We start from the raw sequence: 139,490 nt of genomic DNA, 5'->3' as shown, positions 1-139,490 counted from the left end.
GGGCGCCGCGACAGGCCGGCCGGTGAGGCGCCGCCGGGGGAGGCCGCGACGGAGCGCCCGGACCCGCCATGGGCTGAGACACGTCCTCGCCGAGCAGGTGCAGTGACCAGAGGTCCCGGAGGGGGGAGCCCGCCCCACAGGCCCGGGACTCAACCCCGGAGCGACGCCCCTACCGAGCCGGTGCCCTGTTGACCTTCCCCCTCTCCTCCCCCAAAGCCCTGCAGACCCCGCCTCCAGCCCGGCCCGGGCAGCCTCTGCAACAAACTGCACCGCCTGAGGTCTCCTGCCACCGGCCCAGCAAGCCTGTGTCCACCGCTGTCCCTGCATTTTGAGCCCCTGCCTGCAGCCCGGGAGCTGCCGGGCATCTCTTCCTTTGACTTCTAGTCCAAGGGGGGCGGGGGGTGGAGGGGGAGCGTGGGGGAGCGGGTCCTTCCCTCCATTGGTCCATCCTCTCTCCCTCCAGCCTGGACTCAAAGACCCTTCTTCTCCCTGCAGAACATGCCGGGGTGACTCCCTCCCAGACCTTCCCGGTGGCCTTCCTCGCCCTGCCCGGTGACACTATGCAACCCCCGCGTGACCTGCGCGGCCTCTGGCTCCTGCCGCTGCCCTGGTTCCTGCTCCTCGGCGAGGTGGCCAGAGCCGGCCGGCCGGGGTTCAGCTGCCCCGCCGTCTGCCTGTGCGCCAGCAACATCCTCAGCTGCTCCAAGCAGCAGCTGCCCAACGTGCCCCACGCCCTGCCCAGCTACACGGCCCAGCTGGACCTCAGCCACAACAACCTGAGCCGCCTGCGGGCCGAGTGGACCCCCACGCGCCTTCCCCACCTGCACTCCCTGCTGCTGAGCCACAACCACCTGCACTTCATCTCCTCCGAGGCCTTCTCCCCGGTCCCCAACCTGCGCTACCTGGACCTCTCCTCCAACCAGCTGCGGACGCTAGAGGAGTCGCTGTTCAGCGAGCTGCAGGCCTTGGAGGTGCTGCTGCTGTACAACAACCGCATCGGCGCGGTGGACCGCTCGGCCTTCGAGGACGTGTTCCAGCTGCAGAAGCTCTACCTGAGCCAGAACCTCATCTCCCGCTTCCCGCTGGAGCTGGTCCGGCTCCCCAGGCTGGCGCTGCTGGACCTCTCCGCCAACAGGCTGAAGACCCTGCCGGTGTCCGACCTGCAGAAGCTGCCCGCCTGGGTCAAGAACGGGCTGTACCTGCACAACAACCCCTTGCTCTGCACCTGCGAGCTGTACCAGCTCTTCGCCCACTGGCAGCGCCGGCAGCTGAGCCCCGTGGTGGACTTCCAGGAGGACCTGCACTGCATGAGCGCCAAGAAGCCGCACAGCGTCTTCAGCCTCAACTGCAGCGAGTACAAGGAACGGGCCTGGGAGGCCCACCTCGGGGACACCTTGACCATCCATTGTGACACCAAGCAGCAGGGGATGACCAAGATGTGGGTGACACCCAGCCACGAGCGGGTGCTCGACGAGGCGGCCAACGGCACCGTGAGGGTGTTTGAGAACGGCAGCCTTCACTTCCAGAGCGTGCAGGTCGAGGACGGGGGCGTGTACACCTGCTTCGCCGTCGGGGAGGCTTTCAACGAGACCCTGTCGGTGGAGTTGAAGGTGTACAACTTCACCTTGCACGGACACCACGACACCCTCAACACAGCCTACACCACCCTGGTGGGCTGTATCCTCAGTGTGGTCCTGGTCCTCATCTACCTGTACCTCACCCCGTGCCGCTGCTGGTGCCGGGGGGTCGAGAAGCCTGCCAGCCACCAAGGAGACAGCCTCAGCTCCTCTATGCTCAGCACCACGCCCAACCACGACCCCATGGCCGGCGGGGACAAGGAGGAGGATTTTGACCGGCGGGTGGCCTTCCTGGAACCTGCTGGGCCTGGGCAGGATCAAAATGGCAAGCTCAAGCCAGGCAACACCCTGCCGGTGCCCGAGGCCACAGGCAAGGGGCAGCGGAGGATGTCAGACCCGGAGTCGGTCAGCTCGGTCTTCTCTGACACGCCCATTGTGGTGTGAGCAGGATGGGGTGGTGGGGAGGTTCTGCCCCAGGAGAGGTAACGCGCCCCTGAAGGATTGGAGGGGATGGAAGAGGGGGCTGGCTGCCCAAGGGCGTGGGTTCCCCCTGACCTCGAGAGAATTGGTCATGGGTACAACGGAAGCCAAGGCCCCCACCAGGGTGTGGCCGCCATGATTTTCAGATATGGATCTATCAGTCCTCAGGCCAATGCTGCCCCCCTCCCCAGAGCCCCGGCATTCGTCAAGGCGGTGAAGGAGGAGGGCCGTGTCCGAGCTGGGTGGGAGCCAGGAAGGGGTGGGGGGAAGAGCCGATTCCCTAACTTGTTCGAGGTCATCCCTGGCTCCTTAAGAGAAACTCATTTGGGGGGAATCTTTTTCTCTCTCTCTGCCCACCCACACCTGTGAGGTTGGGTGTGTTAGGGGAGCTTCCGCAGGAGCCACTCCGAGGCCAGGGGGAGATTGGAAACCTTTGGGAGAATGAGTCAGGAAAAGGCTGAGACCTCAATCAGGAGCTCTTCCCAAGCTCTGAGACTTCCCCAATGCCTTCGTTTCTCCCAAGGAGCCTGGCTTGCTGCCCGTCAGAGGCGATGGGAGGTGTGGTGTCTGTGCCCTGTCCTGGGACCAGTGGCGCAGAGGGGTCCTCCCGAAAGCAGGGGTGCAGCACAAAACCAGGAGCACGAGTCTGGGGGCGCGAACTCCAGGTTGGCTCATTGGGTTCCTGTACCTGCCTGTCAGGCCAGGGTGGGGGCTGCTGAAGGCAGAGCTTTCATGGCTGGATGGATGCCTGCGGGGGACGGGGAGGTGCCGCCACCTCTTAGGTGGCATGCCGCTGGTCCCACCTGACTTTCCGGGATGCCGTCTCCTCATGGGCTCCGGTGGGACTCGGGTTCCCCAGTATGCTGCTCTGCGGAGGGTAGAGTCCTGGGACGCCTGGCCCCAGCTGGGTGAGCTGGGCAGGGGTTGCGGGGGGAACAGGTGTGTATCTCCTGTGTCGCCAGGGCTGCCTTGCTCCTCTCAGATCGCGCCCCTGCTGCAAAGCCACGCGTGGGATTCCGTAGCTGATGGGTTGGAATTTGGAGGTCTTTGCCCCAGAATGGCAGTTTGGAGTGTGGCTTCGAGTTCTGTGTCTCCACGAGGTTCCAGGCCGTCTCATAACGGAGATGGTAACGGAGACAGTTGGTGGCGCTGACGTTTCAGAAGGGGGGCTCTTCCACCCCCTGCGCTTTCAGAGGTCTGTGCAGTGGGGTGGGCAGGCCAGGAACCTAAGACAGGCCGGCATTCCATTCCATCCACGGCTACAGAGCGCTCTGGGACGGAGGTGGCCACTCCCCCTCTGATGGTGTAAGCCCTGGGAGAGGGCTGCTCTGGGCTTGGTCAAGGGCATGAGCAGGGCGGAGGTGAGAATGTTCTGACGTTGGTCTGTCGCAGTCTGTCCCCTCTCTCCCCAGCTTCCCTGCCCAGTGTTCGTTCTCCAGATCTCCGACCTCCTTAGGTCCCAAGAGGTGTCGTTTGCCTGTGGGTGAGGCTGCTTGCGAGGAGGGGCTGCCCCGCTGCCTGTGAAGATTGGGGACGGGGACGGGGAGGTCAAGGCTGCTGGTCATCCTTTCTTAGTGCCCAGTTTTGTCGAGAGGTGCAGCATCTCCCTCAAGTACTTGCATGCTCGTAGGTCCGCATGCTCCTAGGTCCGCATGCACGCAGCACCCTGCCTCCCATCCGGACCGCGGTCCTTCAGTCCCCACTGAGCGCCTCCGAATGGTCCGCTACGTGCACCACGCCACGCACACCACTCTCCTGCCCCGTAGGAGACAGTGATCCCGCCAGGCTCCCCAGATAAACTCTTGTCCTTTAAATTCTGAGCTCTGAAGCGTCACCCACATCTCCATGGCACCCAGGAACCTCTCCGCAAGGCCTGGAGTTAGGAGAGCTGCGGCAGAGGACCTTGGGAGAAGGGGTGATGAGGGGATGGCCAGGTCTTCAGACCCTCAGAAACCTCCCATGGATGGAAGGCAGTAGATGACACGGAAGTGCACAGCTAGGTCAAGGGAGGACCCAGGGGACACTGCAGGGGACCAGGTTGCTCTTCTGCTCTTAACTGCCCCCAGGAAGACGGGCCGGGAGGGCCAGGTTGTCCGATTAGGTTCTGGAACCTGTGGGGAGTTTGTTGCTGGGGCTGGAGGAACCAGGGCTCCCTGCTTGCTTCCCGGGGAGCCTGGGGATCTCACCTCCACGCTGCAGCCACCCCTCCAGGAGCCGCCTAGGGCGCTGACAGCCTTAAATGAGCTGCGTGTCGAATGAAGCAGGCCTTCTGGGGCCTTCTAGCGAGTTCCTAAGGACAAGGAGGGCATCAGAAGTCCTGCCCAAATTGGGGAACAGGAAAAGGCCCGCAGCTGTACGTCTCCCTGCTCTGCCCCCCGGTTGGAGAGGCTGGGAGGTGTGCCTGGCCATCCCCTCAAAGGCTGCAGGATTAGCCTCTCCCATGGTTTCTGCTGATGGAGCCACGGGTCGGGTCGCTGTCTCTGGGGGACCGAGGACTCAGCATATGGAAGCTCCCTAAACCCTGGGGAGGAAGCTGCCAGGTCTGGTTCTAAGAACAGGCTGAGAGGTCACCCCTCCACCGCCACCCCCATAAACCAGGCAGGGCTCCCCGGAAGCAGGGGTCCCTGGAGACAGTACGACAGGGCTCTACAGTCTGTCTGTGTGTAGCCTTTTTTTTTTTTTTTTTGGTTGTATTTATGGGGCTCCTAGGAAGGGGCCCAGAGAAGGTGCACCCCAGCTGGGGAGGGCAGGGCCGACGGGTTCATTTTTCTGTGTGTTCTTACCTCTACTTCCTCGTAGCCCTGCTGGCGAAGCAAGCTGGCTTCCCGTGTCCGGGCCCCTGTCTCCCCCTCCCCGCACCGTGTGTACCCAGGCTGGCAAACCATGGAGCCTCTGGGCTCTGACAACTAGACAACCATCATTAAACCTGGCTTGAGTCTCTCTGTTCGGTGTGGTCCGTGACTGGTTCATTTCTCCTTTCAGCCTGTGGGTGGGGCTCGCTGTGCCTCAGAGGGTGCGGCCTGTGTAGGGAGAGGATAGGTGAGGGCTGGGTAAGGGCGCCGGGAGCACCCACATCCAGGCATCGACACAGACCAGGGGTCAGCAGGGCCCTGTAAGGAGCCAGAGGGCGCGGGGCTTTGCAGGCCACACAGTCTCCGTGACAGCTACTCGGCCGAGCCGTGCAGCAGGAAGTCGTGTGAATGAACGAATGCGTGTGAAGAACGTTCCAGACTTCCTTCATGGACATTGAAATGTGGAGTTCACATAACTTTCATATGTCTGTTGAGTTTCTTCAACCATTTATTTACTTACTTTTTTATTCACTTATTTATGTTAATCCTTATCCACGGATGTTTTTTCTATTGATTTTTAGAGAAAGTGGGGGGGAAGGGAGAGGGAGGAACAGAGAGAGTGAAAGAGACACATGGATTGGTTGCCTCCCTCACTCGTCCCCACCGGGGCCAGGGATTGAGCCTACAGCTGAGGTACGTGCCCTTGGCCAGAATCGAACCTGAGACCCTTCCGTCCGTGGGCCAACACTCTAATCACTGAGCCTAACCGGCTAGGCTTCAACGATATAAAAGCATAAAAACTCGTATTAGCTCACAGACCCTTCCAGACCAGGCAGCGGGTGTGGGCCGGCAGACCATCACTTACATAGATTCTCAGAAGAAATGTCACAGGTGCCTTAGCCGGAGAGCTCAGAGATTCCACTGTCCCCAAGAAGGCGGCCGGATCCCTGGGGCGGAGGCTGGCCGCCCTGCAGAGCTCCGTTAAAGTCTAGCACACGCCTTCGACAGGCACGATCGGAAAACGCTTGGACTGGGGTGAAAGAATTGGTGGGCAGCTCACTGTCAGGCTGTTTTATTCCTGGTGTATCTCCACGTTGTGAATGGCGACCTCTTAGTTTGGGTAAAGGTCTGCTCGGCTACTGGGCGGGTTAATCCTGGACGGTTCGCATGTACTCACTCGGCCCTGCACAGGGCAGAGGGCGCCCTCCCCACGTCCTCGGTACAGACTGAGCCCAGCAGAGAGGGGGCCTGGGATCTACTGAACTCTGCCCTGCGCGTCCTGTGGCCACTCTCTCGGCACTTCTGGGAGGGGCCTGTCGTGCCGGATTCCAGAGGGGAGAGGAAATGGTGGAAGGAAAAAAGGAAGGAAAGAGAATCCGAGTTGGAAAAACGACCCGCTTTCTTCCGTGGGTAAAATCTTGACCAGAGGGCACCCCTCCTCTGTCTGGAGTTCCCGTTGTCTTTCTCTCTCAGGGAGGAGCAAGCCCAGTGAGGGATGGAGACACCACAGCCACGCCCACCGGCAGCCCGTGGAGTGACAGCTGTTGTCAGAGCCTCCCTCCCCCTCCCCCAGTCTACTTGTGTCAGCATTTTTCATCTCAGCTTTGCTATGGCCGAGTTTGGTCAAGAGGATGAAGCGGGTAGAGAACAGGTCTGGGGAGGGGGGGAACCCTCTCTTTTTTGGCTTGTGCCCAGCCCTGTCTCTGAGCCTCAGAAGTTTTTTTGTTTATGTGTTTTTTTAAAAAATATATTTTTATTGATTTTATAGAGGAATGGAGAGGGAGAGAGATAGAAACATCAATGATGAGAATCATGGATCAGCTGCCTCCTGCACGCCCGACACTGGGAATTGAGCCCGAAACCCGGGCATGTGTCCTGACCAGGAATCAAAACCGTGACCCCCTGGTTTGTAGGTCGACGCTCAACCACCGAGCCACGCCGGCCGGGCCTGAGAAGTTTTGATGTTCCTTCCTCCATCATCCCACGAAAGTCCATGGCTGCATCTCCTCCGCCTCCCCAGCCACGAGCTTCTGGCGGAGACGTGCGAGTTTGTCTGCCACGCCTGCAGCCCTCCCCCCAACTCCGATCAGGTGGCACCTCAAGGGAGTGGACGAGGCTAAGGTGACAGCCTCGCCTCTCTTGTCCTGATTTCTCAGCTCCTCCCTTGTCTGCAGTTGTGGTTCTTGGATGGCTTGTCTTATCTCCCAGGAAACGGATGGCGAGGCTTCACTTCCCCACCCACACCACAGAGAAGGCTCGGCCCTGTGCAGGAGGCCGGGGCGGGGGGGGGGGGGGGTGCTGCTTTTCATCAGGCTTATACACGATCGGGTGGACGATATCCAGAGATCAAGACACTTAGACCTGACCTGCCCGAGGCCTTCCAGCCGAGTGCCTGTCCCAGACGAGAGTGTGGGCCAGGCCATGGAGCCCTGCAGGGGCGTCCGGACGCCCCCAGCGCTGCCTCCCGGAAGGTCAGAGTCAGTGATCCCAGAGTTAGGGAGGAGTGTTTGCACACAGGTTGGGGGCATCGTATCTGAAGGGAACTTGGTGCTGCTTCTCCCCACCTCCCTGCCCCTCACCTGCCAGCGGCGTTGGCTTTAGGTGTGGGTCTGAGCAGAAGGCCAGTGGTTGACTAGCTGAGCCTTGCACAGAACAGAGAGACGCCCTCCCCACATTCTGGGTACAGACTGAGCCCACCAGAGGCGGGACTGGATTCTCAACTCCTGATTCTCCTGGGGAAGAACCGGGCAGGCCGCGGACTGGAGGTGACTGTGTGCTTTAAGCGGAGCCGGTTCACTTCGAACCACCCCCAGGATGGCCCCGGGGCCCTGTCCTCCCGTGCCTGGGCTGGAGGAGTTGGGGAGGCCATGCCCACAGAACTGACTGTGTCCCATCCCCCAGTCCCAGTCCCGGGTAGAAAACAACTCAGATAAAAGGCGAGCCCCGGGGCTCTGTGTGGCTGTCCTCCTGCCTCTCCGCTGTCCGCTGCACGCAGGCTGCTGGCTGTGCTCAGGCGAATGGAATGGAAAGTATCCTTCCCCGAATTTAACATTTAAACACAACTGCGTTCCTGGGGCGAGTGTGTGTTAATCCCAATGGAAGTGCTTCGAGGAGGAGGGGACTGTGACTCCAAGCGTTTGAAACAAGAAGCCTGTGGACAGCCAGGGCCATGTCTGCAGCTCCGTGTCTCCAGCACCTGGTCTGGGGGGTCGGGTGGCGGTGGTGGGGGAGATGGAGGATGGGGGCAGGGCGGTGTCTACTGCTGCTCCTCCCTCCCACCCTGGCTTGTCTGCTCGGGTCCCCTCGGAAGAGCGGAAGTGGCAGGAGAGAGACCACCCAGCTCCGGGACCCCGGCTGGACCGGGGAAAACCGACTCCCGGTTCCCATCAGAGCCCTGACTGGAACCCAGCAGGCGGGTGGCAGGGCCGGTGCTGAGTCACAGCCGCGGCGCTCCCGGCAGGAGCCGACCTCGCATCCAGGAGACTCTCTGTTCTCCCACGGTGGCCGGCGTGACAGCCCTTCGGAGACCGGGGCCCTCGGTGTCATTACCCTGTTTACTGCCTCCCTCAACGCAGCAGAGCCCGAGCCAGGCCGTGCGAGGGGGAAGGACCAGCCGGAGAAGCCCCACCTGTTCACACGCGTTTAATGCTCTGAACCTTCCAGTGTCTCTTGCCCTCACTCCGTCCCTGGGAGGCAGATCGCCAAGTAAGTGGTTGGCACCGGCCACACCCGTGTGAGGAGGAAGCCAGGACGGCAGGCGCGCTCGTCGCTGGCCAGCCCACCGCCCACCTCAGACCCACGCACTCTGCCAACCAGACGCGGGCAGTGGGAGCCTGCAGGGGCCCCGGGAGGGGCTGAGGCCGGGGGTCAGGGCCAGGTACACAGAGGGCAGGGCGGGGGGACTAGCCGGTCAGGGTCAGCAGCCGCCAACACCACTGGCTGCCAGCGTCAGTGGGGCCGCATGCGTCCCCTGCATCTTGACCTTCATCGGGTGAAAAGCCTTACTAGTTACTCAGAGGACCCTGGGGCCGCTGCCCGAGGGCTCCCTCCTACTTGGGGACACACCGTGGTGACACCCCGCAGGCCAGGAAGAGGGGAAGGTGAGGACTGGCTGCCGCAGGCTCGGCCTTGGAGGTCTGGAGCGGAGCGGCCCCGCACCGCCCCGCACCGTTCAGCTAATGGTTACTATTAGCTCGGAACAGACCCTGGCCCGGCCGCCAGCTGGCTCTCCCACGGGGAGGTTGGAAAACAAGAGGCAGGCGCGCTCTGCAGCCCTGCACGGGGGTGGGAGGGTGGGGACGAGGAGGAAGGAGGGACAGGCCAGGGTCCGGGCGTGGGGTGGGTAGTGAGGGGGTGGGGAGAGAGGAGGCCGGGCTGGCAAGAGATACCAGCCCATCTTCAGTGCAGCTGCAGACCCAAGAAGGCGAGGCTGGTAGGCTTCCCCAGGCACAGAGCTCCTGCCATTCAAAAGCACCCCCTCCCTCCCCCTCCCATGGTGGGGCTCCAGGGAAGGGGAGCTCCCGGAAAAGATGGGGGCTGGGGGCACCTGAACCCCGAATGGTAATCCTATTACCACCTGGATCTGGATACAAAACCGCCTCTATTTCTAATGTCCTCAAAGTTGAGCTTGAATATAATCATATTTGGAATTAGGACTTAGTGAGCCTGATATGCAAATTTGTGCAAATGACATGCTTTTTTTTTTTTAAGTTGAGCACCCTGACTTTTTTTTTTTTAAAGGGTAAACAGGCTGACTACTAGCAGTTTTCCTTAGTCAGGGGCCAAGGACAAAAGGACAGCCCTGTGCTTCTCCCCCGAGGCCCCTGCCTCTTCACCGAGGTGCCCGCTAATACCCCAGATGGAAGACACGGGAGGTGGGGGCAGAGCGCGTGGGGAGGAGGCACATGCAGCCGGCAGCCGCTGAGATCCTGCTGGAGGATGGGCACCCTGGCACCGAGGGGCAAATGGTTGTCCCGCTGCTGCCCAGGATGTGAGGGCAGGTGGTGAAGGAGGGAGAAATGCAGGGCGGGGGGAGGAAGGCCCCCCACAATCTGGCCAGCAGGGAACAAAGGCTCCTCCTGGCGACCTACTCCCTACACTGCAGTCCCACCCACCAAGCAGACCACCTGTGCCTCCTCTGCCCTCTGCCCCTGCCCTCCTGGCCGCCCCGTCAGAGAGGCGACAGCTGTGGCCCCTTCTTCTGGAAGAACATAAACAGCTCCCCCCTTCCTCCCGGGGCTGGGAATAGACATCAGCTGGCACAGCCCACGCAAACTGCCGGCTGTCAGCCGCCTGCCCACTCGCCCACCCGCCCCTGAACCACCTGGGAGTAGGCAACACCTCAGGCGGGCGCCGGCTTTCCTTCCTGGCCGGGCTCAGGCAAAGCTGGGAGCTGTACCGCCCCCCCCCCCCCCCCCCCCCGCTGCAGACAGGGCAAGACTCCCAGCACGGGCTGTGTCGGATGGAGAGGCGATGGGATGCCCGATCAGTGACCCCACGTGCTCAAGGTCCACACAGCTCCTGGGAGAGGCCATGTCACCAGGAGGCGCCCAGGGAGTCCCCTCGGGGATGCCTCTGCCAGTGTAGTCCGGTCCCTGTGCTGTGGAGTCATCCCAACTCCGTGCTTCTGAGCCACAGAGAGGTCTTGAATCTTTGAAAGACCTGGGACACCCCAATGCTGCCACCTAGGAACACCTCCCCTGGTCCCGGGACCTGGAGCTCCAGCTCCCATCCCCCAGGCCTCCCAGAGCCCCACGAGCTGTTACCACCTGCTCAACGCCAGCTCTCCTGGGTCAGTCGCCTGCACTCCTTGCCAGGATCTATGGGGATCCCCTCTCCCTAACTGAGCCGGATCGGATCACAGTGAGCCGGCCTGGCACCCCGCGTCGCTGAGGGCAGTCTGGGGAACTGCTTTCAATGTGGAACAAGGAGGGGTCTCTGCAGGGAAGAGGGCCTGGCCCTCATGTGCCAGCTGGCACCGCACTCAGCCCTGCTGCTGGGCCAAAGGGCTGGCAAGAGACGACAGTGAGGAAAACGTAGGTGACGAGGAAGAGGGGCCTTTCCAAGATCACAGAGCCCGACCCCGCTCCCTGGGCTCCTATTTTGTTCTAGAAGCTTCGGGACAGCTGCTGCACAGAGCTATGTGCTAAGGCAAGAAGCTGAGCCCAAGGAGGGCAAAACACGGGGTGCCCAGGACTACTTGGCCACCAAGACTGGACGTCAGGGGAGGAGCACAGCCCTGCCCTCGGCCCTCGAGCCCGAGGGGGCAAGCAGCCAGCAGGAGCCCCAGGTTTGGGTAAACCAGTGCTCTCCACTCACCCACAGCTCTGTAAAGTTTATTTTTGTTTTTGGTAATCTTCACCCGAGGATCGGTTTCCATTGATTTTTAGAGAGAGTGGAAGGGAGGGGGAGAGACACAGAGAGAAACGTCGATGTGAGAGAGACACATTGACTGGTTGCTTCCTGCATGTGCCCTGCCCAGGGCTGGGGATCGGGCCTGCAACTGAGGTATGTGCCCTTGACTGGAATCGAACCCAGGACCCTTCAGTCCGCAGGTGGATGCTCTATCCACTGAGCCACACCGGCCAGGGCTCTCCCATGGCTTTAAAGTGACTTTAGTGCCTTTGCTGTGTTGGAGTTCAGGAGACCCTCACCTGGCCCCCTTCCCTCCACAGTGCCTGACCCCTCGTGCCCTGGTCTGGGGCCAAATCAGCACAGATTCCCGACAGGCCACGAGGGCAGATCTGTCCCTCCAGAGCGGTCAGGGGACAACGGATGTAAGAATCACATCCTGAGTCTTCTAAGTGGTCCAGAGCTGGAGGGCGGGCAGTGAGGTCAGCCTCACAGACACGGGAGGTGAGAGGTCATTTAGAAACGCTCCTCACACAGAGAAAGACGCCGAGCTCCTGAGACATGCGACGTGCGTCAGGTCACACAAGAGCCTACGAGGACCAAACTATGGACAAGACCCAGGGCTCTGTCCACAAGTGCTTTCTCAAGAGGGACTCCAAGAGCCACAGCTGCCTTTCAGAACTGCAGGAACCCAGCCCTCCGTCAGGCAGGCAGCCAAGACATGGCGGCACCGCCAACACCACCAGGATCCAACCCTCCTGTCTCCTGTCCAGAGTGGAGGCTCAGGATCCAGCTCCCCGTCACCTTTTACTTGCACCCAGTACGTTTCCCCATTTCAGTCCACCGAGTCACCCGTCAGCCCAGCTAAGAGTGTAAAAACCCTACCACTTCGGGAGTGGAGCCCGTGAAGGTCACCAAACAGACCACTGAAGTCCAAGGCCAGGGTGCCAGCTAGAGTCAAAGTTTGGAGGGAGTCATATTTCCGTTTTCTTCCTCGGCAAGTAGGAGCTGGAGATCTGGTGCATGATCACCAGGGCTGGATAGAGGGGCAGCGCCAGGCACAGGTACCAGGCCGCGCCTTTGATCTGGGCCTGGAACCACACCGAGGACATGCCCAGGAACACCGTCACGGTCGCCATCAGGTAGACCACCAGGCCACACGTCAGATGGTAGAGCTTGAGGCGAGCCACCCTGGAGACCCTGGCTGCCCGGGGGAAGAGCAGGCAGAGCCCACACAGTGCCTGGCCCCCCGTGGCCAGCAGCGTCAGAGCCCCCACCCAGCTGTGCCAGGAGGCCAGGTGGGGCAGCTCGCTGCGGGTCCTGCTGGCGATGATGAAGCCCAGCCCCAGGGCTGCGCAGAGGAGGGCCAGGCTCTGCCCCGCCCAGTGCAGTCGGATCCGGGCCTTTCGGGAGCAGAAGGAGAACAGGGAGTGCTCAGGCGAGAAGAGGAGGATGGCCTCGGCCATGCAGACGCAGAACTGCGAACAAGAGAGGGCCAGTGAGCCTGACGGCCAGCCTGGGCGTCTGAGAAAAGGGAGGCGCTCTCCTACTTATATCCAAACAAGGACACGGGGTGGGGGCTAAAGAACCCCACCAGGACCTCCTGCCCCACAGGCCCACTTGGCTGGGCACAAAGGGGAGTCTACACTTGAGCGGAAGTCGCTTGTCATTCAGGCTGACATGCAAAGTCCACGCTTCCCCCGCCCCCCACCTGCCCTCAGACGAAGACTCCCCTTTCTTGGCCAATGGAAACAACAAATGTTAAAAACGTGCTCCCAAACTTTGGGGGAGGAGTGGCTGGCTATCACCCCGCCCACTTCCTCCTCCCAGGCCCTAACGCAGAAATGCCTTCCATGCCCTCCCACCCCACTGACTACTTGGCACAGCCCAGCCCTCCCTGTCCCGGCTCTCAAAGGCTGAAGGGAAAGCTGGAGGCGGCCTGCTCCCCACCCCGGGAGCCTTAGCAAGGCTGGGCCTTCTGGAGCCTGGATGTTCCCCTAGGGACAGAGCCACACCAATCAGCCGCATACGGAAGCCCAAACTCACCGCCAAGGCCATGAATACAGGGTGCCAGGAGAAAAGACCTGAGAACCAAAGAGAACAGACTGACGCCGGGCACCATTGTTTCTGCCTGAGGCTGGCCGGAGCCCAAAGCATCTGCCTACGGGGGCAGGTCAGCGTACTGTCCCAACCCTGACCAGGAATCAGGGCAAAGGGGAGCAGCCAAGGTTAGGGTGAGCAACCACGAGGCCAAGCCCACACCAGTGCAGCCTGCGTCCCCTCGCGCACCTGGCAGCTGTCAGCCCAGTGCCCCCGAGACTGCACCGCAGCCTCCCTCCCTGCACCCCCCCCGCGAAGGCTCTGCTCATGGGGAACTAGGGAGTTCGCTCCCGTCGTCTGCCTCCCCTCCCCCGCACCCAGAGCCCTGCCTACCCCGCGCCGGCCCATCCCTCCACAAGGGTCCCCACTCCGTCTCCGGGGCGGGGGCTCCCACGCGCAGCCCCTCCAGCCCCTCGGCCCCGCCCCCTCCTGCCCCTCGGCCCCGCCCCGCCGCGCCCCGCCCACTCACTGGTTCCCGGCCGGGACAGCACAGTCAGAAAGATGGTGAAGCCCAAAGCCAGCAGGTGCGCCAAGATCCCGCTGCCTCTCCGCAGCCAGCGGGTCAGTCTCGGCTCCCTCGCTGGAGCGGGAACCAGACCCAACTCCAGGCTCTGCATGGCCGGACCGGACCGGCGCGCACTCCCGGCCGCCCGAGCGCGTCTTCCGGGTTCGCGATTGCCCGGCGCCGCGGCCGCGGGAGGCTCCGCCCCGGACGCCCGGCGGTGCGGCGGGTGCGCCCACAGCGCCCTCTGGGGGACGGGGGGAAGCGAGCCGCCCGGGAGAGCCCAAGGGCGCCGGGCACTGGACAGCTCCTGGGCCGCTGTTTCCACGCCAACCGCACAGGACCTTTGTCTACAAGGGCTCATGTCTCGGGCAGCGGCGGAAACCACATGTGGGACAACTGATTTCACCCCAAACCCCAAGTCACAAGTTGGCGACACTGAACCAAGACACTGGAACCCTGGCTGCCCACTGTCTCCATCCATCCTCCTTCTGTCATGTTAAGGGAATAAGATCCCTCCCTGCCTGAAGGCCGAGGAGAGGAAAAGGAAAGGACGAGGGGAAAACCGTGCCCTGCACCCAAGTGAACTCAGGCTTGAGGAACAACAGTCTGACTGTCCCCAGTGAGACAAATGGAGGAACTAGGGCACTCCCAGCCCCAGCCGCCTCCACACCATCTGCTCAGCCCTGGGGAGCCAGGCGATCCTAAGGGACCAGGGCCTCCCACACCGCGGGAGTCCTGTGATCACGCCACTCCCCTTCCTGCCTCCCACAAAGGTGTGGTTCAGCTCAAGGAGGCCTACCTGGGAGAGGCTATACCCTTTCCTTAAGGGCAAACCCAACGGCCAGGGAGAGGCCAAAACAGGCAGAGACATTCTGAGACGTTACCAACTCGATTCAAGCTCCCGCAGCGAAGATGAGCTGCTAGTTAGAGGCAGGAACAGCTGAAGAAATGAAGCGGTAATTCGGAGGCGCGATGGAGGCCCAGGCTTGCAGAAAGACCATGAAAGGCCCACAGGCTGACCCCCACAGACCCTCGGGGCAAAGACCCAAGAGCAAAACCAGAGGTGTGGCTCCCCTTCCCGTCAAGCTCCCTTCCCAATAGGACTGGGGTCAGCTCTGGGGTCAAGATTCTGGGGAGCCCTGCTCGCTCAGAGCCATGCCTCCTCACCCTGCCTGGAAAGAAGACTCCCCAGTGACACCCCCCCCCGGCCATTTCCACACTGTCTCAGGGGACAGAGAGAGGGAAGCTGGAGGCTGGTTCTCCATCAGCTCAGCTCCTGGGGTATGGCTGGGGACAGTAAGGACACTCATTTTGTTAAAGATTTTCCCCTTCCTTTTCTAGGTTTCTGTTTTTATATTTTTCTTAGCAGCAACAGAACAGGGAGACAGTCTTGAGGTATTTTAAAGAGGTTTTTTTTTTTCTTAAAAAAAATAATATAAAGTTATAAAAAGCGGCAGCAGCCTGGGGCCCGGATCTGGAGGGGAGGAGGTGCTGGCGGCTCCATCGCAGTGGGCAGGCACTTTCTCGTTAATGGGCTTTTGACTGCAGGGAGACAAGAGGCGAGAGACAGGGTCAGGCTGGGGGCCTGCGGTCCTCCTGCTCGGCCGACTGTGTGGAGCACAGAGCTAAGGCCGGACTTCCCCCGCTGGCCTGGTGGGGAAAGCTGGGCCAGGAGGAGGCTGAGCGCCAGCCCGCAGGGCCGGCCCGGAGAACAGCCACGCACACCTGGGCCCTGGCCAGATGTCACACTCACCACTCTCACACGGGTACAAGGTGTTGGCATGCATCTGGCCCATGCCTAACCCAGGAAAGCACCCCCTTCCCATGCCAGTAACTCCCTACTGGCTGAGAACCTGTGACAGATCCATGCTACGCCCGGGCTCCATCAACAGAGGAAAAAAAAAAAAGAGCTGGCTGCTGGCTTTCCCAGAAACCCTGGAAAACCTGCCTGGCACCCGAAAACCTGGAAGTGGGTATGTGTGCAAGGTGGGCATGCACGCCTATGTGGACCGTGAGCTCTGTCCCCGCCCCTCCATGCTGGTGCCCAGAGGCAAAAGCAATGGGTGAGATGGGCCCAGCCACCCTGCTGGGCAGTGGTCAGGCCACAGCTCCAGGCTCACGCTCAACCCACGCCCAGAGCTCATGGAGACACGCTTCCTTTTGTTCAGGGGCAGAGGTAGCTGCAGTGCTCAAGGCCACAGCCACTCAGAGTGGCCCTCTGATGACAGCACGAGTGGGTGTGGGAGGGGGAGGCAAAGGCAGCCCCTCCTTCGCCTGAGGGAGCGGGCGGAGACAGTGAAAGGCTCACGAAGCGAAAGCCTGTCACCTCGCAGTGAGCTGCCCCACCTCTCCCTGGCGATGGCCCCCTCTCCTCCGCTCCCGGCGCACCCACTCACTCAGCACCTGTCCGCGCCAGTTCCCACCGCGCTCCACCCTCACCCGCGCTGCCCCTTCGCTGCCCGTGCTCTGCGGGGAGCTGGGCGGGTACCTTCAGTGCAGAACACTTCTCCTCAAAGGCCAGGGCGGGCCCCGGCTTCTTGCGGCGCACGGAGCAGGCCGCGTCGGCGGGGGGGCCCGCCGGGCAGTGCTTGGCCTTCACTGGCCGGCAGTACGTGGCCAGGTTTTTCCGCTTCTTGGCCGCCGCCTCCTCGGAGAGGCAGCTGCTCGGCAGGGCCTTGGCTGGGTGGCCGGCCGCGCCCTGGCTGTCCAGCTGAGAAGCCTTGACCGGTGTGGGCGGCTGATGAGGGGAGCCCCGACAGTCCAGGGGCCCTGCCCGCTTCACTCTCGGCCCCACCGTCCCGTTGAGCCCCACGGCCAGCGCGGTTTTAGTCTTGGCCGAGAGGCCCCGGCAGCCGGAGGGTTTGCCTTTGCCCGGGGGCTCCAGGATGCAGGTCCGTTTGAAAGTCGTGGGGCCGGGGGACAACTTTCGCTTTCGGGAAGGCGCCTCCACTTCGGCCCCGTCCTTGCCTTTGGACGACTTGCTGGCCTTGGAAGGCGGGAGCTTGCTGAAGGACGGCGAGGGCGTGTTGGCAGGCAGTGGCGAGGTGATGGCCTGGCTCCCGCCCATGCACTCCGCCTGGCTGCAGGCGGCTGCCACACTGGGGGAGCCGGCAGGGTAGCTGGGGGCCAGACTGTCCTTGGTGGGGGGCGTGGAAGCTGGGCAAGCAGGTCTGGGGGGTGGGCCCGGAAGGTGGGGGCAGCTGCCCATAGAGGCTGGGCTCGGGGGAGCAGGGAGCGGGGAGCTGGCAAGGTGGGATGGAGGCTCGGCTGCCGGTGGGATCTTCCTGTAGCAGAGAGAGAGCCACGGTCAGGTCAGGTCAAGCAAACGAGGGCCTCTCCACCAACACACTCCAGCCTCTGCCCCACCTAGAAATGGCCCAGAGCCCTGGCAGTGCTGCCATCTGCTGGGAGACGCTGGAACTGAGGGTTAGAGAGAAGGCACAGGGACAGACAGGCAGGAATGAGCCAGGATAGAGACCCATTAAGGACACCCTTTTAAATGTTGGAGCAGCCCCTAATCCTAGTTTCCTAAAAGGTGCTGGAAGTATGGGTAAGAGTGAGTCATTCCCGGACCCCATTCATGCCCTGCGCTAGCCCATCTCCGGGCTGCCCAGTCCCCCCACCCTTTCCTGTAGCCGGGGTCTTCCTGGCCAGCAGCCAAGCCACACCCATGGGTCCATGTGAAGAGTAAGGGCTGCGGAGGCCCACGTACGCCTGGGGCCTGGGGAGGAAGTTCCGAGCCCAGGAACTCACTTCCACATGTGTGAGCTGAGGTGCCTTTCCAGCATGGAGCTCAGCGCCGAGCAGAAGCGGTCCAGCCTGCGGCTGAACACGTAGCACCCTGGACTCACCAGCCGGCTCCCAAAGGTGCAGAACTGGAGACGGAGGGAAGGCATGGGATCAGTGGGCCTGAGATGCAGGGAGGGCACCTACCTGCACACAGGGTCTGACCCCCTGCACACTGTGGGCAGGAGGCTGGGCCACCCCCACCCGGGTCCCCGCCCCAGGTCCTTACCGCCTGTGGCCTGGGGGGCCGGGTGGCATAATGGCAGTCAGGGGGGAGGTGGAGGTCATCAGATGTCCCCTCCTCCTCACTCTCCTCGCTGGAGGCCTGGGCCCCACCCCGGGGCAGGGGGAAGGGGAACAGGCCTGGGTCCCCATCACCACCACAGGGGCCTTCATCATCCAACTCACTCTCAGAGGAGGCCCGGGACCTGGAAGGGCCAAAGGGGATGTGAGGGCGATGGGACAGCCGTGGGTCAGGGTGGGGGTATCCCTGAACCCGCCCAGCTCAAAAAGCCAGGGCAGACACCCTGCTGAGCCATCAGACAAAGAGGAAGGGAGGAGAGGAAGGGAGGGAACAACAGAGCTCACAGGGTGAGAGGCAGAGATCAGGGGCTGCGGCTCCCGGGGAATTCTCTCCCCAGCCCCTCACTTCCCAGGCCCTGCCTCCTTGGGGGAAATTGCTCCAGATTCGCCTCCTCCAGAAAATCTTCTGAGTTTAACTGTACCCAGCTCTGGTCAGCCCCGTCAATTCTCTCAACCCCCTTCTCGCATCACACATTCCTGGGAGCCTGTCTGGGAGCTGAGCCTGTGTCGCGTGTCTGCCCGTGTTACAGGCAGAGAGGCGTGTGTCTCCTTCCGCAAGGCAGGCTCTCCCCAGGGTCCAGCGCAGCCTCTGCACACGAAGGGGCCAGCGAATGAATACACAGTAGGACCGCCTCGCCCAGGACCCTGACCCTTTCAGCTCCCTGACCCTTTCGGCTCCCCAGTGCCGAGTGTTGGCCTGTCGCAAGCAGCTGGGAAACCGCTCTCATCCTGGGTGTTGGAACTGGCACACCAGAGGCTGGGGCACCGTGGTCGGCTTGGTGAGAAACAGGGAGTCACCCACTCCCGCACCCACCAGGGCCCCAGGTCTCCCCCCACACTCGGGGCGGAATGAGTAGCACCTTCCAGCGTGCTCCCTGGGCCTGTCTCCAGGGGTCCCTGATGGCTTGGGGCTGAGTGTCCCCAGGTGAGATGCGGCTGGATCCTGGACGTACCTGGGCAGTGCACAGTAGGGATAGGTCTGCTTGGCACGAGCAGAGAAGGTGCTGCTGGGAGCAACCGCTGCTGCCACAACCGGGGCTGAGGAGGGGGGCTCCTGGGAGGGGCGCTCGAGAGCCGGCTCCTTGCGCCCCGGGCTCTTCTCCTTCGGGGACTCCCCTTTGCGGGAGTTGGCCTTCAGCTCTGCCACCAGCACGTCAAAGTCCTTAGCCCGGCCCTGGACCTCCCGGCGCTGGTGCACCGAGTGGATCTAGAACACAGCAGGATGGAGGGGTGGGGAGGGGGTGTGAGCTGAGCAGGGGTGAGGGGCAGCGGTGTGCTCTGGCCTGGGCAAGCAGAGAGAGAGGGGATGTGAGTGTGTTTGCGGGGGTGTCTGTGTGTCTTTGTTTCACTCCCCACAGGACCAGAACCCTCCTCAGAATCGGGGGATCTGGAAGCCACCCCTGGCCTGCTGCCCCCACTCCAGGCCCACTGCGGGCAGCCTCCCCTCCCCCTGCCCATCCCTGGAGCTGGGTCTTGGAGAACAGCTCCATTCCTCTCCTTGCCCAGGGCCCAGGTCTGTGCCGCCCTCCCTCCCTGTGTGGGGGTGGGGGGGTTGGGGGGGTGGGGGTTAGGAGGAGGGTTACCTTGCAGGTCAGCAGGCGGGTGCAGATCTTTTTGGTCTCTGGGTTTATTACCCCACACTGCCTGTTGAGGTCGCACTCCTTCCCTGTGGGGAGAGCGGTTCCAGTGAGTCTCAAGGGCATTTCCAGGGGGGCCTCAGGCGAAGAGCCCCCTGCCCCTCAGTGCAAGGCGGCAGCGTCTGGAGAAACATCTCCACACCAGCAGCTCTCTGCTGCCCAAGACCCCTCCCGGCCCGGTCCGCAGCCCAGGCACTCCTTATGGAGACTCCAAGCCCCAAACAGGGCAACACGTATCAAAACACACAAGCAGCCACAGACATCTGGGTGCCAGGGGTCCGGCTGTGGGAGGCGCCCGGTGCCGGGTCTGGGGGAGACAAGGCAGTCAGCAGCCCAAGGTGAGGCAGAGTCATGTCCCCGGCGTGGGCACAGGCCCCTTTAGCCTCGGTTGGGAGACTGGCTGGAGGGAAGCTTCCCTGAGAGCAAGCAGGTCAAACGCGCCCACGTCAAGAGGTGACCAGCGGCTCCGGCACCCTGGGCACCTGCGATGGCAGGCCCTCTCCTTTCTGCCCCTTCGCCATCAGGTCCAGCGACAGAGCATGAGTCCCCACTCTACCTTCCTGACCCCCAAAACCACGACTACTCACGGGCCATTTTCCGGTGGGTCTTAGGGGGCGGCCTGGCCCCACCAGGCTCCTTTTCAGGGGGGCTGCCGTCAGCCCGGTGACCGGGGCCCTCGCCGGGGGGTGTCTTGATGCTCTCTCTGCCAGGAAGTTCCTTAGGAGGGGGCGCCACGGGGGGCTTCCCAGGGGCGTCCTTGGTGAGGCTGCCGGGCTGGCTGAGGAAGGCGGAGGGCGGGGCCACCCTGACTCCGGGGCCGTCGGGCTTCGGGAGACCAGACATCTTCTCCAGATTCACCACAGGCACGAACAGGCTGCACATGGAGAGAGGGTGTGGACGGGGGCAGGGAGGCTGGGCCTGGGGCCTGGGCTCTAGCCCAGAGCCAAACACTTCCCAGCCCTGGAACTTGGATGGGCTCCAGCAGGGATGCAGAACATGGGAGGGGGGACCCCTATTCCCCGGAGCACCCGGGAGGGGCTGCCGACGGAGCTGGCTGCCCCCTGCTGCGAACGGTGCCCATGGCCCCCCATCGCCCCCACTGCCCCATCTGGCAGCCCCTCCCCGGACTGGGCCAGGGTCCCGGGGCGTCTCCAGCCTCTCCTTACCAGAGGTTGTCCTTCTGGCTCTTCTCGGGTGGTGGGTGGCCACGGCTCCGGGACCCCTGGCCCTTCTCCCTGGAGGAGGTTTTGGTGGAACCTGGGGCCCTACAAGCGGGGCCCTGCCCATTCACTACATGGCATTTCTGAGAGCTGGCAGGGGCTGGAGGTGGGGGTGGGGCCCGGGCGTAAAGCTTGCTGAGGGGCCCATGTCTTCTTTCTGTCACCAGGAGGTGGAGAGAGCAACGGAGGTGAGTAACTGGCTGCCTCCTTCCCGACCTGCTCACCCTGCTCCCAGACTCACACAGAGAATCTGGAGTTTAGATTTCTAACAGGCCTCCTTCCCCTCGGAACCTGAGTCTTCAAGACTCAAAATTCTAGGGCCCAGCTTCCCGGATCTCTTAGCTCTTCTCCCTAAACTCCACTAGAAAGAACTGCTGGGAGTTTTGCTCAAACGCTAACCCCAACAACCTGCCTCGATCTATGCAGCCACCCCCAGGACCTCCCTCTCCCCAAGGCCGCCCTCCCTCACACTCAGGCCTCCCAGCTGACCCTGTCCTGGGGGTTCCCTTCCATCCTCCCCGCCCGCGGCTCCGCCCCAGGCCCCCTCACCGCAGTGCTTCTGGAAAGCTTGAGGCTTCACCACTTGGCTGCAGTGGTTACACACAACCAGATAGAAGTCGTCGTAGGCCGGGCAGTGCCCGAAGATGGACATGTCTGCAATGACAGAAACCCTCATCACTGGGGCTGGGGACCCCAGGGCTTCCCTGTGAGATCGGGGAGCACTTCTCCCTGTTGACATGACGGGCTTCCTGCTGGAGGCTCCCAGCTTCCAGAGTTCAATCGAAGCAGTCCCTAAGAATGTGGGCATCGACCCCCTATGATTAGGATCTCCTATGACAGGTGCCAGCAGCCAGGCGCATGGGCCGACTCAGACCTATGAGAGAGAGGATCCCAGACCTGCTGCCCCGCCCACCAAACAGCCACCTCCTGGGAGGTGGGGAAGAGGGGAAGGTGGTCCTGACTCCCACCTTCTTTAATGAGGGTCATGGCATCCAACTTCTTCGTGCTTTTGTTAGTCTCTTCCAGCTCAGGACCTGGAGGAGAAACACAGCTCAGAAGGACCACCTCCTTCCCAGAAGCCCCATCTATCTCCTACCCGCCCAGGGCCTGCAGCCTGCAGCGGGGCAGTAGGAAGCCCACACTCCCTGACGAGATCCTGATGCTCAGCACCACTTGGGGAGCCTGCAGCGGCTCATGCTTCCTCCACCTGCTACCCTGGAAGGAACTGGTGCCGTTAGGAGGGATCCAGCCACCTTTCCTATAGACTCCAAGGCGAGGTTCAGGGTCCCACGGCCAACTGCTTGCATGACTGTGAGTCAGTATCTTCCCCACTTAAATGGCAAATAGTCTTGAACGTATTTTCCTATAGATCCCCAAGTCCCTTCTTGAGATTTCGCAGATGGGTCCTTTCTGCTACTCCATGGCATCCCTAACAGAAGCTCTCCCAGGTCCCCATCCCCACCAACTCAATCTTGTTCCACCTGGGTTACCATGGCATTGTCAAAGCTACACCCAGCTTCTCAGGTCCTGCACGGGTAGGATGGCCAGAGCAGAGAAGCTGATGTCTTGGAGCCTCTGGCATCTTCCAAGTCCCCTTGGTCGGTGATGCGAGCACCTTCCCTCTTCAGGGGGTTTTGGGCAAGGGTTGCCCTTGTACCTCTCACTTTCTGGGTGGATCTTAGTTGTGCAAAGCAGCTCCTGCCCCATCCCCCTACCTGACTCCTCTCCCCTCCCTCCTCTACGCCCCCTCCCTGTCCCTTGGAAAAAAAAAAATCAATTCTGAGTCACCAAACCGGCTGATTCCATTTCCGGTTCTCAATGCACCCAGACCCTGACAATGGCCCTATCCTTGCCCACCCAGCACGGGGCAGTCCCGGTGGCCAGGGCTCCCGCGTAGGTCTGCTTCCGATGCCTATGACAGAATTGCCCCTTTCGAGGTGGAGGAGACGGCTGACAGTCTTATATAATCTCCGGATATGAGGGGTGGTGGGTTAGGCATGCGGGAGACAGGGGCAGCCCCCACTCTCCAGTGGGTGAAAATGGGGGGCTGGACAGAACTGAGCAGGGAGTCCGGTCTCAGGAGAACAAGTGTCATCAGGGGCCGCACGGAGCGGCCCTCCTCCACCGCCTCTTGTTACTTGCAAACTTCTTCAGGGGCGTGATGCCTGCTGTCACCTCAAAGGCCACGAGGCCAGGTGCTCCCTGGGGCCCAGGACACAAAGATCAGGAGAAGGGGGCTGCCAGTGCGATCACCAAAGGCACCCAGGGGCCTGGAGAAGGTGGGGTTCAGGGAAGAGAGCCAAGAGGTAGGGCAAGAGGCCCAGGAAGGACGGTGGGTTGGAGGCATGGGTGGATGGGTGGATGGACAGAAGGGAGGAAGGAAGGGAGGATGGATGGATGGATGGACGGACGGACGGACCGGTGAACGAATGCGGAGAAGGCAGGGGTCCAGGAGCATCCCAGGCGGCAGGCAGAAGCCGAAAAGGAGCAGGAGGCGTGGGGCAGAAGGCGAAGGAACAAGGGGGACGGGGAGGAGGGCACGGAAGTGGGGTGCGTGGGAAACACGTGGAGAGGACTGTTGCGGATGGGGAAAGCCCGAGGCAGGTGCAGGAAGGGCGGGAACTGGGGGGCTGCAAGCAAGAAGAAAGAGAAAAGCAAGCACATGTGGGGACAGGTACTGGGCACCGGCAGAGGCAGAGGCGGGCGGGGTGGGCTGCGGGCGGAGACCCGGCGCTAGGACCCGGAGGCGCGAAGCAGGCGGAGCGGGCGGGCACTAGGACCCGGTGGGTCCTTTGTTTGGGGGGCCGGGGAGCCGGACGGCGGCTCCCGTCGGCAGCTCCCCTCAGCTGGCGGGGACCTGGAGGGGGGAGGGGAGACAGGGATGGGGTCCCCGGACTCTAGGGGAGCTTCACTCACCGTCGGCCGCGGGCAGGTCGGCCCGTTCCACCCACGAGCTCCAGCTCTGTCCCGCGAAGTCATCGAGACTCGGCACCCGCCGCTCCAGAGCGGCCATTGCTGCCGCCGCGCGTTCACGCACCGCCATCACCGCCGCGGACGCGCGCCCGCCCGGCGCCGCCGCCGCGCGGCCCCCTCCCCCGCCCCGCCGCGGGCACGCCTCCCCCTCCCACCTTTCGGCTCCCTCTCTGCACAGGCGCAGCGCGGGCCGCCTGCCCCTCGCCCTCACTCCCCCAGAGCCTTCTGGGAAATGTAGTCTTGCAGGAGGTGCTGCTGCCCACCGAGTTTGCATCGGGAGCTCCTCCGAAATGCACAGTGATGGGGGGAAACGAGACGAAAGCCCCAGGACCTCCCCCCCTAACCCTGGCGCACACGTTCCTCCTGCTGCCGGCCCACTCAAGTTCAGCGCACACGCGCCCCGGCCCGCCCCCCGAGCCGCGCGCCTCCGCCCGCGGGCTGGCGCCCCTGCTCGGGCTGGCGGCTGCGAAGCGACTTCGCTCCCCTGTAGATGGAACTGGGTAGGTGCAGGGAGGTGGGCGCTGTGAAGCAGAAGGGCAGGGGGAGGGCGTCTGCACGATGCGCTGAAGGACACAGGGGTTGGCGTGGGGGAGGGTCCTCGGCTCCCGCGTTGTGCCTCCCCGGTGGGAACCCCGCTGCCCTGGTGCGGAGCAGAGGGTTGGATGGCCTTGCCCGGGTTTGAGAGGACCTAGCCGAGCTGACCGAGATCACCTGTCAGGATGACAGAAGGCTGTCTCGGAGCCAGAGCCAGCCCCGGAACTGGGTCTGCAGCATCTCTGCTGATCGGCTCTCTCCTCCTGAGCACAGCGATCGATACCCTGGACTGCCTCTCCCAAACCCCGGCTGGACCCTGACTCCATCCATCACTTTGGCTTCTTTTCCTAATGAATATTTTGTCTGCTGGAAGGGCTGCTACCAGAGCCTTGGCATAGGGAGATTTCTCATCAGATCTGTCATTTTCCTTGCTGAAGCCTGGGAAAGACCTTAATGATCCACCTCTTCCTTTTTTCAGCGGATAACATTTCTTCCCACCCTCACACAATCAAGACACAAAAGCCCGCCCTTCCCCATCACATCAGAAGAAAGATACTCTTTCTCTTATTCCTCCTCAACCCCTCACATTTCACCCCATATTCATGCCTTTCGCTAAGGGGGAATGGAATCAGAGGCAAATAAATCCAGGTCTGTGACTCCAAGACCACTCAGATTCCTTCTCACTTTCCCCTAAAGAATGATCTCTGAGGGCAGGGAATCCTGAGAACCAGAGAGGACCCCACCCCGAGGGTGTCCAGGATCCTGGTGACATTGAACGTAATCTTGTACCCAGGTGTATTGTTCTAGGGGATGTAAATGTAGCGAGCGGCTGTCAGAGGGGAGAGGTGCAAGTTGGTGTAGCAAGAACCTTTCTAGTGAAGAGGGCAAGCATATGGCCCCCTTGATTCCAGCAGGAAGCTTGTCTGAGTCACAGATGGTAGGAGAACAAATGAAAGCAGCATTGTGGAGGCCTCTCTCTCTCTCTCTCTCTCACACACACACACACACACACCCCTTTTGAGCTTTCTCTAAATTTGCTAATGAGTCTTGGTTTCTTTGGACTAACTGATGCCACCCAAAGGAATGTCACCCGGAGCCGCTCTTCAGTTTGCAGATTCTGCAGCTTGGGGTGCAGAGGAGAGAGGGGCAGAATGATGTTTTGGTGGAAACGCAGGTATTTGTCCAAAAACTTAAAGTGGAGGGTTGAGGGGGGGGGGAGGGAAATAAAAATCCCCAGAAGGGCTCCAGTCTTGGCTCCTTCATGACAAATGCTTGAAGCACTGTTTATTCCAATGTGTGATAACAAGCACCAGAAAACAACATGCAGCATTCTCCTCCCGCCCACGCCCTGTGATCCCGAGACAGGAGACCTGTGGCCACGGTGGCGGCGGGAACTCATGTTCAGGAAAGGTCCTGGGTGGGCAGTCTGGCGGGGTCAGAGTTCACTAGGGCAAAGGGCCTGCCTGTTAGCCTCCTGCAGCAGCTGGAGAAACCAGACACCTTCTTCTACCTCTGGCCCCACTGGGCAAAGCGGTGCTGCCAGCCCTGGTTGGAGGGGACATGAATCCCATGAGGACAGCCCTGTCCTTGGGCACTCGGCCTAGCCCTGCCTTTCCTCTTAGGGGGAGAGAGAGAGGCCATAACCTAAATCAAGGACTTCTGGCTGATAAGAAGCCGGGCTTTTGAGAGGAAAAGCCTGCTCTGCTCCAGGGGAAGTGCTGAGCCAGGGGTCCTTGGCAGGAGTGCGTACCCACCCTTTCCCCACTGAAGGGCCGTTTGCTAACTTTGGCCCCCAAAAGAGAACACTTTATCCATCACATTGTAAATAAATTATAAATACGTACACAGAATCCAAACAACGTTCCAGTAGAAGCTGCTCACAGACCCCCACAGGGGCCAGCTCGGAGAAAACGAGGGTCACCCCTTTGTTCTCTGTGTCTCTGGAGGCAAAACTGTCCCTCCTTGTCCTTGAGTAACCATGGGGACAGCTCAGGACAGAGAGAGGTTCAGACTTAGAAACACTCTCATCCTCGTAACCTCTCTTCTTTCCTCAAATCCCTTTCCCCAAACAAAACAGAATGGCCTAAGTCTTATTCCCAAGGGCTCTGCAGTATTTGAGGGTATAAATCTACCCCCACAAGTGGGGGGGGACTCTGCCCCAGAGAAGAAATGATTGGCCCAAAGGCAAAGGCCCTGACTCCTGGGCACCCCAGTAATGCGCATACTCCTGTGAATGGCGTTCAGGGAGGTGAGGAGGTTGGAGGGGTTGACTCAGTCCTGAGCAGAGACTGGCATAGGCACGTTCGCCTTGGGGATGATAATGGGCTAATTGGCACTGGGATTGGAAAATGGCTGGATTCATCCTTCTTCATCCTTCTCCGGGCAACCTTATGGCCAGGGCAGACTGGGTAGGAGCCGGGTGGGGGACAGATGGCCCTGACCTTGTCGGCACTGTGTCTTAGGCTGGGGGTTCAGAGAGGGACTGAAGGCGGTATCAGGAAGAGGAGACAGACACACCAAAGACAAATATGGAACTGGGTCCCGAAATGAAGAAGCACCAACAGCATCGGCCTGCCCTGGACGGGGTGGGGAGATAGGGCCTGAGAGGGATGAGGCAGGAGGGCAAAGGGAGAGGGCACGTCCATTTGTAAGGTGAGAAGGGGAAGTATGAAAGAGGGGCCAAGAAGGAGAGGGGCGGGGCAGAGAATGCAGAAGAAATGGGCCCATCCATCCATGTCCTGGGGTCCGGGGCAACTTAGCCTCATGAACGGTCCTTTGGGCCTTTCCAAAGCCCTTGTCTGGCCCCAAGGAATGAAAGGAAGGCCTGGCCAGACTTGACAAAGGATCTTGAATGCCTCAGACCCAAGGGGGAGGGAGACGGGCAGAGAGGTTGAGGGGAGGGCTGAGATGGATGGAGGGGCTCTTAGACCCCTCAGGTTGTGTCCCAAGTGTGAGACCAAGCCCAAGAGGGAGGTCAGGGAGGAAGGTAAGGAGTTGAGGGCCAATGTGAGTATAGAGAGTCGGTGGTAAGAGCCCCAGCTTGGAGGGGCGGGAGGACTGAGGGAACAGAAGAAACTGACTCCCCAGCAAGTTTCCTGGCTTTAGTTTCTTGAATTTCAACGCAGTTGCAATGTATCTGCTCCCCACTGAGTCTAAGGCCCCGGGACCCGCTGAAGGCTGTTTGCCAGGCTGGGGGGCCTCCCCGGCTCACACATGGTGGGCTCAGTGGGCAGCAGAGGCCAGAGGAGAGTGGGGAGCACGCTGAACTAGAGCGCTGTGGTGAGCAGCGCCGGCACGAGGCCTAGATGGCAGCCATCGAAAAGGGGTCTCTAAAGCACTGGTGGGCCCTCTACGCAAGGGACCAGGAAGAAGGCTGCGGCCAATGTTCCCTCCCCCCACTTTCATTGAAGCTGGACAGGTTGATAGAGGTGGCTGCTAGGAACCAGTCTCAGGACTCTGGTCTCCTGCCTCCAACCCTCACCTGTAGCAGAGGCTGTGAGGGTCCCTACGACCTAGGTGAGGTGCCTGGGTCCAAGCAGTAGACAAGAAGCTCCTGCCATGGGGGGCTCCGGCGGCGGAGGGACAGGAAGCCACCGGGAGGGCTGCCCAGGTTCCCGACAGCTGCTGCCTGCCCATCCATGGATGACTTCTCAGAGCCCAGAGTGGCAGGGGAGGGGAGTTGGAGGAGCAAGAAGAGGGAGGTCCTGGGAGCCGAGGTGGTTGAAGAGGTGCATCCTGTTCGGGAGTAGCCAGGTGGGGGCTGCTTACTGCTTCTCCACGGCTCCCTGCTCTGCTGTGCTCTCGGGGCTGGGGCCTTGGCCCTGGTCCTGGCCCTGCCCGTGCCACGGGGTCTCCTTGAACACGAACCAACAGTTCCCGGCCCACAGGAAGAAGTTGATAAAGCCGAAGAGCTGCAAAGACATCGGAGGGATTTATGAGAAGAGTGAGGGAGCATTGTGGGAACCGGGAGGGGAGGACCTGTGGAGGGGCAGATGGGGAGAGGTACAGAGGGCCACAAAAACTAACAGAAAACTAGATACTGAGATAGAGTTCAAGGCCATCACCCACTAAGGGGTTCTCTGGTGACAGTGTCTAACTCTGTGTACAGATGCCCCCAGCTGTGGCTGGGTCGCTAGGAGACTCTGGCCCCTGGAGTGGAGCGGCACACACGTGGGACCCAGTTCCCAGGGCCTTCTGCGGGTGGGTGTGGCCAGAGCTGTCCAAGGTGCTCCTTTCCTAGGGCCGAGGCCTGGCAGGGACCCAGCCAGGGCTATATTCCAATACTTATTCACAATATTTAAAAGCCTACCAGCAGGAAGCATTTAGGGGGAAGTGTACTGACGCCTGCAATTAACTTTGAAATGCATTAAAAATAAGACGGGTTGATAGATGGAGAGAGGCGGACAGATAGGTGATAAAGCGAGTCTCGTAAAATGTTCATGGTACAGGCTAGGATGAGTACGTGGGTGTTCATTGTGAAACTCTGTCAGCTCTGCTGCATGCGGGAGAATTTTTACAATAAAATGTCAGGGCGGGGTGAAATCTCTCAGCGGGGTTCCAGCAAGGTCTAGAAGGCTCCCTGGTGTGCCAGACACTAACTGGGCCTCCGGGGGGTACAGGCCCTTTTCGGGGTAGGGCTGAGGTGGCTGGAAGACAGGGGACAATGGAAAAGCTCGAGGCCTCAGCTATTTACCAGCTGATATGAAAATATGTCAACGTTATAAAAACTGGGATGGCCCAAAATATGCGTGCCAGCTGGACCCACCACTGCCCAGAGCCCTTCTCCAGCCTGGAGGTCTGAGTCCTCACTCTGGGTCTGGTCTCTCTCTCTCTCTCTCTCTCTCTCTCCTGCAGAAATGGGGCATGCAAGCCTGGAGGTGGGGGGAGGGAGGGGAAATGGGAAGGTGGCAGCAGGAGGAAGGGACAGGAAGCTCAGTGCTCTCCGGTTCTCCCCATCCCCGATGTCTGTCTTCCCAGGGTCAGCGAGAAGCCAGCAGCCAGCATCAGGCGCAGGGCGCGCTGACTCCAGGGGTAGGGGACACCAGCTGTGGGGACACCCTCTGTTCTCAGAACTTGCTGCTAGGACAGCCCTGGGCAGTGGGATAGCCCTGCCTCCCCCAGACCCCCTGGTGGCCGCAGGTCTCACCACGGAGAGATTGACCAGCCCCATGGAGGGTGTGGCCCCGGCACTGCACACGGCATCCTCTCCGTGGCACACGGACATGGCTACGGTCAGGCTCGAGGGCCGCGTGGCCCCCTTGACGTCGGTCAGGCCCTTGCCCCAGGCAGCTGCAGCCACCAGCCAGAAGAAGGTGAAGGAGACGGTCACACAGAAGTCCTGGAGGAGCAGAGGCACAGGAAATGCAGTCAGACCCTGGGACCCCCCACTTTTGTCCTCTTGCTCTAACGCACTGGGATCCCGGGGTCCCGGGACAGCTCCCCTTCCATCTGCCCAGAGCCTCAGGGAGCCCGGATGGTCTCGGAAACTCTTTCACTGTCACCAACCGAAGGCATCCCACCATGGGGACACCCTGCCTGTGCCCTCAAACCGAGCTCAGGTAACAGTGTGTCGAGGCATATCTGCTGGTCAGTGTCACCCGAAACCCACGTGTCTTCAACTCCCCACTCTCACTTCCCTGCGTTTCCTTAAAATTTTTTAAACATTTTTCCCTTCTTAAACTTATTTTCCAGTCACAGTGGGCATACAACATTGTATTAGCTTCAGGAGTACAATGAATGACTGGACAGCCTAGCTTTTCCATCCATCAACCTCTGCTCAGCGGCAGCTGGCGGCAGAGGGGCACCCCTCCCCCCGCATGCCTGGGCTGGGGAGACGGTGAAGGGCAGAATATGAATACTAGCTAACACTAAGCCAGGCTAACTATATACCAAGACGTTGTTTTGAAAGTTCTCATCTTTTAAAAAAATATATAAATTTTTATTGATTGAAGGGAACGGGAGAGAGAGAGAGAGAAAGATCAATGATGAGAGACAATCATTGATCGGCTGCCTTCCACACACCCCCTACCGGGGTCGGCGCCCCCCACCCGGGAATCATGCGCCCTGACCAGGAATGGAACTGTGACCTCCGGGTTCATAGGTCGGCGCCAGTGCCGCTGGCCAGAGCCCCCTTCCTGACGCTATGGTGCCTCCGGGAGGAGACCAAGCGATGATGGGAGGTTGGCGCAGGCAGAGCCCTGGGACTCAGGCCTCCACGGGTCTGTGGGGGGCACCTGGAGGGGCCAACAGCAAACAGCTGGCAGGTGCCAGGGTCCCAGGGCACGAGCTCGGGCCTCAGTCCCCGCCCCAGCCCTCCTGGCCGGGCCTCTCACCGCCAGCGGGAAGCGCTTGTCCTCCGTGTAGAGGCGGTGGAAGCGCAGGTAGAACACGAGGGCGGCCATGGTGTAGAAGAAGGAGAAGATGCCCAGCGTCACGAAGAACTCGGCGGGGGCAGAGAAGTCCCCCAGGAGGTTCATGGTCTTGGAGGTGGACTCCTCGTCACAGAGCGGCATCTCATACTGGACCCGGTTCAACCTGCAGCGCGGGGGGCGGGGGGGGGGGCTCCTGAGCGGGGCCATCCTGCCCCGGGGTCGTCTGTGCTCTCCCAGAGCCAGGAAGGGGGTGTGGAGGGAGGGATGCCACACCCCACACTCAGCCCCCCACCCCCACCCCCCCGCCCAGATACGGTGACTCCGCTTCCAAGTGTCTCCAGGGCCCTTCAGGTCACGACCCCAGTATATATAGTCCATCTATTTCTGGGAGCCAAGCAGCCAGATCAGCTCTCTCTGCCCCAGAGAAGGCACAGGCCGTGGTGGCCACGTTGACACACGACTCACCCACTCCCAGGCCTTCCTTGGGCCGCAGTGAGACAGACAAAGCGGAGAACACACATCCCAGTACATGCAAGAGGCCGTTCATCTAACGCGGCTGCTGCTCCTGGAAATGTCTGAAAAGGTGGCCCTGTCCCACTGTCCTCTGGACACCTGGGCTCCCCCTGCCTGGAGGAAGGCTGTCCCTCCTCCCTCCTGGGGGCCGGGGCTCCTTGTAAGCACCCACACCTGCTCTTTGGGGTCTAAGTACTAACACGCTCCCTTCCCTTCAGGGCGGGGAGGAGGCTCTGAGGGGCAGCGAGCCCCGCCCAGGCTCCTGTCACCTCCTCCAGGCTGCGTGGGTCCTTTCTGTGGCTGTCATTACCTGCCCTCGGTTATCCGTGGGCTGGGACAGGGTTATAACCCTGGCTGTCTGACTCCCCTCGTGTTTTTCTCTGGTCATTTGTCTGAAGTTCCTAAAGGGCAGGAAGGACCCGGTCTGGAGTGACACCCCACGATCTGGGAGAGGAAGAGGCCTCGCCCGTCAGGACCGGGGCTGTGCGGGGCCACCCCGGCGCCGCTCACCTGAAGGGATAGCCGAACAAGACGATGATGGAGCTCACGTCCTTGGCTTCGTTGTTGCAGCGAACCATGGCTCCTGTCTCCCCGCTGTAGGAGCCGCAGCACCCGAAGGCGAAAATAGCAAAGAGCTGGGGGAGAGGGAGCCCTTTGAGTCGGAGGCCTCCGCTGGCCGAGGTCTTGTCCTCCAAAACCACCCTCTGACCAAGCAGCGCAGGTATGGGGTGTGTGTGTGTGGGGGTCCCTTTAATCCAGTCCCTCCTGGGGAGACCCGGGTCTTCTGCTGGTCTTCCAGCCTCCGGGGCTGTGTTCACCACACAGGGTGCTGGACCCAACAGCCAAATGCATAAGGCGCCTTCGAGTGGCGTCTGGGAGGGAAGCGAGAGGAAATGCATGGTTCCCCATCTCCCCATTGGATGTGACATTGGGGGACCGACCACCGTCTTAAGGTGATGACGAGCACAGAGCTTTAGGCTTTCGGAAACTTCTGGCTCAAAGCTGGCCTTGAATTTCCTCCCCAAGGGAGAGGCGCCTGGAAATAGAGTCCCCTGCTCTAACCACGACGGGGCCCACTCGGAGTTCTTCCCATTCACCGAGTCCTTACCTTGTGGCTAACGTCCTGCCTCAGTGGAGGCAGAGCCGAAGCGGACAATCCCGCCTTGGCCTTCAGAGGGGCCAGGAGGGCAGGGCAGAGCTGCTGCCCCAGGTACGGCCAGCAGCAGAGCTGGTTGGGTGGTGCTGAGGGTCCTGGCTCCAGCCCAGAGAAAAGCAGCTTCCACTCGCCCTCCCAGCCTCCTGCCTCCCTGGCGGTGGTGTCTCCCGTTGTAACTGGTTGATGCTGCCACTGCTCAGGGTTAAGAACCGGACGTGTTTCAGGCAATGTGAATTGTTATCTTCTCACTTTACTGAACCTCTGAGTCTTAAGGGAAATGAAATGACCTCATCCCATGATTTCTTTTCTTTTCTTTTTTTAAATTTCTTGATTTGAGAGAGAGAGAGAGAGAGAGAGAGAGAAAGAAACACCTATTTGTTGTGCCACTTACTTATCCATTCATCGGTTGCTTCTTGTATGGGCCCTGACCTGGAATTGAACTCACCACCTTGGCGTACAGGGATGACACTCTAACCAACTGAGCTACCTGGCCAGGGCCGTGGTTTTAGAGACTCTCCTTCTGGAGAAACAAACTTCGATTAGAAGAGGTGAGAAATTGGAACCTCATCCTCCCACGTCATCAGCTCAGCCCCATTTCCTTGGCATCTTTGTGACGTCATCATTCTAATTACACGGCGAGCTCATTCTGTTAATTGTCCGTTTTCTGTAAGTTTCTCTGTAACTCATGTCTTGGGCATTAAGCACCTAGAAGACAGCTGATCTGCGTTGGAAATAGAGTTGCGTGCGCGTGGTTTGGCTAATGCCCCGACGGCATGCGGCGAAGAGGCCTGGACCAGGGGTCTAGGACTCTGGCCCCGTCACAAATGAGCTGGGTGACCACGCTTTGCTCTGAGTCTCACTGTCCTCACCTGTAAAGTGAGGGTTTGGAGGAGGTCATCTGGAGGCCTTTCCAACTCTGCAGTCCTCTCACTCGCTGAGGGAGGGCTGTCAGCCTGCCTGCTGTTGGCTGGCCTTGCCAGCAGCTGCGCCCGGCCCCAGGGCGGCGTCTCGTGCCAGGGCCCCGCCCTGCACCGTCTGGCCTGGCACAGCCTCTCCATGATGGAGCCATTGATCCCCCTTTTAAATGTCATGATGGGCACCTCTCTCTTTCTAGGAGGTTTAGTTCAGACAAATAAGACTTGTCTCCACTTAAAAAAAAAAAACAGCAGGGGAGGTGGCAGTACAACGTCTCTCTCCGATGCCTGAACGCCTCCCCCGCCGAATGAAACTTCCGAGGCTGCTACAGAGCCCGGTGCTCATCTTCCTGCCAGAGTTGCCCACGCCTCTGCGTCATCCCCTTCACATCCTCCCAGTTGCCGCGATGTCCCAGCGGAACTCGTCTGGGAGGCATTCTCTAACCTTTGTCAGCTCTGTGGCTCTCTGATTCCTCTGAGCCATTTCTTTATTCCTCTTGGCTTCTGATGTCCAACTGGACACATTAGGGCATCATGTTCTAGAAAGCGCAGCACGAATGGATATATTTTTATCCATTGGCTGTTCCATCAGCGAAGGGCCCCATATGGGTTCCCTGAGAATGGAGGTACAGTCTTCCTAACTTGGGGCAAGGGAATGGGCAGTTATGAAACCGTCTCTTCACCAGCATTCTCTTGGCAGGCCCTCCTGGCATCTTCAGAAAGGTGACGTTTATTGAGCATCTACTATGTACCAGGAATTGCTCTAGGCACCAATGCTTAGCAGTGAACAGACAGTAGCTGCTAGCCACGTATGCCTGTTTAAATGAAAATTAATTAAAATTAAATAAAATCTGAAACAGTTGCTCAGTCACACGAGCCGCATTCCAAGTGCTCAGGAGCCACATGTGACCAGCAGGTGCCATACTGGACGGCACATTAGCCAACTCTTCCACTGTCACCGAAAGGCCTGCTATGTCGAGGTGACAACCTTGAGGTTCTAACAGTTCTGAACCCTGACTTATGATTCTTTGTTGGACAAAATACACCCATAATAACTTTCATCTTAACTGTATTCTCTTCTATGCCGATTCTCTGACAGTCGGGAATCTAAACACCTTCTCTAACCCTTTATTAACCAGAATATATGATTAAGTCTGAACGTCGCAGTCAGCTGGTGCCAGGTGACAGACGCTTTGCTACAGAAGTGGAGGAGGGGAGAGCTCGCGGGAGAATCGCACAGGTGCACAGAGCAGCTGAGCAAAAAGGATCTCGGGGATTATCGAGCGCCACGGTCTCATTTCATAGAGGTGGAAACTGAAGTCCCGGAAGATTAAGTGACTTGCCCAAGGTCACATTTAGCCGCTGCGAAAGCCAGGCTTAGAACTTGCATATCCCGATTCCCTGTCCAGTGCTCTTGCTACTGCGCTCATTCATTTATCGACAAGTAGTCGCGGAGCATCTGCTTTGTACCAGGTGCCGGGCACATAAAGACAAATAAGACTCTGCCTGCCCGCAAGACTTTACACCAGAAAGGGGAGTGTCATGCTCAAACACACAGACAAAACCCCTGCATCGCGGGGTGACTGAGGCTGAAGAAAGAGGTCTCTGCCACATGCAGGGAGGGTGGCATGGAGCAGAGAGAGACGCCCTCCTCCTCTCCGCACCTCCGTAGCTTTCTTCCCCAACTGTGCCAGGTGACCGAGCCACAGGGGTGGCAGGAAAGGACCGAAACCACCCCTGTCCCCAAGCACCAGGCTCTGAGTTGAGCCGGCTGGTCATAAAGACCAGGAACCGAGGAGAGATGGAGTTCCCGAGGGGTGGGGGGTGGGTCTCTGGAGTTCTGGTGCCAACCATACATACTGGTACACTGCCCGCCCCCTCCCCCTCCTCCTGCCGCTGCCTGTCCTTGGAGCGAGGGCGGAGGAAGCTTGCCAGTTTACAGATGAAGCTCCCGGGCCAGTCCTGCGAACACGGACATGCCCGGGTCAGTGTTAGTGCGCTAACAGGGAAGACAAGCTCTCCCCCAAGTCCTACTTGCACCATCATCTCCTTGGAGTCACGGAGTCTGATGAGTTGCTTTCACATCCCCCACATTTACTGAAATCAGAGACCCCAGAGCCGAGTAAGGGGCTTTGGCACCTCAAAGGTGAATTACAGACCCGGGGCACACCCAGTTGACAATAATGTGACTTCTTACGGCAGCAGTGACTCAGTAATGCAGGAAATCCTTTTGTACCTTACCCTCAAAGTGAGGATTCGGCAGCGACATTTGAACAATCTCACCAAAGGACAAGTCTAGCTGACAGTCTGCTTAAGGGGGGAAGGTAGGGGACAAGGGAGGTCGGGAATAGGAGGGAAGGGAGCACCCCTTAGACCGCCAGGCTCACGGGATCTTCCTGAATGCTCGATGCGTTACAGATACCACCTCCTGCAGCCCTCCCGTCAGCCCACAGGAGACCTCGCCCGCCTTGACAGACAGGAAACCGAGGCCCGTAAGGTTTCATCACTTACCCTAGAAAGCAGAAGAGGCTGGATTTAAACCAAAGCCCATACAACCTCAAAGTCTGCTTTATTTTTGCCCTTTTCTTTAACAAAACAAAACAAAAAAAACAAGTTCTCCAACAATTGGTCTATGCCCATATTATTTCACTAGTTTAGTATAGACTTACTGAGGCCAGAATTGGAATTCAGGTGAGATTAGTTAATTTTTGAATTTTCAAGACACACTAAGCCAAGTTCCTCACTAATAATAATAAAAAAAATAGTATTACTTTCTTCTCAGCAGGACTACAGTAAAACCTTTGCTTTGGGTAATAATGACAACAAATGTTTTCAATTATCAAGGTTTGTGGCGGTTTTTTCTTTCCTTTTCTAGTCAGGAGCATTTGATCCCTCCAAGCAGGAAATGAGTGAAAAATCCCAAATGACATTTTCACTGTCATTTCTGGTGCTGGCTCTTTACGTTAGCTCATCTGCAGAGGCTCAAGGCAATGAAACGCGTGCTCTGACGGCAGTAAGAGCGACTCAAGTCTCCTTAAGACGTTGCTGGTCCAATGAAGGCCGAGTTCAAAGTCCAGCCTTGGGCCCCTGTTGTTAGCATTACGGCAGAAAGGTGTATCCCCCTCTCTAAGAAATTGGGGGGCATTGAAGGGTCATCAAGGTGGGTCTGCTCTTAGGGATCAGTGTGGAACCTGGGAGGTGACGGGGCCATGCATCCCCCTAGGCATTGGGTTGTGCAGCCTTTATAGGAATGTTGCAGGCAAGGGGTGGGGAAAGGGTGGAGACAAGGAGAGAGGGTTGAAGAAGGGCGCTTTGCAGAACGCCCCTTGGAAGATGATTCCATGGTCTAAAGACTTCATTGTCCCACCGCCCCCCCCACCCCGCCCCGTCCCTTGACAGTCTTTGTCAAATCTCCTTGGACCCATTTGTCTAGTTTAATGATAAAGTTGTCCTCTTACATTTCAGGCTGTGCTCTTCCGGGTCGCTCAGAATGGCCCGCTAGCTCTGGATGGCAGTCACTTAGAGCCCTACTATCATGCTTATATGGCCCCCTCCCGTACGCACGTAGGGGGGTCAGAACAGGAAAGGAGGAGGTGAAAGAGCCCAGTCAGCAGTCTGTCCAACTGCTCCTGAGGCAGCAAGGAGAGTGGAAAGTCCCCAGCGGGGCCGAGAGTTTGCACTTGGAAGCTCCCCAGGCTGGCCCGGAGCCCCAGTCAGGGTCTCGGATATCCACAGATAACCCCAAATGCACCAGTGCCCCTGAATTCCAGATTTCATGATTCTTGTCCAAACGACGCGTTAGGAATCGGTGACACGGTGCTAGCTCCTGTCTCCAGTGAGTTAAAAGCCCTTTAGAACTCCATCCTCCTCCGTATTAACGGTAACTTACTCCCTCGCTGACTTCTGTGCTGAAAGCACATCAATACGTTATTCACACACCATTTGGTGTGTGGATAGTCCAACTAAAATCCCTCTGTGACAGTACACTAAATGCTCCCAACAAGTCTTCTTGATTCGAGCGAGTGACTGCACCTGTCCACATTCCTTACTTTACCCAGCAGGCCCTGGGCACCGGGAAGGACAGAGAGCACAAGAGTGTCTCAAAGGACCAGTGAAACAAGGAGATTGTATTTGCCCTGGGCCATTACCGGGGAAACTGAGGCCCTGGGCAGGTGAATTCTTCAAGGTCACAGGTAAGTCTACTGAAGGGCAATATTCCAGCACGCCAACCCATCGAGAGCAGAAGGGGGCTCTAGGGTTGTTCTGATCAACATTGGACTAATGTTGGAAACCGAAGTCCAAAGAAGTGACTTGCCCAAGGTCACATGGCTGAAAAGGCAGGTCCGGATCTGGAAACCAGGGCCCCAGCTTCCCAGCATAATGGTCTATATTACTCTACAAGCCACATTTTAGCCACACCGAGGCTTTTATTCTACCTTTTTTTTTTTTAAATTTAATACTGGAGTCATAAACTTCATTCATTCATTCATTCACTCCCTCTCTCAGTTACAGGAACCCAGATTACTCTAGTGATCTCAACGGGGCACCCGCCAGCCGGGACCCTGTGCCCTGAGTGCACCTGCAGGCCCAGCCAGGTCCTGGTGGGTTTGGGTGCAGATGGTTTCCATCCTCTGCCTCCCTCCCTCCTCTGCCCTCCGTGGCGTTCCTCATCTCATCCCCCTTGCCCTCCTCCCCCGCCCGCCATGGAGGAGTGGTATGTGCAGGATCAGAGTTCTGGAAAGGTTACACTCGGGTCCTCTTGCCCCGGTGAAATGTGAGCGCCCCGGGCACAGGCTCCTTGCACATAGAAGGACCGAATCCCAGCCTCCGCCTGCCTCGCTTCTCACCCTCCTGCCGCCGAGTGCGGGAGAAGCCACCCCAGCCCGCCCCTCCCCCGCCCACCTGTCGCTGCCCCCACCCTCCGCGGGCTGCTGGCCGCCGGACCTCCCTGCAGCCCCCACTCCGGCCACATTGCTTCGGGTCAGCGTCACAGCCCAGGCGCCCGAAATAGCCCGCGGCTTGGGCAGCCACTCACCCACTGGAGAACTTTGATGAAGCCCAGCGGCTCCTCCAGCCGCCGCCAGTGCAGCCCCGCGAACAGCTGGTCCACCTGCGAAGACAGGGAGGTCCAGGGCTCAGGGCAGGGGGCACCCCGGGAAAGAGCTGGTCCCCCTTCTCCTACCCACGCCCAGGAGAGGGGGCGGAATAAGGGTCCCCACACACCGGTGGAGGGGGGCGGTGAGCGCCCCGGGGGCACGCGGAGTACCTGCTGGCGCGGCGACTTGTCCGCCGGGCGACTCGCCGCGGTCTCCGTCGAGGACATGCTGGCGCCGCGGGGCCCGGGCGCTGCGCGGGGGCTCGGCTCCCTCGCCCGGAGGCTGCGGGGTCCGGGGTCGGGCGGGGGGCTGCGGACCAGCGGGGGACGCGAGCGGTGGCGGGGCGCGAGCAGCCCGCTGTGGCCCGGGATCCAGGCTGGCGGGCTGGGTCGCTGGCGCTCGCGGAGGTCGCGGCCGCTGCGCTGCCCCTCCGGCCGCAGAAAGCCCCCGAGGCCGATTCAAACTTCTGTCAAACTCGCCAGCGAACTTGGCCGCCCAGTCACGTGGGCGCTAGGGAACCCTCCTCCCGCCCCCTGCGCCCCTTTTGCAGCCCGCAGGGCGCCTTAAAGGGACCTGTGGCTTCTACAGGCAGTTTGGCCGAAAGGGGCTCGAGGTCTTTACCAGAAGCTCAGCGCCAGACGCGAGGGAGACACCGCGGCCCCTCCGACCCACCACCCAAGTCGGAAACTAGTTGGGCGCCCTGGGGCGCACGGGTTCCTAGCTCATCTTTCTCTGTTTCCCTGGATTTGGAGCCATTTTTTTTTTCTTTTTCTACATCACCATACCCAGAACCTAAAGGATTTTCATAAGGCATTATCAAAGCTGCAATCTAAACCTAAGGTTCTGAGCCTTAAGCTTAACAAATCGCTCGCTTCCAAAATCTTGGAGAGCCAGTGCAGACGAAAAGGGCAAAAGGATACAATTGCTCATTTTTCATTGTCTAGTTAGACGTTGCTTTAATTTTTTAAAACAACAAAATGCACTTGTATGCCATGATTTAAAAGTTATTAATCTTTTAGAAGTATAAACTCAATCTCCTTTAAAATAGCCAGCACGATTTACGTGAGAGTGAAAATCAAGTCTGAGGACTAGGGGGCCCAGAGAATGTCATTGGTGCTGAAAAGTTGGCATTGTTGCATTATGACCGACCTTAAGTCGGTCCCGAACTTTCAGAAAGTGTTCGGCGGAAGCCCAGGAATTTTACACACTCGGGTTACCAGATTGTAAATGTAAGCAGTGAAAGGTTAAGTGGTCTGTCCACTTGGGGGGGCTGCTGAGTGAGCCCGTGGGTGGTGCCAGCCCCCATGACCCACCTCCTCACAGTCATTCTTGAGGTTCCCTCTGGTACCACAGAATGACTGCTTTTTGAACATTTAGCTACTCATCAATTCAGCCCCCGGTGAGGAAGTAAGTGCCTTCTCAAGGCTGGGGTAGGAGGGAGTGGCTGGAATTAGGTCGCCTGGACTTGAAGAAAACTTCGTCGGATTGCCACATCTAGGCTACATAAGGAACAACTGAGTCCTCCATTCAGTTTTATTTTTATTTTTAATTTTTATTGGAGAGAGAGAGAGAGAGAGAGAGAGAGAGAGAGAGAGAGAGAGAGGGAGAGAGAAGCATCAGTGATGAGAATCATTGATTGGCTGCCTCCTGCGGGCTCCCCACAGGGGATTGAGCTTGCAACCCTGGCATGTGCCCTTGAGCAGGAATCAAACCATGATCTCCTGGTTCACAGGTCGACACTCAACCACCAGCCAGGCCCAATCCAGTTTTTAATAAATTGTTCCACAGTTTTAGGTTCCTTTTCCGTGGAATAGGGATAATCATTTCTGTCCTACTTACTTGTATAAGGTCATCATGAGGATTAAGTGGTGATGTGCGTAAATGCCCACACTACACAAATATGAAATGGTACTTACTCCCAGTGTCTAAGACAATATGCATATAGAATATAACACAAGGAGAAAAGAATCAGAAGAGACAGCAAAAATCCACACACCCACCAATGAGCCTTGTTAACGTTGCCTTGTCTCAAATCCATTCTTCCTAAATGAAACACAAATTGCATATAAAAGCCCTTTGTATCATTCTTTCCTTCTCTCCTTCCTCCCCAGAAGTAACCACTGTCCTCTCTTGAATTTTTTATTAGCCACATGCATATTTTAATACTTTTACTATATGTAAAAGAATTAAAAGTATTTTACTATAGTTACTATATGTAACTATATCTAGAAACAACACATAGAAATTCACCATTTTCCTAATTGTTTTGAACTTTGCCTAAATTTTATGCTTTAGGTAACCCTCTTTAATGTGCAAGAATCAAGGCTAGTTAAACCTCCCAATATCCTTACTAAAAATCTTTGCTTATTTAAAAGCATTCTTACAAAAGGTAAAATAAAAATCACATACAAGGCAAGTCAGCCAAATCTGAAGTCTTTTTATGTAAATAACAAATTGTAGGTGCTAGAGATAAATGTGGATAGTTGGATTTGGGGGACACAACATTTAGGAAGAGTAAAGGGACCTAGGTTAGATTGATTTAATTTGTAAAATTCTCCATATATTTCCTGCCATCTGATACAAGGAGACCAACAATGACTTTTGCTAACAAATCTGAGTGTTTCCAATATTTATTGGGCTATTAACTTTACCAAACTATTTTACTTACTTCCAGTAGAACTGCAAGGCTTCTAATCTATACATAGAAAGGTATCACATTTTATTGTAACATAGTTTAGAATTCTGTGATTCATCTCTAAAATTACTATGGCAGCTTTTAATTAGGGGATAATTTTACTTTTTTTTTTTTTTTTTTGCCAAAAAAGTACCAAAACATGTGAGAGCTCTCATTCTGTGGGTGAATACAGAACTTTTATTACTGTCCAAAAAAATCTGCATTTTTTTAAAAGAGGAAACAGTCCTTCTTACCTCTCAGTATTTCACCTAAAGAGATTGTAACCAAGAAAATTCTATTTTACAAAGACAAAAAACAAAACCACAAAGGAAATAAAAGGAAAAGAGAAATACTGGCTTTAAAGTATATTTCAAGAAAGTCTCAATTAGAAATACTGAATTTTCTAATGACACATCTATTAATCTCTATGTGGCTAGTATGTTTATAGCAATCAAAAAATACTTATTCACTCAACAAATATTCCTAAAACATCTATATACCAGCTGTTAGGATGAATAAGACATAGCCCTGGTCCTCAAAGAGCTCACATGTTAATCAATTTTACTTTAAAATATTTATTTCTTTTTATTGTAGTAAAACACACATAACATAAAATTTACCATGTTAATCATTTTTAGGTGTACAGTTCAGTAGGATTAAGTACATTAACACTGTTGTGCAACCACCACCACACTCCATCTCCAGAACTTTGTCATCATCCCCATACTGAGACTGTGTACCCATTAATTCTCCCACCCCTTCTTCCCTTGCCCCAGGTAACCACCATTCTCCTTTCTGTCTCTATAAATCTGACTAGTTTAGGTAATTCATATAAGTACAACCATATAATAGTTGTCTGGCTTATGTGACTTAGCATAATGTCTTTAAGCTTCATCCAAGTTGTAGCATGTATCAGAACTTCATTCCTTTTTAAGGCTGAGGAAGCATAGTGAACTGAACTACATAACATGTTCCCTTGTATGTACATACCATATTTTTCTTTATCCTCAATTACTTTACTTTTTTAAACAGCTCGTCTTTCATTTAATTTCTTTCAAAGAGATACCACAAGGTTTTCAAGATTTAAAAAATATATTTTATTGATTTCAGAGAGGAAGGGAGATGGGGAGAGAGATAGAAACATTAATGATGAGAGAGAATCATTGATCTGCTGCCTCCTGCAGGCCCTCTACTGAGGATTGAGCAGAAACCCAGGCAGGTGCCCTGACTGGGAATCCAACCGTGACCTCCTAGCTCATCGGTCGACACTCAACCACTGAGCCACGCCAGCAGGGCCTTACTGGTTTCTCTATTTGGGTAGTGTCTCCAGTCCACCCTGGCTACTCTGCCACAATTTATTTTGCTCCAGGACTTACGTGCTTAGCTCTCCAGGATGTTTGTATTCCTTTCTCAGTTTCTGAATCTAGCTGACTCTAATATTTTACTACATTCCTTTCCTTTCTGTCTTCTATGGCTCCTATATTATTATTTTTTTTTCAGAGGGACACCTGGTCCAACTCTATTTTTTTTAAAAAATGAGATCTATTCTCCTTTCTAAAAATGTTATCCTATTTACTAAAAGGGTAATATGCAAATTGACCCTAACGGCCAGGAATGACCAGTTGCTATGATGCACAATGACCACCAGGGGGTAGATGCTCAATGTAGGAGCTGCCCCCTGATGGTTAGTGCGCTCCCACAGGGGGAGCTCCCCTCAGCCACAAGCCGGTCTCACGGCTGCTAGCACAGTGCTGGTGGGCGGGAGCCTCTCCCACCTCCTCGGCAGCGCTAAGGCCATCCGACTGACGGCTTAGGCCCGCTTCCCCCGGACAGTGGGCCTAAGCTGGCAGGTGGATATCCCCCAAGGGGTCCTGGACTGCAAGAGGGCGCAGACCAGGTTGAGGAACCTCCAAGTGCATGAATTTTTGTGCACCGGGCCTCTAGTTTATTTATATTTTTAATCTTCACGGGAGGATATTTTTCCCATTGATTTCTAGAAAGAATGGAAGGGAGGGAGAAGAGAGAGAGGAGAGAGGAGAGACATCAATTGGTTGCCTCCCTACCAGGGATGGGGAATCTGCAACAGAGGTATGTACCCTTTACTAGGAATCTAACCTGTGACCCTTTGGTCTGTGGGCGATGCTCTAATCACTGAGTCAAAATGGCCAGGGCTGGTCCAACTCTTAATGAAGCAATTATTTATTGAACTGAACATGGACAAGAAACTAAACTAGGTGCTGGATTTTTTATGCCATAAAGTTCCACTTTTTTGGTAGAAAACAAGATATCTCTTCTTACCCACTATCAACTACCTGTAGCTACCTTTTATTTATAATATATGGATACAAACATTTACCCAGAAAGGGTTCCACATTCATTTAATTTTGTGAGATATTTATGATACATTTACTACCATATCCGATATTATATAGAGCACCTTGCATCTCTGGTTGTTCAGGAAATACTATGCTTGAGTACCTATATAGATAGTTACTATAGATTAATTTCCAAAGAACTTCTAAAGAGCAAGCATAGTAAACTGAACTAACATTTTTCAATAAGCCACATTAGTTAACCAGAAGATACCCTCAGAATTCTAACGGATCTCTGACAAGTGCTATTGGAATTTCTCCTGTTTTCTTTTTTATTTTTTTTATTAAGGCATCGAACCTCCGACTGGCTAAGGACCACAAAATGAAATTCTCATTGAACTCATGAAGGCAGGACATAAATGGTGGGAAAAAACAGATGTCAATACCCAAAAGGCATATTTCTAAATTTCCCCAACCACTGAAATGCCCCGGTCATTTACAAACCTAATCTAGGGCTAAGTATGAACTTTACTTGAGAAAGAGGCCTGAGAGGTTCAGGACTTGACCAATGGTTTCATATTCAGGGGAACTGGACCCTGGCATCTCCCTTTCAGACATATACTGCCCATTAAATGACTTAACGGGTTACCTTGCAAAAATTAGTTCGCTGACAGTCTTTCTACGAAGCTGTGAAGTTGCTCTCTTCCCCTAGGGAAGGGAAACGAGGGGCATACAAGAGGCGGCCCCGTCAGCTAATTCTTCACGAATAACAGAAAAAGCAGTGAACCATCTGGATTCCGGATCCGGAGCTGAGTCATCAGGTCTAAAACCTGCGCTAGGGGGAGAGTGAGGGGTATGGGGCGTAGGCGGATATAAGGAAATGCTGGTAAAATTACCTTGACCACGCGGACACCTGGGGACTTTCGCGCAGACTAAAACCCACCACATTTCTCAACAGCCACGGCAGGGAGGCCGAAGCGAGAGGACTCGCTCCCCGCCCCCCCCCACCCCCCCACCCCCCCACCCCCACTCCCCGGCCCCATCGCTGCCCAAGTCCAGCCCCAGAGCCCTTCACTCAGCACCTCGCGGAGGACCGCGCCAGGGCGGCAGGAGCGGGGATCTAAGGGCGGCTGAAGAGCTCGGAGAAAACGGGGCCAACGTGCTCAGGCGGGGATTATGGGAGCCGGCGAGGGAACTATCAACTCGGGGTTCAGACGCCCCGACTCCCACACCCTCTCTAAAAGCAGACCTCGCTCCGCACGCCAGCGGTTCCGCGCCCCTAGCAACCACCTTCGATTTAAAACGGAAGGACGACCTTTGTCCCGCCCTCCCCGGGCCAACCACAGTCTGGCGGGGCAGCTCGATGGACCAATCATCCCAGCGGGAACTACCAACAACCAATAGGAGGCAGGCGCAGGGGGGCGGGTCGAAGGGGTCGCGGGCGCACGCGCAGTTGGGAGCAGGGCCTCGGTTCCGCAGCGGTGTGCGGCTGCTGGGTGCCGGTGATCGCGTGTTGGCCCTCAAAGTCCCCGCGTAGCCGCTGCCGCCTTCTCCTGCCCTCGCCATGTTCCTCACCCGGTCTGAGTACGACAGGTCTGTGCCGCGGGGGGAAATGGGGCTGGGATGGTGGGTGGGCCGGCCGGGGGCCCAGCCTCGGCCTGGGTTCTGCCGTGTCATGGGGCGCCCCGGGAACCCGCGTTTGGCCCAGCGTGGGGCTCTGCTGCCCTCCCCGCCGCCCGCTGTGGTTCCCCAAACTGGACTTCTGCCCATCGGCCGCCTTGCCCTCCCGCTGAGTCACCGCTGGGTCCTGGCCGGGTGCGGAAGCGAGAAGCTCCGCTTTGTGCTGGGGAAGAGGCTGAGGGGCGGTACTCCGACCTTTAACCCGGAGGAGGCAGGGGTCACCCCCGGCCCAGGTCATCTTTCCGTGCTGCCGTCTTCAAAGCTGTGAACGTGCTGCCTGGAAGGAAAAGCAGCCAGAGAGTGTGTGCTGGGTTTGAGCATTTCAGCTGCCTTTTTCCTGTAGGAGAGCCTCGTTTTCTACTTCTTAGTCGTGGGAATAGAGCAGCCTTTCCTCCGATTCCTGGGACGTAGAGTTTCTCCAAAAGCGCGAAGGCAGCCTTGGCTGTGCCCGGATAGTGTCTGGAGTCTGATTTTTTTAGAGACGTGTTGAGAGTGGTTTTCGAAAGTTTCCTTATCGTGCTGATTGCCCTAGCCCTAGGCCTTACTTTTTAAAGAGTTTAAAGCAAGTTAATTTATGTTGAAGGCCAAATCTGGTTTCTAAATCAAAATCGAGATTGTTGTATTTATTAAAAAAAAAAAAACCAAAAAACTTTCAGGGCTTGGAAATGTTAAGTCATATTAAATTGCACATATGCTTCAGACACTTTTACTTTCAGTTTCTGTTTTGATCAGTTAAGTTCAAACATAACTTTTTTTCCCCATTTTCTTTCTTTAAGGCTAGGCAGATGTTTTCTTTGTACTGGTGGCTGGAGAAGCTGCCTTTATCAGTTATTCATAGACCCTGTCAAAAATTTTATCACCCAAAACTACAGCATTACCCTTTTACTGACTCAGATGTATGAGAAGTTTTAAAGCTGACATCTTTTCCTACAGTCTGTAAAATGCCTCTGTTAGTCAGTATTTAGCTTCCAGAGCATTGAAGGTTCAACATCTTTATTGCTGCTTTGTGTTATTCATTTTTGTGTCTTCCCAAGAAGAGCTAAAGTACAGTCAGTTTTTATTTAAAACTTAGCTAATGTACTTGGATCTTCGCTGTGTACAAGGCACTGTTCTAGTTGCTGGTCATGCTGCGGTGAACAGAGTCAAGATCGTTGCCCCATATGGAAGATTGTCTTTTAAAGACCTATTGACAAAAGTAACTACAGGATGAATCAAATGTATTCATGTCGTTAGAGAAATTCAAGTCAACAGTGGGAATTCAGTATTGGGGGATCATGGAAAACTTCACAAAAGAGCTGGTATTTAAAACCTTGAGAAAGCAAGGTTTTAATAAATATGGACAGTGAAAGTCAAAGAATTTTGAGGCAGAGAACATAGGATGTACAAAGGAGGGGCAGTGGGCAAGCACAGTGCATATTTGGGAAATTCCAGTCTGTCTGGTCCATGATACATGTTTGGTAATAGTGGGAGATTCGAGGAAAATAGGATGGTGCTAGATAGTGCATGGTTTTTCATATGAAGTTAAGGGATTTGGGTTGTATTCTGTAGGTAACTGAGTGCCATAATTTTTGTTTTAAGGGGTTACATAGTCATAATTGTTTAATAGAGATTAATTGACTGGATTAGGGGAAAGAGTGAGTCAGTACCAGTTAGAAGGCTATTGTAATAGGTGAAAGGTAATGAGGGCCTTGAGAATGGGAGGAAGAGAGTGTTGAGTTACTGTGTAGGAGGAATTGATGTGAGTTGATATTTCTTGGCATATGGTTGATACTAGAGGCCTGGTGCACGAATTCATGCATGGGTGGGGTCTCTTGGGGTGGCCTGCGGAGATCAGACCCCAGCTTGCACCCCCAGCCTCACAGCCCTGCTGCCTTGCCTGGCACCCCACCTTGGCCTGGTGTGGTCCGCTCAGCTGCTCCACCATCTTGCTGTAGTCCAACACGGGTCCCCATGCCTGCCATGTTCTGCACTGCCCCCTCGTGGTCAGTGCACATCATAGCGAGCAGTTGAACTCTGGGTCAGATGACCGCTGGAGGGGACAATTTGCATATTAGGCTTTCATTATATAGGATAGGATGGGAGAGGATGGGGAGGAATGAGTCAGTTCATTCAGAACTTCCTATCTTGGGGAACTGGGAGATTGGAAGTGTTTAAGAAATGAATAAAATGCAGCAGGATTGGAAGGAGATGGAGTTGATTTTGCAAGAATGGTTGGATTTAAAGAGATATTTCAGATTGGAAAATGTTGAATGTTTGGTGCTAAGGGATATCCAAATGGAAATGCTTAGGAGGCATTTAGATTAGTACGGGAAGGGATCAAACTGGTAGTAGCGATTTGGAAGTAAGTACTTGGCATAAATGAAATAACCCATGAAGACAGTAAAGTTTGAGAAGAGGTGTGAGAGCAGAGCCCCATATTAGGGAGGACATAGTAATACCTCCCTAGAGTGAAGTTCCTGAGTTGGGATGAAAATACCGCATTGGACTAGTACTTTATACTTTCCAGAGTCCTTTACGCTCTCTGCACTTCAGTACTGGTTGTCTTATGACAGAGGCAGGATAGGGTTTGTTTTTTGTTTTTCCATTTGAGGGAATTAAAACTAGTCAGTAGCAGAACTAGAACTTACCCGCAGTTGTTTATTTATTTACTTAAAACATTTTAAAAAATATTTCTTTATTGATTTCAGAGAGGAAGGGAGAGGCTGAGAGAGAGATAGAAACATCAATGATGAGAGAGAATCAGTGATTGGCTGCCTCCTTCACGTTCCCTACTGGGGATCGAGCCCGCAACCCACGCATGTGCCCTTGGCCGGAATCGAACCTGGGACCCTTCATTCCACAGGCTGACGCTCTGTCCACTGAGCCAAACCAGCTAGGGCCTGTTAAGTTTTTTAAAAATCACTCAGACTTTTCTTCCAGTGATTAAAAAAAACTGTTCCGCCGAAACCGGTTTGGCTCAGTGGATAGAGTGTCGGCTTGCGGACTGAAAGGTCCCAGGTTTGATTCCGGTCAAGGGCATGTACCTGGGTTGTGGGCACATCCCCAGTAGGAGGTGTGCAGGAGGCAGCTGATCGATGTTTCTCTCTCATCGATGTTTCTAACTCTCTATCTCTCTCCCTTCCTCTCTGTAAAAAATCAATAAAATATATTAAAAAACAAAACAAAAAAAAACCTGTTCCTCAGAATCCTAAACTTCCTTTTTTTAAAAAAATATTTTTTACTTATTTATTTATTTTTTTTCAGCTGTAGTCCCTTATTCCATCTGGGCCGCCACAAAGACAGACAGAAAGCGCAGGGCTATTTTTCTTTTGCATCCCAGTGCAACTAAACTTCCTTTTAAGGAACATCAGGGATATTACCTCTGGGGCCAACAGCTGGTTGGGGGATGGTGGGATTCTCCTTTCACCCCTGATTTAGTCAAAATAATTCCCAGAGGCAGTCTGTGGAATAGTTTAAAGCCTGGTTTCTGTGTTCAGATTGCCTCAATTCTAATTCCAGCTCTGCCTCTTAAATGCTGAGTAATTTGGGGCAAATTGCTTAACCTCTTTGTGTCTCAACTTCCTCATCTGTAAAATGGTATCTACCTTAGAATACTACTTCATAGGATTGTTTTGAGGATTAAGTGAGTTAAATCATTTAAAGGTTTGTAACAGTACCAGGCATATAGTAGTTATGTGGTAAATGTCAACTCAAATTATCTGTTTTATATTTTGGGGATTTATATAAAACTAGAGGCCCGGTGCATAAAATTCACACATGGGTAGGATCCCTAGGCCTGGCTGGTGAAGGTGATCAGGGCGGATCAGGGCCTTCCAGCTGCTGGCTGGGGCCTTGCTTCGCTCCGTGCTGCCCCCTGGTGGTCAGTGCACATCATAGTGAACGATCGAACTCCTGGTCTCCCGGTCAAACTCCCGAGGGGACACTTTACATATTAGCCATATATATATATATATATATATATATATATATATATATATATATTTATATTTCTTTTAAAAAAAGAGTTTTTGGTAAATTTGAAAACATCATACTGTACTGTACTATACTATACTATACTATACATATCATGTCACATGTTTCAAAGTCCAGACTCCATAAACCAAGGATCATAACTACTTTCATTCATTCAACTTTTTAAAGTGCCCATTGTGTGCTGAAAGCTTTTCCAGCTAAGACCATTATTGATGCCCCTTCTCCATAGGAATTTCCAACAGATTGGAGCAAGGAAAGGTGGGGAGGTGTTTTAGAGAAAAGCAGTTTGGCATGTAGTTGGTATAAATACATAATGAGTGACTGAACTAGGTTTGGCTTTAGGGACTAGACAGATCTCACTCAGTCTGCTGTTAAGGTAGCAATACTAATTCATACAAATAAAGACAGAAAACCTGTGACTGACTTTTACTAAGAAGTAAGATATTAACATCAAATGCATGCAATGGGAAGAGAATAAGGGTAAATGCTCGTTTTCTTGGGAATTGCCGCATAGTTTGGGGGCGTGAGTTTTTTAAAGGAGTTCCAGATTGATTCAGGATTGAGGCAGAAGATCACGTGCTCTCCTTGGATCAGTTTGAAGACTTTCTGGGAGTGGACAGAAGTGTTCTCTATATAGTAGGGGTGGGGAACCTTCCTTCTGCCAGGGCCATGTGGATATTTATAACATCATTCACGGGCCTTTCAAAATGATCAACTTAAAAATTAGCCTGCTATATTTGGTCAAACATTTAATTAGCTCACCCCTAATGCCTTGGCAGGGCCAGACCAAATGACCCTGCAGGCCTTATACAGTCCACAGGCCAGACATTCCCCACCCCTGCTATATGGGCTTCATTCCTTGAAAAGCTGTTAATGTACCAAAAATAAAAAAACGAAAAACAACTACAGATCATGTGGGAAAGGAGAATAATGATGGCGTGCACATCTTGTAGCCTTTGAACTAGATGTCAAGGAACTTGGGTTTGGTGTCTTTTTGCTTATTTTTTCTGATAAATTTTTAATACTTTTTTTTCCTTAACTATAGGGGTGTGAATACTTTTTCTCCTGAAGGAAGATTATTTCAAGTGGAATATGCCATTGAGGCTATCAAGGTATAGTATCAAATGGCATAGTTTTTGAAATTTCATGGCAACCTAACGCTTTGCTGGCAGACCATTTAGAGTAAATATGTTTTCTCTATTCCTTTAGAAAATGTTCTTTATCTCCCTTTAACCACCATTATTAACCATTTTAATAACAATTTCAATCCCATTCCTAAAATCTATTTTAAAACTTTTTGAATAGATCACTGCTTCATAATCATGTAAGTAACCTTTTCTCGGAGGCTTGGAGGGATATGTTAGTGTTGAGAATCTTGGCTATGAAGAGGGGGGTATAGAAGTCCAGAGTTAGCACCTGGGAGATATTTTTAACAAATTATTTAACTGATCACCTGTATTATTGGTAGGATTGTAAATTTATATTAGATTGAACAAGAGATGTGTTTTGTAACCTAGTAACAGAATCGAATAGTTCAAACCCAGTATTCGAAAAGTTAGTTAGAAAACAAGCTGAAGTTCTCATGTAGGAACTGTATTTGTTGGGCTGTGGATGATCTAAGTTCTGATTTAGGTTGTCCACGATAAGGTCCAGGCATCAGTATTTGTAAGAACTCCCCCAGTGATTCTAATGTCCAGCAAGGGTTGAGAATCACCGGTTTAGTCCAGCCCTTCACTTTGTGCTTCAGTCACCTCTATATCCCTACAAACAGCTTCTGTTTGTATAGTCTAGCAACAAAACATTTTCTCACTATATAAATCATTCTGTTTGAAAATAGTTTGTGGTATTTTAGAAATTCATCCTTGTATTGAATCAAAAGTCTAACTTCCTGACGTTTCTTTTAATTGGTTCTAATTTTGCTCTTGAACCACACGGGATGTTTAAACCTCTTCCATAAGTCATTTCCTCATATGATTGAAGAGAGCTAGTGTGTTTCCTTTCAAGCTACCTCTTCTAGAAAGAGTGTGTTGGCAGAAACTGTTGTCTGAGAATCTGGAAAAGGGGGGTTCTGATTAGTTAGAGACGTACAAGTGAAGGAGGAAGCATTGCGATAGGTAGTGGGACAGAAAATGATGGGCCAGCTTCAGTGCCTGTTTTCTGAGTAAGCCTCATTTTTGGAGGTTCTCCTTTAAGCTCCTTTCCACTACTAATTTCTAGATTAGTCAGTGATAATGAGATGGTATCTGATCTCCCTGGCCCTAGGTTGGGATAGGATAGATATAGTGATGTGGCCCTTAATGGATGTAATTTAACCTTTGTGAAATTCAGGCTCTTTGGTATTTAAATTAGCCTGGCTGTTGCCTTGACAACTATGAGTAGCTGATGAGAAAGTAGTTTGATAACTGTAAGGATTTAGTAGTATGAAAGGAGCTGGAGAAATGACTAAAAATGGCTGACAAGTAGAAATGATCACTTGGAGGTACTCTGCGGATGGCATGGGTGAGACATAGCTGACGGGAATGAGGGAATGCTTTTACAGTAGGTTCTTGGGGGAAGGAGTGGAAATCTATGTCAGTGTCAAAATTATTGTGTTACACTGAGTACCTGGACATTGGTTACTTGTATTCTAATGAGTTACATTAAACACTACAAAGAGTCAGTTTAGATCAGTGGTTCTCAACCTGTGGGTTGTGACCCCTTTGGGGGTCGAACGACCCTTTCACAGGGGTCACCTAAGACCATCAGAAAACACATATAATTACATATTGTTTTTGTGATTAATCACTATGCTTTAATTATGTTCAATTTGTAACAATGAAAATACATCCTGCATATCAGATATTTACATTACGATTCATAACAGTAGCAAAATTACAGTTATGAAGTAGCCACGAAAATAATTTTATGATTGGGGGTCACCACAACATGAGGAACTGTATTAAAGGGTCGTGGCATTAGGAAGGTTGAGAACCATTGGTTTAGATGTTCCCTCTTTTCTCCCTCTCCCCAGTCCCCACAAAGGGAGGGGGGAGGGAGTGAAGTTTAGGCAGAATTGTAATATAGAAATATCTGGAAGCAATTGTAAGTGTACAAAAGAAAACCATCTTGATTTTGATATATTTTATAAAATAGCCTGTTCATGGGGCATGGTAAGCATGTTATGCAGAATGATTCATGGAATTCTTTGGAATCCTTTGCAATAACAGGCTCCCAGAGTCTGGTGCTCACTTGGGCAGTCCCTGCTTTGTAGACCTAACGAAAGAAAATGGTAGTTCAGGGGAGAGGACACATAGTCTTGGAAGGCTCTATGTATGGTGGGTGGATTTGGATAGGCAGGGAGACAGCGTGAGCAGAGGTGCAAGGGTAGGGGATAACACAGCATGAGAAAATGGCTTGGGCTATACTTGAGGGATTTTGTTGGAAAATAATGAGTAATAAAGTTGGAAGAGAAAAGGGGTTAGGTTTTGAGGGCTCTGGAAGCTTATTTGAATTTGATGTTACAGACAATATAGGGAGATATTAGTTCTTCAGAGAAGCAGTGTGATAAAAATAGCATTTTACTGGATCTGTCAGGCCATAACAGGAAAGATAGGTAGGGGGAGAGAAATTAGAGATGGGAGACTGAGTAGGAGGCAGTTGAAGTAAGATAGGCAAGTAAGAATAATTAACATTTGTTGCTCGTTTATTATGTGCTAGGTTTCATTTTAAGCATTTTAATGTATTAATTTACCTTCCTTGATGTATTGTTATTATCTCCATTTTGCGGACAAGGAAACTGAGACAGAAGGGTAGGTAACTAGGAGGGTGGCATGGAGATGGAGAGATGAAATTAAGCTATATTGTGGACTGCTAGTGACCTCGAAAAACTAATATTTTTAACTTGGTGGTGGTATTTCTCTTTTTTTTTTAAAGTAAATTATTTTTCTGGAGGTCACATAGATTTGAGGAATATCCCCTTTTGGAACAAATCAAGATAGCAAAGGTGAGAAGAAACCAGGTCCAGAGAAAACATTAGAGTTTTATTACTTCCTTGCCCACTATGTATAGAACTTTAGGATCTGCCCATCTCCAAAATATTGGCATTCAAGTTGATCATTTTTCAGATATTTTCAAGACCTTATTGAACTTCCCTTTGAGGATTCTGTAAATCCATGCTCTTGCCATCAACAGGAGCAATACACTACTGACTTAGGGGGCTCCTTTTATGTGTACCAGCTATGGCTGATTGAAGGTCTATCTTGTGAAGATTTACAGAAAAATTCCTGGTGAGTATGTGAGACTGTTCTTCGCCCAGGACATGTTAACCATAATACGTTTCTCTTTAGCTTGGTTCTACAGCCATTGGGATCCAGACATCAGAGGGGGTGTGCCTAGCTGTGGAGAAGAGAATTACCTCCCCACTCATGGAGCCAAGCAGCATTGAGAAAATTGTAGAGATTGATGCTCACATAGGTAAGGAGCCGGGGAAAGCTGCTCTGTAGGACCTGGCCTGGGCTAATTAGTCTTCTTTGATGTTCCAGGGGAGGTTCCTTAGATGAAGGTCTTATTCCCTTGTTAGCAGTTGATTTCCAGGCAGTCGGCCAGTGTGCATAACACAGGAGTAGGAAGCAATCGTAGCGCCCACTTGCTCCCAGAAGTTCCTTTCTCCCTCACATTTAGACTGCAAATGTGATGGTTGTTGAAATACTGAAGGTTGAATCGTAGGCCAGCTCCCTGTGATGGCTGGGTCTTCATTGATGCACAACATCAGCTCAGGTAGGAGGCCACCAGGAGCCGAGGATTCTGGTGAAGCACAGGATGGTGTAGGAAGCTAGGGTGTTCACTAAGAAGAGAGGAATGCTAAGGGCCTTCAGTGCCTAAGGTTCAGAGAGTAGAAGAGCCCTGGCCGGGTGGCTCGGTTGGTTGGAGCATCATCCCATACACCAAAAGAATAATAGACTTTGACCAGATCAGTCCTCTGCCTCTGTTTTCTGATTTATATCTTCACTCCGTATCTCCCCCTGCTTCCCTCCTTTTTTTCTGTTTCTGTTATAATTCCCCTTCCTTAGCTTCGGCATCATTATAGTGAGTAATTCTACTTATTTATAGCATGGCATTTTAGTTGGCTGTCTAAATTTTCTTAACCTATCTAGTTATCTAATGAAACAATGGTAAAATAATTGGGTAAAATAATTCATTGCTGGTAGGCATCAGAACCAAATGGCGTGACAACTCTGGGACTTGACATTCTCTTTCATAGATACAGAAGCTGAGATTCAGTCTTTTGAGATTAGAACATTGTGACAGCTTTATCCCAGGGCACCTGTCTTTGTAGGTAGGCCAGTGTCACTTCAGTCAACAGATCGAGAGCCAACTATGTGCATCCACTGTGCTAGTCACCAGGGACAGAGAGGAATGAGACATGGTCCTTGTGTTCTAGAAGCACACAGTCTGCTCCTGGGCCTGGTCATGCAAATAAATACGTAAATGCGGTTAAGGGCTCTAGGTATTAGGAAAGGCTGTTTATGTGCTCAGTGGGGGGGGACAAAGGAGGAAATAATGAGTTTTGCTAAGGCCAGTGGTGGTGGGACTTTGAAAAAAGGATTCCATAAAAGTGATGCGTGAGCTGAGTTGATTCTACAAGATAAGGAAGTTTTACCAAGTGAACAAATGCCTGCTATAGCAGAGCATTCTAGTTAGAGGGAGTAGAAATGAGCAGAGCCTTGTGTAAAATAAAAATGCCCTGGCACAGCAGTTTGATATGACTGGGAGGTGGATGGGCTGTGGCTAGCAATGAGTCTGGGATCCGCAGCGGAAGTCCTTACCATGCGAATGAGCTTAAACGTGATCCTTTTGCTTTAATGGGAAAGGCTTTAAGCCCTGAGGTAATACTCCGGTAGGGTTTTAGAAAGACCATTCTGGTAACAATATTGAAGGTAGAGTGAAGGGGGCTGAGACTGGAGGCAGGGAGAGCAGGTAAGAAATTATTTTTAATCTAAAAAGAGATGAGGGCTTTAACCAAGGCCGTGGCCAGAGAACGGAGAGGTAAGGACTGATGCCAGACGGGTTAATCACATAGAGCAGTGGTTCTCAACCTTCTGGCCCTTTAAATACAGTTCCTCACGTTGTGACCCAACCATAAAATTATTTTCGTTGCTACTTCATAACTGTAATGTTGCTACTGTTATGAATCGTCCTGTAAATATCTGATATGCAGGACGGTCTTAGGCGACCCCTGTGAAAGGGTCGTTCGACGCCAAAGGGGTTGAGAACCGCTGACACAGAGATTGGTAGAATTTGAAATCTGATTGGTTGTGGACGCCAAGGAAGCAGATGGAGTCTGATTTGAGTCGGTCGTACATCCAAGTAGATATATTAAGGGAGTCATTTGGCTTTATGGGTCTGAAACATGGGAGTGAGACCTGGGCTGGAGATTTGGATTTGAGTCATGGCATGTAAAGTAACAGCCATAAGCTCATTATCTTGGAGCATTAGGCAAACTTCCCTCCAGTATGCTAGTTGGCTTGGGTTTGGCCAGGGAAATGAAAAGGATTTGATTTTATTCTAGGGTCTTTCATCGAAGCCCACAGTAAGATGGCTATTTGTTTCCTTATTTCTCTTGTTGGAGTGTTGGTGTTTGCTTAGTTTGAAAGTGCATCATGGTCTACAAAGAGTGCTAACGGGAAGCTTACAGATGTAATATGTGGAAATTCATGTTTGATTAGCTGTTCTTCTGTCTTCTACCTTACCAGCTGGACTTCTGTGCCATTGTGGATGGTTTTTTATTTGTTTGTAATATAATTATACTTGGAGTTCAGAGCAGATAATGTCCCATCTGCTCTCGTGGGTATATTGCTGTGGGGTTGCTGAATGGCGCCATGGTTCCACTCCAGAATTTCTATATTTCCTGAGTGGATGAAAGAGTTCTACAAGGATTGGCCGCTGGGTCACTGTTGCTTTTACATTACAGGTTGTGCCATGAGTGGGCTAATTGCTGATGCTAAGACTTTAATTGATAAAGCCAGAGTGGAGACACAGGTAAAATTAGCATCATCTCTTATTTTTACTGTGGTGCTTGAGTTCCTGTCTAGTGATGCTATAGCTGTGTGGGCTGTATTGCAGGTATCTGTGTTAATACCAGATATAGCTTCTGGGCGTGATTTGGGTAGAATCCCTAGTCACAACTTTCAGAGGCTTGGAGTCTAGCCACCCAACCATCGCAGCTGTAGGGGAACCCTGGTAAATGGTGCTGACAGTCTCTTGCTTCCTTTTGGTTTGCCTTCTATAAAGCAGGCATCACACTGCATTCTGTTCCCTAATTGACTTTCTGTGGGAGCACCATAGCAGGAGGTGAGCACAGCTAAAGGGCATTCTCCCCCCAGCTGCCTTTGCTGCTGGGCTTGCACATAGCAGCTCTCCTGGGGTGAGGAATGAGAGGTACCAGGTGACAAATGCTGGTGAGGAACACTGATTTTTTTTTTTTTTTAACTGAGCACCTGCTGCCTGGAGAGCAGACTAGGAAGAAAACAATATGTGATGGGGAAAATTTTTTGCACTTACTTGCAAGTTTGCTGTCAGTAATGTGAGAATAATCTAAACGCCGACAGAACGATAAGATAGGCAAAGTGGCCTCAGCTATTGCATTCACTTTGTGAAAAGACTAAACTGGTGCTGTGAGGGGCTAACTGTTTTTCTAGGGAACAGTGCTCCAGTCCAGCATTACTTGGAATCCTTCTGGTAAAAGTTTGTCTCCAGAGCTATTTCTCTTCCTCTCATCTTGTCCCAAGCGTTCGAGTTCAGTGTTAAGGAAAACACCCTGGAGCTTGAAGCTTCAGTTGCCAAGCGCAGTTCAAGGGGGGGCAGGAGGGGCATGTGTAGTGGGCTGGGGGGCCGCTGTACTGCCCTGCTTGTTTGGAAGGTAGACCATGCTTTGCTCCTCTTCCAGAACCATTGGTTCACCTACAATGAGACAATGACGGTGGAGAGTGTGACCCAGGCTGTGTCCAATCTGGCTCTGCAGTTTGGAGAGGAGGATGCAGATCCGGGTGCCATGGTGAGTGTGAAGCTGTGGCAGGTTTTCTTGCTGTTCTTTGGGACCAATTATCTTAATACCTTTTTTTTTTTCCGGTTCTAGTCTCGTCCCTTTGGTGTAGCACTGTTATTTGGAGGAGTTGATGAGAAAGGACCTCAGCTGTAAGAACCATTTTGCCATATTTTTCCTGCTTCTTTTTTGGGGGAATTATTTTAATTTGGGATGGAGACTAGTAGTTTAAATCAACTGAGAAAATGATTGTAGAGATATAAAAGTGAAGGGCTTTTAACTCTGTAAAATTCAGTGGTCCTGTGCTGCTTATACAAAGACAGATTTGGGGATCCTTTGGAGAACTCCCCACTGGATCCAGTGCTAATGCTTTGTTACTGTAGCCAGAGGGTGGGCTTTGGAGCTTTGCTTGGGAATTTTGATCCAATCCCTGTCCTCAGATATTAAGATAGGCACACCCGAGTGCCAAATTTACATACATGATATTATACTTCCTTCTGAGTCCCCCTTTTTAAGAGGCTCTTAGTATTCTTAAACACTTTTTAAAAGATTTGGTTTCTCCAGGCATAGAATATCTTTTTGATCTGTGCCTCCATATTTCGGTGGAATTTTCTAACTGCAGGCCAAGCATTTATATTTTTTAGGACATGTTTGTTACATAAAATGCCACCACTCTGCCCTGACTGGTTTGGCTCAGTGGATAGAGCGTCAGCCTGTGGACTGAAGGGTTCCAGGTTCGATTCCGGTCAAGGGCATGCACCTTGGTTGCGGGCACATCCCCAGTGGGGGGTGTGCAGGAGGCAGCTAATCGATGTCTCTCTCTCATTAGTGTTTCTAACTCTCTATCCCTCTCCCTTCCTCTCTGTAAAAAAAAAAATCAGTAAAATATATATATTTTTAAAAATGCCACCACTCTTAAGCATTTTAATCCTCTTCTTTTGGGACATTTTGCAGGTTTCATATGGACCCATCTGGGACCTTTGTACAGTGTGATGCTCGAGCAATTGGCTCTGCTTCAGAGGGCGCCCAGAGCTCCTTGCAAGAAGTTTACCACAAGGTAACTAAGCAGTCTCACTTGTGGTGTGTGCCACGTCTACACTGATAACGATTCTCACTTTTATTATTTTTAAACCAAGATGTAACTTACATACAATAAAGTGTAGAGACTGAGATTTCTGACAGTTGTACATACCCTTGTCTGCACCGCATAGGTACAGAAACTTCTGTCACCACCAGGGTGCTTGTCTCCTCTCCAGTCCGTCTCCCTCCCTCCCTTGCAGTCACGCTCACTACTGCAGTTTTGTTGGTTCTTGTACTATTTATGAATGGAATCATGCAATTTGTATTTTTGTGTCTGCCTTTTTTTTGTTCAACATGCTGTTTTTGATCCATTCATGTTTTTGCACACATCAGTAGTTGCTCCTTATTGCTGAGTGGACGGCATAGATGGGTACAATTTGTTTATCCTTGCTCTTCACAGCTCCACCTAACAGGTTATACTTCCTAGTCTGCCTCTTGAAGCAAGTGGGCATTGGGTACTTTTTATCTTTGTGGGAGGGAAAGACTTGGTAACTTGTTGTGGTTGAAGGCTGCCATACTCATCATTCAGTGGTTCATTCAGGGATTCCTGCTCGTATCAGCCCCTGATAGTATTGGTTTTACGTTTGCAGGAAATAGGGTACAAAAGGTAATACGAAAGACCAGATTTTCTGATCCATTGGGCTAGATTATTTAGGAATTATTATTCATAGGATATCACCAATATTATCTTGCTTCTAAATTAAAAGAAGAAAACTAGAGAAGGATAGTCCTTTCTCCTTCTTCAAAGATGAAAGTTGGTGACTTTATTCTGGTTCAAAATAAGACTTTTTCTCTGAGTAAATGTATTCTACTTATTTACCACTTACTTGAATTCCGGAGAAACTTGTAATGCGCTGTACTTATTGATGTTTGATTTGTTAATAGTTGCTAAATCATTTCTTCAGGGAGGCATAGGGGACTCTGAAGGAAGGAGGGATTATGTACAATTAATGGCTATTCTTCCTACCCTCTTTGTTTCAAGTCTATGACTCTTAAAGAAGCCATCAAGTCCTCACTCATCATCCTCAAACAAGTAATGGAGGAGAAGCTGAATGCAACTAACATAGAGGTATTTTCGGTTTTACTGGTTTTTTTTGTTCAGTATCTTAGCTCCTGTTGCTGAAGATTGAATAGATCAAGAAAAATCACAGTTTTGTATGCTCAGGTCTTAAGGAGTTACTGATATCTTTTGAATAAACAATTTTAGTAAAGCAGTAATAGTAGAAGCCAGAAGTCGATGAGTTACAGAGTGAAAGGGAGCTAATGAAATGGACCAAACAAGATCTGCTGATTCCTCAAGACATATTGACAGCAGAGGGTAGCATTAAAGAAAAGGACTTCTGTCTCTTTAAGGATAGGGAAAGACTTGAAAATACTTTGGACTGAGAAGAAACTAGTAGGTAGAAAAATATTAAATAAAAACAGAGGTTAGATAGTGATGGAAAAGTTCTAGAAGAGGGAAGGCATGGTACACATGAAGGAGTTGGTTCCGAAAAATAGAATTCATTCAGCATTGTATGTATTAAAGACCCATTCTATGCCATGTACAATGATAGATATCAGGGATACAGACACAGAAAATCCAATTCCCATGCAAGTTGTATACTGTGTAGTGGAGAGGACATACAGATAATAACAGCTTGAGGTGACAGCAGTAGAATGGATTGTCACAAGAGCATATAACTTAACACTGGGGCATTGGGCAAGTTCCTAAAAGAGGTGATGCCTGGAGAAAGGACAAGAAGGGTATTCCAGGAAGAGGGAACAGCCATGTGCAAAGTCCTTAAGATCCTATATAATAAAAGCCTAATATTCTAAGTATCTGGTCGTCTGGTTGTCCAGTCGTCCATTCAACCAATTAAAGTACAATATGCTAATGATATGCTAAGACCCCTCAACCGCTCGCTGTGATGTGCACTGACCAGCAGGGGGCAGACAGTGGACTGGTTGACCAGTCACTATGATGTGCATTGACCACCAGGGGGCAGACGCTTCAACCGGTAGGTTAGCTTGCTGTTGGGGTCTGGCCGATCGGGACTGAGTGAGAAGGGCTGGACGTGCCCTGGAGCCCTCCCCGACTGGCCAACCTCCTGTGTCCCTCCCTGGGCTTGATTGTGCACCGGTGTGGTCCCTCGGCCTGGCCTGCACCCTCTCATAATCCAGAAATGCCCTCAGGAGATGTCCGAGAGCTGGTTTTGGCCGATTCTGCTCAACACAGGAGCCGCCCCCTCGTGGTCAGTGCTGATTATTACTAACTAGAGGCCTGTTGCACGAAAAGATTCGTGCAGTAGGCCTTCCCTTCCCCTGGCTGCCGGCACCCGGGACCCAGGCCTTCGCTCTGGCCAGAGGCGCCTTCAAGCTTCTCGCTGCTCTGGTGGCTGGAGCCACCTCCAAGCCTCTCACGGCTCCAGCGGCGGGAGCCACCTTCAGTCTTAGCTCGCCACTTTGCACCTACGTATGCAAATTAACCGCCATCTTTGTTGGTGGTTAATTTGCATATCTTGCTGATTAGCCAATGGAAGGCGTAGCGAAGGTATGGTCAATTTCAGTCTTTGTCTATTATTAGATAAGTCACAACTGAATTCCTGTCATCAATATATATAAAAGTCTAAGCCACCTTCCGACCAGTAGCCATGATACGCACTGACCACCAGGGGGCAGGCGCTCAATGCAGGAGCTGCTGAGCTGTGGTGACTTGGCACCTGTGTTCTTGGGTGATGCACCCAGAACCAGAGAGCAGAGAGCCCAATTCTGGGGTGCTTCACCAGAGAACCACCCTCTTGCAATCTGGGACCCCTTGGGGCATATTGGAGAGCTGGTTTCTCCCCGATTCCTGTAGGCCAGGCCAAGGGACCCCACCAGGGCACGAATCTGTGCACCGGGCCTCTAGTTGTTAATAAAATCTTTTTATGCCGTCCTCTTTAAAAAACAAAACATTTTTGTTAAGTTGCCATATGGACAATTTTAAAGAGAATACCTAACAATGATAGTTAACAATTAGTTATTTGGTGCTTATTATAATGTTCTAGGCACTGTTCTAAGCACTTTGCATACATTAACACTTTTTTCCCCATGGATTTAAAAAAAAATGTTTTTATTGATTTTAGAGAGAAAGGGAGGGAAGTTGGGGGGGAGTGAGAAACATCAATGTGAAAGAAACATTGATTAGTTGCCTCCCATATGTGCCCTGACCAGGAATTGAAATGACCACCTTACGGTAATTGGGATGACCCTCAACCAACTGACCTACACTGGCAGACTATTAACATTTAATTGTCATAATTATTCCATGAAGTAGGTGCTATTATTATCCCCATTTTACCGATGAAAATTGAGGCACAAAGTGGCCAAGTCACCCGAGGTACATACACAAACTCAACTTGCATGTGTATAAATATGCTTTTCTAAAGGAATCTTTAACAGAAAAATATACTGACTCCATGTATGTGGCTGCTGCTTTTGTGATCCTTGTTGAAGTAATTTCAAGAAGTGACAATGATGCCAGGCATTTGGTTAACTTAGATGTGTGGGTTAACCTCAAAATAGAAAATTTGGTCAATGAGAATTTTTATTTTGGAGTCAGAGAACTATTTTCGGAAGCTGCTGCCGGAAAGGATATCCCTGGGACAGCAGATCCCTGCGGTCCTAGTGACCAGCTGCATCCCCAGCACAGCGTCTCTTGGCTATCAGCAGGCTGGCCGAGTCCCGGTTATTAACCCTTCACTGTTTTCTTTCCAGTTAGCCACTGTGCAGCCTGGCCAGAATTTCCACATGTTCACAAAGGAAGAACTTGAAGAGGTCATCAAGGATATTTAAGGAATGTGATCCTCAGAGCTTCTCTGGGACAATTTCAGTTCTCCTGGTTGCCCTTAACTTTTATTTCCAACTTCTAGTCCTTGGAAAATCTGCAGCGTATGTGCTTTTTTTTATGATGTCTGTACATAAAGGCAGTTCCAAAATAAAGAAAAACTTAAAATATTTGTTAATAGAGTATTCTCTTCTAATGCAGTCTTTTGTTCACAATGCTTATGTTAGGGGTCAAAAATGATAGTGGTATTCATATCCCTGTCCTCTCAGAACATCTATTCACAACGGAGTCACTGTATCATGAGTCCTTGGGTGCTGGCAATGAACTCAAAACTAATCCAGATCCTCCCAGTGGTTTAAGGTATTAATACCACTGTACACCCATTTCGGTCCTGTAGTTAATCTTAAGTAAATAGGCATTTTTTGCTGCTTTCCTTATATGAAGGAGATGCTACTAATTGACCATCAAAAGAACATGTTTTGAGGTCCTCCCCAAACACTGATGGGCTGGGGTAAGCCAGCAACAGTGTTGTACCAGTTCTGGTATCTTTTTATTTTTTTTATTTGATTTTTACAGAGAGGAAGGGAGAGTTAGAAACATCGATGAGAGAGAAACATCAATCAGCTGCCTCCAGCACACCCCCTACTGGGGATGTGCCTGCAACCAAGGTACATGCCCTTGACTGGAATCGAACCTGGCTCTATCCACTGAGCCAAACTGGTTAGGGCAGTTCTGGTATCTTAACAGACAATTGTGAATTTTTATACATATATCCTATATAATAAAAGCCTAATATGCTAAGTGTCCAGTTGGCTGTTCAACCAACCAAAGCATAATATGCTAATGATATGCTAAGGCCAATCAACTGCTTGCTGTGATGTGCACTGACCACTGGGGGCAGAATTTCCGACTGGTAGGTTAGCTTGTTGCTGGGGTCCGGACTTAGTGAGACAGGCCAGACATGCCCTGAAGCCCTCCTATAGCCCCTCCCTGACTAGCCAACCTTCCACATCTCTCCCCACCCTGGTCATGCACCAGTGGGGACCCTCAGCCTGGCCTGCGCCCTCTCACAATCCAGGACCGCTCGGGGATGTCGGAGAGCTGGTTTCTGCCTAATCCCACAGGCCTGGCCAAGGGACCCCACTGGTGCACAAATTTGTGCACCAGGCCTCTAGTGTGTGTATATATATAGTTAAGGACTATAAAAGAACTGAGTTAAAAAATAAAGTGAAATAAAATAGAAAAATAAAAAAATGGATAAGAAAAAAAAAAAGAATTGAATTCATGATCTTGGCCTCACGAGCAATCAATTAGAAATCAGGAAGAGAATGATATAATTCAGAATTAGTTTATATTGTACTTTGGAATGTACTATGAACTTCCCCCAGTAGAGCTGCTGTAATATGAGACTAGATTATTTAAAGAACTGATCTATGGGGGCCTCAAAAATGGCCATATGAAGTAGATGTTATCATACTTAACAGATGAAGAATCTAAGCCTGTGTGACTGGAAAGAAAATTAAGCTGTTGGGAATTGATTTGAACTCAGATTTTCTGGTTTTAAATAATCAACTCTTGATTTTACAACACCAGGTCCCTTGCAGCCTAGACATCTGCTCAGTTGTAGGGAAATGGACTTGCCCTACCCAGAAGGTGGAAATGGACAAAACATGCTTTAGGGAGAAGTGAAAGTTGTGCCTCTGGGTCGTAAGTATTATGTAGGGGGAAAGAATACGAAGGAATAGCTCTTAGCGTGTCTCTTAGCTTCAGCTTGCAGTGCCTGAGCAGGGTATTTGACAACTACTGAAAATAAATTTCACACCCTTTATCATTCTAATAGTAGAATTCTTGAAATAATAGAATTGTAGCATTCTTGAAAGAGATACAACTTAGGGTTTTTGTAGAATTTTAAAATGTTCTACAAGGTTTCTCGTGTCCAGTTTACAAAGAAATTATCTTACTAGTACTAGGAAAAGTAATGGTTTTGTGATACTTAACTGCTTTCTATTCATCTTTCTGTGATAAAGTTTGTCTGGAAGAGACTTTGCATATATTAGTCCTGCAAGTCAGGTAAGATTTTCTGTGCAGTATTTCACAAAGGAGATCTGACAGGGCAACTTTTGTATTTAGTGCCTGTGTCGGACTGAAATACTAAAACAATATTCACTCATTTTCTCACTTCTGCATACAAGGTACCATGTCCCTAGCCGCTGATAAGTTTTGAGGAAGGAACTATATGTTCTGGAAGCATATAATAACTAAAAGCTATATATTAAAAAGTGAAGGTATAGATAGTTGCAACAACTTAATATTTAAACAGTGTAAGTGTATTTAGTGATTTCTCCAGGAGATGGCATCGTTGAGTTGGATTTTTCTTCTCAGACTGTAAGACAATAGACCATTCATCTTTGTGTCACTAAACAAAGAAATACTCTTGTATAGCCCTTCTTCTCCCCACAGCTAATCACATGCTACTGGAACCCACTGTCTTGTGATCTACTCCATAGTTGTCATAGATGAAAAAATAATCAGTATTTGAAAAATATTGTGACACATGATCGTGGATGGAAAGGAACACGTTCACGTTTTCGGCGCTCTTTTGTCATTTCAGTAGTTGAGAACCTGGAAGATATTCTAGTGATTTCCCATCCTGCTCAGATGTCATTCAAAAATATTTTTCAATTCTTTCGTCTTACTATGGTTGTTCTGGGAAAAAAATGTAAATTTGTAAATCTCTGTTATCAATGTGACTAGAAGGATTTTACTGTAAACTTTGGGTTGGGTGCAGTGCGCCATTTTGTTCTGCAATGAATAGATTCTCATTTGGGTTTACCTCCAATTTATAGTTAAAAGTAATTTTCAGCAGCTTTCTCTATCTGGGGTAACGTCTTGCATACTTGGTATCTTTCTATTTGCTGCCTTTTTTGACCAACTTCTAGCAACCATTCTGAAGAGATGGAATCAGTTCAGGTTAAGATTCAGAACTGGTTTTACCTGGACTGCACGTTCTAGGAGTTACGTGTGCAGTTCCTGCAATAAAGGGGCCGCATAAGGGTTGTGTTTTACTTCTCGTGGGCGGGGTGCTAACGCAGGGCACATCATATACTGAAAAACCAAAGCTGTGCAAACAAACTCCGCAGGGTTCGGCGCTTTGGCAGAGATACTAGTAAATGTGCATCTAGGGACCGATCGTCCTGCCCACTTTGACCTGCCCCTAAAGTCTAAGCTACTTTCTACCTCCAGGTAAGCCAGTAAGCAGCCCCACCTTTGGCCTAACTCCGTGCCGAAGAGGAAGGTAAGCGTGAGGCCATGCGTGGTGGAGGTACTTCAAGTTCGCATGCGTCACGAAGGCCCCGATTCCATCTTCTGCCGAGGCGTTAGCCCACACAATTGGCATTCACCTTGGCAGCCAGGCTGCTTCGGCAGACAATGCTTAAACCCTGAAGCCCGGTTCGCGACCAAACCCGGTTTTCCAGCTGAGCCAGCTCAGGGATTCCCTGGGGAGATTTCCCGGCGCTGCCACAGCCCAAAGAATTTTGGGGGTGTCTCTGGGGGAGAGGCGACTAACCCAGCCCAACTTGAGGGAGCCGCGAGGGGTCGGGCGTCACGGAACGTGGAGCCCGGGGGTAGGGGAGAAGCTGCTACCGACTCTGGAAGTTGGGCCGGAGACGCGGGCGAGGCGCGGGATGACCTCAGCCGTCTCTGCCACGTTCCAGCCAATCAGTCCCGCATCTTGGCATCCGAATCCAGGACCCCCGAGGCCGGAGGCGACGCGAGCCAATGAGGAGCGCGCAGGGGAAGAAGGACAGGCGGGCGGCCTATGGGCGGAGCGGCCCGGCTGCGCGTATCCAAGGGGCGCCCGCGCGCTCGGGGGTGTGGCGCGGCGGCGGCGGGTGGGCGGGCGCCGGGCGGCAGGTGTCGGCGGCGTCGGCATTCGGCGGCGATGGAGCGGCCCCGAGCAGCTGCGGACGGCCTCTCGCGCTGGCCCCACGGCCTCGGCCTCCTCCTCCTCCTGGGCCTCCCGCTGCTGCCGCGGGCCGCGCTGGGCCAGGACCGGCTGGACGCGCCGCCGCCGCCCGCTGCGCTGTTGTCGCGCTGGGGCGGCCCCGTCGGGGTGAGCTGGGGGCTGCGCGCGGCCGCGCCCGGGGGCCCGTTTCCCCGCGGCCGTTGGCGCCGCAGCGCGCAGGACCCGGACAAGGGCTGCGGCCGCGTCCCGGACTTCGTCGCCAGGCTGGTCAACAACACGCACCAGGTGAGCGGGCGCCGGGCCCGGGCGCCGCCGGGACTGTGAGGTGCCCCCTCCGACCCCCACGCACCGGGCATCTCCGCCGAGGGGATCCCGGCTGCGGCCCGAAGCAGCGACGGGCGGGGTCCGGCCCGGGAGGGCCCTGGGACGCGGCTGTGTTTCGTCACAGGGGAGGCCGGCCGAGCCCCCACGGCATTCTTTCTCTCAAGTTGTCAAAACCTCCGAGTGCGGCGGTTTTCCGTCTGTAAACAATCGGCGCGGTGCGCTGTGCTTGCAGAAAAGTTGGGCTGCGCAGAATCCAAGGTGTGTCCTCCGGGTCGGCGCCTTCAGGGTGGGTAGGGGGCGTTCAGAAATCCCAGCGCCGTTGCTCGGTAAGCGAGTTTGTTTGCACAGGCAAAGGACCAAGCCTGGGAACGGGAGAATAGTCTCTGTGTCATCTCTCTGAAAAACGCCTTCAGTTTGACCTTCCATGGGGCTATCGGACTCTGATCAGGAAGTCTGTGCACTGTAACACGGTTTTCAGCAGCCGAGAGCACGTCGTAGATCTGCTCTGAGCTAGGTCCTAGTGGAAAACTTACAAAATTGTGGCAGCCCTGTCCCTGGAGACAAGCAGCTCAACCCTTGTGCCCCGCTGGATGGACAAAGCCAATTGTTAGGAATGTCCTGGCTCCCTGTGCCAGTGCAACTTGGGCACCTTCCTCATTTTTTTCCAGAAATATTAATTTAATTGTTGCTACCCACATTTGCATAACATATTTTCAATTTAATATATTTCCTCCTACAAAGAGAGGTATCCAACAGATGGGATGCAGAGTTGAGTGGCTAACTACCTGTCCTTGTATAGCCACATCCCTATTAGTGGAGTCTCCGCTTCCCCTTGAACCGTCTCCCTCTGGCCAGGCTCTGCTGGTTACCTGCGCTGCATTCTCAGGTCTGGGACCCAGGGCACAGGCAGGCAGGGCTAAGTCCGCTTACTCCGGTCCATGCAGCAGCTGCGGGAAGGTGGCCACGCCAGTGCTGACGGTTGGGACAGGTTGGGTGCAGATAGGAGGGAATGAGTACCAGAAGGTCTTCCTGTTTGAGGAGGGGCAAGGGGAGAATTTGTTGACTTCCACCTGCGTGCAGGGGCGTTGAGAAGGTCTTTGCAACACAGATGCTTAATTTACAGCGGGACGCAGTATTCTTACCCCATATTTCAGATTCTTCTCCTCCTGGCTGACAGGATCTGCTGCTGCTTCTGGGTTCATTCCTTTAGTCTTCCCTGATTAGTCTGAATTGATACGTCATTTGTAGTACATCGATTTCTGTAGCAAGAGGTTGATACAACTGGCTTGGGGGGTTCTCAGGCCAAATTAAGAGCAGATATGAAACCTTATTCTTGGAAGTCTGGTAAGTAAAGAAACTTCAGTTTTCATTTTATTTGGCTCCTATTGCCAGTGATTTTTTTTTCAGTCTTTTTCCAGTGACCTAATTTTAAATTGTTATTTTTGCAATTGTTTATCAGTCATGATATCACACACAAAAAAAAAAGAAAGAAAAAAAAAGTAAATAAAAGCAAAACAAAACAAAAATATCATGGTCTCTTCAGAGATCCTATCCTTTTTGGAACATGCATACGTGAAGTGGGTGAGCAAAGCAGTTCTTAGCGAGCCACCTCCTTTACCACGAATTGTCATGCAATAGTCTGTTCTGCTTTTTAGTTCTGTATTTTTAAGTCACAATAAATCATCCTGAACTGTATTGAAGAGATCTAGTATTTTAGGACCTTTATAAACAGAGTGAAGTAAAACTATCAGCATGCCAGAACTGCTTTTTTATTAGTGATGTTGTATACTTTTGTACAGCTAGGAAAGTGCCTTTAGAGTCATTTTTTTTAATAAGATTACAGGATTCACTTCCCAAGAAAAATCAAAAGTTCTTGGTTCTCTTCTTACTTGTTATAACTGTTGTTCATGTCAAGCCCCATTAATTCATAATGTATGTGAATACCCTCCAGATGTTCAAGACACACTAGATGCTGGGGTGCCGGGACCCAAAGGAAAGCTACTCAGACTGGAGAATGAAAAGCCTCAGGAGGGTTAGCGAATCTCCTGGATCTGTTTCTGTGGCTTAGTTGGCTTGTGAGACTATATCTATATAGTCTATATCTATATATCTATATCTATATCTATATCTATATCTATATCTATATCTATATCTATATCTATATCTATACCTATAGTTGGCTTGTTTAACTAATCTTAAGAAAGTAAAAGTAGAACTAACCGCATGGTAATGCTTTTTCATTCCTGTGCCCTAGTGACCTATACCTCAAGCTTCTTCACTCATGAAACCCAACAAGTGTGCGTGTGTATTTATAAATACGTGTTTCTTACTCTTGATAAATAACCTTCCTTTTGCTTTTAACCCCAAACTCTTCATGCTGCACTTTTAACTGATTCTTTCCTTTGAGTGCGTGGAGTACTCACGCCATGTATGTTGTAAATGAGAAACTGAGCGTGCTGAGACGACTTTATTAGTGTTGGTTGCTGAGTTGGATTTCTTCAAAACATTCTCCCTATAAGCACCCCTCTGAGGGTAGGCATGAAACTCTGCCTTAAAGAAACAGATGCAGTTCTTTGGCTAGAGTTGCGGTGATGGCTGACAATTTCCTTATTTCTCATTCCTGTGTTCAGACCATTTGACAGTGTCTTTAAAACTGATGATTAATAAAGCCAGGAACTGTTGTTCCTTCTCTGTCCTCCCTCTGCTCCTGTCATTAACTACTTCTTTACATATTACTTCCCAACTTGTCCCCAACATCAAAGCGTCTGGTGTCTTAAATAAACAGGCCGGTGGAGAGGCCGTGTGCAATGGGGTATCGGTCCTAGAAGGATGTGTGTGTTTGTCTGCGGGTGCTGGCCGGGCTTCGTTCAGGGTGACAGCACTGAAGGCGCCTGAGGGAGGTTTCGGGGGGCTGCCACTCTGAGCCCTTGTGGATCTTGGTCACGCCTGGGAATCTGAAGGTCAGTGCCTTGAGCTTCCAAAACTTTTTAACTGCCTCATTATTCCAATACTCAGCCTCTCTGTATACTCCCTTTCCCAACACTCCCACCCTCATCCTTCAGTTCTTCTCTGGAGTCCTATTTCATCCATTCAATTTGGGGTCAAGGAACAGGAATTCTTGATTCTACTCCCGTGCAGTACACTGATCAGACCTTTGACCCAGAAGGGATGTGAAAATGACTTAAGCATTAGGGATTTCAGTTAGACATATCAGTAGGTTTGAGGAAGTATATTTATCCGGGCAAAGGTTTGTCTTCATCTGAGGTTTGGTTGGGGTGGAGGTAGAGAGCTTAGCCAGATGGGACAAATGGCTCAAAGGCAAGCGGTGTGACCACTCAGTGACTTCTCTGCCGACTCAGATATTTGACTCTGTGCGTAGTGATACTTAATTAGAAATGAGAGTCTCCTGTCTGTTTGTGGAAATAACTGGAAGAAGGCTTAGTCTTCTGGCCAATCACTAATGGCAATTTTCTCTTTGTAATGATAGCAATAATAATAGGCTCTCCATGCTGCTGTTTGATCTGGTCTTTCACATCAGGTTCACGGAGGGTATTAACAGCTCCTTCTCCACTCTGCCCGTTTCCAGTCAGCTCTTGCCAGCAAGCTTTGGAGTCCAGTGGGTGGCTGCAGACACTGCTTGCCGACTTGGTTCTAAGTGGCCTGTTACCCTGGTGTGATCCTCACGTGAAGGGCTCTGCTTAACACCGAGTTGTAGTGGTCAGAGCAGGAGGGTAATGTTGCCTCCTCTCCCTCCCTTCCCAGCCACCCTACCCCTCAAGTTCTGTTGTTACAGAGAGTGAACTGAGTTTTGAGGCTGGAGAAATGATACGCAGATGGTTTATATGATTAGAAGCTAATATTAAGGTAGACAAAACCATCAGCTTTGACAGGTGATTAAAAATACAGCTTTTCTTACAAAGGACTATGTGGCAATGGCTCCAAAAATATTATGAAATAGATACTGCATTTGTGTATTTCCAGGCATTTTTAGTTCCCTTTCTGTAACCACTGTTTCTATTGCATCTTTTACTCTTTTTTAAAAAAAATTTTGTTGAAAACGTGTTCTTCTCATTAGCTGTGGCCTCACTGATCTGCATGTAGGTGGTTTTGAGGAAATGGGGCTTAAGGTAGTCAGTTCTGGGCAGGTTTCTTGCTGTGGTAATTATGGTGACCACAGTCAAAGTGGGGGTAGTGATGTGTGGCTTTGAGCCAGCTGGGTTGAATGACGCTTCATGACAGACCCTTCAAATCTATGGAGGTTGTCAGTGGATGCTGGACATGTGGGCGTGTTTTCTCTGTTCTGTTTTGTTAAGGATGAGGCTATTTTTCCCCTCTCCACCTTCAACCCTAACCTCAGGAAACCACAGTAAAAAAAAAAAAATCTTCAATTCAGAGCCTGTGGTGTTTTGCTGAGAAAGTTTTCTGTGAATGCAATTTATTTTCTGTTTTGCATTTCAGTATCTGGCCTTCAATTCTTCGTCTACAACATGAGAAGTTTTGGGCTAGATTTTTGATGTCTAAAATAATTCTGTGATTCCTAAGGAAGAAGAGGAGGCCAGAGGTTGTGATCACAAATGTTTATTGGTTGAATCCAAATTTAGAAACAAATTGGGGCTGTTCCGCTTCCCAGTTGAACTTGACCATAGCCTGGATTTCACATCTGGGGGTAATTTGTTACCACCTCCAGAGCTTGCTTCAGTGAAATACGAGTGTTCTTAAAGATAGCATGAGTATTTTTTTTGTCATATAATTATGAAAGACATTTGACTCTTTTTTTGGGGGGAAGGGGGATACTTTATCGTTCCTTGTCAGCTGAGAAATCTAATCAAAGCCACTAGCTTGGATAGTCCAAAAACAAACCCAGTAGATATATAGCAGTAAAATTGTTTTTTTCTTTCCTGCAAGTATTTTGCTCAAACTGGGACTGTTTTTTTTTAACCAGGGGTAGGGCCGGGCGGGGGGCGGGGCGGGGGGTAGAGGGGGGGTGGGGCATGGGGGGAGTTCTGGCTGCTTGTGTGTTTGAAAGTAGATGATCATCTTACCATTAGTAGAATCAGCCCTGTGTGGTCAGAACTTATGTATGAGTCACTGGCTTGGTTTACTTTCATCAGGAGAAAATGAATGTTCTTTTCCTTCTAGGGTTTTATGAGTACTATTTCTCTTATATTTGCTTTTGTTAAGAGCTTTGTTCTTTTCTTCCTGTATGTTCTAAAAAAACTAAGTGCTAATACTGTACTTGAGCCAGCTGGCAAGTCTGGTTTACCAGTAAGATCACCCTGAAGGACCAACAGAAATGGACCGGGGAAGGACATTTTTAATTAACTTCAGTACTTTCCAGACAAGATAGTGCAAATCAAATGTTTATCTGGTACCTGCTGTTTGTCAAAGGGACTCAAACCGTAGACATGTTGTTTACAAAACTGCTCAAATGAGATGTCTCAGTAAGCACACTGAGTCCCGGCTCTGCTGCTTCGGAGCTTTGTGATCATGGACAATCACTTAACTTCTCTTACCTTCATAGTTGTTATTGTTTTTAACTAGAGAAGCAGCTTTAGGATTATTTGGAGGAACAAATGAGTTTTGTCAAAATGTTTTGTTAATTGTTGAAACACCTACAGAGTCCAGGCCTGTGCACAAGCAAAGTTGAACATAAAGATATTCGCATTGATGCCCCCTGAAGGATTTAGGTGTTCATTGAATGCTTGCTGAGAGTTTGGAAGAATTTGCGGAGAAGGCATGACCCACTCCGTGTGCTGTCGAGGAAAGCCTTGGGTGAAGTGAGGATGGAAGTGTGGAGGTACTTCTCAGGGAGATCTGTCATGGAGATAAGGAAACCCAGGCATGCTCAGGCAAGGTCAAGGGGAATTTTCTGTTGGAGAGTAGGATGATGAGTATGATTAAGGTTTCCAGGAAAACATAGAGAGAGGTTAAAAATAAAAGAGTCAGCTCTTTTGGGGGTCGGGTGGAAAGAGGGGGTACAGGTGGGAAGTTTGGCATTAGGACTTACTGGGGAAAGTGTTGTAACAGGTAGTGCTAGACGTGAGGCGGGAGCTGAAGAAGCCAGAGGTGGAGATGGGGAGCCAAAAAGAGTTATCTTCCTAGAGGTTGGCCATTGCTGTGGTCCTGGGAGAGGAGAGCAGAATAGAGGGCAGGGGGGCCACCTTGTCCATTACAGTGCGGAGGGTTCCCAGGCGCACTCCTGGCCTCCTGGACCTTCTTGAAGGAGAGTGTGAGCCAAGGTGAGAGAAACCAGAGCTAGAGGACAGTGAAGCCCCTCAACAGACTTCTGCTTTCTGCATGTTTGTGGACAAGGATAAGCTTAAACTCTTTCTGAGAACGTGCTTTAAGTTTGAGTCATAGATTACTAGGCTGATTAGCTGGTCAGGTCTCTTTAACTGATGAGGTTAAATAAATAACTAATTACAGGCCAAGAGCTGGGGGTAGAGCACATGTCCCAACATGGTGCTCCTCCATTTGGAAGTGTTTCATAGAGTTGGTTTTTGTTTTTATATAAAAAGTTGATTTTTTAATTGAATTTACTGTGGTGACATTGGTTAACAAAATTACAGATTTCAGGCGTACAATTCTAAAATAGATGATCTGTATATTGTATTGTGTGTTCACCACCCCAAGTCCGGTTTCCTTCCATCTCCATTTATACTCTCTTTACCTTTTCCTACCTATTAGAGGTGTTTTAAAATCAGTGTGTTTGCTTTAGAGATAAGGCAAAGTTATAGACCCTGTGTAAGTCATACACTTGTGAATTCTCCTCTGCTGGTCAAAGGTCATAGTACCCTCAACAGAGCTCAATTAGCTTTTCGATGCCTCACGTTCCCATCATATAAAATGATGCATTATCATAAGACTTTGAAGAGGAAATGTTTTGAAAATCTTGATGTACTGTATGCCTGTGATTTATGTCATTTTTAATAAGCCTTTTGATCTGTGACTGTGTCCATGGGGCCCAATTGTCAGCCAAATTATCCTGTGAAATACCAGCTCCAGAGGAACATGTGCATAAAAGGGCACAGATGAAGCAAAAATGTATTTGGTTTTATCACTTGGCAGGATTGGATGATAGGTTTGGGCGGGGGTGGCAAGAATGAGAGTGAGCCAAGATTAGCAGAAATGTCAGAAGCGTATGTGTTCTTTTTTAAAATCTTTACATCAAAATTTTAACTTGTGCACATGATTGATAGTTCTGGGAGGCAGTGAGTAGGAGGGAACGTGGTCTCAGATTGGACCTACATTCACATGTCAGTGGTGGCCATGGAAGATTAATGTCAGTGAACCTTATATTTTTCATCTATCAAATGAGCCATTGTGAAGATTAAATGAGATAGTGTGCGACTTAGTGTGCATTTACTTGTTGAGGATATCTTACAGTGGTCATCACCATAAAGCTGATGCATTATCAATTAATGCTCAAATATTTACGTTATGTGCTTAGATTTTTTTCCTTAGTTATATTTCTAGAGAATTGTTATGGGTATTCATAGGAACCAAATCTGGATTAAGGAATATATACTTCTTATGTCTTTGGATTCAGGGGTTAAGAAAAAGGGGACACAGCGAAGGGGAGAGATCATCTACACAGAGTGTGTTTCTTGAAGCTGTGGGAGATGGAGGAGAAAATACTAATTCCATTTTCAACAGTACCTGGGCATCTGGTTATGATAGTTTTAAGTATATAAAGTTATTTACTTATAGTTGTAAAGAACTTATCATTATAAAAAACAAGACTACTCATAATGTAAAAACTACTTCTCTTCTTCATTGAGCTTTAGTTTGCTGGAGTTAGTGACTGGCTTTGCATGGACTGCTCTGAAATGGTGCCTTGCTGATTTCACCCTCATTCATTAACTGAGCAGCCACAGTTGGCTTTGCATTCTCCTGGCCTCTGTGAAGTTTTAAGAAATATTAATGATGTGGTAGGTACTTCTCAAGATCTTTGTTTGAAAGCATAGACAACCAGAATGTTAACCTAATTATTTTCTTATGTGCTTATCTTTTAAACATTTCACCACTTCCTGGCCTGTGTTAATCCTCTGTTCTAGGCAAAGTGACCTTCTCACCAGTCCCTTTTGCTCACTAGGTGCTGTGTTGCTTCTACATCTTTGTTTAGAGGGCGTTTCCTCTGGCTGGCTTGTTTTTCTCTTCTCTTCTCTCCTACAGCATTTCACTAGACCATGTAACCCAGCACTTAACTATATAGTATTCTGTCTTGTATTCACTGTCATCTATTAAATGTCCCCTCCCCCCCCCCAGATCATAAACTCTTTAAAGGTAGGGGCTATGCTTGCTCTAGGAGTCCTTCATCACTTTTATCTCACACAGTGCTTGGGAAAGAGTAGTAATTACGTGTGCAGCCTGGAATCAGACAGACATGAGTCTGAATCGTTGCTTTGCCACTAACCAGCTGTGTGACTTTGGGAAAATTACTTAACCTCTCTGAGCCTGCTTCTTCATCTGTAAAGTAGCAGTGGTGTCTTATATATCATAAGTGCCCAGTAAAAGTTCAATGCTACTATTGTTAGTCTTCAATTCAACAATGGGTTATTGAGTACCTACCACGTGTTAGGCACTGTGCTGGCTCCTGGACCTGGGAACTGATGTTTAACACAGCAGATAAGATCCCTGTAGGGAGAAGAGACATTATACAGATATGTAATTATCAACATAAGTACCAAGAAGAAATAAAGTAGCTACAGGAGAATAATTGAGGGAGGTCTTTTTAGTCTGGGACATTAGGAAGACTTGCTGAGAAATTATTTTAAATGATACTTGAAGATAAGTAGACGTTTTGCCAGTAGGAGTATCCCAAGCAGAGAGAACAGCATGTTCAAAGGCCTGGGGCGAGAGTGCTTGGTGTGTGCCCAGAGGTCTGGACAAAAGCCATCCTGGTGGCGGAGGGAGTGAGGGGTTAGTCCTCAACCCAGTGGGTAAGCGGTGAGCCTTTATGGTTCAGGCAGCTGGCGACTGGGGCACATCCCTTCCCTTCATCACCTCCTTTTTTCTGAAATGGGACTAAGATGTAATAATTAAATGCTAACAGTTTTGCAATTTAGCTCATTTATTGGCCATGGTTTGAAATGAATGAATTATCCTATGAAAGTGAATTTTTCAGAAACCAAGCCTACCCTTTTAAGTGCCAAAGGTTTTGTTGTTGTTCCAGTGGAAATTTTTCTAAAATACTTCTCTGTCTTCTTAGTCAACCGAATGAGCCTGGATCATTGAGATGACATTATGCTACACCACGACTCACAGTAATGGCACTAATGCCCTCAAGATGAGATATGTGGGATCATATCCTCCCATTCCGAGCAGCCCAGATTTATAAGCCTAGTGCCATTGTCTTCTTGTTGAAAAAAATTTTTTTCCCCCTGCAGAAATGATGGTCCCATTGCAATGTCTGGTTCCTTTGGCTGCTGCCCTGTCCCCAGATTTGATTTGCTGCTTCTAATGTAAGCTAGGAAAAGAGATGACTAATTTTAGGCAATTCTAACAAGCTTAGCAAATTGATTTAGAGTCCTGGTCTGCAAGTTCCTCTTAGAGGTCAAATGCATGGATTTTTATTGCATGGATGGCGGCACCAGAGGTCTCCCTGATTCCTCAGTGAGCGGCCAGGTTGTGGAGGTTTGTAGATGATGGAGCTTGCTGTCACCTCTGCTTTTAACACTAGAGTGTTGTCCAGCAGGGAGCTGATTTTTTTTTTTTTTTTATGAAGACAGAGCAGTGGAAAAGTAAACTGAGAGGTTAAATTAATGATGAGTCATAGACTTTAAAGCTTATAGGGACTAGAAATGTTGTCATTCCAGCCTCCACTCGCCTTGGGGGTGAAGTAGGTTAAGCTGCTCAAGTTTACCAGGTTTGAAGCACAGCTGGAAATAAAATTCAGGTTTTCTGCTAGCCCAGTGCTCACCTCTGTATCATCCTGCCTTGCAGACAAGTCTGAATAGCTGAATACATTTGAAAACTTGAATAAGAGTTTATGTTTAGCCTTTTCATTTCTAAGAATAGTCTCCCTGAGAACTGAACATTTGTGATCTTGTTTTTGGCTCATTTTTATGACCCTAGCAGTGCCACACTTAGCAGAACGGTACTCTGGTCAGAGCATCATCCAGGTCCTGCTCCAGGCCTCTCTTGTACGTCACTGTGCCCTGTCCACCCCTGTGTTCCCTGTTAGGATTGGGAAGCCTAAATCTTAAGTTCCCAGTCTTTGGGGGAGGAGGGTCACCAACACCTTATCTTTGTATGTTATTTCATTTGATTCTTTTTATTCCAGTGAGTGAAGGAGCATAATTCAGTTTTATACCAGAGAAAATGGATTCCCAAGAGAGAAAAGGATTTGTGCCTACTTCCCCAACCAGTTAGTTACTGCACTAGGCTTTAACACCACACCCCTTTGTCGTTTTATTTTCATGGGACAGGCTGTCTTCTGTGGATTAAATGTCTAGCATGTTTAGGCTTTATTTTTAGACTTCTGTAAGAAGCATGTTGAAAGATCCATGAGCACAGAAAGTGTATGATCACTGTTTTCCCAGCACCCCAGGGAGGGGCTGGCACATGGTAGGCACCACCTTGTGCCACGTGTTTGTTGAAAGTAGGAGTGTGTTGCCGAAACCGGTTTGGCTCGGTGGATAGAGCGTCGGTCTGTGGACTGAAGGGTCCCGGGTTCGATTCCGGTCAAGGGTATGTACCTGGGTTGCGGGCATATCCCCAGTGGGAGATGTGCAGGAGGCAGCTGATCGATGTTTCTCTCTCATCGATGTTTCTGACTCTCAATCTCTCTCCCTTCCTCTCTGTAAAAAATCAATAAAATATATTTTAAAAAAAAGAAAAAAAAGAAAGAAAGTAGGAGTGTGTGTGAGGGATACCATCATTGCATTCACCCCCTCATTTACTTGCCAGAGAGGTTGTTCCCGATGACGAGATGGGTGGTCGTCTGTGTGTGTCTTTTTTTTTTTTAATGGAGTTTATTGGGGTGACATTAGTTAACAAAATCATGCAGGTTTCAAGTATGTCACTCAACGAAATATCATCTGCATACTGTGTTGTGCGCCCATCGTCCAAAGTAAAGATTGTTTCCATCTCCGTTTATCCCCCTTTGCCCTTTTTCACCTCTCTCCACCCTCCTTCCCCCTGGCTATCACATACTGTTGTCTGAATTAGTGTTTCAGGTTTCTTTGCATATATTCCCAAAAGTGGGATCACTGGGTCAAAAGGCAGATCCATTTTTAAATTAAATGTCCATCAGTCTGCATTGTCACCAACAGTGCACAAGGGTTCCCCTTATCTGTTGATTTATTGCTGGTAGCCATTCTCAGGTGTGAGGTGATATCTCGTAGTTTTAATTTGCATCTCTCTGATGATTAGTGACATTGAGCATCTTTTCGTAGGTCTATTGGCCCTCTGTATATCATTTTTGGAGATGTATCTATTCAGTTCCTTTGCCCATTTTTAAATTGGGTTGTTTGTCTTCTTGGTGTTGAATTGTGTAAGTTCTTCAAATATTTTGGATATTAACCCCTAATCAGATGTGTCATCGGTGAATATGTTCTCCCATTCAGTGGGTTGTCTTTGCATTTTGTTGATGGCTTCTTTTGCTTGCTCCCTGTGTCTTTTAAACTGAGCCTGCCATGTGACACTGACCTGGCTCGGGTGTGTGGGAGGCAGTTCTCAGTGTTTTACTTTTGATCAGGTGTGTAACTAAAGATAGGCAGAAGTTTCTCATTACCTAGTTTTTTCCAAGCTACAGTGACTCTTGGGACCAACTTTAAGTTCTCCAAGCTATAGTAACAGTAATTTAATGAGGCTTCAGGTTTAATTAGATCTGAAGGCAAAGTTATTTCCATGAAGAATGTAGTGTTTTAGGCTTTGAAATGATAGGCAGTAAACTCGTGGGTGAGTCTTGCAGTAGCTGTCAAGGTGGCCTTATTTTAGAGGAGGCAGTACAAGCTGTCCCCCTACTTTCTAATATAATGACTCCCCGAAAACTAGTTTGGTTATAAATGTCCGCCAGTGACTCCCTGCTGCCCAGAGCTCCCCTACTGGGGGCAGTAAATGGCTGTCCGTGTCATCTGGGACACTAGAAATCACTGTTCAACAGGTGATGAAAAAAAGACTCTGAACAGTGTGTCAGCGAATAATGATGTTGGGATGTGTGCCCTAAATTAAATCAAGACCACTGGTGTTAGTGTGGCTCGGGTAGTAGGGGCTCTCTGACCCAGTCTGTAACTGTTAGCCAGTGTAACACGGTCAATGAGTACTTCTTATAGCAGCCTTTCATTTATCCTTTTTTTAAAATAATAAATTATATACTTTTGTTATTTTTTAAATCCTCACCCAAGGATATTTTTTCCATTGATTTCTAGAGCGTGTAGACAGGAAGGAGGAGGATTTTCATTATTCAACTTTTTATATTTAAATCTTTGTCCTGTGTGGAATCTCTTTGGGAATGGGGATAAGAAGAGAGTTAGGAATCCATCTTTATATATTTTTTCCAAATAGCTAGTTTTTCCCAGATGTTTGACCACTAACTTGCACTGTCAGCTTTATCATACACCAGTGATTTTCAACTGGTGTGCTGAGGTACAGCAAGAATTTTTAAAATATTCAATACCTGACTATTTAGTCAGGGGCACTGCCCTCTTTTCCAGATTAAAAAAAAAAAGTCAACAGCCAACACAGCAATAGCCACCCGTGTGAATGAATCAAAATTACACCTTTTTTTGGTCAGATTGGCAAAAAATATACATTTTTTTGGTGTGCTGCAGAATTTAAGTAATTAGTTTATGTGTGCCATGAGATGAAAAGGGTTGAAAGTCATTGTCATACACTAAAAAGAAACCTCACCCAATCTCGGACTTCGGTTTGTCTCTTCCTGTGCCAGGAACTGAGGATTAATCAATCTCTCTAGATGTGGCAAGTTTCCTGATAGATCAGGTGACATTTTACGTAGCTAGTCTTCAACTTCTTGGTTTCTGAGTTTCCTACCCTAGGATGTGATTAAGTAATGTAAATTATGTATTTACCATGTGGCCCTTCTGAGTACTGGCTTTTGGCTCTGTGTGGTTTTTTAATTTTGACCTGCTTCTAGAACATACATTTGGCTGACTGCTTAGCAATATGTAGTGGTCAGATCATGTTCTCTTTATGCTAAGTAATCTGTCCCTTTTGCAACACAGCTATTATTCCCCAGAAATAAAACATGCTGCAAACCTCCCTCACCTTCTCCATTCTGCTTGTCATGTATACAGACAGCTAACACATCACATCATTTTGTAACAGTGCTTGTGGTAGACATTCACTCTGCCTTCTGTGGGCTGGGCTTGACTCCTACATGTTCTTATATGTTCAGTATTTTAACATATTTTATATGTTCTGGATTTTAATAGTATAGGATATTCATTGGTTATATTGTGTTGGACATTTGGGGTTTTCTCTTCCTGGAGAGATTATTTTGCTTTTCAGTTCTCTGGAGCCATAAGCTTTGTCCTTCGCTCATATTTCTTTTATTCCTCTTATTTTGCCTTGATTAGAACAATTGAACCATAACTTATTGGGTGATTATGTTCAACTGTATATACCACTGGAAACCATGCCCATTTGAGTCAGTGATCCTGTGGCCTCATCTCAGCTTTCTTGGGTATTTCAAACAGAAGTACTTTTTTCCTCACACTCATTTTTCTCTATTTTTATTTCCCTTTGGTTCCCACCTTAACTCTGTTTATCCTGATTTGAAATTCTTATTTAACAAGTACTTAATAACATCTACTTAACACTTCACTAGCTGGCAATGTTAATATAGTTTACTTATGTTACTCTTTGGAAATTTTCAAAATCCTTACATATGTCTTCATGTTTGTGCTTCCTGCACAGCTGCCTTTGACCCGCCATCTTGCTATTGCTTCTGTATGCTCTGACCTCTGTAATCCCTGCTTAAACCTCGGAGTGCAGGCAGACCTTTATTCTTCTTACTCAAATACTAGTATGTAATCCACTCGCGGCCAGTGCCTCTCAACGCTTCGATGCGTCCGGGGCATCTTTACCAATTTCTGTTTGTGTGGATGGAGTTGGTGGTAACTACGGTTGATGGTGGCTATAGCCTCCATGCCCTCCCCAGACCACCAGCTCATTTCTTCAACTGAGGGGACATCTGGGCTCTCCCCTTCCCAGCACTGTGCCCTGGACACTCTTCAGACAGTAACCGAGGGCAGAGGTAGGCCCTTGTTTTGTCTTTTGTCTGTCAGGGATTATTGTACTTTGTTGCTTCGAAGTCCAGGGTCTTGAAAATGATGGTTTCATATAGTTTGTGTTTTCAGTTGTTTCTGGTGAGAAGGTTAATCTGATCCCTGCTGGTCTCTCTTGGCCAGAAGCAGACGTCTTCTCAGAATAGAACTTTTCATATTTAGACTTGTTTCTGTCCTGGGGAAATTAAGTGGGTCTGGCCTTATCTTTTCATCCTCCTCCTCTTCAGAGCTTCACAAGTAATTCTTAAAGAAAATGAATTTCATATTTATTGAATGCCGTTTATGTGCTACATTATATATTCTTTTTTTATTGTTTTATTGCTTAAAGTATTACAAAGGGTATTACATATGTGTCTACATTATATATTCTTGCTAAAATGAATAGGCTTGGTCCTTGTACCGGATGTTCTTCAGGTCTAGTGAGGGAGGCAGACAATGTTCTTATTGCTATAATTAAAAGTAATACATATTTTGAAATATCTATGATGCCACCACAATGTAGAGTGACATGTATAGTATGTTAAATATGATAAATGATGTCACATTAGAATTGATGGCCTTGTGCTGACACTTGTGAATTCTGTCCCCTAACCATGACCAGCACTGTTCACCCTTTCCTGGACACCTGTAACCCTCCCATGGACGGCATAGAATTGTATCTGTGCTCTTGGTCCCCTGACTCTCCTGGATTTGTCTCCTCTCCACATGACTTTTTCTCTCTACCTGAGTTTTGGTCTGTTATCAAATCTGATTTCTTTTTTTTTTTTTCTTTTACTTTCACCATAAGAATGTTAAAGACTGAAATATAAAAAATTAGCTGCATTTGCTGTAGATGGATGAGCTTTTTCAATGAATTTGTTTATTTTCAAAAGTAAAATGTAATTGGCTGTTGGGATGGGAAGGGAGAAAGAGTTGAGTAGCAGAAGACCACAATTATAGTTAACTAGAGGCCCAGTGCATGAAATTTGTGCACTGGAGGGGGGGTGCATCTCTCAGCCCAGCTTGTGCCCTCCCACAGTCCTGGAGCCCCGTGATTGATCACCCCAAAGTGAGCAAAGGGAGGCTCTGCCCACCCACCATAGCACCACTGCTGGGTAACCTGGGCCTCCCTCTGCAGGGCGATCATGGGGCAATGGCCAGGCCCCCGACCAATCGCATTGCACCCGCCTTGGCTGGCCTGGTGCAAGTGGGTGTCATAGCGTGGTCGTCTGGAAGGTCGTTCTGCTGATTGGACTTTCGGTCGATTTGCATATTACACTTTTATTGTTATAGATAAATCTGGCCTACTTTTCCAAAGGGACTCTTCGGATGATGAATGAGGCCAGCTGTCCTTTGAGTTGTTTAGGAGAAGCTCAGGTTGCTAGTGACATCTAAGAATCTTCCCTCTCTGGGATTGGACAGCAGGAGACGGGAGTAATACCACTGTACATTGACTAGGTGTCAAAGGTGAGAGTTGCGGGCCCTGATTGGCTCAAGACGAGCCATGTTGTTGCCTGAGCAAGACAGCAGGACTCCAATGGTGGATTTGTCTTTTCTCCTGGTCAGCGGCTGTGACCTGAGCCTTCCTTGGAGAGAGAGCCTCTGTTTAGGTGACTGTTAACCGGGTGGTCTGTCTGGTGCTTGTGGTAGTTCTGGATCTTTCTACTTCTCCTCAAGGAGCTCACTGATGTGATTTCAGACCCTATCCTCACTCAAAAGAATATGCCATCTTGCTCTGTGCGGAGTATCTTGCAAGACACAGTGCTGTGTCCGTTACTCTGCTGGTTCCAGATGTCTGTAGCAGCCCTGCTTTTCCGCAGATGCTTGGGCAGTGTGTGAGCATGAATACCCTTTCTGTCCTGCAGAGGCTGTGAGAAGCTCTGCCCGAGTGTTTGAGAGTTAAGCAGCATCACTGAGCAAGCCCTCTGTGCGGCACTGATTGTGCCACTTACAGAGACTGTACAAGAGATTTTGCTGACCTCAAATGTACTTACAGGCCGGAGGGGAAACAGCAGAGGTGAATTCGGAGGCCCGTTCAGGAAGACCGCCAAAGAAAATGAGAAGATAAGCAAAACAGTGTTTTGAGTGCTGTTTCTTCAGACGTTTCTGTTGAGATTGGCAGCTTGAGTGGCCCAGAGACTGCCATCCACCATTTACAGACATGTGCTATTTTGAGATTGAGTCTGTGGTTTGGGAAGGATTTAGAACCATTTCAACAAATGCTTATTGAGTGTGCAAAGTGCCGTGGTAGGCACAGGGAACACCAAAAAGTATAAAGTTATAGCCTCTGCTTCTAAGGAACCGCTCCTTAATGTTTGGAAAGGCAGGGCATGTTTAAGGTTTTAAAAATCTTAAGATATATGTGTTCATAGGAGGAAAGCAGAATTGTCAACACAGTAGAAATATATACTAAACTGTTAACCCCTCTGGGGAGTGGGGCTTGGGTGGTGGGGCACGTGGCGGACGAAGAGGAAGGATCTTCACTTTTTCTGTATACATTTCTGTGTGGTTGAACATTTTTACCAAGTGCCAGTATGGCCTTTTTGGAATTATTTCTTCATTAGCTAAAACAACAACAACAATAGAGACTAGAAGATTATAAACATAGTGTTAGCCTTGAATATCTTTGTGTGATAGGATTATGAAAGATTTATATTCATTATACCTCCCTTTTGCCTACATTTTCTGTAATGGATATATATTATTTTATAAGTAGAGAAGGAAAGTATTTGAAAACCAAAACCCCAAAGCACCTACAATGATTACTAATACTGCGTTTTAGCCCTGGTTGGTGTAGCTCAAGCACCAAAGGGTGTCGGGTTCAATTCTCAGTCAAGGGCATGTGTCTGGGCTGCAGGTTCAGTCCCGGGCCCTTGTCAGGGTGCATGCAGGAGGCAACCAATTAATATGTCTTTCTCACATTGATGTTTCTCCCTCTTTCTTTCTCTCTCTCTCTCTCTCTCTCTCACTCGCTCTTTCTCTCTCCACCCCCCTTCCTTCCTTCCCTCCCTTCTACTCTCTCTAAAAATCAATGAAAAAATATCCTCAGGTGAGGATTAACAAAAAAAATATAACTGCATTTTAATATGTTTACCATATTTTGGATACACTACACCAGCTCTCCTTTTTTTTTTTTTATCTCCTCACTCTTACCACAACTCTATTAAGGTTGTTCTATTATTATTATTATTATTATTGTTGTTGTTGTTGTTATTGTTGTTATTTACTATTATTATCTACTACTAATTACTACTATCTACTATTATCATTATCTACTAATATCTACTATTATTACTACTATTATCATTATCAACCACTGTTTTAAATGTGAAAGAAGGGCATTTGCTCTCGCTTCTCAGAACCTTGTCATTTTGAGAGAGCCTAGGAGCAAAAGGAATCTAGTTATTAACCATGCACCTGTACTGTGAAGGCTGCCTACAAAAACTGGTTATGCTGATTGGGTTACAGTTATAGCTGTCAGTGTGGGCTGTGATCCCTTGTTTTAAAGCATCCTAAGAATACTTTCTACATATTTATATTTAGTTCTGTTTGAGAAAGCAATGAGATTACCCCATCTCCCCATCTGGTGCAGTGAAGAAAGCTCATCTGCTTGGCTTACTTTGTATAATTAATTTTTAAACTTCTGGTAGAATGTCTTTAAGCATATCTCAGAATTAAAATCCCCAAGTTATTTGTAGTTTAAGTTAAGTAGTTAAATCCTGTCCTGCAAATTTTGTTCAGGGAATCCAAGTCCCCTTATAATTATGAATTTAATTACTTGAAAGTAATAGTGTTCTGAATTATTTAAGGGAGTCAAAGACTGAAGGAAAGATGTCATTTGTAAATGAATTTCTTTTTCCCCCCTTACAGCATGTATTTGATGATCTCAGTGGCTCAGTATCCTTGTCTTGGGTTGGAGATAGCACTGGGGTAAGTAATATCTTGAGGCTGTGCATTCAGCTAAGCAAGAAGAACATGTAGATGTGGGGAGTTTAAGCACTAAGTGTTGTTATTTTCTGAAACTGTTTCCAACCTCAGACACAGAAATACATGTTTCCAGGACAGACTCTCAGGGAACTGTGGTTGGCTTGGTTTTGCTTTAGAACGGGAAACATCCTGTAACCACCCTCTTCCATAATGGGAAGATAGACACCTTTTGAGTCCTTGGTGGCTGCTTGGCATCAAGATGAGCAAGAAGAAGAAAGAGGGAAGCGTGTGCTGTATGCTGAGAAGTGAGCCTCACAACACATGGGAAGACCAGTGTGGAAGCTGAAACCTGCGCATCGCACATCTTAGCATTTTTCCTCCAAAATGCATTTTCCCACAGTTAGTGTTGAAGGACTGTGGCGCCCATGGGCTCATGGCTGTTTAGTTCCATCTGTGTCCCTTTCCCTACAACAAAGGAGGTGCTGCCAGGATTGGGAGAGTGGAAGGAGCGTCAGTCAGCTCCTTATTCTCCAATGTGGAGCCCGTCTCCCAGTAGGAGGGTGCACTTTGGATGCATCGGCCCCAGGTCTCGACTCAGGGCTTGGTGTTAGCTGCTCTGTTATTATCCTGCCTGAACAAGGGCAGGGCCGCAGTTCATACCCTCCCCTCTGGTATTCCATGAATGTATGCATCATAGCATTGAGGCATATGATGGCTATGTCAGGAATCCAAAGAAATACTGGAGCTGAAGAGCAAGTTATAAATTAATTATCTTAATTAATTTTTAAACTTCTGGTAGTATGTCTTTAAGCATGTCTCAGTTTCTTCTAAAATTTGAGTTGTGCTCTAATTTCCATGATTTATCCATTTATTTAAGACTATGGGCCCGGTGCACAAAATTCGTGCACTGGGTGTGTGTGTGTGTGGGGGGGTGGGAGTGTCTCTCAGCCCAGCCTGCCCCCTCTCACATACTGGGAGCCCTCAGGCGTTGACCCCCATCACCCTCCAATCGCAGGATCGGCCCCTTGCCCAGGCCTGATGCCTCTAACAGAGGCGTCAGGCCTGGGCAGGGGACCCTCATTTCCCCCCATCACTGGTTCTGCCCCCAGCCCAGGCCTGATGCCTCTGGCCCAGGCATCAGGCCTGGGCAGGGGACCCCCAGACCCCTCCAATTGCTGGCTCTGCCCCTTGCCCAGGCCTGATGCCTCGGCCAGAGGCGTAGACCCCCATCACCCTCCGATCACCTGATCGGCCCCTTGCCCAGGCCTGACGCCTCCGCCAGAGGTGTCAAGCTTGGACAGGGGACCCTCATCTCCCCCCGATCACTGGCTCTGACCCCCGCCCAGGCCTGATGCCTCTGGCCCAGGAATCATGCCTGGGCAGGGGACCCCCATCTCCCTCTGATCGCTTGCTCCACCCCCCGCCCAACCCTGACGTCTCTGACCTAGGCTTCAGGCCTGGGCAAGGGGACCATCATATCCCCCCAATCCCCGGCTCCGCCCCCCGTCCAGGCCTGATGCCTCCGCCAGAGGAGTTGACCCTCATCACCCTCCGATCACCAATCACCGGATCGGCCCCTTGACCAGGCCTGAGGCCTCCGGCAGAGGTGTCAGGCCTGGGCAGGGGACCCCCAGCTCCCCGCAGTTGCAGGCTCCACCCCTGCCCAGGCCTAACGCCTCTGGCCTAGGCGTCCGGCCCGGGCAGCGGGGACCTGCAGTGGCAGCGGGGGGCGCCGCGATCGTGGGCTTCGCTTTAGGCCCAGGCAAGGGACCCCTAGCTCCTGGGACTGCCAGCTTCGACCGTGCCCAGCTCCCATCGCTGGCTCCACCCCTACTTCCTGCTATCACTGGCCAGGGCGGCAAAGGCACCTGATTCTCTGATCATGGCTGGGGGGCAGGGCAAAGGCGGCCCCAGGGCCGCCTTTGCCCTGCCCCCCAGCTCTTAGCTCCCCCCTGGGTTTCCGATCACTGTCAGTGGCAGGGGGCTTCTTCCTGCTTTCCCTTTGCCTCCCTGCATTGTGCCTACATATGCAAATTAACCGCCATCTTGTTGGCAGTTAACTGCCAATCTTAGTTGGCAGTTAATTTGCATATAGCCCTGATTAGCCAATGAAAAGGGTAGCGTCTTACGCCAATTACCATTTTTCTCTTTTATTAGTGTAGATAGTTGGTATCGCAAGATTTCTTGTTACATGGCCATTTGAGACTCCCTCTTGTACTAATCTATCAGAATTTGTCTTCATGCATATTTTTATCTAGAAAAATATTTAAGAAATTAATTTCATGGAGAACTGAGAGCAGGGAGGAGAAAAGGAGGGATATATGTGACACAGTGACCTTTGAGCACCCATAGTGCTCTGGCCTCCTGTACACAGAAAGGGAGCTGATTCTTTTTTTTTTTTAATATATTTTATTGATTTTTTACAGAGAGGAAGGGAGAGGGATAGAGAGTTAGAAACATCGATGAGAGAGAAACATCGATCAGCTGCCTCCTGCACACTCCCCACTGGGGATGTGCCGGCAACCAAGGTACATGCCCTTGACCGGAATCGAACCTGGGACCCTTGAGTCTGTAGGCCGACACTCTATCCACTGAGCCAAACCGACCAGGGCAGGGAGCTGATTCTTGCCTGAGGATATCTTATACTAATACTAGACGCCCGGTGCACAAACTTCGTGCGGGGGTGGGGGGGGGGAGTTCCCCTCAGCCAGGCCTGCGCCCTCTCACAGTCCAGGAGCCCTCGGGGATGTCCGATTGATGGCTTAGGCCCTGGCTGAGCGATGCTCCCCCTGTGGGAGCACACTGACCACCAGGGGCAACTCCTGCATTGAGCGTCTGTCCCCTGGTGGTCAGTGTGCGTCATAGCCACCAATTGTTCTGGTTGTTCCACTGTAAAGGTTGCTGGGCTTTTATTATATAGATGGATACAAAATAGTTAAATCCTTCCTTTATTGTAATGGGTAGTTGATTAGCTCTGCCTCACTGCTTCAAGTATGGGCGACAGGACCATCTCAACCAAGAGTTGAGATCTTGAGTCAATGCAAGCCTTAGTAACTTCTTGGTTTTCTGACTTACTACAGTATAGACCAGTGGTCGGCAAACTGCGGCTCGCAAGCCACATGCGGCTCTTTGCCCCCTTGAGTATGGCTCTTCCACAAAATACCGACTTCTGCGCATGGCCCACGAAGTTTCAATCACATTGTATGTGCGCACCCGCACATGGTATTTTGTGGAAGAGCCACACTCGGGCCAAAGAGCCGCATGTGGCTCGCGAGCCGCAGTTTGCCAACCATGGATATAGGCTACTGCAAAGCAGGGCTCTTGTCAGTCTTTCAGATGTTGATTTACTCCCATCACAGGCACGCATGTGATTGGACTATCTTTCTTTTTAACTGTGCTTTTGTCTCTCTCCAGATCATTCTAGTCTTGACTACCTTCCATGTACCACTGGTAATTATGACTTTTGGACAGTCCAAGCTATATCGAAGGTGAGACGCATATGGTTGGGGCACTGACTGAATACATTGTGAATGTAAGTTCCCCACTTTTCTAGGCATGATGGAGTCCAGCAGTTGATTAGAAAGATCTTTCAGCCATCTTAAATTTTCAACAAACTGTCACATTCAGCACACTTAATATTTACTTAACCTGAAGAAATATGAAAAGGAATCTAGTTCCAAGAAGATTAGGTTGACCTGACTAAATGGGAAAGCAGTAAAGGCAGATGGAGAGTGTGTGGGGGTGTGTGTTTTATTAATTTAAATGGATATTTATTTTGGGGAAGTAGCATGGACTTCAACAGAATGGTTTTTATATCTCTGAAGTAACAATCCTCACTATACCTTCCAAGTAAATGTATTTATGTAACACTTTGTACCTTCCAAGTAAATATATTTATCTAATCCTCTGAGCCTCAGTTTATCTAGATTGTTTCTAGATCAGAAGGAGGTTCTCAGGTCAGACTTACCAAAGTGCCTTATAGTGTTTACACTGGTAACGATGGTGGCAGTGTATGTTTTGGAACCATACTGTGACAATTACCAAGTTTTACATGCGTCTTCTCAAAGGTACAGCTTGGTTAAATAGTACGCTCTTTTCCTTAACTGTAAGATGCAAGACCAGCTCACTCTCAGAAGTTGCTGATAGTCTTCTCAATCATTTGTGCCCATCTCATTTTCCCCCCAAGGGACCCCCCAAAAAAGTATGGCATCCTAGCAGATAACATAGAAACTATTCTCAAGGCCAACGGATTTCCCAGCAGCCATCGTACTCTCTCAGGGGCCCAGGTACAAGTGAGCCTTTGGTGAATTTCTGAGACGGCCCCTTCTCCAGTAGGCGTAATCTTGATTGCTGTTTCTGAGCCTGGAGCCAGTGTTCTCGACCCTTCAACACAGTGATGTTGACTTAAAAATAGGCTAAGAAGGAATTGCCATTTTGGAATCACTGTAAGCTCCACAAAGCCAAGGTTCTTGACTAACTTGGGGTTCTCAGCAACTAGCCAGATGACTGCTATGCAGTAGTAGGCAGGCAATCCATACTAATTGAATGAATGAATGCCTTGGCTTCTCTGTAGTTTTTAAACTGATAATTGTTTATAAGGATTGACTGTATCATAGAATCATAGTGCTAGAAAGGGCTATAATTTATAGGTGATTTTGTTTATTCAATTAGAATAGTAATTGAACTATTTCAGACAGATGAAAAATATCCTGTTTGGGGAGGGGAAAAATGTATAAAAAGTTGTAACTTCATAACTCTTTCCAATGTTTAAGAAACCTTATTGTCATAAAATTTTTCCTTATGATAGTTTTTCTTGGCAAATTATCTTCCATAATAACAGTAGTGTATTATAGCCTGGCCGGTGTTGCTCAGTGGTTGAGCATTGACCTATGAACCAAGAGGCCACTGGTTTGATTCCCGGTCAGGGCACATGCCCCAGTTGTGGGCTTGATCCCCAATAGGGGGGCATGCAGGAGGCGGACGATCAGTGTTTCTCATTGATGATGTTTCTATCTCTCTAGCTCTCCCTTCCTCTTTCTCTAAAATCAATAAAAATCATGTTTTTTTTTTAAAAAAGCAATATATTATATAACATTTGGAAATTTTAAAGGAAAAATTTCACCCAAACGTCAAGTGTAATCTTTATGTACAGTTTATCTTGATTTTCCCCTTTAATGTTATATCATATGGCTACATAGTTTGGGGAAGCAACATGATACAGTGTAAAGTTGCCAGGTTTTGGTGACAAATAGCCCTGGGATTGAATCTCAGCACTATCATTTGCAAACAGAATGAGCTTGAGCAAGTTACTTCGCCTCCCAGAGTCTTTTTGTCATCTGTAAAAGAAAGATGATGACAGTGGCCACCTCAGAGCTGGTGTGACTTATGCTCTGCAGTGCCTGGGCTGGATGGAGTAAGAACTTGGGGAGGTTAGCTGCTGCCATGCCAGCAGCCAGTGAGGGCACATGGCCAGACTGTACTGATATTGCTGTGCCAGTTGTTAAATGAATTCAAAGCCTTCTGTGCCCATTGGTAAAAAGTGCTTGTCTGCCTCCTAGGCTTCTGGAGATGCACGCACACCCCTGCCAACATGCAAGCGCCATGACCCATATCCACTCTGATTGATGCTCATACAGTGATATTTTCCATGTCCCCTCTGCTAGTTACCCATCATTTTTGTTAGATTGACGGAATTTACTAAGTCATTATTCTCTTGGACACTTAGGTTGCAGCTAATTTTTCACTATTACTAATGCTGTTGTGATAAATATGACACATATATGTGCCAAGAGAATGCTAATTTCCACTTCATTTTTTAGTAGCAAATGAAAACCTCTTTTCTTATTGACCCCTAGAGGTTTTTATTTGTTTTTTAATCCTCACCTGAGGATTTCCATTGGTCTTTAGAGAGAGTAGAAGAGAGCGAGGAAAGAGGGAGAGAGAGAGAGAAAAAAAAAACACATTGATGTGAGAGAGACACGTGTGGGCTGACACTCTAACCACGGAGCTAAACCGGCCAGGGTGACCCTAGATGTTTTGAAGGCTGTTTACTAAGCTCCTCAGCTTCCCCAGGTTGAACTCTCTCCTGTACTTGTTGCTTTAGCCACTTTAACACTTGCCTGCTGAATTCTCTACATTGCTGTTTAAGTGGGTGACCAGTCAGACCCATAGGGAGGGTAATGTGTTTTCATGACTTTTCCCCACCCTTTTGCTTTTCAGTATTGTGCTTACTTTAAGACTGCCCCCCCCCCCCCCAAACAAAAACCAAATGGTTTAAACACCTACCACCATCTGACTCAGCCCTTTTCACCCTGAATCTGTCTGGCCTGTGAGAAACCCCTAGCACACACCAGACCGTGAGAGCAATCCTCTGTGTCTGGGATAGAATCATATTCACAGGGAGGTGCTGTTTCTGCAGGGCACGCAGCAGTTTGGTTGTTTGTTTCTACGAGGTCATTTTGAATATGAATTCTTTCCTCCCTGCTGTGAAGGGAAAGGTCTTCCAGAGGTTAGGTGGAAACTGTAAATATGCCAGTCTCCATCTGGCCTGGCCTGATGTGACTCATGTCATTGAACACGCCAGCCAAGAGGCACATGTTCCTTCAGACACGGGAAAGGAGGGAGCAGTTTGATCAGAATGACTATGCTGAGGTTGCCCAAGTGAGAAATAAAGTAAAAGCCTATTGAATCCACTCTGAAAACTCTGGTTTCTCACAGCTTTCATGATTAGACTATTTATTGGATTATCTCCCTCCAGTAACTCGAATGTGGTCAAAGGTTTATTTGAGATTCAAATAAAGGCAGCTGGTCACATGCCACCTGCTCTGAGCTGTGCTGCACGGAAGCTCCAGAGAATAGCAGGAAGCTGCCTCTGTTACTCGTGCTGAGTTCATAGACCTTGACCTTTAGGGTGTGAAAAAGTATTGTTGAAAGGTTTGGGAAATAATAACTAAAGTTCCTAGGCATTCATGATTAGGTTAAAACAAATAGTATGTTAATGTCTTCAATTTAAAGGACTTATGTTTGAATGGTATAAATTTTGATTCCCTATTAAGGAATATTAATAGATTATAAAGTACATTTGCCTCTCACTTTGCAGATACTAACTTAAAAAGGAAACAGGCCACCTAGTTAGGATGATAATTTGGTTTAAGGCAGTAGGAGATGTTTTGTACCTTTTTGTTCTGTGACCCCTTGAGTGTAACTTTTCACTGTGAGATCAACTTAGTGAAGCACATGTACGTATTATTCGACATCAGAATCCTGTACCTAATTACTAAAATTACTGGGCCATTTTATTTGCTATTTTTATTTCCTATTGAGAGTTGTTCAAATTTTGGAAATTAATAAGAGGATCTCTAAAAGATTTCACATTGAAGTTTATTCCATAGTTGATGTAAGTTTTTCAGGTTACTGAGAATTTTTTTTAAAAAGGATACCTTAAAGGTATACAACAGATATTGAAGGAAAGTATAGTAAACCAGCTCCTCTAGGGCATCTTGTATGACAGCTTTTTCAGTGATGTGCTGGGTTCAGCTTTCACTGCTTCAGACAGCTGGGGTGAAAAAAGAGACTGAAGTATAATTGGGAATTCATTTTACCTATGGATTGAAAATCTGCCAGTTTTGCCTGTCACTGATTTTAGTTCTATGTCCTTTGGCACATTTTAATAAGCTATATTCTCCCTAACTGATCTTTTAGCTGGAAATCTCAATGCAGTCAATTCTCACTCTTCACAATAGTTATGTTCTCCATAGTTCCCATGAATACTGGTTAGTGAATCCTGAACCATTATTCCTAGAGGAAAATTCTGGGGTAGGTTCTTATAAACCTCTGATCAGAACATTAACTTTCATCAATTGATCAGCACATCACTTTGTTTTATGTGTGTTTCTTATTACTATACATATTGTTTGTGGGTTTTTAAAAATATATTTTTATTGATTCAGAGAGGAAGGGGAGAGAGAGAAACATCCTTCCTATATAATAAAAGACTAATATGCACATTGTCCCCTCGACTGGGAGTTCGACCAGGGGGCAGGGCTGGCTGGCCAACCACCCATGGCCCCTCATCTGCCCCCTCTCCTGATCGGCGCGTGGGCCAGCAGAACCCCACCCATGCATGAATTTGCATACCAGGCCTCTAGTCAATGATAAGAGAGAATAACTGATTGGCTGCCTCCTGCACACCCCCTACTGGGGATTGAGCTCACAACCTGGGCATGTGCTCTGACTGGGAATCGCACCTGTGACCTCTTAGTTCTGGGTCGATGCTCAATTGCTGAGCCATACCAGCCGGCCTAGTATATATTGCTGATTCATTAACATTGAGCTCACAACCAACTCATGTCTGAAAGAAGCTTATCTAACTAGCGTATTTTCTTCGTAAGGACATCAAAGCCTTCTTGTGCTCAGGGGCTCTGAACAACACTTCAACACTATGCTTGGGGGCCATTTTAAACAGCAAAATCACCCATAAAAAACACAAAAATGCAAAATGCAAGGTACTAAATAGACCATGACGAAGACACTTATTCACAGTGTAAGAGCTGAAATACGAAGGCAGCTCGTCCCCTTGTTGGACCTCAGCTGGGAACGTGTGCACTGGGTGACCCTGCACATGTCTGCAGATCACTGTGGAAGGGCCACGAGTGTGGATGTAGGTTACAAAGAAATGTTAGTGAAGAGGCATAGTCACAGATAGAGAATCTGAGAATAAGAGAATCAGCTGCACACACTTTGCCGATTAGTGAAAAGTACAAAATTATAATTATTTTCTTTAGAGTTTTTTGTCATGCCTGTTGTTTTTATGTTGCAATTTATAGTTACTTACTCGTGGCAAAAATGAACTAAAGGAATGGAGAAATGGTTAGGCTTGAAAGCTGACCAAATGAGGCTATCTGGGTTGGTTTGATTGTTGAGAAAAATAATATGCAAGATTCTCTGAGATATTGTAGGACTCTCTTACTGTTACTTCTCATTAAATGCCTGCGGGTCAAATGCTTGATGTCACAAGTTCCTATATATGAAAAGTGCAGAAAAAAGGGTGTAATTCTAGGCTCTGGATGTTTGGGTTGAGTGTCAACATGTGAGTCTTTTGGAAAAACCCAATTTCCAGTGCTTCATCTCATTAAGAATGTTGACACTGCATCTTACCAGAAGTCCATGTGATGATTACTTTTTTTCATTTATTTTAATGATTTCTTGGTTTTTCTTGTTCTTTGGGGGTATTAGGTTCTATTCCAAAAATATTTATATTCTGCCATGATTTTCTTGAGTTATAAACAGGTGCATACTCTTACTAATGTTTATACCAAAGATATATGCAAAAGTGGTCCTTTATTTTGGTAACCAGAAAGAACAGAGATTAGGGTTGATATATAGAATTATTAAAAAGACTGGTTTCTAAAGCAGATGGTTTCATAGGGTTTTGTTAACTTTTCTTTTCTTTTTTTTTTTTAATATATTTTATTGATTTTTTACAGAGAGGAAGGGAGAGAGATAGAGAGTTAGAAACATCGATCAGCTGCCTCCTGCACATCTCCCACTGGGGATATGCCCGCAACCCAGGTACATGCCCTTGACCGGAATCGAACCTGGGACCTTTCAGTCCGCAGGCCGACGCTCTATCCACTGAGCCAAACCGGTTTCGGCGGGTTAACTTTTCATCTGACTGCCGCTCATTGCTCTGTTAATTACCATCTGGAATTTGAAAAGTAGATTTTTTAAGTTGTTTCATTGATTTCCTCTTCATGATATATGTTGTATGCTGATAGAAAAGAAACCTTTTAAATAAAGGGTTTTATTAAGATACAGGAGTGGGCAAAAGTAGGTTTGCAGTTGTTCAAATGGAAAATAATACAGTAATTAATAAATAATAATACAAGAATAAACTTGGTGCTTCCCATACTCAACTGTAGACCTACTTTTGCCCAGCCCTGTATATCCCTGTGCCCAGCGTGGCCTCAGCAGAACCTCCCTTCCGTGTCAGCAGGTTGATCCATTGCGCTCCATATGTTTAACTGGCTACAGTACCAAAGTGTTGTAGCTGATGACTTTTTGCCTTGTTCATGTTGCTTTCTTTTTCTGAAGGGCAGGGATGTGCTTGTTGTGCCAAGTTCTTAAAAAGCCAGCAGACTTGCCAACAGGTTTGTGGAGGTTCCCGGGGGATATGGGGCAGGAGGGAAGAATTGTAAGGTGGCGATAATCAAGCTGTTGCCAGCCCCTTTGAAGGTTGTCTGAGCTGCTGCTGACATTTACACTGAGGAGCAGGAATTGTTTATACATCTCTTGGCCTGCTGTCAGGAAGATAGGAACGCTTCTTGTACTTCAAAGCCAAAAGGGGGGTGGGGGGGGGGGAAGATATGGAGGATCTGATGGATAAGTGGTGCCTGGTCCCTCTTTTATTTAGCTAGGAATTTTCTGTGTGTGCTTGCTAAGAGATGGGAAGTTATTCAGACAACTTAAAGTCACACGCAGTTTGCTTTAGCATTCTGTCAGGGACCTAAACAAACACTCCAAGATAATTCCCTCCTGTATCTCCAGTTTCCTCTTAGCTGATCGGTGCTGCCAGGCCACAAGCCCTGGCAAAACAGAGGAAGACTGCAGTTTATAAGGGAAAAACTCCTCACAGATCATTACAAGTTGTCCCTAGTTTGGAGCTGAGAGTTAAGAGAATTGGATTATAGCTTCAATTTTGCCCTTAATTAACTGGTTGGCTTTTGATAAATTGCCTCCCCTTGAACCTCCTCGTCTGTGAAATGAGGGAGTTGGACAAGATGTTCCCTTCAGTCCCTCGCATTTCTCATGTTCTCTGCTTTTGTGATTATTTGTCAAGATTGTACCATCTTTTACGTCATAGTCTGCAGTGAAGACCACTGCACATCACATTTATCTTTGGCAACTAATTTGCAATACACAGTGGTCTTCACTGATGGACATTCATGAATATTGAGATTTTGCATTCTACCACTTTTTTCTCTGTAGCTTTTTAAGAGAATGGCACATAGTATTAATTCTGTCAGAGTTACACAGCTACTGATTCTTAGGATTGTATTTTTCAAAATCTAAACATGGAATTGAATACCTCTCACAGATATTGTTGAAATGAACTTCTGGGAAAATCTCTAACAACCCGAGAACTGGCGTTAAGTTGGTTTGTTTCCCTACCTGCGTTTTGTGTGCTGTATGCAGTAGAGACTTGTGCCCAGGAATGGTATCCTCTGGGGGAAACTTGAAGGCTTCTTCCACTCAACTCAGCTTTATCATGAGGACTCTGCATTAACAGATCAGTTAGGAGGCCATTAGCTACACGTAGCAGAGATCCCAGCTCCAACTAGCTTAGTCAGAGAATTAATGACCCACAACTAAATGTAGAGGCAGGACAGGCCTCACGGTCAGCACAGTCCAGTGTCGTAGGTGCTGCTGCTCCCCTTATGTTGGCTTTATCTTCAGGTTGTACTCATGGCCTCAGGACCCCATAGCAACCTTTTGCTTTGCATTAACACCCGACACTTTGGGGACTCAATCTGAGCACTGTGGACATTTGGGCCAGATCATTCTGTGATGTTGTGGAACTGTCCTGTGCATTGCAGGGTGGTTAGCAGCATCCCTGGCCTCACCCCATGAGATGCCACTAGCATTTGTGATCATAAAAAATGTCTCCAGACATTACTGAATGGTTGCTTGGAGGGTATTTGTACAAAAACATCCTGGTTGAGAGCCACTGGTTTAGAAAGAAGGACAGCCCATTTATTTCATCAGGTGGCTAAGGAAATTTGTTTACTAAGAGAGCCCAAGTTCCCCCCTTTGTCTCACTGCCTCAGTCTGGGTCAGTCCGCACCTGTGAGGGGTGGAATTCAGGCTCATCGAGTCCACACTGGAGCTAAGGATGGCATCAGCTTCCCTGAGGCATGAAACTCGTCAGGGGAGGGGGAGTGCTTCAGTGAAGTCAGAGAACGGGGATGGAAGCTGGGAAGGAACCCAACAGTGGCCACGACCACTGCATCCTAAATGTGTCTTTATTTTTCTTCCTCTCAGTGAGGACTATGGAAAGAACTTTAAGGATATTACAGATCTCATCAATAACACCTTCATTCGGACTGAATTTGGCATGGCTATTGGTCCTGAGAACTCTGGAAAGGTGAGACTCGTTCATGCATGTGTAGAGCTGTGCTTGATGCCATACTTGGGCGCTCAGGTGTTAATGTTGGAATGATCCAGAGATACATAGCAGTGTATTTAGTTTGCTATTACTGTGCTTTAAACATAAAACCTAATTTAATACTGATCACAAAAGAACTGGATTGGTTCCTTTTTGGCCTCTGTCCACTGCCGGGAGCCGGTCCATCCTTGCTGCTTGACACAGTTGCTACAGGGAAGAAACATCTGCACAGCATATGTTTCAAGGGACCTGGCGTATACAGCATACTGTTCTTAATATGTTTGCTCACCTTCTTGGCGCTATGTGTTTTAACCAAGGTCACCTCTCTGAGAAAGGTTGTTTCCCCAGGTAGGGATTTTCCCCTGAACTTAGGGAGGGAATAAAACCCCTTAACTAAATGCCAGGCGGGTAGTTAATCACTTTAACTACCAACAATCACGCTTAAGCTACATAATCTTTACTCCCTGAAATGGAGATAAGAAATACCCTAACCTTTGGAATAGAAATTGATAGGATTAAAATCAACTGGTATAAATACAGATTAACAAGACAATAAGACACAGAACCTAGAGACAGAACCTAGCGAGAGAACATGGCAAAAGATCCTGGACAGAACCTGGCTACAGAAATTGGCTGGAGAATCTAGACAGAACATGGCAGGAGAACCTGGACAGAACCTGGCGACCGAACCTGGCTGGAGAACCTGGAGAACCTAGGGAGAGAACTGGCTGGAGAACCTAGACAGAACCTGGCTGAAGAACCTGGCAACAGAACCTGGCAACAGAACCTGGCGACAGAACTTGGCTGGAGAACCTACACAGAACCTGGCTGGAGAACCTAGACAGAACTTGGCTGGAGATCCTGGCTAGGCTGCTGATCAACTGAACGCTGTCTCCGTGTCATTCCTTCTTTGCCGACTCCGTCCACACCTTTGGGGACCCCTGGACCTGCTGGGGTTGGACCCCAGCAGTCCACGATGCACCCAAACTCTTAGGTGGCAGCTGGTTAGCATTACAGTGTACGCTTCTAAGACACACGTTTTATTTTAGTCTTTGGCAAACTGGCTGACTGATCTCAAACTGACCGGCTTGCATCCATAGACATGATGCACTAGCTCAATTCAGGATAATATTTTTTTGATAAGACTAACACTTAAGGAGTGGGGTGCACCAACTAATCTGTCTTTATAATTCTTACTTTGGGAACTGAAATTTTCTTAACTGATGTCTTGTGGAAGTGGTGTAGGACTTCCTGAGCTTTCAGAGTGTCATACCCTGAATCTGAATTGCCTTCTTCCTAACCAGGTGATTTTAACAGCAGAGGTGTCTGGAGGAAGTCCCGGAGGAAGAATCTTCAGATCGTCAGATTTTGCAAAGAATTTTGTTCAGACCAATCTCCCATTTCATCCTCTGACTCAGATGATGTATAGCCCTCAGAATTCCAATTATCTTTTAGCCCTCAGCACTGAAGTAAGTCTCCTTGAAGAAGTTGTCTTGCCCTTTGCATTTTTATCCTCTAACATCTAGCCTTGAAAGGCCCCTTTAGCTAATAATTTTATGAAGTATTTGACTGATTTCTGGTGACTTCGTATGTCATGAAATATATATATTTTTTGTGTTTTGTCCTATTTGGTGAAAGGCACAATTACCATGTACTATCTATTCCACATAAGTATGATATCTAGTTGTCATTACAATTTTTAAAATATTTATTCATTACATTGACTGGGGTGACAGTGATCAACATGATCATATAGGGTTCAGGTGTGGGTTTCTGTTACAAGGTCTTATATTGCACTGTGTGCCCACCACCCAAAGCCAGATCTTCTCCTGTCAGCTTCATTACAGTTTTTAAAAGTGAATAGATGTGTACTATTGGAAAACTGAACTAGAACACAGTGTAATGTAATCATCCTTGTTCTGCAAGGGACAAGCATAGATTGTCACAGTCCTGATGTCATTGTTTCTTTCCTGTGGCCAAACCACATCTTTCTAATTTTTCTTTTTTGTTCGTTGCATAGTCTATCAAGCATATTGATTTCTGTCTTCAACACTCATGTATTAAGTATCCAGTCTTAAATCCCTGCGCCCACCCCAGTCCGGTGCTCTTCCCAGAAGCCAGTGCCCCTCCCTATCTCCTGAAATTCCCTGCGGAGCTCGTGCAGCTTTCCTTTCCCGAGGACCAGCCTCCTTTATTGTGGATGCTGAGGGCCCAAAGTGGCTGAGTTGCTCGACGATGATAATCACCATTACACTGCATTTTTTTGATGGCTCTTTCACTCTCCTTATTTCTTAGAGTGTGGTCTACTGACCAACAACATCAGAAACCCCAGAAGCTGATTTAAATGCAGATTCCTAGGCCCCACCCCATACAGTACATCAGTGACTTTTGATGGCGAGGTTTTTACCAGCTCCCCAGCTGAGCCTGCCCACTAAAATTGGAGAATCATTGCTATGATGATGGTTCTTGGGACAGAAACAGGATTATCAGATGTGGCTTAGCAAAGGGGTGGCAAAAGGAAGGGAAAGGGCACTGGAAAACAGGCCTGGCCCTGGGCTCTGTGGGCAGATTTGAGCAGAGGTAAGGCTGTAGGGCTCAAGCAAGGCCAGAGTTAAGCTTAGCCCAAAGGAGGCCAGAGGAAGGAAACTAGCCTGCTGGGTATGCTTCAGACTTTCAAGAAACAATTCCTGGAAATTCCTTCCACCAGCTGAAGCTGAAAGCCCTTCAGGGAGCAAAGAGACCTCTTAGGAGTGGACAGAACCATCGATCTCCCCTTTGACCATCCCATTGCCATTACGAAGTTATCTTAAGGTGGTTGAAACAGGCTGTCCTCGCAAGAGCTGGGAACAACCTGCTTTTATATCTGAAATTGCTTTCAATTAAGGAAGTACAGATAATTGGGGTAGAGAAGATGGACCAGTTTGTACTCAAGTGCAAAGAGGTGATATCAGACCCTTTCCTGTTTCTAAATACAATTAGGTAAATTAGAAATGCTGAGCATTATCAGAGGAAGAAAATGAAAAGAAAAAAGAATGGTGGGTGGGGAGCACTGAAGGGAAATTCTGCCTCGACCATTTAATCCCAGCTGTACCAGGACATATCTGTCCCCCTCCACCGAATCTGGGCGCAGTGCAACTGACACAGTCAGTTCTTCATCTTACTGTCTCTTCTGCATTTGAAAGGTTTGGCCAGTCCCTCCTTTTGGGAATTCTGCTTGCTTGGCTTCAGTGACATCATTCCCTTTAGTTCTTCCCTATGTTCTAACCATTCCTTCTTGGTCTCTCTCTTCAACTCCTTTCAACCGGCCCTTAAATCACTGCTGCCCATTCTACTCAGTAATCTCTTCCACCATTTAACCGCCACTATGATGTGTCAGATTCTCAGGTCCCCGTGTCTGGTCCTGGCTTCCTCGTGGGGCCTCTGATTCCTGTCTTGCTGCCCCCCTGGGAACGTCTAGCTGGGTGTCCCACAGGCACCTCAGACTCAGTTAAATCAACTTCTCTCTGCTCTTCTCTAAGACATATTCTTCTTCTCTTAATCCTTGTACTGGTTAAAGATTCCACAGGACCTCTTATCCCTGAACCAGAATCCAGAGTGATCAACTGCCCCCACCCACCCACATACACAACCCATCCTGCCCTATAGGAAAAGTCCAGTTCTTCTGAAACTAACTTCTAAATTCTCCCTGAGCCTGTTCCTCACAGTCATGGGGTAGGGCCTCACTAACTCTTCATGAGTGAAATGTGGCAGTTATTCGCTGCTTTTCCTGCTTCTGGTTTGGACTCTCTGCAGTCCACCTTTTCCATTGTCACCGGAGGGTTCCACCTCCCTCTCTCCTGCGTTAGCTGCTCCTCCCCTCCCTGGGAACTGTGTGCTCCCGCACACATCGCCATGCTTACCGCCTCACTGCCTTTGCTAGTCCTCACATCTCCTCTCCCCGTTTGCCTTCTTTTGGTTACACTGCTCATCATTTAAGACAGTTCAGCTGTCTCCTTCACAAACCGTCTTTGATGCAACGTTCTTATTTTCCCTACTCTTTCCCGAGAGACCATGCTTCCATAACACTGACCCATCGTATCACATTTTCTTATCTGGGCCTCTAGTTAACTGTGAGCTCCTTGAGAGCAGGGAGTGTGTCTTACTTGTCTTTGTATCCCCAATGCAACGTCTGGAACAGTGCCTGGCACATAGTAGGCACTTCTTAAGCATTTGTTACTTGGAACCTCCCAGCCTCCGAAGGGGCCCCTGTAAACCATGTATCTCTGGAGCTCAGGCAGCTCAGATGGAACGTCAGTGTATGTTTACTGTCCCAGATGATTAGATATGAATTATTAAAGGTCATACAAGCAGCTGCACAGGATAAAGCTGGAATTTTGATAAGTCATTTATAATCTTTCAGAATGGCCTGTGGGTGTCCAGGAATTTTGGGGGAAAATGGGAAGAAATCCACAAAGCAGTATGTTTGGCCAAATGGTGAGTAACAGAAAACTCCATCTGTGCAGAGCCCTAAACCGTTCCTGACAGCACTGCCAAAAGTCACATGACTAAATGTTGAGCACTTACTACGTGCCAAATACTCTTCAGGGTGCACAAGGGATACGAGAAGGGGCATGGCACAGGCCTCGACCTGGAGGAGCTTCTCAGTCTGCCAGGAAAGACGACGTTACAGTATAAAGTCGAAAACAAGGCGCAAACTGGGTAGCTGCTGCTGATGGGGTTTATTCTCCATAAATAGTGACTTCAGTTGGAACAGCATAAAATACAGCTTTGGTTTGGAGATTTAGGTATTTCTCTGCCCCCCCTTCCCCAGACTGACACCCCCTCATCTAGAGACTCATTTCAGTTATGAGGAATCGGGAAGAAAGCCCAGAGAGCTTCGCAACGCCAGTCACACCATCCATGCACCAAAATTCATTCACTTTTCTTGGGGACCCCCTCAGGTGCCTGCTTAAAGGGGCTGTAGGGGGCTCTGACCAGGGAGTCAAGTCCTAACCGTCTCTGCTGCTAGTCAGTGGCTTAACCTCTCTGGGCTTTAGTTTTTCCCTTCTGTCTATGAACAGAGATTTGTTTGAGGATTTGGGAGATGTCTGGACAAAAATTAAGAGCCTTTATACCTCCAAAATTCTTGATTAGGCTCAGACCCTTGCTTAGAGCCTCTTTGTTCTTGCTCTTTGGCTAATTTCAGAAAATCTGTTCATCTGTTTCCCAGTTAATAGCAAATTATTGCCAGAGGTGGGTACATGAGTACTGACAACAAGCGCACACCAGGAGAACTGCAGAGCAAAGACAGAAAGTAACAGGATGAAATTATTCAGTGCCACAGCCAGCGCGCACACACCTCAGTAACTTCTAACGGGCACACCACGTTCCAGTTTCATAGGGTTGATGCTCAGTGACCCACAATCATATTTAATGTCCTCTACTTGGGGAGTCAGGAACATTTGTGACATAGACATTGGCAAATATACCTACCAAAATTGACTAAAATACTAAAAAATGTTGCTTTTCTGGAAAATGCTGGTTAGGTGAGGTTTTTGTAGCACCACTCTGGTACCCATGCCGTAGCTGCTTTCATTTTATGGGTTTGTTACTTATATGGTCTTTTATGGAAGGAAGTAGTCTTTTTTTTTTTTTTTTTTTTAATATATTTTATTGATTTTTTTACAGAGAGAAAGAGAGAGGGATAGAGAGTTAGAAACATCAATGAGAGAGAAACATTGATCAGCTGCCTCCTGCACATCTCCCACTGGGGATGTGTCTGCAACCAAGGTACATGCCCTTGGCTGGAATCGAACCTGGGACCTTTCAGTCCGCAGGCTGATGCTCTATCCACTGAGCCAAACCGGTCAGGGCAGGAAGTAGTCTTTAAAGTAACTAAGTTAACAAATTGTTTCACTGTAGGATGTAATCAAAACTATAGGAATTTTGATCACTAAAACTGGTCTTTATGTACATATCACCACAAGGTACACTTTAAATATCTTACAATTTCATTTGTAAATTATACTTCAATAAAGCTAAAAGAAACAAACAGAAAGGTCATCTTTAAAACTAAAGAGTTATTTTAAAATGGTATTTTTTTAAAATAGATTTTTATTGATTTCAGAGAGGAAGGGAGACGGGGAGAGAGAAACATCAATGATGAGAGAGAATCATTGATCGGCTGCCTCATCCCCTACTGGGGAATTGAGCCCACAACCTAGGCATGTGCCCTCGCCCAGAATCGAACCCAGAACCTTCCACTCTGCAGGCCGATGCTCTATCCACTGAGGAAAACTGGCTAGGACTTAAAATGGTATTTTATTTTATATTCTATACAAGATTTTTTACTTTTGTAACTCGTTTCTTTGATTAGTGTCTAAGTATAAGCTAACTGGGTTGCTGATAACTGTTTACTCACCTTTTAGATCTTTGATCGCTAGGAGTTGACAACTGAAGTTCTGAAAGAACATGCACAGAGCCAGCCCCTTTTGCCAGGGCTAATCTATAAGTACTATTGGTCTGAATCGAGTTCCCTATAAACTCCCTTTCCAAGTTAAAGTTTAAATAATTCGACCTCTGACCCAGTTGTCTGTCTGAGATGAAAGAACTAAATTATTTAGTTCATGCAAAGCATTAAGCTAGGTTCTGAGGAGGAACAACAAGGCAGAAAACTTAGTACCTGCCCCGCAGTGAAGTGGAAGAGATAAGGCACACATTAGTGATTAGCGGAGCTAAGTGGGAGGCTGAGGAATGCACGCGCTTTCCGGCAGAGCCTCTCCATCTCAGCACTAAGGACATTTTGGACTGGACTGTTCTTTGTTGTGGGGGCGTCCTGGGCCTTGTAGGATGTTTAGCAGCATCTCTGGCCTCTACCCCACTATATACTAGTAATAACTTCTCTTTCTCCGGAAGTGACAACCAGAAATGTCCCTTGGGGAGCAAAATCACCCCTGGTTGAGAACCCCTGCTCTAGAAGTTTGCAGCAAAGAAGCCTCTAGTCAGCCGTGGGCAAACTACGGCCCGTTTGAAATGAATAAAACTAAAAAAAAAAAAGACTGTACCCTTTTATGTAATGATGTTTACTTTGAATTTATATTAGTTCACACAAACACTCCATCCATGCTTTTGTTCCAGCCCTCCGGTCCAGTTTAAGAACCCATTGTGGCCCTCGAGTCAAAAAGTTTGCCCACCCCTGCATCTAGCTGGAGTGACAGGGAAAGCTTCACGGAAGAGCTAGATTGTAAGCTACAGTCTGGCAATTGCTGGGGTATGATGTGTTTACACAAGAGAAAAGCATTTTCGGAAGAAAGCAGTAAGAGCAAATGCTAGAGGCAGATCTGGAGAGTGTAGGTAGACCAGTTAGACAAGCTGGAAGAGAAGTTCAGAGGACTGTGGCAAATGCCTGGGGCCAGGCTCTGGGGAACCCTGACAGTGAGCTGTCAGAGTCCAGAGTTGCTGCTTTCACTAGTACCTATGGAGGAGGCTTACTAGACTTGCTTGGAGCTTCGTGACAAAGGTTGACATTGCGTTAACACCTGGAACCATGTCTTTTCCCTGTCTTTGCCTCACTGCAGGGGATCAGAAAACACCATCTTCTTTACTACCCATGTGAATGGCTCCTGCAGTAAGTATATTTTAGTCCCAGAAGAGTGTCCCATCCATTCGTGGTAGAATATTCTGGGTCATAAGAGGTAGAAATATCAAAGTTCCTTCCATTCTTCTATAATTTTAATAGCTAATATAGCTGTTATTTTTTAAAATCTTGAAAGTACAACCTAATTACTATACTGTGCCTAGATCAGGTAAAACTGCAGGCGGTACACAGAGACGCTATACTTAATTTCAGCAGTGTATTTACATAAAGTAAACATTAAGTAACAGATCGAAATGCCTGGTGATTTCTGCGAAAGAGCTTGGATTGTGTTTATCAGTGGAAGCCAGTGGCTTTCCAATCAGTGGCACAGTTTCAAAGCAGAAAGCGTAATTTTTTTTATTTATTCATTCAACAAATTCATTCATTTATTCATTTGAGCACCTGCAGTAGTATGCTAAACACTATCTAAGGATGAAGAAAACAAGAGACCCAAGGCTACTCTAGTGTTAAATTCAAGCAGGGATGAAGAGATAGATGATCAACAAGAAAACCAAAACTCAAACAACTTAAAATAGAATAAGATAATTTCAAATTATGTTATGAAGAAAGTAAATAGGATGCTGTGGCTGTGATTTTTTATGCAACATTGTATTGGAATTAACTCTATCTGTCCAAGGTATAACCTCACATGTATAAACATAAAACCCACATGTGAATTCCCCGTGTCTAATGCCACATCAGTTTATATCCTCATTTGATTAATATGCACAGGATTAGAAATCCTGTAGCTGTGAAATTCAGAACATTCTAAAACAGCTGTCTGAACTGGAGGTTCACTAGGAAGTGCCATTGTAATTACTACTTCATCTTGTTTAAGAAGCTGACCTTGGGGCACTGGAATTATGGAGGACTTCAGATTTGGGAAAAAGCTTCAAAACCATTGGTGTGAAAATCTACTCATTTGGTCTTGGGGGACGTTTCCTTTTTGCCTCTGTGATGGCTGACAAGGTGAGTGTTTGCCTCTTCTCTTTGGATTCTAATGTTTCTGTAAATATGCCTCCTGTAGATCGCTTTTACTCCTTGTACTGACAGAGTTGCTTGCCTTTTTGCAATCTATATATATAAAAGGCTAAGTGACCGACCGTACTGACCAGCCGGTACATATGATGCGCACTGGCAATTTAAAAATAAATGTTGACTCGAGCATGTGCAATACATGTAAAACTCTCGCTGGTGCCAATCACACGCGTGCGTTTCGAGCTGTTATTGTCGATTGTGAATTTGGTTGTTTTTGTTGACATTCTGAAGCTGAAAGAAAGCGGTGGCGTTGACAGAATATGTCTGAAGACTAACTATTGGCACAACTGTTCCCATCTGACACTGGCCTCCCATTTAAATTAATTCGAAGACAGTTTCCCGTGATGCCAGCATTTGCGATGACTATTAATAAATCACAAGGACAGCCGAAACCGGTTTGGCTCAGTGGATAGAGCGTCGGCCTGCGGACTGAGGGGTCCCTGGTTCGATTCCGGTCAAGGGCATGTACCTGGGTTGTGGGCACATCCCCAGTGGGGGATGTGCAGGAGGCGGCTGGTCGATGTTTCTCTCTCATCGATGTTTCTGACTCTCTCTCTCTCTCTCTTCCTCTCTGTAAAAAATCAATAAAATATATTTTAAAAAAAAAATCACAAGGACAAACTCTAGACAGAGTAGGAATATTTCTACCTGAACCCGTTTTCAGACATGGTCAGTTATACGTTGCTTTCTCTCACGTTCGCAATGTTAAAGTTAAAATTGTATTGTGAATACTTTATCACAAGGGATATTAGTCAAGCACTCTGAAAGTGTTTTTACTCTTAATGTGGTATACAGGGAGATATTAGAATAAGTTTAATCAATTTATCAGTCATTGTTTTTATCAATGTTGCCTTTTATCATGTCTTTGTTGTATCATGTTATTGTTTATTAATCAATTTACTTTCATATACATTTTACTAATTTTCTTTCATCTCTGACACTTCTATTATAGAGAAAGGGCGAATAGTGATATTAAAATATTCTAATTAATTTCCTATCAATGTGCACGAATCTGTGCACCAGGCCACTGGTATTTGATATCACTCTAAGATTTGCGGGTGATTCTTTTAGAGAGACTGACTGACTCTTCTGGGCTATCCTGGCACTTCAGCCGTTCACCACCACACGAATTCTGGTGTCTGTTTTGGGATATGTAGACACAGTGTTTGGGCTTTACTTGCACATGGATATATGCAGTCCATTTGTTTCAGTAATAATAATAGAAATAGGTGACATTTATTGAGTACATAACAGTGAACAAAACAGATAAATGTCCTGTTCACAGAGCTTATAGTTAAGTAGGGGAGATAGATACTAAACTAATAAATATGATGTAATATCAGGTCAATATTAAAGCTATGAAGAAATCTAAAGCAGCATAAGGAAATAGAAAGTGACAGGAAGTGGAGCAGGGCTGTTTCAGGTGGGGTGGTTTGGACGTGCTCTCTGAGACCTGACTGGGGTGAGAGCATAGCTATGTGGACATCTAGGCTCAGGGAACAGGACGTGCACAGACCTCAGGCTGGAGCATGCTTGACGTATCAAAGAAAAGTGACAGGGGCCGTCCAAAGAGGAGGAGCCAGCGGCCCAATCATTCAGGGCCTTTATAAGTGGTGATTACAACCTTGGCTTTTATTCTTGTTGTGTTGGGAAGCTGGGAAAGGGTTGTGAGCAGGGTGTGGTGTAATCTGACTTCTTGACAGAATAAGTATGCGCAGAGTAGTCTACCGGGGCAGGAATGGCAGAGCCAGAGCAGCTGGGAGGCCGTTAGAGTAGTGTGAGGGGGGAGAGGGAGCAAGTGGTGAGATGGTGGGTGTGTTTTTCAATGTATTGCCAATAGGATTTGCTGATGGATTAGTGTGGATTGTGAGAGAATGAGAGAATGAGAGAAACCAAAGATAACTTTAGAGTCTTTGGCCCGAGCAACTGACTGAATAGTGGTACCATTTACTAAAATGGCAAAGACTGTAGGAGAAGCATGTTTGGGGGAGGATGATCAAGAATTCAGTTTTGGATGTGAGATGCCTGTTAGATATCTAAGTGGAAATGTCATGTTAGTATTTGGTTATCTCCCCAAATTATATGTGTTTAGAGCCATGTGATTAGATGATATCTTCTGGAGGATGGGTAGGTAGAGCAGAGTGGGAGGACTGAGCACGCCCTGAAGCACCCACCACTGAAAGGTTGGAAGGAGATGGAGAGCCCAGCGAAGAAGACTGGGAGGGAGGGACCAGTGAGGCAGGGCGAATAGGACAATGCGAGATTGTGAAAGCCACGTGAAAAAGGTGTTTCAGGAAGGGCGAAGTGGTCAGCTGTGCTAAACTTAGCTGAGATGTTGAATTAGATGAGTGCTGGAAATTAGCCACTGGAGCTGGCAAAATGGAGGTTGTTGGTGAGCTTGACTAAAGCCGTCTCATCACAGTGCTGAGGTGAAAAAACTGGGTAGAGGGTGTTCAGAGAGAACTGGAGCTGGCTAAGCAGACAGTAACTACAGTAACTCCCTCGAGCAGGTTTGTAATTATCCTCCCAACAACCCTATAAGCTAATACTGTTACTTCAGTTTCTATGTGAGCAAACTGAGTAACTTGCCTGGAGTCACCCTGAGGTGGAACCCTGGTGGAAATCAGACTGATTCCAGACGTAGCCACCTACACTGGACCACAATCACACAAAACTAAAATTCCACTGTGTGCTCTTGAACTTTAACTTCTGCCTATAACAATGAGAGTAAGATTCAAAGTGAACATCTAAGTGTATAAGTTTTAGAAAAATACATAACTGTATGTGTCACTGAACTTTAGAGTATTTAACATAAGGAGGCCCTGCAAGTCAGTCTTATGCCCTAGCTAGGTGTGTCTAGTAGCTATTTTAAACTATTTATGAGGAAGTATGTGTTAATTACATCCTTAACAGACTCCTTTTAACAGCTAAAGCCCTGATCAGATTCCTTTTATTAATTTCTGACACTCCTTGGCCTCTTCCCAGCTGGTGCACATTCCCTTCTATGGCTGTTCTGAGAGACTTCCATAAAGGGATGTCACATATTGACTTCCTTGTGATCACCCAAGCATGGCTTTCATCTCCATTTTCTAGACCCTTCATTATCTACTTCTTTGGATCATACCAAGACTGTGTCAAAGAGACCAAATCTTTATGCAGCAATCCGCACTTAAGAATTATCTGAGCACGCATATGTGAATGGCTATAAAGCCAAGTCAGGGATGGTACCATGACATCCTTGGCTCCGATGAAGGAGCTAGGAATGTCAGAGGTTGGGAGGATAATATCTTACAGGCCACACTAGAATGAAGAAGCCAGGATAGTTTTGCTTACAATAAAATGGATTGTCGCATTGCCTGGAACTTTGCTAGAGGTTGGAAATTGCTAGGTAGTTGCTACTGGGACCTTTCATTTATATCAGTTATACCCAGTGAGGAAATGGATAATGATACTTGTAATTATTAATAATGTACCTAGTATGTCCCTGCACATGGTACCTTGGAAGAAAATTAAAAAGATGTATGTTGGCATTTGTTCCAGGATACAACAAGAAGGATTCATGTGTCAACTGATCAAGGGGACACGTGGAGTATGGCCCAGCTACCCTCTGTGGGGCAGGAGCAGTTCTACTCTATTCTAGCAGCCAGTGATGACATGGTGTTCATGCATGTAGACGAGCCTGGAGGTAAGAGCGTTTCAGAGGCCCACCCTTGAATTTATAGAGATCGAAGCTGCAAGCCCTACTTTTAGTAGCTTTTTTTCTTACCCCTAGGAATTTATTAGTGCCCTACTGAGTATTTTGTCTTAGAAAATGTAACCTCTGTTAAAAGGGGCCACTTGTTTTGACATTGTCTCGTTTGTGTGCATATCCAAGGGTCTACAACAATGCTGCTCAAAGAATGCTCAGAGGATGGGTACTAATTTGCAAACTCTGTTACTAAATAAGTAGAGGCAGTGAGAGCATGCATTTAGAAGCTCTTATAGTTATTTGACAAAGTAATTTTAGATGTGTTTAATCTAATGATAAAAGAGTTGGTGGTTATATTTCATTGTTCTAGTGATAAATTTTTATGCTATTTTACAAAAGCATTGGTTTGTGACATAGTGGAAATTTAAAAATTGATCTTTCATCACAGGCAGTTTGAGAAGCATTGCTCCAGAGGTTAAGAGTAACAGAAGTGTAAGCTATGAATCTAAATACAGTGCCTCTGCCACCAAAATACATCTTGGAAGAGCTTTTCTGTAGCATCTGATTAACTCATTGAACGGACTCAGCACCTGCCATATTCCAAGCACTAAGTAACAGGGATACTAGAATTAAAGATGGACACGAGGATCAAAGATCTGTAGTATCAAAATAAAATAAAATAATAAAATAAAATAAAATAAAATAGATCTTGAATATCAAACCTTGATTGGATCTCTGGTCTGTGTCTACATCATGAAGAGAGATGGTTGGCTAATGTGCAATGATTCAGTCATGTGTATGGTTAGACTTTTGTTGCCTTGCTGTTCCCTCCCAAGACATAGTGTTTTTGTTTGTTTGCCTATTTCAGATACTGGGTTTGGCACCATCTATACCTCTGACGATCGAGGCATTGTCTATTCCAAGTCCTTGGACCGACATCTCTACACCACCACAGGTGGTGAGACGGACTTCACCAACGTGACCTCCCTCCGTGGGGTCTACATAACAAGTGTGCTCTCTGAAGGTGAGTCTTGCTTGGCACAGCTGTCCTTCAGCTGAACATGGTGCGAGTAGAGGCCTTTGAGGAGACTGATGGCCCTGTCGCCCAGAAAGATTGCTTACCTTAGCCAGCAGCCTACCTGTGTCAATTCTGGCGACACTTTTAAGTGAGTTATGGTAAATAGAAGTAAGAAAGAGAGAGGGCACAGCAGTAGCCAGCCAGGCTTCTTGCGTTCTGCTCAGTGCTTTGCAGTGCTCACCTTTATTAAAGCTTACTTATGCACACACACACATTAGTCTAGAGCACAGAGCTTACCACCCAGGGAGTCTCTGAAGGTTTTGTTTATTTACGTATTTATTCTTTTATAGGAGGTGGGCTGTTTGTTTTTGTAAAGACCTTTGCAATGGTCCACAAGGCCAAGTGATCTTGGCCCCCTATTTCCTCCCTGACCTCACTTCTCCCTCTTCTCTCCCTCTCCCTCTACTCTAGTCACTCCAGCTCTCAGTTCTCTGCCAATCCCCCTAAATCCACCAGGTTCACATGCTTGTGGTTTGGAGATGTGCACGGACTGTTCTCTGTTTTCCAAATATCTGCAGGGCTGACATCTCTTCCTTCCAGTCTCTGCTCATATTTACTTTCTGAATGAGACCTGCCATTGACTATCCTATTCTAAATTTCAGTCTGCCCTCCCCCATTCACACACACACACTGTCAGTCCCCCTCTAACTATGCAGGTTTTTCCATTTTCTAACATACTATGAATTTACCTGTTTACCACGTCTAGTGTTTGTCTGTCTCAGCCTACTAGCATGTAGTTTCACAAAGATGTGGTATTTTTGTGTGTGTGGTTTTTTGTTTGTTGTTTTTTTAGTTTTGTTTCACATAGTGGGCACACAACAATATTTATTAAGCCTGGCCGGTATGGCTCAGTTGGTTGGAGAAACAGAACTTATTAGAGTTCTTCCAGTGTATAGGGCTTAATATCATTCTCTTCCCATTCAGATAATTCTATCCAGACTATGATCACTTTTGACCAAGGAGGAAGGTGGAAGCACCTGAGGAAGCCTGAGAACAGTGAATGTGATGCTACAGCAAAAAACAAGAATGAGGTTTGTTTTACTCCAATGGTCATATGTATTTGGAGCAGAGCAGCCACTCTGTTCTGCTCTTATTGCGCCAGTTCTTTGAATAGTGAAGTTTAGTACTTGATTAGGATTACAGACAGGTAAAGGTGGAAAGCTTGAAAATGAGAGTAATGAAATTAACTTAGAATGTAAGAACTAGAGACTGCGAAGAAAGGCCAAGATACTATGGATTGTCTTCTCAAGAAAAACAAAACTGAGGGCTAATAATTTGTGTTTTGCAAAACTGCTGAATGGAAACAGAATGGACATATGGGTCGGGGATTAGTTAGGAGTCAGCACGGCAGCTCTGAGACATTAGGAATTCTGCAAAAGCCACAGGCCAGCCGTTCCTGAGCAGGGCAAAGCCATGCTGGCCATTAACAAGAGAAGAGAACTTGGCCTTGTCTTCCCCTCTGCCTGGGTGCCACATAACTGGGGGTGCAGGTGGTGACCCCTAGGAGAGACCTAGAACTAGGAATAGAAGGTGTTGCTCAGGAAATCCCAGATTCTGAGAGTGACAGGTCTTGACAGGCAAGAGAAAAAGAAAAGAGAAACAAGCTTTGTGCCTGGCTCTTTCAGAATCTGAAAGGTGCTTAGGGGAGCACTAAGAGAGTTTTCTTTCAAAAATGACAGTTTGGGTAGTTCTAAGCCCTCCTCAATACCTGTGGCTAACATGCACTCTACTCTTCTAGGCTGGGTTTTCTGTTTTGTTTTCAGAGCCTCACAGTGTGAGATTAAGTGTACCTTCCCCACCCACAATGCTCTCTCTCCCTTCTACTCAGCAGTACTGTGGAGTCTTTCCCTTCTGCTCCCTTTTCCCCATCCCCCTGCGTGCCCCAGGAGGGGCGGGCCTCCCGTGGCCTCTGCTTGCCTGGCTCTCCTCCCGCTCCCATGCCCCTCCCTCCTCGACATTCCCTGGCTCCCCTTTGCCTGTGAATAAAGGCTTCCACCTGGTGACTGAAGGGCCTCTCCTCCCCTGGCAGACTGCCTACTGCCTTTTCGATGTCACTTCCCATTTCATCACTGACACACCCCTTGTTATCATCCTCTGCTGCTCCGTCAACCCCCACATGTGCCCCTGCCCCTGTGGCCTTGCCCTCGTCGTTCCTGGGAAAGCTGGCCTGTCTCCCGCACCCCGATTCATTAGAACTTGTGAAATCCTAACCATCCTCACTGCCCATCTTCAGTTAAAATCAACCATTCCTCTTTGTTTTATTAATAGTTTGACTGAACCTCTTTTTTTTGTAGTAAAATATACATGACATAAAATTAACATTTTAACCAATTTGAACCTCTTTGAAAGCAGTAACTTTTGCTCTGCGTTGTACCTCAACTAGTTTTAGAGAAATATTTCTCTTCTTTTTTTTAATATGTTTTTACTAATTTCAGAGAGGAAGGGAGAGGGAGAGAGATAGAAACATCAATGATTGACTGCCTCCTGCATGCCCCCTACTGGGGATCGAGCCCGCAACCCGGGCATGTGCCTTTGACTGGAACTGAACCTGGGACCCTTCAGTATGCAGGCCAACGCTCTATCCACTGAGCCAAACCATCTAGGGTGAAAAATATTTCTTAAAGACAAGGCTGGATCCTGGCGAGGTGGCTTAGTTGGTTGGAGCATCATCCTATACACCAAAAGGTTGTGGGTTCGATTCCTGGTCCAGTCAGGTCACATACCTAGGTTGTGGGTTATATCCCCAGTTGGGGTGTTTATAGGCGGCAACAGATTGATGTTTCTCTCTCTTTCTCTCCTTTCTCCCTCTCTGCCCCTCCTCCTCCTTCTCTAAACGTATCTTTGGATGAGGATTAAAACACACACAAACAGAACTAGGTCTTATTTCCAATCACCACCACGTCTTGTACAGTATCTGAAATATGTCAGGCAGTCATCAAGTTTTTTTGTGTGGAACAGGGAGTTATTGTTTAGTTTTGCAAGATTAAAAAGTTCTAGAGAAGGATGGTGGTGATGGTTGCACAATAGTGTGAATGTACTTACACTACTGAACTGCACACTTAAATATGTTTAAAGTGGTAATTGTTATGGTATGTGTATTTTACCATAATTTTTAAAAAAGAGTATCCCACTGAGGTCTGGGTTAGAGTTATTAGAAGGCTCTGTGAGTGAGTAAAAAATTCCGCCTTTGGTTTTAATCTAAGTTTTGATTTCTTTTCACAGTGCAGCCTTCATATTCACGCTTCCTACAGCATCTCCCAAAAACTAAACGTTCCAATGGCCCCCCTCTCAGAGCCAAATGCCGTGGGCATAGTCATCGCACATGGTAAGGAGCCTCCCCCCTCCTCGGGAAGAAGTAGCTGCGCACACTGACACTCAGACTTCATTCCCTATAAGAAAACCACCGAACATGGCTTTTACCATCCGCTGGAGGATTTCTTGCATGATAATGGCACTGAGGGTTATTTCAGAGACTCCCATCAGAGAGAGTAACATGACTTTTCCCCTTTCCCAAATTTTCAGTGGCCTTTTTTCTATCACAAGAGGCATGATGGGAAGTAATCAGAAGAAATTTACTCAAAATTAGCCTCTTGGCAGTAAGTCCTGTCTGTTTCGTTGCTGCTCTGTGCTGAGGAGATGATGGATTGTGTTGCAGGTAGCGTGGGAGATGCTATCTCAGTCATGATCCCGGACGTGTACATCTCAGATGATGGGGGTTACTCCTGGGCGAAGATGCTGGAAGGACCCCACTTTTACACCATCCTAGATTCTGGAGGCATCATCGTGGCCATTGAGCACAGCAGCCGTCCTATCAATGTGATTAAGTATGCATGAGCTCAGCTCCACCCACACTTTCTGCATAAAGGGCAACTGTGGGAAGTATTCCAGTTCACTGGGGGAAGCTGCAGGCCCTGATTTAAATTTGTGCGTTCTGCAGAACTGTAGGGAAGGTTTTTAAAGGGATTGCATTTAGAGCAACTCAGATTAAATGGCTTGCTTTTTCCTCTGACTTCCTCAAGTTAACACTTTTTGCCACTTCTTTCTCTCCACAAGATTATTGTGGAAGTGTCTGAACATTCTGGATGGGGAATGACTCCTTAAGCAAAGGCTCATAATAGATCATTTCTGTTTGTTGATTTGGAAGCCCATTCTTACATGGGTCACTACTTTCTCTTTCCTTGGAAGAAAATTTTGTAAAGGCATTTTCTTCCATACGCTCTGAATGAATCCCTTTTCTTAACCCTGTTAACTAAGCTATCACCTAACCATGAGGGTTCTTCTCTGATTTGGACCTAACAGCAGAGTGGTTTCCTGATAGTCCCATACATATTGATCCTCTGTTGTGATCTTTCTCTGATTGGGGTTTCAGGTTCTCCACAGATGAAGGTCAGTGCTGGCAAACCTATACGTTCACCAGGGAGCCCATCTACTTTACCGGCCTGGCTTCGGAACCTGGAGCAAGGTCCATGAATATCAGCATTTGGGGTTTCACTGAAACTTTCCTGACACGTCAGTGGGTCTCCTACACCATCGATTTTAAAGATGTCCTTAAAAGGAACTGTGAGTGTCTTCTTTGATCTTTCCTACCAAAAACTTGTAAGCCCATTTTTCTAAATAGCCAATTCAGTTTAATTTCTTTTCACTGGAAGAAGAAAATGCATAAAGTTTAACATCATGAAAAAATTTGTTAGGCACCTGCTCTTTAACAGGCTCTGTGCTGGTCTTAATATCCCAAAGGATAAAAACCTGATCCATAGGTTTTTAGACCATAGCCTTTGAGCCCTTTTTCCAAGAGTGGATGATATGACAGGTTAACTGTCATCAACAGTCTTCATTTGACATCCAGTCGACCACAGTTAAAAGTCTAGAGACAGAATGTTTTCCCTTCTGTTTGAAGCAAACGAACCCATAGTGAAACTGAACCTATGCTTTTGGCTCATTGGCATCTTGTCCTAAAGGAAAGCATCTTGTTGCTGACCTTTGGCAGCTCCTGTTGACCGAGGGCATCAGTGACAAGACATCTAGCCAGCAGCCTCTCAGTTTGCAAGGAACCCTAGAGATCCTCGATCCAGCTTCCCGCTTCGAAACAAATAAGGGTTTTCCTAATACTCAGATGAGTGGTGAAATGCAGATATCGCTCCTTTGGTATGAGGAATGCCCATTGCTAGTAGGCTTCAGCTAATGTAATGTGGCTTCACAATTCCAGAATGAAGCGATGGGTTGAGTGAGACATCCCCACTCTTCCTCTCCTTGTTCTTCCTGTCGCCTGCAGCTGCCTCATGTAGGTGAGCACTGATCCAGGCAGTTTCCCGAACAACCTGTCTTTCCTTTAGGTGAAGAGAACGACTATATGATATGGCTGGCTCACTCCACAGACCCTGGAGATTATGGAGATGGCTGCATTTTAGGCTATAAAGAGCAGTTCCTACGGCTACGCAAGTCATCCGTCTGTCAGAATGGCCGGGACTATGCGGTGACCAAGCAGCCGTCCGTCTGTCTCTGCTCCCTGGAGGACTTCCTCTGGTACCAGCATCCCTCAGCCCCTTTCCTGTGCTAGGGAAAGTGGAACACAGTTGTCTTACAGGATTGAACAATATTTCAATCCTTTTCTTTCCCTCCTTCCCCAAGAGCAGAGAACTGCTGCTGCTTATTAAGGAAATTGAGGCACAGAAAAAGGGAACCAAAGTCATTAATAATTGGACAGATGATATTATCATATTGAACAGTTAATTATTGGGCAGAGCCAGCAGCAACCCCCAGAAATCCTGACTTGGCAATGATAGTAAGGAGGGAGGTATGTAAGGAGGAAGAGATTAAAAAATAGAGAAGGTGATGAGGTACAAACACCAAGGAAAGTGGCACAGGAGCTAAGAGGACATTGGACTTTAGCAGAGAGCCCGCCGGCCTGAGTTCAGCAGGTGGCACTTAGGTTTTGGGTCATCAGCAGGACTGAAGGCAGAAAGAGTGCTCTGTCCCGAGACACTGGGTGACAGCAGTATACTTACGGTCCCTGGGTCCCATCAAGGTTTAGAAGCCACCAAGGTGAACTCCCAGACTCAGGACCCTCCAGGCGTAAGGATCAGTGATGTGGTTGGCATGGGGTTAGTGATGATACAAGGGCGAGGGAGTCCCTAGGTAGTCTAAGCAAGATAACTTAAGGCAAATAAGAGGGACTGATTCACCTCACAGGTAGTCATCTTACGGAACTTGTCATATTCCCTCAAACCACAGGTGACAGAATACGGGACCAAGCAAACCCAAGTCTGACCCTGGGGGGTCCTCCTGTGTGGCTCATATCTGTCTGTGGAATGGCCAGAGGTCCTCCTCTCCCCGTTTCCACAGGGGAAGTGTCACTCACATCACTTGTTTTGTTACAGTAGGGCTAGAGATCCTTGAAACTCCAAGGGCTGTCCCCGTCCCGGACTGCACATGGGCTGGCTCTTCATTACTGAGCTGGTTTCCGACATGCTGTGCTTCTCCAGAGCTCCGAGCCATTGGACACACTGCTCCACAGCCTGCAAAGTCTCCCATGTCCCTGCCTGACCCCACGCCTGGTGGATTCCTTTAGTGCTTAGTTCAGATAGCACCTCTTTAAAGCCTTCCAGTTTTCCCTCATCTAGGCTCCCACAGAACCCCTGTCACAGCTCTTCCTGTGTTTTAATCATTGTGTATAGGTTTGCCTCCAGCACCAAACTCTAGGCTCCTGGAGAGCATATTATATTTGATCATCGTGTAGCTGTAATGACAGCAGCTGCATTTTTTGAGCACTGACTGGACTGGCACTGTCCTGAGCAATTTACATTTAATCTCAGCAGCCTGTGAGAGGGCATTGTTGTCCTTTCCCTTCCACAGAGGGAAGAAGTAACAGAAAGTACGGAGAGATGGGGACTGACTTGCCCACAGTCGCTCATCCGGGCAGTGGCAGAGCTGGGACATGAACCTGCAGCGGAGACCCGCAGCCCACGCTGTGCCGAACGTGCTGGGGAAATGTGCACACGCGAGCGGGAAGGGTACTCCCTGAAATCTTGAATTCCTAAAAACTTCCCCAGAAGTTTCCCCTGCTCTTGGAGGAGTGGTGTCCTCAGCATCCTTTGTTCTCCCCACCCTCTCCCCGAAATATTTGTTAGAAAAATCTTGAAGTACTAGCAGCAGCTTTATATTCCCCAAATAGTCACTAAATACTTGCTGTGCAAGGGCAATGCAAAGTGGAAATAGAAGGTTTGTTGCGAACTCTCTGGGTAAGATGCACATAATCATGTTGTGAAACAGAAGGTGGCAAATGCCCCAGGGATTTAGGGAGAGATGACACTATTACAGCTAGTGCAGCAGGGTGTGGGTCAGAGGCTTTGCTGAGGAGGTGGCATTTGAGCTGAGCCCTGACAAGCGGCAGAATTTGACCCTGTGCATCTGGGAAGAAGCAGGTCATTAGAGCCTGATGGATGAGTGATCAGGAAGGGTGTGCTGGAAGATACGTCATGAGGGGAAGCCACAGTAGTGACGATAAAAAAGTGACTAGGGGCCAGATGGGGGACGGAAGGTAGTGTCATGGACAAACCTAAGGAAATGATAGGCAAGGCTGGTGTGAAGGAGAAAAGAGAGAAAGGGGTGTATTTGGAACATTTCCTTTATTTGCAGTTCTTTTGGCAGATAATTTAATTGGTGAATGTCCAGCAGGTATTTGGAACTGGAGGTTTAGAGCTCAAGAGAGGTAAAACCTGGAAGCTTTTGTTGCAACAAATAGTTAAGCTCACAAAGGGAGAGCAGATACAAAATAAGAGAATGAGTTATAGAACCCTGTAAGACACCTGTATTTACGGGTTAGGAAGAGAGAAGCCACCAGATGAGTGGGACTGATGGTGCCTCCCACACTGTCAGTGAAGCTAGGCCCCAGGGCAGTGGGAAGGATGGGCCAAGGGTGCTCATGCAGGGTTCAGCTCGGAGAGGAGGCAGTGTTATTTATTTGGGGAAAACAGAAAGGAGAGCAGATGGGGGGTGCTATGGAGAGTTGGCATAGAATGGAGGGCAGGACAGGGCATTCATATTGGCAGTAAGGACCATCTAAGAAGCTAAGAGGGTCAGAAGTGGAGAAGGCAGAAAAGGTTTGCAAATATCCCATAGTATACCTCCAAATAACATAATAAGGAGTTATTTGGAGGTAAATAAAAGAATTGCTAAGTTTAGTTCTGTGGCTGTTGCCACTATTTCTCTGTCTTTTTTTTTTAATATTTTATTGATTTTTTACAGAGAGGAAGGGAGAGGGATAGAGAGTTAGAAACATCGATGAGAGAGAAACATCGATCAGCCGCCTCCTGCACACCCCCCACTGGGGATGTGCCCGCAACCAAGGTACATGCCCTTGACCGGAATCGAACCTGGGACCCTTCAGTCCGCAGGCCGACGCTCTATCCACTGAGCCACACCGGTTAGGGCTATTTCTCTGTCTTAGTTGCATGAGTCCCCACCCCATGCAGATTGCAGGCCTTCCCTTCCCAGAGCCTGAGCGATCTGTGCAGGACTCCCAGCCTCAGTGCTCCCAGCTACTAGTCCTAAGTCCACCAGGCCTTCCCCTCATGTCCTATCTTCCAGCACACCCTTCCTGATCACTCACCCAATCCATAACTGTTTTCCCCAATGAAGCCCTCTCCATGTGTTTTTCTAAATGGACCTTCTTTATAGATGACACAGGCCTTCCTGAGCTACTTTCTGGCAACCCAAGACTGGAATATTAACCATCCACTGACCCACAAAAACCTTCATTGCTAGTCAGTTACTATCTTTCAGCAAATTTAAAAGATACTTTATTTGTGGACTCTTGCAGTGATTTTGGCTACTTCCGTCCAGAAAATGACTCCAAGTGTGTGGAACAGCCAGAGCTGAAGGGCCACGACCTGGAGTTTTGTCTGTATGGCAGAGAGGAGCACCTGACCACAAATGGGTGAGATGGCATTCTCCTTTGTGACAAATGAGTACCCTTGTTCAGAGCGAAAAGCTGCTTTTGTCCACACAGAGATCTGTGCAGGGCTTTAGGGTGCTCTAGGAAACACTGTCTAATAGAACTTTCTGGGATGATGGAAACGCTCTGTCATCTCCTGTGTCTGGTACAGTAGCCACCAGCCCTGTGGCTACTGGCGCTAGTGTGACTAAGGATTGAATTAATTTCTGTTAATTTAGACAGAGCCTCATTGGCTCCCTCCCACTCCCATTTTCGAATGGGGTGTTAACGTGCTCTCCTGGATCACAGACCTTTGGCACAGTCTCTTAAGGCAGAAAGGCAGGCATGTCCCTGCAGCCAGGCCTGAAAATATACAAAATATCCCCAAAACATCCCTGTGGATCTCCCCCCAGGCCTGAAAGATGGTGTAAGGATGAGGAGCTTTTCAGATCTTGTTTTTAGGAAATAGGCAAGAATTTAGTAATGTATCCTTGTATTCTGTTAACAAATTTTCTCTGCCTTTCAGATACCGGAAAATTCCAGGAGACAAATGCCAAGGTGGAGTGAATCCAGTTCGAGAGGTAAAAGACTTGAAAAAGAAATGCACAAGCAACTTTTTGAGTCCAGAAAAGCAGGTATGTCAAAGTAGATGTGGATTAGGTACAAGTGGGGTTTCATGATCTGTCAGGCTTCCCTTTGCACAGGAAACTGTCAGGGTGAAGGATGGGTCATATAACCCAATAAGCTCATCTACTGAAGTTTTTTGTTGGGAAAAAAATAGTACTGTATTTCATAAAGTGGTTCCAAGTTTTAGAAGCATAGAGTTGAGGACATTCTGAGGCTCAGGGTCCTTTGGGAAAAAGACTCAAGAAGTTTGGCTGTAAAGGGCTGGACTTTGCACGTGTGAAAGAGAAGAGCACTGGGCCATAGGTAGGGTAGATCTCTGTGCCAAGTCATGCCAGGTATGCTCTCAATGAAAAACTGAACGGTGGTAATAATGGGCTGGTTTTGATATAGAAGCAGATTATGGGGCTGACTACAGATCTGTGGTACTGAACTATCTGCTGGAATTGGGGGATGGGTAAAGAAGAAACCCCGATAAAGAAACACTACACCAGCAGTGTGACTTGGGGCAGTAAACTGCGGGTCCCAGTTTCCTAATCTATAAAATGAGAGAGGGACAACCTGCAGTCCCCTCTTCTCTAACTTCTGAGGGATGAGGGCCTGACAAGGGGCAGGGTGAAGAAGGCAGTGGAAGAAGAATGCGTGGGTGTGTGTACTTGTCAAGGGGCAGGGTCCTCCTCTGTGCCCCACCCTGCACTCCTAGTGGCTGTCCTCAGAGTGTTTGTGGGTGTGATTGCACAGGACTCCCGCCCACAGGGACACAACTTGTCCCAGAATCCAGCTCAGCCTCCTCTTGGATACAATGAAAACACACACACCCTATTTCCCCACCCAGAAGCAAGTAGGTCACAATGATATGAGAAGGCTTATTTGTAAAAAAAATACCAAAATTAAATAAAAAAAGATATATGTGATATAGCATTCGCACAACTTCTTTCCAGCTGATGGCCCTGTTCAGCCCACTGTTATCGTCATCTCCCTTTCTGGCTCCACTCTTAAAAGCTCTAAGACTTATAAACAGTGATAGTAGGAAACAGTCACATTACCATTTGCTCTAGGAAGTTGCCAAGGCTTCCAGTGTAACTCTGACATTGACATCACGGAGACTGCACCATTCTGACAGCTTCCAGGTAGTCGAAATTCTGGTGACCCTCTGCCAGGTGTGATTCTCCTGGTTCATCCTCCTGAGATGGTTCACGTGGGGGTTGAAAGAGGAGCATCATGAAGTGCCTAAAGACTGTAGATCACTCAGGGAAATGAGGGGAATCAGCAGCATCTTTGAATTCAGTCCTAGAATATTCATGCCTGAATTTTTTTTGTGTGTTTTCATTTATCAAGAATTCCAAGTCAAATTCTGTTCCAATTATCCTGGCCACCGTGGGATTGATGCTAGTCACAGTTGTCGCAGGAGTGCTCATTGTGAAGAAATACGTCTGTGGGGGAAGGTAAGGAACATGGAAGTCAGCCAAAGGTACTGCCGTCAAACCAGAAGTCAGCCAAGGGCGCATGGTTGAGTCTGACCTTAGCAAAAGAAGTGACATTCTGAAACGCCAGGCCCGAGTCTTCTGAGATCTTATATTTTCCGTAAGCTAACTATGGGTCTGCTTCCTGTATGTGTGACTCCTTCTCTGAGTGTATAAAACTCGGAAAAGCTGTTGCTATAATAAACACACCCTCCTCAGCACATTGGGATTCATGAAGGGTTGTTTTCGCAGGTTCCTGGTGCATCGGTACTCCGTGTTGCAGCAGCATGCAGAGGCTAATGGTGTGGACGGTGTGGATACTTTGGACACAGCCTCCCACACCAATAAAACTGGTTATCATGATGACTCAGATGAGGTGAGCCATTTCTTCTTGAGGGTGATCCAGAAGTACAAAAAAAGAGTGATTCTTTTCCTGTGCATGATCAAGATGTGATTGAGACAAATGAGGGTATAAGCTAGAAGCAGAAACTTAATGACTATGACTCCGTCAGCCAGAAACAAGGTAATTGTTTTCAAAATAGGAATTTTTTAGTCTGTTAAATAATATAATTTATGTCTTTCAGGACCTCCTGGAATAGCTCTTCAGAGGAGCTGGGACCGCACATGGATGATGGAAACACAGTACCTCTTACACTCCCTGTGGCTCCGACTTGGGGAAATAAATTTCCCATTGCGAGGAATCCAGCTCTGTTTCTGCTGCTTCCGTCAAAGCCAGAAGGACCTCTACTAAAGACATGCAGGGGGTGGTGGGGACAAAACCCTAAACACACACAATTGGCTCTGAGAAGAGGGGGAGACATTTTTAAATCTTTAACCTCTTATTTCAAGTTGTCTTTTTGCAAAGTATGGGCTCTTTGGGGTTTGTTTTTGTTTTTTACGGGAAATGAAATGGAATTTGAAGGGAACATTTCACTAACTGTACTCCTGCATGTTTTGCATGGCGCCTGCCCCAGGGCACCTGCCAACTCCAGCATCAACCCTCACAAGTAGCCGGTGCGGTCCCTAGGCTCTGCTGGTGACACAAAGCAGCTGCAGAGATGAACACGCAGGCGCTGGTGACTGGCATGACTGGGCAGCCTTTCTGACTCTGGGGACAGCCCTCCTCCGAGAACGCTGCCACCAGATCCTCCCTTTTTATTTTTTCCAGGGACCATAGATCAGTGATTTTTCTTTTTCCTGCTTAATTAGGCATACCCTTGTTAATTGCCCTTTGATGACTAACTTAACCATGTGCTTCCAAGACACTAAATCAGGAGAACTTAAAGGGCAATATTTTTAACTGGGGGCAGGAAGAAGGGCGCAGCAGAGAACTGACTAGACAGAGCACTATGAAAGGAGAAATCCTTCCTTCCTCCAAGATCTTTCAAGCCATGCTGTGTGTGTGCCTGCAGACCTGCTCAAGGACAGGGCGCAGGGCTTGCCCGGGGTGTCTGCCCAGGCGGTGCAGCCCCTGAGGACGGAACATGGGCTTCCTCGTGCCCTGCTGCCTGCTGTGTTGGCTCAGTGGTGAATCATTCAATTGGCTGCTTATATGTTTCCTCTTAGGTGGCTTGTTGTACGTGGAGCCAGGACTAGACATGTTTTCAGATTTATAGGCTTTATTTTTAAAATCAGAATTTTATTGCCAGCTCTCTTCCTTGCCCCTTCTCCCCAGCTTTGCCAAGTAATTTATTGGCATGAACCTTTCGGCTGAACCAACTGAAAACGCTTCCAGTGTAAGATGAGGTTTTGTGTGACACATTAAGTTCATATTTTAAATTTAAGGGAGTTTTCCATTTGACATTTATTTCAAATTCAATCAATTATAGAATGTAGTGAGGTGGATTTTTGGGTGGCCATCTAGTCATGGAAAGCTGCAATAAATTTTAATATGGCTTGAATATTTGCTATACAGGAATATAGTATAGTATGCTTTTGGTCTTGGTGTACCTGCTGTGCTGGTCACGGTTTCTCCCAATAAGTATGATTGGGACATTCTCTGGTAACTGCCATTTTGCTGCTAGTTCATTTTATGGCCAGAAAGCCCATAAAAAGTAAATGTGCCAAATTAACTTTTGTCAGAATGTGTGAGCAGATGGCTAAAGTTCTCTCCTCACCAGAATGGAATAACAGCAGCAGGGAAAGTGGGGGAGGGAGTAGACAGAGAATTGTAGAGACTTGGAAACTGCATAAAATTAAATGAGTCAGTGAGCTTCAGTTAGAAAATAATGTTAGGGAGAGCAGTTTTTGTGAAGAAAATTAATATTTGTTAGAGCCAGAGAGCACTCATCTTTGAGGAAAAGCTCGTTAATTTTGCAGGTTTTTAAATAAAAAATAATTCCAAAGATAAACCAGTTCACAAAGGATAGAGTGTCAGCCTTTATCCCAGACATCCTCACCTTCTGCCCAAAGTGAATTTTTTAACGTGTTTTTTTTTTTAATTGATTTCAGAGAGAGGAAGGGAGATGGAGAGAGGGATGGAAACATCAATATGAGAGAATAATTGATCAGCTGCCTGCTGCATGCCCCACACTGAGGATCAAGCCCACAACCTCAGTATGTGCTCTGACCAGGAATCAAACTCTGACCTCCTGGATCATGGGGCGATGCTCAACCACTGAGCTGGGCCTGCCCAAAGTGAATTTGATGTCCAGAAAAGATCTATTTCACCTACACCTTTTCCCCTAGCATATACTCACTGGGGTAGACGTGCTGAGATACGGTGATTCGCTAATCAGCTTTAATTTATAGGAAAGTTAATATTCTTCTCTAAGCATATAAGAGTAGGGCTCTTTGCTTATAATGATACCTGGGATTTCTGTAGAAATTAGTTTTCAGAGCAGCTTCACTTGCAATATGTCATTTGAACCTCAACATTCTTGTGAAATAAAGAAAAGATAGGGTTGTATTTCCCATTTTTAGGAGATAGAGCTGAGGTACAAAAATGGAGTAAATTGTCCAGGGCCCCTGTATATCACGGGCAGTGTGGGCTGGAACATGAACTCTGGAACATTTTGCGTGCGGGTGCTGCCTCCCTGAACAGGCTCCTTCCTTGCAGACTGGCTGTTCTGTGGGGCAGGAATCAGTGGCATTTCTTTCAGAGCAGTGTTTAGTGCCCTTTTGCCACCTTGGTAAAAATTCTATTCTCCTGTTTTTCCTGGCTAAAAACAATGATAGTTTTGATAGTGTGTTTAGAAACTGCTTCTCACCTCATTTAGGGTCACTGTTCAAGAGTGCAGGAATGAACTCTCCACTGTGAGTCACTTTTCCATTCTCCTCATTTCCCATCCCTGGCTGACTAGCTGGCTCAGTTGGTTTGAGGACTGCTAACAAGCCTGGTGTATTCCCTTTATCAGCTAGTTAGTATTCTACATCAACCTGCTCACTCACAAGTATATGTCCTCAGCCATGAGCAAAACAGCCTAAATCCATGATTGCATCTAAGAAAAAAAGATCTCTAATTTGTCCTACTGATGTTGGGTTAGGAGCATTATCTTTGAAAGTAAAGAATAGCATATCATTGTAGAAAGTTCCGGGCTTGATTATAGCAGAAGAGATTATTATTTCTAGTGGCTTTAGCAATAAAATTTATCATCATAAGAGAGATTGGACATATTAGACCATCCAGAGTGGGTCTGAGCTCTTAAATGCAGGTGGAGAACTTGCCATCTTTCCTGCTCTGTGGAGAGGTATCTTAGACCTGAGGGGGCTTTTGGTTTTCAGTGAGACCAGAGACCAGGGATGCATACACCTAGGCTGTCATTTGGATGGAAATACACGTAGAAGAATAAAGTGTTTAGAGTGTGTGGCTGTTCTAGGTTGGGCTCAGGAGATTCAATAGGTTAGTTATTACATAGAACCTGCCAGGTCTGCCTCTGGGCCTCTACATGCCCAAGCTGGCTTCTCACCCCTGACAGACTAGTAATTCTCCTGCCACCTCTAGCTCCTGCTGGTTCTCCCAAGGCCTTTGTCATGATACCAGGGATACAGAGAGGTGTTGGCTTGTCCAGACCCACCCCAGTGGCAGGGCACCTGCCACCCCAGTTCTTTATTTTCCAGGCAAATCATCCAGGTAGAGATTCTCTCTTCCCTTTTAGGAGGGCTCTAAGAGCCCTGCCCCAGTGTGCATGGGCTCAGAGCTCATCCTGTTAATTGTCGGTACAGCCCCCTCGCCCCACTTGAAGCCTGGGGACTTGGAACTGCTCAGATAGGAAGAGATTCAGCTTTCAACTTTGCTACTACCTTTTCTCAAGCAGGAAAATAAGCATGGACTAAATGTCCTTTGAACAGAACCAAAGTTTCAGATTTGCCACATGATGGAGTGATGGGAGGGGCCAGACTTTCAGCCCTGGCACTCAGCAGGTGCCAGGCTTTCTGTCCCATCTGCCACAGTTTGCCCAGCTCAGGAGGCTCTGGGAGTACCATCCTGCCCAGCAGAGCCCAGGCCTTACCCTCATGGAGGGTGATTGAAATCGCAGCAGCATGTTGATTTCCTGGTTACATCACATTATAACAAGAATCGGAACATGAACTTGAAATTATCTTCAACTTGCTGTATGCATTTTTTCACACCAGTGCATTCTTAAGCGTTCTTGTTTATAGAAAATAACAAACTAATCTGTACCTTTATATATATGTACATATATACATGTATAAACTGTATAGTGTACATGCTATTGATTTATTGATGTGTCCCAGATCTCTACTGCAGTTCTCTTCCGCATGCCCTCCATTTGTGGTCAGGTGACTGAATGTTCCCTGATAGTCTGCCCACCTCCTGTGTTTGGACATCTAGGGAAGAGGGTTTAGTCGTACCCTCCTCCTCATCCTCGTGCACAGAAATGCTCAGGGTCCCCATGTGCCTGTTGTTCAAACCCCTCTTGTCTCTTGCTCCCTTTCTGAGCATGTGGTCCCTCTTGTTCTGTATCTTTGCCTCTTCCCCAAACTAGGGGACAGCTGCCTTCCTACTAAAGTGTAAAGCAGTTATTAAGATCATTACTGCATGTGCGCTAAAAACAAACCAGTCTTCTGTTCCCTTGGAACAGAAAATTGCATGTGAGGTGGGATAATCAAGTCTCAACAACCCATGTCATTTACACAACAAAGCCAGACCCCATAATAAAATTCCACAAAATGGAAACAAAACTCAACTTTCTTTAGCACTGTGTAAATAAATTTGGATGTGTTTAACTTTGTACTGGTAATTTTCTGTATATTTGCAATATTTGGGTTAGAAATAAAACAGACTGGGACTTTGTTACCTGACCTACTGAAATGACTAAACTACAATTTGTTACTATGATAGCTTTTCCAGTTTCTTGCTTCAGCAATCAAACCAAACCAGCACACAAGCCAATTAAAGTGCCAGGACTGTGCATTTATAGCATGAAAGGTATTAAGATAATTTATGGGGGAAACTACTTACTTTTTTCCTTCCTCTTTATGCTCATAAAGATCTACTTCCCATGGGTATTTACTTGTAGGACCAGCTTTCTTGTTCTTTCCCCCAGAAAGTCTAACTGACCCACCCTGCACACCTTCTCAGGTTTCAACTGCTTTACTTTTCCTCTGGACACAGCGACATCCAATTACTCTCCTGAATTATATGTTCCTTATAGCAGGTTTGACAAATGACAACACTGAAGTTTAACTTTGGTATCTTTCCATTTGCTTCTCTTGCTGCTCTTATTCATAGTCCTTCCTGATCCATTTCATTTAAGGCCTTTCAAAGAGTTGCCCCTTTCCTCTCATCCAAAATATTTCTTTTAGGAGAGGTTCATGCTGACCCCGCGCCCACCCCCACCCCCCGGACCTGAAAAACAGGTTCCTGCACCCCAAAGTATGTGTACAGTGTGTCCTGGTCTTGAGCCCCTATATAAGTCACAAAGAGGGCTTCTGTTCCTCATCCCAAGACTAACACAGACTATTGGGATCCGATTGACTCTGCCCCCAAATTGAGAGCTAAAAGGTAACCATGAGTAAGGAGCCTATACATTCAACCACACTCACTTTTCCTTAAAAAAATAAGGGCCTAGTGAGGAGGGGTATATGGGAACTCCATATTTCCATTCAACTTTGCTGTGAACCTAAACCTCTAAAAATAAAGTCCATATAGAAATAGAGATGTATATACCAAGGAGATACACAGTCTGGCTTCTGGGGATAAAGAGCACAACAGGAAACCAGATCATTTGGATGGAGTACGCACATGTAGAACGATGGTTTGGTAAACTGGAAATCATATAGGACCTTCAGTATGTAACTTGACACCTACCGTGGGTTGGCCACTTCCCTACATTTTTATCACTTTATCCTCAACTCAACCCTAGCCTCATTATCCTTGTTTCACAGACCAAAGACCTGTGGTTCAGAAGCAGTGATTGGCTCAGAGTCACCTAGCTAATGAGTGAGCGGTATAGCCAAAAGTCACACTCAAGTCTTCTGACCTTATGCCCCTGGCTTTCCTCCTCCCCCTGCTGCCTCTCACTTTCTTTGTACTTTATCTGCTAGGCCAGGGAGCTTTCAAAGGGGCAAGTGCCCTGACCTAAAAATAGCTCACATTTATCGAGCACTTAGTCAGCTATACTCTGCTAAGCACTTTACACAGATTGCCTCTCTTAATCCTCACAGCAACCCTATGGTTACTATCATCTCTACTTTTCAGATGAGGAAACACAACTAAGACAGACTGTGATGTGTCGCAAGTCACACAACTAGTTGGTGATGGGCCAACATGAGCCCTGGTAGTCTGGCTCTAGAGTGCCGACTACCTTCCACTGTCACTAGGGAGAGGGGGAGAGAATGGGTACATACCCTTGAAGGTCAAGTTGACAAGCCCTGGCCGGTGTTGCTAAATGGTTAGAGCCTTGGCCCGTGCCCCTGAAGGCACACTGAAGGGTGGTAGGTTCAATTCCTGGTCAAGGACACACACCTGGGTTGGAGGTTCGAGCTCCCACCCCTGTTGGGGCATGTGTGGGAGGCAACCAATAGATGTGTCTCTCCACATCAATGTTTTTGTCTCCCTCCCTCCCTCCCCACTTCCACTCTCTCTAAAAATCAATGGAAAAAATATCTTCAGGAGAGTATCAACAACAACAAAAGGTCAAGTTAAAAATTTACAACTCATTGAATATGGGAGTAGAGAGACAAAGTGGAGTTAAAGGTGTGCCTGTCACTCAGCTAATTCTGGGGCCCCTTTCTTTGGACCTGAACACCATGTCGGATGAGCTGGAGGTCAGGAGTCAAGATGTCACCCAACCCCACAGGAGCCAGAAGCCCTGTCTGGATGGTCTTTGCATGGGGGAGAAGGGGGAGCTATTTGAAGCTCAAGCTCTCTCCTCCCTCCCTGGTGCTGCGTGAGGGGTGTCATCTCACTCCCAAGATAACAGGGCCACCTCGGCCCTCCTCCTGTGGCTATTCTGGGCTGCTGTCTGATCCCCCTTTCTTGCCCCAGCCCTGCTTCAGCCCTTCTTCTGGGAGTAGCGGGGTGGGGAGAAGCCAGCCCAATTACATAACCCCATGCCAGGGACCCCTGGAGAGGCTGAAGAGCAGGTGCTCAGCCCCTCTCTCAGCATCAACAGTGAAAATCTGCCGCTGGAGCCCAGCCTTGGGTGGCCCAGCATGGAGGCAGTCACGGCACCGGAGGTGGCCTCAGGACCCACGCTGAAGGTGAAAGAAGCCAGCCCAGCAGATGCGGAAGAACCCCAGACTTCACCTCGACAGGGGGCCAGCAGCCCTATTCCTCAGCTCCTGGCCCCTCTAGAAGGTGACCGTGGGGTTAGGGAGGGTGGTGGGAGATGGGAGGATATTCCGACTCCCTGATGGCACCGCCTTAGCTTTATGCAGAGCTGACGACTTCATGGGATGGGGACTTAGGACAGAGAAGCATTGGTTGGAGCCCCCCACCCCCTTCCTTGGTGGACTCTTTCTTGCTATTCCTGTATCTCTGCTGGGTGTTTGCTTTTTTAGCTGAGAATTCGGTAAATGGTGTTTGTGGCACTTTACAATGACTAATAATGTTTATACTTTTACCTTTAAAAAATGTCTATCACAGGGACCAGGACAGGGGTGGGCAAACTTTTTGACTCGAGGGCCACAATGGGTTCTTAAACTGGACCGGAGGACCGGAACAAAAGCATGGATGGAGTGTTTGTGTGAACTAATATAAATTCAAAGTAAACATCATTACATAAAAGGGTACGGTCTTTTTTTTTTTTAGTTTTATTCATTTCAAACGGGCCGGATCCGGCGTAGTTTGCCCACGGCTGGACTAGGAGGACCTACTATACTAATGCCAGTCAGAAAGGGAATGAGGGTGAGATCGTGGCTGTCTAGATTAAAAGAGAGAAATGAAAAGCTATTGTGATTGGAAGACTAAGTAGTGAATAGTCCATGACACTCTGCCTCTCCCTGGGCAGTGCCATGAATCCAGGGCCTACCCCAACACCCCCACTAGCTCCCATGGGAAACCCCACCTCTCAGAATCTGAGCCCCATGGAAGCAGAGCCCTCCTGGGAGAAGCATGTGGCTTCTTCTCCATGGTGGTCTCCCTGAGCCTCTTGGCAAAGAGGCATTTTTGAGCTAGGAGGTGGTGGGTGCCCCTTCCAGTCCTTGGTTCCCACCCCCACTGCCGACAGCTCCGTGCTGCTCACCTGGGTCTAGCTGAGCTGACCAGAGGTGGAAGGAGAAATAGAGAACTAATTTCTTAAAAGCCTTGGTTCAGGAGTGATTCTCAGCAATTTTACTCACATATCACTGGCAAAGGGGCCGCCCCTTCTCAGAGATCATGATACTGTGTAAGAGAACATGTAAATCTGGGTGGGCAATTGGCCATCTCTGTCATAGAGGTGGGGATGAGAGAATGGGATGCTGTAATTCAGATTATAGAGGGGCTGCAGTTACTGATCTAGACAATGACCAAGGAACAAGGGTGAAGCCAGGGGAGGACTAAGTTCCTGGAGGAGTAGCAGGCATGGTGTAAGGCCCGGCAGAGGTTGGAAGGATGGCTGTGGAAATCACCAGGAATTATGACTGGAGCAGCGCTGGGGAGAACGACAGTGAGCCAGGGCAAAAGGCACCAGCAGAGGGGAAGACCACCACAGGGAAGGGCAATAAGTCTTCTCAGAGAAGTGTTATCTATGTCTATGTCCTTTTATTTTTTTCTGACCTTAGTTTCATGCTCTTCAAGGAGAAGACATTCTTGTCCTTCACAAGGTGTTCCTGAGGTCACATATGCCTTTCCCATCACACTCCTCCAGAGAGGTTTCTGATAAGTCCAAGGCCACATTCTAAGCATCTGCTAATGTTTCTCTAAGAAATGCTGGTACTTTTGGGATCCCTGGAAATCTCAGGTTATGTTTCAAAGCCACAGTTCATCTTGTGCATTCGCCATGTTCTGGTAACCATTCACTGACGACACACACACTCACACGCACACACACATGCACACCCCGCCTTCACTCTGCAAATGTGTCCATCTTGTTTCTTCCCTCTCCAGGACATAATTCATAACATCAATCTGGACTACACAGCCCTTAGGGAACTGCTGGAGAAAAAGTCTTTAACCATGTGAAAGGGAATTATGAGAGGATATGAACAAACTTTCCCATGAGCAAAGAATAAGGAAATGGGCATAAACTTCAGTGGAATGAAATTAGGGTGAACTAGGAGGAATTTTCTAATCAAGAAGAGTCAGATTTTTGGACGTTAGGTGATCTTCACTACTAATTTCTAAGAAAGAATTAGATATCGTCCTGTCTGAGAGAAATACAGCACTAAGAGAGACACAGCTCAGGGCCATGTTTTCGGGCTCCAGTCTTTGGTTCACATCCCTCCTGGCATCAGAGGAGGAGAAAGCCATGTTTCCTCAAGGTCAGTACAATTCACACCTCACTGGGCTATGGAGGTGTGAAGAGAGATGCCCCAAATAAGCCCCCCTATTAACATTCTCAGCAAAGGGTCAGATTGCTCTTGTTTGCAGGGCACACAAGAAGGCCGGGTTGAGCTGGGGAAGTGCCTGCTGCTTGCTGCCCAGGCACCTGGAGCTGTCAAACACTCTTCTGCCACCTCCCACACTTTGTCAGCTGCTTTAGCCTCAAACCATCCTTTGCCCTCCAATGGGGGCCAGGGAGCCTGCTGAAAGCCACATCCTCACCTACTGAACCTCAGTTGGAGCAGTCTAATAGCTTCAGTTTGTCCCCTATCTACTCACCATTGTGTCAGGGAGTCTCACTTATAAACAAAGAACTTCACAGGAGACCTCTGGGGAGGAGAAGACCACCATCCTAACTGACAGCCTCTCTTCTCTCTCTGCCCCTGTTGGGATCCCCTCTGGATCTCAGGGCCATTCTGCTCATCCTCCTCCTAATTCCCCTCCCTCTCTTAGCTTATGTGCTACATCAACCCATTTCTTTCATGTTTTTCTGTAGTTCAGGTGAAACTATGCTGACACTTAGCAAGGTATTTTTCTAAGAAACAAAAGGAACACCACGTGGAAACAGATACATGAGCACACACCCATCTACAGAAGCCTGTTTCCTCCCTGAAGTCTGAGCAGAGCAGAGCTCAGCAAGCACATCTTCTAGGCATGACAGCTTGGGCTTCTTTTCTCGCCTCAACCGTTTCAATTCTTGAGGGTGTCCCTTATTTGCCACCTCCCTCCAGGGGCAAGATCACAGTCAGAGCCTTGGCTTTGGTGCCCAGTCTCAGGTGGATACTGGAGGACAGAAGTGTGGACAGGTTTGCCATGCTCAGATAGGGAAGCAGGAGTCCCGGTCCAGCACAACTTCCCAACTAGACATGATACTCTCAGCAAAACTGTTTCCTTCTCCAAGCCCTTTCCTTCCAGTCTGCTCCTTGTGCTGGGTGCTCAGCTAGGCCCTTCATAACACAGCCATTCTGGAGGCTCCCCTCCAGCCCTCTCTCTAGCAAGTGTGAAGGGTGACTTCCCCACCCAACAGTGGGGAACCAAGCCCAACAAGATGAGGTTTTGACCCTCCTTTTCAATTGCTGCCCTCTTTTTTCAGAAAACCCTTAAGTCATATCCGCCTGTTCTCAACGCCTTGGTGGCTTGCCAAGATGGCCCGAGGAGAGCAACACATCGCACAAACACTTCTTCTGTTCTTCATGCCCCACCCCCTCCCAAAGTCAAAGTCAAACAGAGAGCGAGCAGAGCAGGGTCATTCAGCTGCCTGGGCTCTGAGGCTGTCCTATTTCTACTGAGGCTAGCAGACCCTGAGCGGCTCAGGGAGGACGGGCGCTCAGAGCACTGGAGGGCCTGAACTTCATTCCTGCAGGAGTGAAGTGCAGTCTAAGACAGCACAACCCAAGTGAAAACATAAGGCACACAGCAGAAAAGGAAACTAGGTAAATAAAATGGACTGTGCACTGAATGTCTGTGGTTATGTTCACTTACAAAGGCCAGATGATCTTGAGATCGTAACTGTGGGAGTGAAATTGTTGGTCTCTAGACAACGATCTAAAAATTGAGGGGTAGAAAGAACAATGCAGAACCACTATTTTATTTTAAATTTCATCATTCAAAATTTTGCAGTATATAATGTATATATGTATATATTTAAACAGTTCAATTTATAGGTAAGTGTACATTGGGGTGAATGCTTAGGAATGTATTTACAGAGAAATGGATGTTATCAAAAATTTGGAATCCACTATCAAGCAATTGTACTGGGGGTGGGGCGGGGAGTGAGTGTCCAACTGCTAGGAATGAATCTTTAGGGGAGGCTGGGAAGTTGGTGGGAACTGAGGCACTGTCACATTCCATTTAAAAGAACAGCAGCAGGGGCTATATGTGCCTGAGAAAGGAGGAGACAGGAGCCCCCAAAAGGCTGGAAAATGGTGTCTGTCTTAGCTGACACCAAGGGAACCCAGGTGGGATGTTTGCATTTTCTCAGTCAAGGCAGCCTGAGGCCAAGGAGAGAAATTATACCTGGGCCTTTTCCAAACGTCACACTCAGCACTTTCTGAGCATCTCCTGTCTTCATCCTGGAAGCCAATAAACATGATCTAATCTTTCTTCTCACTGGGGGGTCAAGGGTAAGTAAGCAGTGGATCTAGTATGTCCCAGATTGTTTGTACAAAGTGATCCTCCACAAACTGGAAGAACACTGTGCAGGCACTGAGCAGGGCAGCCATGCAGGGGAGGGCACCCAGACGCCAGCAACCTCTGCAATGACATCAGTGCTGTCTGAGCGGGTCTAGGGTGCTGGAAGGGAAAGCTTTCTCCTCGGGTCTGGCACCAAACTAGGGTACAGAGCTGACACTTGGAGGTCAGAATTAACATTGAAAATGGCCTTGACAAAAGGAGTGTTGTTAAGGATAAATGTAGCAAACGGGTGGAAAGACAAACCACACAGACTGGACTTGTCTGTGCACAAACAGAAAAAAGAAATCTTAGTTGATGGAAAGTCAGGAGTTGCTGGTTATAAATTAACAGAAGCATCAGGTTCCCACTCCAGTGCTCTTGCTGCCAAGACTGACGCTCCCTAGAGGGTTCTTTAGCCAGTTGTTTGTCCCTACACCCCAGCAAGATGATAGGAGCGATCTTCCCATTCCCTACGAGAGAACTTAATTTGCTAAGCCTGGGTTACCTGCCCATGGAGCACAGCTGAAGGCAGTACCCACTCCCTCTGAGCACCACTCTTCCCACCACAGGAAGCTCACCACCCCATTCTCTCCCTTTCCGTCACTCAGAGCAACCTAAGATCTGGTTACCTCGGGCGCTGAGGCAGACCTACATCCGAAAGGTTGGAGACACTGTGAACCTACGAATTCCGTTCCAGGTGATCAGACCCCAGCCCCACTGGGACCTTGGCTGGGACCAGGACAAGGTTTGATTTGGAAACAGATACCAAGAGTCCTACTAGCAGTGGGGCAGTTGTCCTGGTCTTGAATGAAGGGCGCCATATCACCAGAAGTTAGAGCCAAATGGGCCTTCCATCTGCACGGCTGAGGGAGGGATGGGTTGGGCCCCATGTGATGAGGTGAGGCTAATGCGTGTCCCTCAGTCTGCAGAGGTCTGGGAGCTCTCAGCTGGGAGGGCTCTCGGGAGTTTGGGCAGCTATTGTTAGTCCCAGCTGCCCTGCATGTCTGTGACCTAAACTCACAGAGGGTGGGAGACTCAAGGCCACCCCTTTTCCCATGATCCTTAGGCTGTTGCTGAAAGACAGAAGTCTCCTGGGGGAGTCTACCAATCTCTAACTCAAGGAATTTGTAGCTGCAAATCAAGTCACCATGTGGAACTGGGGGGAGGGTCAAGAGGCCTCTTGGGGCTGCTCACAGCCTTATCCCTATTTCTCAGGGCAAACCCAAACCTCGAGCCACCTGGACACATAATAGCTGTGCCTTGGATGCCAGTCGTGTGAGTGTGCGGAATGGGGAACAGGACTCCATCCTCTTCATCCGAGAAGCCCAACGTGCTGACTCAGGTCGCTACCAGCTCAGTGTGCAGCTGGGCGGGCTAGAGGCCACTGCCACCATTGACATCTTGGTGATCGGTACGGTGGGGAGAGCACGAGATGGGGTGGTCCTCCGGGGGTCCCTCTCCAGGCATCACAGAGAACTGGGGAATCCAGGGTGGCTCCCACACGCTGAGTGTGGGACACAGAAGTGGATGGAGGGAGGAGTAGCTGAGCAGGAGGAGAAGGGGCACTCCTGAAGCCATTTCCACGCACGTGAGTTGTACCCTGCCCTGTGCCATGCTTGGCCCTTTCAGAGAGGCCAGGCCCTCCGCAGAGTATCAAGTTGGTGGACGTTTGGGACTCCAACGCTACCCTGGAGTGGACACCTCCCCAAGACACAGGCAATGCGGCACTCCTGGGATACACGGTGCAGAAGGCTGACACAAAATCTGGGGTGAGGCCCAGCGGGGTGGGAGGAAGGGAAGGAGGCATAGCACATTCTGGAATGGGGCTCTGATAGCTCCACATGGTGGGCTAAAGTGGATTGAGTTCACAAAACAGGTGTTTCATTCATGGCATCTTCTTGGGACCCCAAAGCTGTGGTTCACAGTGCTGGAGCGTTACCACCGCACCAGCTTCACAGTCTCCAACCTCATCATCGGCAATTCCTATGCATTTCGAGTCTTTGCTGAGAACCAGTGTGGGCTCAGTGAGACGGCCCCCATCACTGCCGACCTTGCCCACATCCAAAAAGCAGGTAAGGTGCGAAGACCCTGAGCTGGGAAGTGAAGGATAAAGACTTGAAGGAGGATGGAGATCACAGGCACTACATCAGGGCCTTTCTTGGTCACCTCAGTTACTGTTTACAAGACTAAGGGGTTTGCCCAGCGAGATTTCTCTGAAGCTCCAAAGTTCACCCAACCTCTGGTGAACTGCACTACAGTCACCGGCTACGACACCCAGCTCTTCTGCTGCGTCCGTGCCTCTCCCAAGGTGAGTGGGGAGTTCTACGGGCGGCTGTGCCATGCTGCTTCCTGCGCCTGCTCTAACCTTAGCTATGTCAAAGAGCATGCCAACCAGAACGTTTGCTCCCATCACCATCATCTGCCTCTTCCATAACAGGTCCTGTAGGAACAGTCAGGGCACTTGGAGTCCAAGACAGGCCAACGTGGAGAATATTCCCCGTATTCCTTTTAGTGTTTGTTCCTCATGTCTGAAGATGTCACTTTCTGACCGGCTGGCAATCGGGAATGAGCTCCAAAGCTGTCAGTCTCTCTGGCAGGGGTGTGGAGTGCCACTGGTTTCTCCTTACTCCCCCACCGCATTTCATCCGACCAGGGCCACGCACATGCGAGCTGCCTAAAATTGAGCCTTTGGCCACAACTCTGAGCAAGGTTCCCTGTCTATTTGCAACCTACCCACTCCACACATGGCATAAAAACCTTTACCAAGTACCTTATGTGTACTAGTCCTGGGTCAGACTATGTGGCCATAACATTTCAGAAAGAAAATACCCATAAGTCCACTCTAGAAACTACTTTCTAACCAGAGGGACAGGAGTAATTCCCAAGCCAACAGTGGGAAAGAATATGAACGATTCAATAATGTATATACAAAAAAGAGGCAAATCTGACACCCACTTCTTCTGATCCATAAGGGGCTGTTTGAGCAGGACAGAACAGAAGTTATCACTTTTCCTTTAGTCAGGAATACTTGATGAACAAGGCAAAGTTTCAGGTGCTCTTTTCAACCAAGAGGAGGAGCGTGGAGGCTGTTGAGGATCCCGGAAGGGGAATCCCTTCCCAAATATAAGGGATGGGGAGCTACCCAGAGGCCATTATCTCTTCTAGATTCCTGTACCATCTGTTCCTAAAGCACCCTACTGCTCCTGCTCCTCTGGCCGGTGTGTCCCCAAACCTTGAAGGCAAAGTGTCTCAGAGACTGGGCACAGAAAGAACAATTGGTTCTTACCCCCCCCTGATGCCCCCTCATCCTTATCTTCTAGCCAAAGATTGTCTGGCTGAAGAACAACGTGGATATCCAAGGCAACCCCAAGTACAGAGCCCTCACTCATTTGGGAATCTGCTCACTGGAGATCCGCAAGCCTGGTCCTTTCGATGGGGGCATCTACACCTGCAAGGCGGTTAACCCCCTGGGGGAGGCGTCCGTGGACTGTCGGGTGGATGTGACGAGTAAGCACAGAACTCATGCCTTAGGGTGAAGTCATGTCCTTTCTCCACGGGTGAAAAAGTTGGGGCAGAGACACAGCCTAGATGGAAAAGGGCTTAATTTGTTTCCCCCTTCAGGCCCTTTCATCAAAGTCAACATCAGGATGTATATAATTCTATAATATAGGAAGAGTTGCTATTTCAATTTTGCAAAAGAGAAACTTAACATACAGGGAGCTGATTGATTACTCAAGATTTCCAATGTTGGTTAAATGAGGAGTTGGCACTATGGTGGAAAGAGCCCAAGTTTCCTGGTCCTCACCCAGATCACTTTAAACACACACATACTCACACTCACACACACGCACGCACGCGTGTGCGCAAAAATACAATCTTCTGACTCAGTCCAAGAAAGCTGCACCTGTTTATTGGGCTTTTAAACAAATCAGAGAACTTTGCCCGCTGGTTTGTTAAAAGAAAATATTGCACATCTCTCTACCTCTTTTAAAGTATTCATTCATTCATTTACTGTCACCTTGTTCAGATCTCCATCATTGCATTTAGCACTTTGTTTTTATAATTATCAATTTACTGATCTGTTTCCCCATTAAACTATGAGCACTATGAGGGTGGACAATTTTATCTGCCTTTGTCTCGCCCCCCCCCCAACCCCCCAGCATTGAGCCCAGTTTCTGCACACAGCAGGCACTCTTTGTGTGTAGAATGAATTACATATACTATTCTTCTCTATGCATAGACTACTCATTAGCACCATGGACTCTCCCAAAAAACTGAGAAGCATACCCCTTCCCAGGAATCTGAAAGGTTTTCCAGAGATTTCTGAGATATTAACATTGGGAAATGTCTGAATTCTTGCAGCTCCTCTTTGAGGCTCCCGAAGAGGACATGGACAACCCTTGAGGAAGGTAAGGAGAGAGAAACAGGTGTCTGAATGTTCCATGTTTATGGCTAGTGTTGTTGAGACATGGGCAGATGTGAATTCCTGAGCCTTTCAATCCTATCATTCCCATGGAGGAAATTTATCATAGATGAAATCTACTTTTGCCACATGCTCTATCTATCTATACTACTCAAGTTCATGATAGGAATTTACGCTCCTCTGAAGAAGAGTGATAGCATCTGCCTAATTGTCAGGGGGATCTGTGGGAGGGAGGTGGGCAGATGCTGTAAGAAAAAATGTTACAGGAATAACCAGGAGTAGAGGATGGGCAGGGTCACCACCACCACATGGTGGCAGCAAGGGAAAGGAGAAGGAAGCTGCTCTTGCCGATGGTTTCTACTTCAGTATCATTAGCATGGTGAAAACCAGATCCAGTGCCTGTTGTTGTTTTTTTTTACTTTGAAGTTTATGGATTCCTTCTCCTGCAAGAGGATAATTGAAAATGTGGGTATGTGGTTCCAAGCAGCACATTATAAGCAAATGGCAACTCAGATCATTGTTTAGAATTGGATAGCGCCTTCAGATTCTAAATCATTCACAGTAGAAATGTTGTGTACAAACTGATGAGTGAGATGAAAGAGAAGCTTATGAGAGAATTAAAGAGAATGGGTTCCCAATGTCTCCTCCTACTTGCAGCTCCTGGCTGATAAAAATTGAGAATGAATTCAATCCCAGGAGCTTATCATTGATAAATAGCAAATGAAAACCCTAAGGGATGCATTAAAGTACAAACTTCTCAGAAGAACTCTCTGCCAGTTGGCTTGCAAAGACAGTTCTCTTGCCATCCCTCAGTTCCCCCTCTGCATCAGTATTGTGCTGGGTTAGTGTTAGCTGTCCTTTTACCTCTCGCCCAGCCAGTGCCCAGCAATGAGGCAGGGTAAGCAGAGAATTCATACCACCCTGTATGTGCTCTGGCTGCTGGCTGTTACGGCCATAACAAACGCTCTCTTTTCTGTGCCTCCAGGAAGCCTGACTGTGCTGAGATTGTGTTCTTAAGGAGCTTCAGTACAGCATCTGGTTTGGACTGATCTAAATAAATGGGAGGCTCCTCAGTGTATAAGTGTCCATCTGTTTGTGCCTTTCCATGTGGGAAAACCATTTAGAAAGTTGGAAATCTCAAGCCAGACTATTTGCAATTTCAGAAAACCTCAGATTCCTCTTTCTCTTCTGATACCCACTTTCCACAGAGGTTTCTAATACTGTCCTTGTCCCTAGACAGTGTATGACAGAACTGAGTTCAACTCTATACGGTACCAGGTGCTGAAAGAGATGCTGGAGGTAACCTGCCTCTTCCTCTCTGGGCTTTCCAGTAAAAGCTGGATAACAACAGGAGGCACATCCAGACAGCAGGACACATAAATACATACCTCGCTAATTAGAGACAGAGCACTAAGACTTGAGGGCTTGGAGACATTGAAGAAATTGCAGCATATTCTTATTAAGCCCCAGGGAAAGAATTAAGGTGAGGTGTTCTTGCTTACATTTGTTTTTATTCTTATAACAAATAACATATTAAAGGCATTCTGTGATGGAATCTGCAAAAGACAGCAACAATTCCTCCCATCCTAGGTTGGGCATGGTGATCAAGAGTTAGCATTGCCCTGGTTGGGTAGCTCAGTTGGTTAGAGCATCATCCCAATGCCAAGGTTGTGGGTTCGATCCCCAGTCAAGATACATACAAGAATCAACCAATGAATGCATGCGTAAGTGGAACAGACTCCTCTTTCAACAACAAATCGATGTTTCTCTGTTTCTTTCTCTCTCTCTCTCTCTCTTCTCTCCCCCCCCCCACCCCCGACCTCCTTCACTCTCACCTTCCTATCTCCCTCCCTACTTCCCTTCCTCTCTCTTTTTCTAAAATCATTTTTTTTTTAAAAAAAAGAGTTGGCATCTATTTCTCTTCCTCTGAATCTGGGCTGACTATGCAACCTGCTCTGACTAAAAGAATGCAGCGGAAATGATGCTGGAACAGTTCTAGACCTTAAGGAGTCTAGTAGTTTCTGTTTGTTTTTGCAAGTTGGCTCCCACCCATGTAAAGA

At 48.7% G+C, this 139,490-nt stretch overlaps 7 protein-coding genes across 9 annotated transcripts in view; 4 read left to right on the top strand and 3 right to left on the bottom strand.

Moving 5' to 3' along the window:
• Nucleotides 1-5,003, top strand: part of AMIGO1 (adhesion molecule with Ig like domain 1) — a 5,012-nt gene extending 9 nt beyond the window's left edge. The window contains exons 1-2 of the mRNA XM_081112978.1: nucleotides 1-97; nucleotides 496-5,003. The exon at nucleotides 1-97 is cut by the window's left edge and continues 9 nt beyond it. Coding sequence (XP_080969104.1) covers nucleotides 561-2,021 — 1,461 coding nt within the window. The 5' untranslated portion in view covers nucleotides 1-97; nucleotides 496-560 and the 3' untranslated portion in view covers nucleotides 2,022-5,003. The remainder of the gene's footprint in view (nucleotides 98-495) is intronic.
• A 6,165-nt stretch (nucleotides 5,004-11,168) lies between these two features.
• CYB561D1 (cytochrome b561 family member D1) lies at nucleotides 11,169-14,059 on the bottom strand. 2 transcript variants are annotated; one of them, XM_081112980.1, is made up of 3 exons: nucleotides 13,770-14,059; nucleotides 13,247-13,284; nucleotides 11,169-12,678 (listed from the first exon to the last, which is right to left on the bottom strand). In XM_081112980.1, the coding sequence occupies exons 1-3, from the start codon at nucleotides 13,915-13,917 to the stop codon at nucleotides 12,175-12,177; spliced, it is 690 nt and encodes a 229-aa protein (XP_080969106.1). In that variant the 5' UTR covers nucleotides 13,918-14,059; the 3' UTR covers nucleotides 11,169-12,174. The 2 variants fall into 2 exon arrangements, with proteins under 2 accessions (XP_080969106.1, XP_080969105.1); XM_081112979.1 differs by lacking the exon at nucleotides 13,770-14,059 and adding an exon at nucleotides 13,634-13,707.
• A 1,110-nt stretch (nucleotides 14,060-15,169) lies between these two features.
• ATXN7L2 (ataxin 7 like 2) lies at nucleotides 15,170-23,803 on the bottom strand. The gene is made up of 11 exons (XM_081111914.1): nucleotides 23,668-23,803; nucleotides 21,720-21,785; nucleotides 21,301-21,405; nucleotides 20,698-20,908; nucleotides 20,119-20,405; nucleotides 19,478-19,560; nucleotides 18,848-19,101; nucleotides 17,821-18,019; nucleotides 17,559-17,680; nucleotides 16,294-17,089; nucleotides 15,170-15,347 (listed from the first exon to the last, which is right to left on the bottom strand). Exons 1-11 carry the CDS (start codon nucleotides 23,792-23,794, stop codon nucleotides 15,333-15,335), a joined length of 2,265 nt encoding a protein of 754 aa, XP_080968040.1. The 5' UTR covers nucleotides 23,795-23,803; the 3' UTR covers nucleotides 15,170-15,332.
• A 2,976-nt stretch (nucleotides 23,804-26,779) lies between these two features.
• Nucleotides 26,780-32,197, bottom strand: SYPL2 (synaptophysin like 2). Its single transcript, XM_081111887.1, has 4 exons — nucleotides 31,653-32,197; nucleotides 30,591-30,792; nucleotides 29,405-29,596; nucleotides 26,780-28,169 (listed from the first exon to the last, which is right to left on the bottom strand). The coding sequence occupies exons 1-4, from the start codon at nucleotides 32,069-32,071 to the stop codon at nucleotides 28,023-28,025; spliced, it is 960 nt and encodes a 319-aa protein (XP_080968013.1). The 5' UTR covers nucleotides 32,072-32,197; the 3' UTR covers nucleotides 26,780-28,022.
• A 12,533-nt stretch (nucleotides 32,198-44,730) lies between these two features.
• On the top strand, nucleotides 44,731-62,037 carry PSMA5 (proteasome 20S subunit alpha 5). Its single transcript, XM_081113113.1, has 9 exons — nucleotides 44,731-44,887; nucleotides 49,992-50,058; nucleotides 53,272-53,398; nucleotides 55,896-55,963; nucleotides 56,871-56,978; nucleotides 57,060-57,118; nucleotides 57,921-58,023; nucleotides 59,029-59,115; nucleotides 61,785-62,037. Exons 1-9 carry the CDS (start codon nucleotides 44,859-44,861, stop codon nucleotides 61,860-61,862), a joined length of 726 nt encoding a protein of 241 aa, XP_080969239.1. The 5' UTR covers nucleotides 44,731-44,858; the 3' UTR covers nucleotides 61,863-62,037.
• Nucleotides 62,038-65,755: 3,718 nt separating this feature from the next.
• SORT1 (sortilin 1) lies at nucleotides 65,756-124,346 on the top strand. 2 transcript variants are annotated; one of them, XM_081112042.1, is made up of 20 exons: nucleotides 65,756-66,106; nucleotides 84,247-84,306; nucleotides 87,718-87,791; nucleotides 96,343-96,445; nucleotides 97,771-97,935; nucleotides 100,866-100,939; nucleotides 104,023-104,072; nucleotides 104,923-105,050; nucleotides 108,660-108,804; nucleotides 109,676-109,831; nucleotides 110,810-110,916; nucleotides 113,108-113,210; nucleotides 113,541-113,709; nucleotides 114,255-114,445; nucleotides 115,219-115,408; nucleotides 118,704-118,820; nucleotides 119,344-119,452; nucleotides 120,780-120,886; nucleotides 121,157-121,280; nucleotides 121,489-124,346. In XM_081112042.1, exons 1-20 carry the CDS (start codon nucleotides 65,798-65,800, stop codon nucleotides 121,501-121,503), a joined length of 2,496 nt encoding a protein of 831 aa, XP_080968168.1. In that variant the 5' UTR covers nucleotides 65,756-65,797; the 3' UTR covers nucleotides 121,504-124,346. The 2 variants fall into 2 exon arrangements, with proteins under 2 accessions (XP_080968168.1, XP_080968167.1); XM_081112041.1 differs by having other exon boundaries at nucleotides 65,778-66,106; nucleotides 104,920-105,050.
• Nucleotides 124,347-128,369: 4,023 nt separating this feature from the next.
• Nucleotides 128,370-138,516, top strand: MYBPHL (myosin binding protein H like). The gene is made up of 9 exons (XM_081112720.1): nucleotides 128,370-128,669; nucleotides 133,616-133,704; nucleotides 134,223-134,418; nucleotides 134,637-134,776; nucleotides 134,920-135,079; nucleotides 135,179-135,315; nucleotides 136,328-136,514; nucleotides 137,370-137,416; nucleotides 138,416-138,516. Exons 1-8 carry the CDS (start codon nucleotides 128,423-128,425, stop codon nucleotides 137,378-137,380), a joined length of 1,167 nt encoding a protein of 388 aa, XP_080968846.1. The 5' UTR covers nucleotides 128,370-128,422; the 3' UTR covers nucleotides 137,381-137,416; nucleotides 138,416-138,516.
• The last annotated feature ends 974 nt before the right edge of the window (nucleotides 138,517-139,490 follow it).

The sequence above is a fragment of the Myotis nattereri genome (assembly GCF_964212035.1).
Source record: "Myotis nattereri genome assembly, chromosome: 18".
Classification (NCBI taxonomy): Eukaryota; Metazoa; Chordata; class Mammalia; order Chiroptera; family Vespertilionidae; genus Myotis; species Myotis nattereri.
This window is presented reverse-complemented; position numbering and strand designations above follow the sequence as displayed.

Bases quoted from the DNA above. Each gene is read 5' to 3' on its own strand.
- CYB561D1 (XM_081112980.1), bottom strand. From the start codon at position 13,917: ATGCAGAGCCTGGAGTTGGGTCTGGTTCCCGCTCCAGCGAGGGAGCCG. The intron at 13,285-13,769 runs GTGAGTGGGCGG...TTTGGTTCTCAG, and splicing joins GCTGTCCCGGCCGGGAACCA to GTCTTTTCTCCTGGCACCCT. The intron at 12,679-13,246 runs GTGAGTTTGGGC...TCTTGTTCGCAG, and splicing joins CTGTATTCATGGCCTTGGCG to TTCTGCGTCTGCATGGCCGA.
- ATXN7L2 (XM_081111914.1), bottom strand. From the start codon at position 23,794: ATGGCGGTGCGTGAACGCGCGGCGGCAGCAATGGCCGCTCTGGAGCGG. The intron at 17,681-17,820 runs GTAAGGACCTGG...CTCCGTCTCCAG, and splicing joins GGCCCCCCAGGCCACAGGCG to TTCTGCACCTTTGGGAGCCG. The intron at 17,090-17,558 runs GTGAGTTCCTGG...TCTCTGCTACAG, and splicing joins CTCAGCTCACACATGTGGAA to GAAGATCCCACCGGCAGCCG.
- SYPL2 (XM_081111887.1), bottom strand. From the start codon at position 32,071: ATGTCACATCCAATGGGGAGATGGGGAACCATGCATTTCCTCTCGCTT. The intron at 29,597-30,590 runs GTGAGAGGCCCG...CTGCTCCTCCAG, and splicing joins ACAAGCGCTTCCCGCTGGCG to GACTTCTGTGTGACCGTCTC. The intron at 28,170-29,404 runs GTGAGACCTGCG...ATGTCTTTGCAG, and splicing joins GGCTGGTCAATCTCTCCGTG to CTCTTCGGCTTTATCAACTT.
- PSMA5 (XM_081113113.1), top strand. From the start codon at position 44,859: ATGTTCCTCACCCGGTCTGAGTACGACAG. The intron at 44,888-49,991 runs GTCTGTGCCGCG...CCTTAACTATAG, and splicing joins ACCCGGTCTGAGTACGACAG to GGGTGTGAATACTTTTTCTC. The intron at 56,979-57,059 runs GTGAGTGTGAAG...TTCCGGTTCTAG, and splicing joins ATGCAGATCCGGGTGCCATG to TCTCGTCCCTTTGGTGTAGC.
- SORT1 (XM_081112041.1), top strand. From the start codon at position 65,798: ATGGAGCGGCCCCGAGCAGCTGCGGACGGCCTCTCGCGCTGGCCCCAC. The intron at 100,940-104,022 runs GTGAGTAACAGA...GCCTCACTGCAG, and splicing joins GCAGTATGTTTGGCCAAATG to GGGATCAGAAAACACCATCT. The intron at 113,211-113,540 runs GTAAGGAGCCTC...ATTGTGTTGCAG, and splicing joins GGGCATAGTCATCGCACATG to GTAGCGTGGGAGATGCTATC.
- MYBPHL (XM_081112720.1), top strand. From the start codon at position 128,423: ATGCCAGGGACCCCTGGAGAGGCTGAAGAGCAGGTGCTCAGCCCCTCT. The intron at 134,777-134,919 runs GTGAGGCCCAGC...GGGACCCCAAAG, and splicing joins AGGCTGACACAAAATCTGGG to CTGTGGTTCACAGTGCTGGA. The intron at 135,080-135,178 runs GTAAGGTGCGAA...TGGTCACCTCAG, and splicing joins TGCCCACATCCAAAAAGCAG to TTACTGTTTACAAGACTAAG.